The sequence below is a fragment of the Copadichromis virginalis genome, linkage group LG15 (genome assembly GCF_057382275.1).
Source record: "Copadichromis virginalis isolate Kocher_CV1m ecotype Utaka linkage group LG15, C_Virginalis_male_GT1.1, whole genome shotgun sequence".
NCBI lineage: Eukaryota > Metazoa > Chordata > Actinopteri > Cichliformes > Cichlidae > Copadichromis > Copadichromis virginalis.
Window position 1 is genome coordinate 5,999,052 of NC_140632.1, and position 136,607 is coordinate 6,135,658.

General features: G+C 41.5%; 5 protein-coding genes and 1 long non-coding RNA gene across 7 annotated transcripts; 3 read left to right on the top strand and 3 right to left on the bottom strand.

The window, feature by feature from the left end:
* Positions 1-36,200: 36,200 nt before the first annotated feature.
* On the bottom strand, positions 36,201-45,208 carry LOC146691622 (uncharacterized). Its single transcript, XR_014915370.1, has 3 exons — positions 45,123-45,208; positions 44,095-44,205; positions 36,201-36,297 (listed from the first exon to the last, which is right to left on the bottom strand). It is a non-coding gene; the product is annotated as an uncharacterized LOC146691622 (long non-coding RNA).
* A 4,123-nt stretch (positions 45,209-49,331) lies between these two features.
* On the top strand, positions 49,332-58,842 carry dll4 (delta-like 4 (Drosophila)). Its single transcript, XM_085431501.1, has 11 exons — positions 49,332-49,772; positions 49,935-50,195; positions 50,585-50,642; positions 51,321-51,584; positions 53,507-53,567; positions 54,610-54,740; positions 54,971-55,140; positions 55,240-55,459; positions 55,962-56,697; positions 57,042-57,150; positions 57,611-58,842. The coding sequence occupies exons 1-11, from the start codon at positions 49,719-49,721 to the stop codon at positions 57,614-57,616; spliced, it is 2,070 nt and encodes a 689-aa protein (XP_085287627.1). The 5' UTR covers positions 49,332-49,718; the 3' UTR covers positions 57,617-58,842.
* Positions 58,843-64,816: 5,974 nt separating this feature from the next.
* On the top strand, positions 64,817-66,511 carry chac1 (ChaC, cation transport regulator homolog 1 (E. coli)). The gene is made up of 3 exons (XM_085431502.1): positions 64,817-65,476; positions 65,615-65,650; positions 65,763-66,511. Exons 1-3 carry the CDS (start codon positions 65,306-65,308, stop codon positions 66,144-66,146), a joined length of 591 nt encoding a protein of 196 aa, XP_085287628.1. The 5' UTR covers positions 64,817-65,305; the 3' UTR covers positions 66,147-66,511.
* Positions 66,512-69,007: 2,496 nt separating this feature from the next.
* Positions 69,008-107,635, bottom strand: ino80 (INO80 complex ATPase subunit). Of its 2 annotated transcripts, none has more exons than XM_085431504.1 (37): positions 107,458-107,635; positions 106,167-106,226; positions 105,607-105,799; positions 105,106-105,257; positions 104,914-104,981; positions 104,625-104,771; positions 103,981-104,101; positions 103,648-103,853; positions 103,502-103,555; positions 103,145-103,348; positions 102,815-103,019; positions 101,391-101,458; positions 101,086-101,307; positions 100,676-100,756; positions 100,124-100,219; positions 99,232-99,291; positions 98,994-99,136; positions 98,216-98,300; positions 97,960-98,077; positions 97,714-97,799; positions 95,996-96,163; positions 94,898-95,031; positions 94,457-94,524; positions 93,913-94,006; positions 93,327-93,543; positions 90,855-90,995; positions 90,046-90,271; positions 81,498-81,625; positions 76,473-76,567; positions 75,987-76,059; positions 75,346-75,504; positions 75,127-75,229; positions 74,953-75,041; positions 73,660-73,815; positions 72,968-73,139; positions 71,223-71,438; positions 69,008-70,577 (listed from the first exon to the last, which is right to left on the bottom strand). In XM_085431504.1, exons 3-37 carry the CDS (start codon positions 105,756-105,758, stop codon positions 70,369-70,371), a joined length of 4,716 nt encoding a protein of 1,571 aa, XP_085287630.1. In that variant the 5' UTR covers positions 105,759-105,799; positions 106,167-106,226; positions 107,458-107,635; the 3' UTR covers positions 69,008-70,368. The 2 variants fall into 2 exon arrangements, with proteins under 2 accessions (XP_085287630.1, XP_085287629.1); XM_085431503.1 differs by having other exon boundaries at positions 105,100-105,257; positions 107,458-107,634.
* A 592-nt stretch (positions 107,636-108,227) lies between these two features.
* On the bottom strand, positions 108,228-114,633 carry vps18 (VPS18 core subunit of CORVET and HOPS complexes). The gene is made up of 9 exons (XM_085431505.1): positions 114,183-114,633; positions 113,949-114,090; positions 113,035-113,126; positions 112,404-112,654; positions 111,875-112,228; positions 110,499-111,761; positions 110,133-110,342; positions 109,612-109,848; positions 108,228-109,506 (listed from the first exon to the last, which is right to left on the bottom strand). The coding sequence occupies exons 1-9, from the start codon at positions 114,283-114,285 to the stop codon at positions 109,210-109,212; spliced, it is 2,949 nt and encodes a 982-aa protein (XP_085287631.1). The 5' UTR covers positions 114,286-114,633; the 3' UTR covers positions 108,228-109,209.
* A 364-nt stretch (positions 114,634-114,997) lies between these two features.
* Positions 114,998-117,665, top strand: rhov (ras homolog family member V). The gene is made up of 3 exons (XM_085431506.1): positions 114,998-115,352; positions 115,515-115,573; positions 115,827-117,665. The coding sequence occupies exons 1-3, from the start codon at positions 115,013-115,015 to the stop codon at positions 116,271-116,273; spliced, it is 846 nt and encodes a 281-aa protein (XP_085287632.1). The 5' UTR covers positions 114,998-115,012; the 3' UTR covers positions 116,274-117,665.
* Positions 117,666-136,607: the final 18,942 nt, after the last annotated feature.

The following is a 136,607-nucleotide window of genomic DNA, read 5'->3' on the forward strand; positions in this document are numbered from 1 at the left end:
GTCAGGTCTCTGTTGTACTTTTTTAGATGTTGTAGATAGTTTTTTATGCCTGACACTTTTTTGTAATCCACTTGTCAGGTTCATCGCACACCATATTGAAATATGTGAAGAAAAAAAGAAGACAGACACACACACACACACACATTGAAAGACCTTCACACCCCCTGGAGAACAACTGCTTCTATATTTCTACAATGTATTAGTATTGTTGGAAGGTTCAGCTGCACCACAAACAGAGCAGCACATGTTGGTCAGTATTTTGCAAACACTTTGTTGTAGCTGTTTTCTCCTGCTGGAAGTCGTGAAGCAGTTGGACAGGAATATCCGTTAAAAGACTCATTCCCCAACAAAAGGTGAACTCCTGCTGGGCTCACCTGTCAGTAAAACATAAATATAATACTGCCTGAACCAGCTTTTCCACTCAATTAAATGAACCTCCTGACATTTCCCAGAGGAAACGCTGCTAAATGCAGCGTATGGTTACAGTCATGTCAGGAGACAAATGTGTAACATGCAGGCACAAAAATGCACATCAAAACATTGTAGTATCGCAAAATGGAGATTTACACCAATCGGTCATGACATTAAAACCATCTGTTGACTTGTGCCTAGGTCCCCTTTGTGCTATCGGCTAAACACCAGATCCGTTGTGTCCTGTAGGTTGCGTTATGCATCATACGGTGGAGTGTGCTTGCTTTGTAACAATGTGTAGGTGTAAAATCCACATGGTTGCCAGGACTTGACCTTTCCCAGAAGGCATTGCATTGTTTCACCTATCAGAGGTCTAAATGTTGTGGCTAATTGATGTAAATGCTCAGCTCGTCACCATCAGGGTTTCCCTTTCAGTGACTCAGAGCAGAGAGCGTGTGCCAGCTGTCCGCAAACCACACCACCACTACTTAAAACTTCAACCACTCTCTCACATTGACACACACAGAACTGCAATCACAGAAGGATCCCGCTGTTCATTTGTTATCACACCATCCGAGCATGTGCATGTGAAAAAGTAGGATAATGGCATCCCAATCTAAATGCAAAAACGTCTTTAGAAGTAGCGTACTGTTGCGGTCTTTTATTTTGGGCAGTGATACAGTCTAATTACATCGAATTGTGTTTTTTATGGTTCATTCTGCGTAAACCAACACAAATTCAGTTTTACAGGGGAGTTGTTCATTTAACTCAGGAGAGGAAAGGACGGTTTTAAGCTATATTTGCGCAGAAATTCACATTCATCACTTACTTGATGTCCACTTACTCCTGTGGATTCTATTTTGGGGTTTTTTTGATGACCTATATTCATTTCTCTCTTTCCCCCTCACTCCTAAAACTCTAACAGCAGGTGGTTGCCCTCCTTGAACCTGGTAATGTTGGAAGTTTGTCACTGGTAAAACAAAGTTCTTCCTTCCTTCCATCGCCAACTCCTTGCTCAAAGCAGACTGTATGATCATCGGTGCTCTCTCTAATCCTTTTTGAGCTTTACCTTATAATATAAAGTACCTTGAGGCAACTGCTGAAGTGAACTTGCACAATATAAATAAAACTAAATTGAAACATCATGGATACATATGATGCAGGAGAATAATAAGGAAAAAGTAGAAACAAAATTGAAAGGGCCCCCCTCAGAGTTTTTCAGAAGCTTGAAATGTGACAGTTTTGACAGTATTTTGGACAGCAACCCTATCATACAAATCCCTGCACGGCTAGGAAGTTGAGTGAATGTAAATATTTTATAGTATTTAACAGTTTAATAGAAATGATTGGCCTAGCATTGCTTGGCAGTTACACCCATAAAAGTTTTTAAATGTGCGGGGATCTTGGCCTCTGTTCCATCGTTTCTGGTCATCCTTTTTTAAGAAATTCTCTCCCTGCTCCTTTAAACGTTTAAAGTTATCTGGTTTTCTTGCAATGGTTCAACTGTTATAATAATTACAGCCAGTATGAGCAAACAAGTATATCCCATATAATGCCTGGACATGCTTATTTTGCTGGTTATTAGTGTTTACAAGGCATTTTTGCCTACATTTGACACTGCAGCAGTTTGGAGAGAAAAACAGAAAATGTGACAAGACTGACAGTCTTGCCTGAATTTGAAACAGAGCCGTCACAGTTACACACTTCATAACTTAGTGATCAAGCCACCATAGTGAGTGCAACTGTCAAATTCAGTCCATTAGCTAATTCCTGTGTTGTTTCCATTTCTTGGCATGTTCTTGTTTTATAGTGATTTTTGGACAGCTATGACTTCATTAATCTTCACTAATCTTTCTTTCAACATATTTTCTTTAACGAAAAAAAAAAGTTGGATTCAATCTAGCAGGAATCACACTGAGGCAGCTGTCACTGATTATTAGAAGCATAAAATTATTTTTAAAAAAAGGTTCTGGAAGACACATGTTTTTAGACTTCGGCGATTCAAAGGCACATTAAAAAATATTGAAAAATAATCATTTCCGGAATTATATCACCAGGAAGATCCTCAAAGTGGACTAAGATCTGTTTTGTTGCATGCACGCTGCAAAAAAAGTATACAATATTGACAACAAAAACATTTATTAAATTTTCAACCAACTCACCACTTGCACACAGGTTGTTTGTCAAATGTTTCCAATTGCATTGAATTAAATGACCTTTTTGTTTGAAGAGGCCTCTGCTGCTTTCTGCCAAGCCTCTCCCATGCAAAGTTAAATGAGAACAATCTGTATCTCTGTTTGATGATAACACAGATCTCTGTGGCTAGTGAAGCACACCCAAGGCATAATGTGACCTCCTCACCAACGAAAGATGAAGTCAAACTTTGTGGTGGCAAACAGACATCGGTAGACAAAAAAAGATGACACTGATATAGATATTGCACACACACATTCACACAATGGGTATCCAGCCCAAGAAGGAAAATCGCATGAGTCATTTCTCCTAGAGAATATGTTTAATAAACATTTAAAACCTTACATGCATATTTTAATAACTTGAAGTATATCCACAGTAATCCCTCCTCCAAGCAGAACTAATCATTCAAGCTTTCCTTTTGTGCAAAGGCCTTGTTCTGGTCACGGCTTGTTTGCAGCAGAAAGCTCTCAACAAAAAGTTCAATCTTATATTGGACACAGGTGAAGATATTTGCAATGTCACCAACAACACCTCCTATCATTCTCGGAACAAAAGCACACAGCCTTCCCATCTGGCCCTCTGCATCGACACAGTATGTCACAAAGAGTTAGATCCAAACCTTTAAAAGACTTCCTGTGTTTCAGCCAGCATCTGCTTTCTATTTACCCGCCTCTAAAAGCGCCTGGCCATGGGTAGGGAAAGTACCTGAGAGCGTGTGCTAATCACACTAGTTTGGAAAAAAGGCTTTTAATGTTTCCAGTTTCCCTCGGTCATGACCAATAAGAAACATTCAAAAGCAAGTTTTATGTTTGCTGCCTCCATCTACCTTCTATAGAGCTCCAAATCAGGGGCTTCCAAGTTACAGTGCTATGCAAAAGTCTTGAGCCACCTCTTATTTCTTTATGTTTTACTAGGAAAATGGGAAATAGGTGCAGCAATTTATTGCCATGCCCAAATTTATATGGAAATACAGCATATAAGGCAAAAACAGAGCTGAATTGGAAAGAGGTTTTGACTTTAAAGTCAATATTTGGAATAACCACCTTTATTCTTCAACACAGCTTGGACTCTCTTAGGCAGCTTTTTTGTCATTTCTTTAATTAGTCTTCAGGAATAATTCTCCAGGGTTCTTGAAGGACATTCAAAGCTCTTCTCTGGATGTTGGCCGCCTTTTGTTTGCTTTAATAATCTTTAGGTCTAGGCTCTGAAGAGAGCAGTCTTTGCTGTTCCACTGTGTGTTTTTATCCAGGTATGCTTTTACTGCAGTCGCAGTGTGTTTGGGATCATTGTCAAGCTGAAAAATGAAGCTGCTGTCAATCCAGATGGTATTATATGGTGGATCAAAATCTGATGGTTCTTCATAATTCCAACAATTTTAACAAGAGTCCCAACACCACTGGCTGAAATGCAGTCCCGAATAATAACAGAGCCTCCCCCATTTAACAGATGGCTGACACACTCACTGTTGTGCATACTGACAACAATTTGGAGCAAAAATTATAAAATTTGGCTACATCAGTCCATAAGACCTGTTACCTGTTTGTTACAAGTCAGCCTTTTCTCCCTGTTTCCTTTCATTAACAATGGCTTTTTGGCAGTCACCCTTCCACTGAGACCATTTCTGTTGAGGTTTCAACGAACAGTTGATGTATCAACAGAGGGACCAGACACATCTTTCAGGTCCTGTGTCAGGTCTTTGTCTCTAAAGGACATGACTTTCAGATCCTATTCAAAATACTATTTTATGCCTATCAAACTTTGTTACCTATATCATTTCTGATCAATTCATTAATTAGAGAATTTTTGTGACAGGCTGCTGATAATAAAGTTCCTAAAGATACAATTTACAATTGATTCTTTGCTAAGTAATCTCTATGTCTAAACAAAATTATTCACAATTATTCATCCACTGATTTAGGTAGCTTCTTTTTTTACTTGAATAATTTTTTATAATGCCCTGAAAATGGTCAGATACAAGGACTCGACTGAAAAGCTGCCAAAATAAAATCAAAAAAAATTGGAAGACGTCCAGAAAGCCTGGAGAGCTATTGCTCAAGATATGAAAAAAGTTTTTTGTTTAGTAGCTTTTTGGAAAAAAAATCTTGTAGGTTGTTATAATTCTGAAACAACTGAAGCTGTTAGACACTATGGCTCGGTTTTTGTAAGAAACATGTTTCATTTTGAGGTTTTTACATGTTATGGTTAACTTCCCATCTATCTGAACATCTACGTGAGAAGAGATTAGCTGTAGTAACCAAGGTCAATAAAATCCAGTAATTTGCATTAACAAAAATCATCATTTTTTATTTTTGAAGAGGATCAGTAAAGAAAATGGCAGCAAAGGACACTATTGATTGACTTATTTAACCACATTAAAGCGTTTTCTGCACAACAGGAGCCTGAACTGTCCGTGAGAAGCTGTAAACCAATGAGCTACAACAGCTTTATATCTGGATGGGGCTAGTGAGCAGGTACTCCAGCATGTGGTTGTGTGAACGTATAACCCTCTGATATATATCCCACTCCATTGGTATCGTTCTGTGAAATTGTTCATGTTAAAAAAGATTAAACTTATGTCATTTTTATATCACTTGTCTTTGACAGCACCTGCAGTTGAACTCAGATACAGCATTGCTTTGAGTTTAATGTTAACATCAGCATGCTAGCAAGTTCACAATGGCAATGACATGAAAGGCTGATGATTTGTAGGTCGAATGTTTTCCAAATGTAATAAAAACATCTTTATTAAATCATACTGTTGAGGGTATAAGTGTGTCTAGCAAATGGCATGAGATCAAAATATTTCAGTCAAAACCACTTACTTTAACCGACATCTGCTAGATATAGTTTATGACATCTGTAGGCTTTATCCTCTGGGAAGCATGAATCACAGTTAAATAAATGTTCATGGGAATCTCTGCAATAAAATAATTTTGTGTCCATTCTGGTAGCGGGGGCCCAGCTGGTGTGGTGGTGGTTTTGAAACAGGCGAGAGTCACTGATACATCAGAAAACATATTCTAGAAGACTTTAAAGATGGAGCAGAAACAGCATCAGGTGCTTTCTTTCTTTGCGGCAGACATGAGGAATTTTCAGAACGCTTTCCAAACTCAAACGCGTTGACTGAAAACAAACACATTGACTTGTTCGTCTCCAAATTTTCCTCTGCTTCTTTTATGACTGATTGACCTCCAGAGGCTTTCTAAATGCAAGCAATTTTTCCCCTTTTGCGCGGCTTGTTATTCAAGACGGTGTTTGAAGCCTGAGTTGCCGCGTCTCTTTTGTGGCCAGATTGCACAACAGGCAATAACGCGTGCTGCCTCATCATATTACAGCCAGGCAGGTCAGTCAGGTCAGGCACAGGTAACACCTCAAAAGCTGCTTTCTTGTAAATTGTGAAAGTAAAGTTAGCGCTGTCCGGTTCAGAGGGACAAGAGGCAATTTTTTTTTTAACATTATGATAATTCAGCTTAACAAAGTTTCCAACTTTGCTCACAGCTCTTTGCGTATCATCCTTTTGCAGAACAGCAACCTGTACTCTAACAGCTTTACAATATTTATGATTTACAGATTTCAGCGTCAGTCTTTGTAGGATCAAACAACACCATACATCCAGCTCTATAAGCCATCTGAAATGCCGCCGAGCTTCCCATGTGTGAGTCGTCCTTCATTTTACAATGTCAAGAACTTCAAGGCGCGGGGAAAGAACTGTAAATATTCACTCTATTATTGTCTGCATATGTCGGCAAACGCAGACAATAATTGACTCCCCCTGCACATGCTGTGCCCTACCAGATTTCTAGACTAATGTTTTAAACAGAGAGCGAGCCACCTGAAGTAGGGAAGGTGTTTAGGACAAGCTACCACATTGTAGCTCCAGGAAGAAGAAGGAAACTGAGAGCAAATGAGCTCCGTTTTACACGCGAAAAAATTAATTCAACCATTCTGTTAGAAAAGAAGCCCCATAAAAGGTGTTTAAAGGAAAGATTTTATGATGTGTGCATACCCCACCTCGCAGAGAATTGCCCAATAAGCTGAAACCCAATCACTGCTGCTGTAGCCTGGCGTCTGCCAAAAGCACTGAAGTCTCAGTTGAATGAGGAGCTGACTCGCAGCTGTTTGACAGAGCAGAACATTTTCAAACTTTTTCTCTCCCCCCCCCCTCCCTCCCGGTTTTCTTCCAGGTGTCCATCTGTGTTTTCTCTTTCTAAGTACACCCATTTTGCATGCTCTGTAGTCCTGAGCTGTATTTACAATAAAAGCCTAGAAAAATAAACCCCACTTTGACCTGTCACACTGTCATCAGCCATCAGAAGGCTCAGCTTTTCCACTTCTACCTGCAAGAGCTCGTGTACCGTACACACCTGGATATACCCAGAAGTATATACACGCCAAAACACCAAGCAACCGTACTGTACACAGATAATCCTCCATACACACACACACGCACACACGGTTTTCAGGGGCACACGCGCACGCACACACAGATCACACTTTGTTTCCTTTCTTTCTTTCTTTCTATTTTTTTTCTAATTCTCATTGTGCCATGGTCTGTTTGTTTCAGGGGCATGGTGTCAGGAAGATAAGAACAACAATTCATGAGGGAACACAAGTGGCAGAGAACAGTTTACGAGAGCGTTTTTGTGAAATGTGCATGCCATATTTCGATAAGGGACAATATAAACTATTTGGACTGTTCTCAATAAACATGCGCTCATGCAGCGATTTCAACTGATGGCAGCTGTGCTCGGCTTACAAAGGAGTATACTGCGTCTTTAAAGAATTATGTGACAAAGACTTTTTTTTGGTGTGTGTACGCGCAGTAAGCCACTGGAAACCAATAATCAACTGGAACTTCCAGCTGTTTATTGAGTGACCTTCAATAGTAAGACATAGTGCTGCGGGCCTGCTCGAGGATGGAGTTTTGTGCTCAGATAAAATGTTCATTGAAAGATTTATCAATAAATGCAAGCAAACTCAGTTTTCTTCATCACTGCTAATGAATTAGAGCAAAAATATGAATACTTCAGCACACCCTGCAAGAGAGCTCTGGGCAGCTGTGTTTGCCTGCAAAGAAATTCCTTGTATGTTTCTCCAAGCATGTGAAATATTTTGGCCAGTGGTGATAAGTCTTTAAAATTTGCTGGGTTCATTTTTCCACAGTAGACTGTCCACTAAGGCATACAGTCACAAGAAAAGGGGGAAAAAATGACATTCACATTACTCTAACTGCACCCCCCCACCCCCCACCCCTCCCCTCAGAAGTCACTTGTTGCTTTATCTCAGAGGAGTAATGCTTAACCTTTCTGTAAGTTAACTCTGACTTAAGTATTTATATTCACTGTGAATTTCTTAAAAAAAAGCAACAGCAAGATTTTTCCCATCTAATAAAAAAATTCTTCGTTTTGAAGGCTCCCTAACCCCCACCCCCATTGATCTTTGGCATGCTGTGGGGGGTTTTTCTCCCTCTCTCTCTGTCCTCCGCTCAAACTCCAGATCCAGACAATCACCAGGCGAGCTGTCATTCTTCCAGCCTCAGGAATGTCTGAAAACCTCCTCCTGATTTCACATATAAAAAGAAGACTGTAAAAAAAGAAGAAGGATGGTTTGGTTGTCCCATTTTGGCATCAAATGAAGACACGCCCGCATACATTAAAAAACATATAATCAACATTACTGTGAAAAATTGTATATTTAAAAAAAAATGCACATAAAATTGCACCAGCATACAGGAAGGTTACTTTTCACTTTGACTTTGGCTGATTAAGGCCAGAGGCAGCTCTGTGGGGCTAGTGACGACGGTCTGCTGCCACACGCTCATTTGGGCTGCCACTGTTATTTTCTGCTTTGCCCTTGTGAGTCGAGGAAATTCAGCACACATGTCACGAATCAATGCCAGGCAAAAACTGTGGATAACATCAACTGTAAGGCTTCTAATGTTTCACTTTCTTCTTAAAAATGTTTATGTTATGAGCAAATATATGTGCTTTGTATTTATGTACAGTGTTGTGCAAAGGTCTTGAGCGCCACTCATTTCTTTATATTTTGCTTCAAAGGAGCCAGACTTTTTATTTTATTTTTAACATGATCTTCAACAACAGTTCAGAGCTCAACTGAGTGCTCAGTTAGAGTAAAAAAGCTCTATGCAAGAACAAGTCCATTCATCATTTATAATATCTTTGCAAAGTGTGTGGTGTGTTCTTAGAAAACTATCAACAGCATCTCAAAGTCGTGTCGTTAAGAAGTAGGAATAAATCTGGCAAAGACCTGATACAGGACCTGACAGTTGCATCTGGAACTTCAGCTGATCAACCTGCTCTTCACTGAAGCTTCATCAGAAATGGTTGATGTCAAGAAGCCATTCTTAATGATAGAAAACAGGGAGAAAAGGCTGAGCTATACCAAATTAGACAAGAACTGGACTGAAAATCAGTGTCAACAGGTTTGATGGAGTGAGGAATCTTTTCTTCAAACTGTTATCAATATGCATGGAGAAAGTCAGGGGAGATGTACAATAGTGAGTGTCTACAGCCATCTTTTTGTCTTTTGTTTTGTTTTTTTAGCTTGTCGTGTCTGGTAGCTCGTGCAATCAGAATCAGTATCTGAATGCACTGCTGAACAAAACACGTTAGCCTTTCCAAGATGAGCTCTATAGATCTGCTATAGGCTTGGCTTGTTTGTGTTTTTATTTTGATTCTTTTAATTATTTACCTAGCGATTCATTTCTATTATTATTCATGAGTGCATGTGTGATATGACAATAACAGAGATGACAGGCAGGAAGAAAAAGAGTAAAGAAAAGGGGGAAAAAACAGGTGAAAGCATAAGAATACAGAGATCTGTAAAACACAGTGGAGGCTCTGTCATGGTTTATACTACATTTCAGCAGGGATCACGTCAAAGTGACGGAATTGCAGAAAAACACCATCAGATTTTGATCCACTATAGACCACCATCTGTAAAACATCTGATTGGCAGCGTCTTCATTTTTCAGCATGACAATGATCCAAACACACTGCCAAACATGAATAGAAAAGTACACAGAGGAATGCTATCAGTCATATGAAGCCCGGACCTCCGAATTACTGAAGCAGTTTGGGATCATCTTGACAGAGAACAGAACAAAAGGCAGAAAACATCCAAAGAAGAGCTTCAAGAATCCTGGAGAACTACTCCTGAAGACTACTTAAAGAAATGACAAGAACGCTGCCTAAAAGAGTATTGAACAATATAGGTGGTCTTACCACTGTATTTCCATGTATGTTTGCATGTTTCAATAACCCACTGCCCCTATTTTCCTTTTTTCTAGGAAAGCATAAAGAAAGAAGAGCTCAAAACTCAAACTCTGTTCGTCTTTTCTCATGCTGATTCTAGAGAGGGGTTAAATCAAAACACATATAGCACTGTCCTTGCACTTCCACATAAAAGAAAAACTCTGAACTTCACAAAATCCCTCAAGCTGTGTGCAGATTGCCAGTGCAGGACATGTTTTCGAGAATCAGATAAGAATGCTTTGAAACATGACTGCACGTGCAGGCCAAGAGATAAGGAAAGTGTCCGTACTGTGCGGCATGTGTAGGACTATAACAAAGCAGGGATTTTTCTTTAGTCCTTAGTCCAAAGAGACTAAGGACCAAAGAAAGTCCCCTGACACTGATCTGAGATCAATAAGATAGAAGCACTACTGATGTCATTCTTACTGCAAGTTGGTGCAGGATGGCAAACGTGAAGTTGAAACTGTTAGTGAAAGTAAAAAGTAAAAAGATTCAGACAGATAAAAACAAAGACCAGAGCCAAAGTATTGTTTGATCTCTACTGGAAGTAGATGTAGATTTTATGTGTGTGGCTTTACCTTGTAAGCACTGTGTGCAAATAAAATTGTAAATAATACTAAAACAAAATACAGAATATATTATTTTATTTTGCATATTCTGCGATTGGCGAATAATGTTTAGATCACAAATTTAAATGTCAGGACATTAAATCCAATTGGTCAAAAGATGGGCTAAGAGCGGAGAGAGCAGAAAACATATTGATGCTACAGAGAGTAACATAATGACTGCTGTGATATTCAATGATTTCTTTATTTTTAATGCAAATATGTATTGCTTGGAGGTCTTTTGGATTTCATCTTTCAACCAGCCCTTGAATAAAAAGCCAACTGTTGCATAATTAAACGGCCTGGACATGCCATGGATTTCTCTAGAATTAAATCTACTAAGAAAACAAATATGGATGAATTAATTATTATATAAGTTATAGCATATAATAAGTATATTGAGGTCTGTGGAGTTCACATGATGTCATCTCTCTGGTTAAAAAAAGAAAAAGAAAAAACTCCCTGGGGCTGTTTTTAAGGAATCTGCTCGTCTGTGGTGTTCATATGTGAGCAGTGTGTCAGGTCTCAGCAACTCCACAAGGTTCAGCCCCTCAAGAGATACATTTCCCAGATCACTCGAGGAAACTTCTGCATACATAATTCTGACATGAAACTAGTGAAATATTTGTTTCTTGCAGCTGGAATATTTCAAGATAATTGAGCCAATACCTCAGTAGGTCCAGTCCACTGCTGTAGACTGACATGTCATTCATTAAAGTGATCCAATCACGATTACATCTTCATGTTTTTATTGGAGTTAGAGGAGACATCTTTCATCCTTTATAGGCAATCAGAAGAGAAATGTATTGCTCATTTGTCTCCAATAGAGTATACATCATTGTTTTAATAATGTTGCACTATGGCTTCAATTTCTGAGTGACGTGAGGTGAATTGGATTTAATTGACATTTGCCTTGCCCAGATGGCTGTGTGTGTGTGTGTGTGTGTGTGTGTGTGTGTGTGTGTGTGTGTGTGTGTGTGTGTGTGTGTGAGATTTTGTGCGTTTGAAAGGCCATGTGTTCCACTGTAAGATCCAGGGACTGTGTTTCTCCCACCAAGTCACACTCTGGCCAATGTTACTTTTCTGCCTCAGGGGATGAATATCCCTGGGAACCTCTACAGCCAAGCTCACACGTGCACCTTTATGGGTATTGGGAAAACAATAACACAAGAGAACCTATGCAAAAACATACCTGGTACAAATCTAAGCTTTGTGAGGTGTCTCCACTAGGTCATCTGTCAAATACGAAGCACTGGATGCAAAGTTGACTGCTCTGACTTTTAATCATCCTGTTCCTGCCAGCTCCACACACACAATTAGCAGCCACAGCATCATTTGTTGTCATCCAACTGGGGTTTACAGATTTTCCAAGTTAAGCCCTCACAGGATCTGGAGATCACTTGGGACTTGAGAGAAAGGGGGAGGCTTAATTCACAGAGAGACAATTAGGGGCATATGCCATTTGCCAAACAAATGGCATCAAAGCATTGCCCATTAAAAAGGAAATTGCACAAAAATTGACCCCAAGTCAATTAGGCTCATTATATTTTCTTCAGTAGTGTGTCACAGGCGGTCAAAAGAGGAGGAGTTGGGGTTGGAGGGTTTAAAGGCTTGGTCTGAATACTGTACAAAGAGCTAGAAAACGGGCCAGTTTACAAGAATGAAGCAACCTGTGTTTGTTATGCACGGCATCCGTGTTGTGAATTAGAAACAGAAAGCAACATGTTGACAAAGTTAAAGGCATTTGTGATTGCGATGGGAGATTTAGTGAGTGTTTGTTGCAAACCAGACCATAGCGACAACATCAGCTTCGATCCCAATGCGATAAGGCTCTGCTTAAAACATGTTGTGCATACCAAGCTGTCTGGGACTAGCGTTTTTCCACTGCCATTCCAGGACTCCAAGTATTCCTGTCTCAGGCCCAAACTGTCGCAAATTGTCACAAACAATGCACAAACTGGCTTTTGTTCTCATGTTTTGCCACAATTTACTGGTTGTCGAAGCTTATTGAGGACCTTTAACTGTCATTTTTCAGCAAGCAGATATTATGTTGTGAGGGGGCGTAGTCCACCCTAAACCACAATCTTTCCCTAAACCTAACCACTTGTTTTAGGTGGATAAACCTAACCGAACAGCAAGTGAAAACTAAAATAAACAGAGAATGAAAACAATGCACAATACACAAAGCTATCATGAACTGCAGCTTCCAGGTCAACAAACTGGCGATTAAAGCCACTGCCACCCTTCCGACTTGGTCAGTCTTTCATACAGAACCGCTAGCTATGGGGGTCCAATATTGCATGGAGGAGGCAGAGGTGTGTAATTCTAAAATATCATCAGCTCTTTTTATTAGAACATATTGTTACTGCATCCACTGTACTTTCTAGTGCTGTAGCAAATTATTTTCTTTCAAATACAAAGGATGGGGGGGTTTAGTCTTGCCTCCTTGTGTGGAAAATCTCCATAGTGTACCGGAAGTCCTGCTCAACCATGGAATAGTTCAGCACCTAATCCACTATAAAAACAACAACAACAACAACAACAAAAAAGAGAAGAAAATCAGTTGCTGCCACAACCTTTTTTCTCAGCTCCTACTAGGGAAACATATAGTCATAAAATACTGAACTACTGATTTAATCTGAACAAATTTTGCAATTTTGCACAGAACGGCACCACAGTAGTGTGCTAATTAGCACTGTTGCCCCACAGCAAAAAGTGCCAGGGTTCAAATCCAGGCAGGAGAATTTACATGATCTCATCATGTCATTGTGGGTTCTCTCCAGATACCAAGGCAAGATGGATCCATGTTCATCAGAAATTCTAAACCTTCCATCTTGATTCCCAAAAGTTGATTCTGTTCATCTGGACGTAGCTTTTTCAGTGGGAGAAACGTTTCGTCACTCATCCAAGTGACTTCTTCAATCTCAGCTGACTGCAGGTTTCCCCAACCTTATAAACAGTACATTTGCATAATGACTCAATCTAGCACCACTGAAAGAACAATGGGCTGGGAGGTCAGGTCCTTGATCATTAATATGCAAATTCTCATGACCATTGATCAACAACCACTGATCAAAGCTCATTGATCAAAGACCATGAGTACCATTCACAGAGAGTTGGGGAATGGCTGCAATCACAGCATTGGCGAAAGATGTACCCTTAGGCCCCCTCCTTGATTCAGAGATGGTCTTTCCCTTTTCACGTAAATGGCCTCCTTGTCTCCCTGCTGAAACCAGAGTTCCTTCCTGTCCAGGATGCGTACATCCTCATCATTGAAAGAGGGTCCACTGGCCTGTAGGTGTGAATAGACTGCGGAGTCCTGGCCTGATATGGTAGCTCTTCCGTGTTAGGCCATCCGCTTTGCCAGAGGTTGTTTGGTTTTCCCGATGTATAAATCCTGGCAATCCTCCTGGCACTTAACAGCGTACACTACATTACGTGCTAGTTTCAGTCATTATGCAAATGTACTGTTTATAAGATTGGGGAAACTTGCAGTCAGCTTACACTGAAGAAGTCACTTGGATAAGTGACGAAATGTTTCTCCCACTGAAAACGCTACGCCCAGATGAACAGAATCAACTTTTGGGGATTTGCTTACCTGGATTAGTGAGTATGACATCAAGACCTACCATCTACCAAATTGAGAATTACATATCGGAAAAGTTTTGGTAAGCTCATGTGAAAACTGTAGCTATTCAATCTCTAGCACCAACAACACAATGGTCCTGAGAGCTGTAACTTTCTGGAAATTCTCTCTTTTTTGGACCAATTTTTGCAATAAGAATTGAACATGTATACCTAATGGAGATGCCTGAGAGTGCATACAGCACTTAACAATGTTGAATTTGAGAATATTCTTGAAGACAATGTAGGAAATATAATGCATTATGCACTAAACTGACTTTCTGTAATTCTGTGATACCAGTCAGTGATCAGATAGACTTGGAATACTTGCAAAACAAACATAAGTGAATAGGAATATATCCCATCTGCACAAAATCCAATGTATTTCTAGTGTATGAATTATTGGGTCCACATCAGCAGTAAGTAACATCCTTGTCATGTCATGAGTCCTTTTCTGAAAAGAACAATAATTGTGGGGGTAATAAATGCAGAATATGCCTATATGTCCAAATCAATACACACAAAGAAATAGGCTTTTACCTCTTTTTCTTTTGAAAAGAGAGACAAGATTGAGGGCACTTTAGACTATTGAAAAGCTAGCTGCAGATCCCGCAGTCTTCCTTAAGTGTAATGACAGAGTGTTATTCAGACGGCTTTCTCTGAAGACACCATACCATTAGACTGAGAGAAAGGTGGGGGCAAGCTGTGTCACACACAAAAGTAATTGAATCACTTCCTTTAAGCCAGATTCAATTACTGCCACTCATAAATGGTCAGGTTAGCTGTCCTATGGGTCCATTTATCAAGTCAAAGAGACAGTCAGGGTTTTCTTAAGGAGTAACACTAAGTATAATTTAGCAATGCGAACAGTTATTGTCTAAACACAATGTCAAAGGGAATTTATATACAGTGTTGGTGAAGGGGTGGATTTGTCCTTGTCTGCGCAAGGACAATGAAGAAAAAGTGCTTTTTCAGCCAAATTGTTATTACTGCTAACTTTCGCACACCTGCTGCTCTCTGGTAATCTGACCTTGACATGAGTACAATGACAGCTGCATGCAAAAGAGCCCACTTTGTAATTATACCAGAAAGCTTCATGTATAACTCAAGTGCCCAAGACCACAAAGCAAATAGGAGGTTATGCTTTTTAAGTTTGTTCGACATAGGTGACTTTTACAGCTTGAATGCTTTTAACTGACCTGGTCACTCTTTAAGGAAATGGAGTTTGTCAGCAGTCATTAGTGTTACCCTGACTCTTGCGGGAAATACTGTCACACAACTATCTGACTGTGTGTTGTGTGTTTGCTAAATCTGTCTCTGTGCTCTCACAATCATCTAATTCCCCAAATGATGTATGCAGCAACCCAGCTGGTCTCGTCCTGGGCTTGGATCAGAGAATACAGTAGGCCGCCTTTGAAGGGATCAAGGAAAAGACTCCTGCTGGTAAACAAACACAGTTCAAAACCTTGCTTGCTGGAAGTTTTTTAAGGGTGCATTTGCAATAAAAGGGACTAATTTAAAGAACTGTAGTGGGTTTTATGGATCAGTGTTTACAGGAATAAGACAGATGCAGGGAGGGAGTAAATGTGTTGTTCTGTTAGGAACAGCAAAAAAGAAAAATAAGGAAAAATATCACAATTTGCCCTTTTTACTTTGCTTTACTTCAAATCCAATAAAACTAAATGATTAAACGTTGGCCCCATTAGATGCTCAAATATTACAGAAAAGAATAGAGAGGATGATAAAAGGCTATTACAGGAGCACAGAGAGCAAAATTCAACACAAGGATGAGAAGAAGACACTAATGTCTGTTTGCCAATGGCAGCTATAAAAATTCAGAACATGCAGGGTCAAAGCAGTCTCTTCTGTGTCTTAAGTGGGTTTTAAAGTGATAATTGTTTTTTACAGACTGTAAAGCCTGTGCAGTATTTCTGTACTCCAATTTATCTGTCAGTTTTCCTGGGGGCAGGTCATGGTAGAGGGAGGCTCTACTTTGTGGTACTTCTTAGAGGTCTGAGCTGTTTCACTGTCTCTTTCTTAGTGAAAGCTCTGCCACCGTATAGAAAAAAATAATGTCAGCCTCCTCTTTCTCTCTATAGCTAAAGGAAAATGCTGAGTAAGACATTTTTTAAATAACAATAAGTGGAAAATGCTACAGCTTGTGACACTTTGTTACCTTTGTTAAGATGTAATAAAAAATGCAAAATTGTATTTTTCCTACTAGTCAGCTGGTCATGCCAGAGATTACAGCCTATGCTATTTGAGCCTTTTGGTTTGGGGCAGGGGTGTCAAACAAAAGGGCCTCTGAGTAAAGTATCTGGTTCCAATGGACAGCTTTTGAAAACATGAAGAAAGACATAAATTTAGGACTAGGAATCTATTTGCATAAAGATCTCTTACATTCATGCATTAATGCTACAACAATGTAATTAGGCAATAAATTAAATTAAAAACAATTAATAATGATAAGGTTGCTGTTTCAGTATCAATTATAGAAATGTCAGGGGGTTTTTAGACTGGATACGCAGCAAAAACTTTCCATTTTATAATTACGGGACACTAAAACCTTTTCTGTAATTTTACATTTTAACTCTTACAATTACAAAGAGCACAAAGAGTTGTGCTAACAGATTCCTTTACTTTATTACTTTTCTTTATCATTTAGAAAAGAACTGACATGTCCAGTTGAAATTGCACTTCTTTTTCTTATATTAAGACATTTTTAGTGATAAAATTTGTAATGAAACATATTTATGTTGACAGTATGGGTTTGACATGCCTGGTTTCAGGGATGTCAAATTCATTCAAATTCTCTACACAGAGTATGGGTCTGATCTTTAGCCAGATCAGCTAATCTTAATGTCAGTCCACATCAGTGGTCAGCTTAGCTCTTTGTAGCATCCAACTGCTAAACTTAAGATGGGACAAAGTATTTAAGCTGTAACAGTACCTGTGCATCTGCAAGCTCCTTTGCAACCCGACCTCCACCCTAGATGCTGCTTTCATGTCACATCTTCCTTAACAGATTTAATTTCGGCTGTCACTGATGCCTGCTGTGTTTAAGTAATGGGGGTCTTGCTGCTGCTCTCTGCTGTCCCAAAGCAGACTCATACAGCCATATACATTGCTATTATATATTAATACTAACAATCATCTTTTGTCTATAGTGGTCCAGGCTGAGTTAGGTCTTCTATTTTGTTAGATATATGCTCAAACACTACATAATTTACCCACATGCATTAATCCAGACATCTTCCATTTATACAACAGTGAAGCCTGAATAATAATAACAAGAAGAAGAAGAAGAATGGTGGACACAGAAGATGTGTGAAGAAGCAGCTGCTCTACAGCTCAATGAGCAGCAGCAAAGGAAGAGGAGGAGCTTACATCAGCCAATCCCTGCAGGAATCGGGGAGCAGCATGTGATGCAAACCAGGAAGCCACCTGATGTGAGAGGGGTCAGATAAATGCAGCAGAACTGACGGTCACACAGGACAGGTGCTTCCTTAATGATACACATCCCACTCATACACACACACACTTGCATACTATATTAGGCCTGTTGCTCATCCCCTCCCTCAGCTGTGTCCGAGGCTTTCCCAGACATCCAGCCCACGCTCACACACACATTCACACACACACTCATGCATCTTCAGACAGGAGGGGCGGGGTGGGAAGACAAGCAGGCCAAGGAGGACGGAGGACAGGGCACGCACACAGACAAACCTGACAACAGGCAGGAAACTCTAGAGAGCAGCCGAGGCTATTTTCTCTCCTCTTCCAATGGGTTCAATTTCCATTTCGGTCAAAACAGGTAGGCGAAAAAAAACACTTGCAGGCGGGGGGGGGTCTAAAATTCCCAAAAACATAAACAGGAGCACAATGAAAACGTCAAATAAACCTGTAAGAAAACACTAAAAGCACCAAATTAGGATCGTCTCCCGTTTTACGTATGAGAGGGATTTGGATGCCTCATACTTCCTATCATGTTTCCCCCTCACAGTCTGCAGGAAAGCATAAGTTGCATATAAAGTTTAGGACTTCCGCCAAGCTGTATCAACTCTACACATTGAGACAGAGAAGAATGTGTCTTTTGAGTTATCCATACGTGCAGATTGCATGGCGGAATAAAACAATGGGACCATCATGATGGGGTCGTGAGAGGGGACGGCTGGGGTTGGGGACAAGCCTGAGGGAGGAGGAGGGGGGATACTTTGATTCAGTGCCAATTTGTGCACGTATGCAATGCCGCGTCCCCTATTAAATATGCACACAAAGACGCACATTTGCAACCCTTTAAACTTCTGACCTCAGGAGGGATGCAAACATAGTGCAAGTGCTCATTCCATCTAAACTGGGCCAGACGCCTTCACCGTTCTGTGGAGACCCAAAAAAGAAAAGAGAAAAACCCAATGCTGCAATTTAGAAAATCATAGGAAGTAACAAATTTTATATGATAACAGAGGTGCATCCTTTTGTCATTGTGTCATCTCAGCAACTTTAATAGTACGTTTCTGTTTACAGGAATGGGGCTCTGTCATTTACTTCTGGGTCATGGTAATGTTTCTAAGATTGCAACCACTAGTTTGGCTATTCAGGAACCATTTATGGTTAAGTGGAGCAAAATGGGTTTGACCGCCAAACATCTGAAGATTCTCAGGAAAACTTCATTTTAAAAAGCTCGCTTTCACACTTGTGCGTGAGCAAATTCCTCAGAACATTCAAATGAGATTATAGTTTTCCCCCAAGGACCCATCTGAATATGTACGATCTTTATGAGCATGTGATGGAGAAGGGAGAAAAAAGAAATTAAAAGCTCATGACTGAGGGAGCAGCGTGCACTTTTTTATGACAAGAATGTTTCATTGTTTTTACAACAAAACAGATTATGATGCCGAGGCGAAGGCAGGCGGGCTCACAGCCGGTTGCTCAAGCCCACTTACAGAGATATAATGTCAGCCTGCCGTTTGTTTCAGCGAGTGTCAGTTGGGCACAGTGGGATCTTTTTTCCCCCTTTGTTTGTTTTCAATGGCCCATAAACAGTCTGGATAAACCAACAGAAAAAGACTTCTCTCGCTCTTTCCTCTACTTTTTTTTTCTCTTTACTCTTTCTCCCTCCACTTCTCTTTGCTCTGTGGCTTGCCTCTCCGAACCTCGTACCCACAAACACTCTGGGATTGTTTTGAGCTGTCTGGCGGAGGAAGGAAAGCAGTGTGAGAAAGTGGCTGTTTTTTTGGAGCGGACAGGAATTGGCCTAACGGCGCACGGTTCCTCTCCTCGCAGCGGGAACAATGCCGTGGCGTCACACCCCTAGGCTGACCCTCGCTGTTTCACATGGAAAAATGTTCCCAGAATTCCGCTCCCAGGCTTGGAGGTATAAGGCCGACAGTGGGAAGGGAGAGAGAGAGAAAAAAAGAGAGAGGGATATCAGGAAAGGTAAGAGGGGAGAGGAAACCTATGCGACCAGGAGCATTTGTAGCCATGGTGACATAAGCTACGACTCCTGAAGCTGATTAGTGAGATGGAGGGGTGGGGCGTGGCATTAAAATCACACGTCCCAACAGCGCCTCATATCACTGAGCCGGGAATACAGAGCGCTGTTCACACAGGTGAACTGTAGTACACTACAAACTCAAGTCCTTGCATTATCACACTGCTGCCCCCTTCACTTCCCTGTTCATTATTATATTGTTGTGCCTTGCCAGTGTTTGTATAAAAACTAATCAGACTTATCAGCTGTTGTCGGGGCAGATGTTGCAGTGATATTGGCACGCAAGGCTCAACTTCCTAGTGGCCTAATAAGGTCACCTCAGGGAAGTAAAGTTGGAGCAACCATTGGTTAGTGGCTGATCATCTGGTGTGGATGTTGGGCTTTGGAAGCTTCCCACATCTGACGCCAAACCTTTGCAGATCCAATAAGTAAGCATCTTCTACTGCTACTGCAACATTATACCACTACTATTACCTTAAACTGTTGATACGAGGCAGGATTGAGCCATGATTTCTTGCTGTTTGCACAAAATCTTGACCCAACCATTTGAATACTGCAGGAGAAACTGAAAGTCAACATTTTTCTAGTCTTCTGTTGTCCAGATGAACCCATGTGAACTGTAGCCTGAGTTTCCTGTTCTTAACTGACAGGAGTGGCACCCGGTGTGGTCTTCTGCTGCTGGTGCCCATCTGCTTCAAAGTTTGCTGTTGTATATTCACAGAGCTCTTTGCATACTTTGGCAGTGGCAAGTGGTTATTTGAGTAACTGTTACCTTCCTGTGAGCTCAGAGCAATCTGGCCATTCTCCTCTGACCTCTGACATCAACAAGGCATTTCCACACAGAGAACTGTTGCTCACTGGACATTTTCTCTTTTTCAGCCCATTCTCTGCAAACCCAGGTGCATCCATCTCACACCAACATCTATGCCACATTCAAAGTCGCATAAATCATCTTTCTTCCCCATTTTGATGCTCACCTTGAACTTCAACTGGTCGTCTTGACCATGTCTAAATCCCTAAATGCACTGATCTGTTATCATGTGATTGGACAATTAGATATTTGATTTAATAATCAGCTGAACATGTGTACCTATCAAAGGGCCATTGAGTATATATGCTAAAATAAATCAGCCAGCACCGCATTTCAGTCTAATGACAGATTTTCAAATATTTCTGCCAACAACCAACAGCCAGGAGCTCATTGGAAAAGGAAGAGCGGTTGTTAGAGATCTTTCAAATTTGCATTTTCTGGAAATAAGGAGAGGAAAAACTTTAGCCTGTCCAAAGCAATGCATTTTTGTTTTTTTACAGAACAGTTTTTTAGGCAAATCAAGCAAAAATCCTCTCTTGTTTAAATCCCAATGCTCAGAGGGAATTTATATATCTTCGAACATGGCTGGAGGGGATCTTTAAGTTTCTGTGTTTGAACACTCACAAGTCTTTGCTAAGGCTTTCAGGAATGTATTTACTCCTTATCTCCCAGTGCATCATTTAATATTAAACCTAACACTAAAAACAAACCCAGCAGATTCACATCAAAATGCAGCTTTAGACCAAAATTTACATATGACAGGCACAGAAGTATGTTGTTGTGCAGCTTTATTATCTCTGCTAGTAACAACACCCTGCGTGCAGCTGCCCAGTAACCATTTTATATGCCCTTGTGAACTAGCAGTGTTTGCATAACGCCCCAGTAAAATCAGTGCTTATGTGTAAAAAGATCATAAATCATGCATAGAAATCACACAACTGCTGCCAAATCTCCTTCTCAGAGAAGATCTGACAGCCTATTCTGTACAAGATAATCAAAGTGGTATACGTAGAACAAGGCTGTGTTTCTATTCAATGTTTTATACCACTGGGAGTTGAAAGTAAGTCTGTTATTTGCACTTATTAGCAATTTAATGCACACACCGCTTAAAAGAAAGCACATTGCTACTTTTATTATTCAGTGCTTGTTTAAGGACCTAAACAACAGCATCTGTGAGTTTGGCGCCCATCACTTGAAAGCTACACTTCAGAGGCAGACAACCAAACATGCTGATTGGGTTAATAACAGGGCTTGTGAAGCTGAAAGACTCAATGACTGATCTGCTGAATACTGAGTCTTTAAATTCAAGGATGGCTGGCATTGAAAGGGCACTTCTGGTGATGTGATAAAACATATTGAGGTCATTGTTATGTGAAAATGTAACTGACATCTCTGTCGTCTGACGCACACACACTCGCAAGACAAAACAAAACAATTAAGCAGCTAAGTCTGGATTTGTTGTTCCTCTTCTTGCATCGCACACAGACCCCAGAGCCGATTTGGACGATCAGGACGGGGAAAGAGATGAAAAAGGAAGCTGGCAGCGAGTTTAGAGGAAACGGGGTGTGGAGTGAAAGCATTTGTGGAAGGAGAGGAGGAAAATAAGGGGACTGCCTGTGCCCCATTCCTCTGTTTTGTTTTAACAGAAGTTGGCAGCACATTGCCCCGACCTGGTTGGCACTGAGGCATCAAACGGTCTCCACCCTGTGCCGTTACTCATTAAAGCTTCTGAATGTGAGCTGCACTGCCAAACTTTCTCTGTTTTATCCTTTGCATGCCATGCTCATCCTCTTTTTTTACAACCATAGCACAGAACTTTAAAGTGGAATACTTGCACATTTTGCATTGGTTAATATGTTTCCAATACCAACTAGTGTTTCATTTTCTCCAAATTATTTTAAATGTTATATTTCTAGTCAGATGAGAAGATCAGTGTTTCTGTCATGTCTGTACAATAAATATGAGGATGGCATCAGCTTAACTTTAATAGTGGACGCGGTGGAAACAGCTGTGTTGGCCTTCGGTCTAAAGGTACTGAAGGTATGCCTGTTTTTCTTCACATATTCACTGCAGCCCAAAACTTCTATACATTCACTTGTATGTGAGAAAGCAAATGTCGGATTTAGACAGACTGGACATTAAATCCTGCCCACTCCCTAGTACAAAGTCTATGTGATTTCTTACTCAGCCCACATGAGAAAAGGCGAGGTAATTATGCTGTTTATTTACGGTAATGGAGCACCTTCGGTGCACTCTACCCAGTTGTCACCCCTGACCTAAACCAAAAGGAGTGTTTCCAGTAGTATGATTTGTCTTGTCTCTCCATCCATTTTAAGCACTTTCATCAATTCAGGAGGTGGTGGTAGGGGCAGCAGGGTCAGAGGGTGACAGACAAGCCAGTCGTCAGTCTATTGCAGGGCTAGCACAGAGAGACTGACAACCATTTACACATATTGCCAATTTAGAATCACCAATGACTTTGAACTATGAGAGGAAGCCGGGGTACCTGCAGATAGAGCATGAAGACACAGGGAGAACTTTCAAACTCCATGCAGAAGGGTCCCTGTCCACCATTGAATTCAAACCCAGACCCATCACATTGGGGTGACAGTGCTAACCACTGGTGCACTGTGCCACTCCTATTGTAGACCATCTGTAACTGGCTGCTTGTTGGAAAAGGCAACTACCGGCCATGTTATGACCCAATTCTTATGAAAGTCATGCAGGTCATCGCCCATAAGTGTGTGTCAGTTTATTCTGAGAAATGTTGCCACTTAGCACCTTTAGAGTAAGCTGCCTTTTTTTAAACAGCATCTTACTATGAAAACTGTTACAAGCTGCTGAGGTTCAAATCTGCCATTTTTAAATTGCATTATTTTTTAAATGCAGATGCTAGCAACATGAAATTTAAACTCATCTATATAAAGCATCTTCGTACGTTTCAGATTTTGAACTATTGCCTTCGTCACAGTATGCCTCTAGTAAAACTGTGTATAAGGACTCATTTGTGGCAAATGCATTTAGTACAATGAATAGTGAAATGCTTTGATGTATTTATGTAGTTTTATTCAAGTTTTATTTATGTATATATATGAATGTGTGTTGATTACGAACAGTATTTTTACTACAAAATGATTTTTGTTAGTGGGGACAGGTTAACTGGAAACTCTAAATTGCCCATAGGTGTGAATGTGGGAGTGAATGTGAGACCGAATGGTTGTCTGTGTCTATGTGTTAGCCCTGCGGCAGACTGGCGATCTGTCCATGGTGTACCCTGCCTCTCGCCATCCCAACCGCCGAGATAGGTTCCAGGTAGGTTCCAGATAGGTTCTTGGTTCACGCTGGTTCACGCTGACCAAACTCGAATTTTCACATGTGATTAAACAGATCTGACCAGTCAGACCACTTCATTTGATGACAAGTCCGCTTGCAGCTCAAACTGCGCGCTGGTACTGAAAATACAATGTTTCTTCCTTTTCTTACTTAATAATATCAGGGCCAGCTCGTCATCACTTGATGTCTACTTTATTTGTATTCACAGGACAAATAGGACACATTTTTGGTGAAAATACTTTTGGTGTGTACATACGTTACACAACTAGTTTGAGCTCCCAAAAAATTCAGAATTTTGTGCAATTTTTTAACAACACGGATGGTTTGTAATGGCATTAATTCTAATTCAAACTCTATGATCAACTTTGAGCATGCATATCATGCAATATAGTCCCAAAAGAATAAGGGTGTCCAGACTTTTTACTGTTAGTAGATGCGAAAGTTATTGTATTAAACTGAAATGTGCTACAGAAATAATCTCATTGTTTATGAGACATTCACAGATATCAGCCGAAGGCTATGTGTGAAGAGCATGTTGTTCTTGACATAAAATGTACTCCTGCTTCCCAAAAATTACATCACTTGGCTTCAAGTTGAAGAAAAGTGTGAATAATGGACGGAGCAAATGCTTTTTTATTACTAGTCAGTGAAAGAGGCTGAAAGCTATATCTATTGCAATTACTGTAAAATGGGAACGGGAATGTGGGGTACTTTTTTAAAAAAACACACTTTGCACTGCCAAGCTCTGACATAAAAAAATACTACAGTTGACTTTTATGAGGTCAGAGGTTTTGAGATGGCTACACACACTCAGTAAATATAGCTCACCTTGGTTCCCACATCGTAAACAACCTTGTGATGTCAGTGATGATCCCGAGGACAGGATAAGAGCAATAAACAGGAAGTGGCTCAGCAGCAAGCTGCATCCCATAATAATCACAGCAAAAAAACAAAACAAACACACACTGACAAACAATCCCAAATCACCACAAGACACAAAGTGATAGACAACACAGACAAACGACCCCAAAACCCAGCACAAACGTTCAACAGCCCCAAAAAGAGCACGTGACAGAAACACAAACAGCCCCCCTTCATGGAGAGATTTCCCAAAGAGAACATCAAATGCATCAATTTCCAAAATCAAAGGCTTCTAAACCTAAACAGTCCATGAATCAAAGAAAGGCGCATGCAGGAATGAGCAGAGATGCGTGCAGAGAATGGTACAAACAGGCATAAACAGAGGATAGTGTGACAAACACTGTAGGATCAACTGTGAGACAACTTCACATCTTCAAGAGTGATGCTCTAATGTATCATATTTCCTTGTGTAATATGCTACAGTGGGGCACCACATTTCCATTTTATTTGAAGCACATAACAGAAAGAAGAGCCTTCATGCTTCATCTCAACAGCAAAACCTCCTTTATGGCCACCTGACCTGTGTCAGCAGCACATAAATCCATTTTGAACTTATCATACTGCCTGTAAACAGACAGGGAGAGTGTTTAATGCACTAAGAGCACACAGACATAAAAATATAGTGTATAGATACCCCGACTTTCTCCACCCGGTGAGCAACCTGAGGGAGACCATCTGGATGCAGTTTCTCTGTGTTTTATACCAATGGACAGTTGACTATGCAATCACAAACAAGCATTTTAAAGCCTTACTAATTGGCCTGCAATTAGCATTAATCTCAAAAACCTGAACACCTTAATCAGCATAATTACTGCTACTATTAGTAGCTTAATTACAGATTAGCATACTAACACACTATTGTAGGATAGCAAACATGGTAGGCATTAAACATGTTAAACATCAGCACATGTTAGCATGCCATTTAGTTCAAAGCATCATGGTACAATTAAATATCGCCCCAGAGCGTCTCATACAAAAAACTTGATTTCAACTTTAGTGATGGTACTTTTACAATTCTGACGAAATTAAACGTAATCATGTCTGACTGAATAAAAGATGCTGTTAAAAGTATGTTGTGTGCTGGAGGGGTTGTTGGACTGTGTTTCAAGAGTTGTATTGTTTTTAATGAGTGCTAATGGATCCCGATGACAAAGCACGCCAACTACCACAAAAAACAAAAAAAAAACTAAATTCAAGTGAATCTATGACAACATTTTCTTTTACTGTGTGATGAGTGTGCAAATCTTAACACTGATTGGTTATACTCAGTTTTTATTTTCAGTTAAATGACATGCTTGACTCTTCCTGTAGCGCAAAAAATTCTGCGAGGGATCTCTGGTTATGATATTGCTCGCTGGATCAGACGCTTGTCTGGAACGATTCAACGTCCTTCCTTCATCCACGGCCGGCAGACCCACCAAGTCCGTGCAGCTGTTAATCCTGCTCCCTCCCATCTCTGACTACTGACCGCCGCCACACAAGGAAGGAGAACTTGAAAGGCAACCTCGGTGACTGTACTTCACACCTTTTTCTCTGCCTTACACACAAGGGTGCTTGCGCACGCACATCATCTGTCTCCTCGTTTTCATATAAACACACACAGACAAACACGCAGCTGCCTGGACGCTTAAGATAAGGAGCAGGAGCTGTGAGGTGCGGGGAGGGGGGTTGCTCTGATGAAGTATGCCTGTATGTGTTTGTGTCTGTTTGTGTCTGTGTGTTTTTCTTTTTTCTGGGGGGGGGGGTGCTACTCTACAGGACGTCCTGAGAATGGCGAGCTTTTCAAACAGGAGACAGGTTGCGCACCACGTCGAGCCATATACAGGGCAAACAGCTCAAAAACAAACAACTGATTGCTAAACCCCCTAATGGCTACAGGACAGCTGATGACAGACATTAAATATCAATAAGCTAATGACCAAGCAATCGTGATAGCCAGATCTGGCAGATATTCAAAGGGCAGCTTTTTTTGTTAATGAGCTGCAAATATATTAGAGCTCTAACTATGGCCACCGTTTGGAGAGAAAAAAAACACCAGCAGCAGCTGAACAGTGTCGTTAGCAGCAGGAGTCCACTGATGGCACTGCCTCTCCATTTCCCTAACGACTGCACCATAGGAAGAGAAGCAAGGTCTTCTCAGCACTGATTTTCCTCCTGGGTCCGTGTGTGTATGTGTGTGTGTGTGCATGTGTTGTCAAGTGTGAAGGTAGTAGCCTTCCTAATGGGATGTGTTGTATACAGGGGGGTCTGGGAAACAACAGTGTAACCAAAGGGAAGAGCAGAAGGAAAACAAGGACCCCTCCCTGTCCGAGTATGGGACAAACACATTCGACGCACACACGCACACATTAACACATTAACACACATGCCTCCTCGCTCTCCTTTCAGGCTGATCTGGAGGGGGGCCAAGTTTCTCTTGGACACCTCTCTCTTGCCGTGCTTGGTTGGCTTGCGTTTTGTATTTGAAGGATGTGTTTTGATGTCGGACCAGACGATGCAGTGAAGCTCTACTTCATGCATCCCGAGCTCTAAGTTTAGGAAGAGGAGGGCAACACCAAACACTGTGTACGCTTTCTTTTCATCTTGTTTATTGGCCAACATGCCCTGTGGTCTCTGAGAGCTGCGAACCAATGACAAGCCGGGGATGAGAGTTGGCACGGTGCCCCGCTGGAGCAGGTGCAGCCAGAATAGGAGATAAGGAAAACGTGCTGACAGACCTGCCGATCAACTTAAAATCACTGATTGCTGAGGGGACACTGTTGTACTACCCATGTGGGTGTGGGTGGCCCTGTTTGTGTGGGATTAGAGCAGGGAGGGATGGGGAAGGGATAAAATAGTGCATATGTGTATGTATGTGTGTGTTCTCTAGTGCCAGAACTCCTGTGCGACATCGTGGAAAATCCTCCTCAGCAGTTTCCTGTGGGTCTCCATTATCAGGCCTCGTTGATAGACCAGCTTTCCCCCCTACTTCCTGGCTCTCTTCCTCCCCTTCCACCCCACTTCCCCTCCCACACTCTTCTCAATCACATGAATCACCACTGCCATGTTGAGGGCGAGGGGCTGGCAGCAATTATAAACAACTCTCCCAAATCGCATATGGCCAAATTATGCAGTATAATATTTACTGTGCAATGAGCTAATGCCATCCCTTCAGTACTGCATGTTATTCGTAACATGATGTCATTACCGTGCTGCATTTACTGACATTCTGGTGCACACACTTAAGACAAATGTTGAGTCACTTGAACATGAGGTCATTCCTCCTTCCCCTGTGAGATGTGAACCCAAGATGCCAATCAGGACTGAGCTTGCCCTGTTCAAACATCCTTAGCAAGCCCTTGCTGTTTGATTGCAGCCAATGCAAGTGGGCCTGAGTGACGCCACCATTCATCACGATCATTGCGACCGTACAAACTCAAGACGATGTGTGAGCCAGATTTCAAGGTTTCAGTTTCTCCTCCTTCTCTCTCCAGACTCTCCTGTGATAAGACAAACTGGTTTGAGATGTGGGGATTTTAAAACACCGTACTCTAATCCTTTTCAGCAACAGCTAAATGATTCTTGGTAACCCATGTTGTTACTAAGACAACATCAACAAACACAACCCTACCTGACAATGATGAGGGCTGAAAGGTGGTTACTGGTCAATAAACATACACGCCGAGTTGAAAGGAGAGTGAGCTTCAAATCTTTTCACCAAGTTACACTGCAGGTTGCTAGAGGGATAGGAAAGCAAGGAAAAAAAGGGCACCCATGAGTCATTGTAGGTGGAAATAAGCAAGAAAAGGTTTGAGAGTAGGAAGAACAAGGGTTGGGGGGATAAAACATGACTAATCTTGCTTGCATACTTTTTTTTCTCCAAGATTTCAATCAGTTCTGTAGACATGAAGAGGATTGATCTGTGGCTGGAATCATTGTGCCTTTCAGGGAAGGTAGGGCTGTTGTCCGCTACAGGACGTGACACAGAGCATGTGTGAGGGGCCTGATAGAGAAGCAGAGGCCGATGAGAAAAGGAAAGAAAATAAAGAGAGGGAGGAAAGGGAAGCACTTAGGTGTGCTTGATATCCTATCAGCACCCAATACCCATCTCGGGCATGGAAAAACACCGCGAGTATCATGAATGGGAATCGTAATTTGGTTAAAAAGGAAAAATCAATAAATAAAAAGCTTGAGAAGACCGAGCGGATTTTGGACTGTGAATGAGAGCGGAGATCAAATGTGGATGGATAAAAGGTGGGGAAACAATACCCAGATCCCCCGTGTGTCCGAGAGCCAAATTCGCAGCGGCAATATGAGTTCCTTTTTGTTCTTGAAAATGCTCCTCAGATGTTTGACGCAAGACTGAGAGTAGAGGAGGGGGAGGCGGAGGGAGACAAAACAAACAGCAATTAAGGTAGTTTGTGGATCCGTTTGAAAGGCCTTGTGATCCATCCTTTAGGAAACATCTGCCATATTGATGTATGAGTCCAGGAAAAGACAAATTCCTTCTATCCCTGTAAAACAAACCCTAGCAAGGATGAGTTGCCTATTAATCCATTTCTAACCTGACGCTGGTCTTCACGAATACTTAAATCAATGAGTCACATGTAAACGCACTCAAACAAAGAATGTGTTTTTTGGCTATACTCTAAACTTTATTCTTCCTAAACATTTTTAGTCTAAACACAGATAACACCAACCCTTATCATTTCGCTCTCAGCTGGAAATTCCAGTCAACCTTCTGATAGAGAAAGTGGATAAGAACATATTTTTTTAAAGCAAAAAACTTCATGCTTGTCTAGGGAAGAAACATAATTCATAATCTCAAGAAAATGCAACTGCGTTTATCGTCCGTCCACATATTGCTGGTATGAAAGAGTTCAAACGTCTCCGCTGTCGGTCAAAACAACCCTGAAAGTCCCCGAGAGGAAGCAGACTGAAAAAAATCTCAGATTTACTGTGTGAGGCAGATGGAAAAAGATACAAACAATAGTTTTACAAATTCACCATGCAGTTCCCTGAACACTAAATCATAGTAAAAGAACTCGGGAAACACCACTGTACAGTTTACATCACTCGTCTTTGGGGAAATCATCATCTTTGGATGCGTTAGAGCGATTCATCATACAGTTAATCTGATAAATCAGACCACATAAAACACTCAAGTGCAGTTTGGAGGAGTCAGAAGATAAATGACAGACTCCTACATAGCAATGCAAGCCTGACCTAGTGCTTTACACACCTCGAAAATGGGGGTTTTGTCTTTTGTTGTTTTTCGTGTTTCTGTTTTTTGGGTTTTTCGGGGGGAAAGGTGATATGTCTATATGTGACTGCTAATGTCAACCCATTTATACTCCACCTTCAGCAGTATAGCCTGGAATCCAAAAACAAGAGGCTGAGGAAAAATCCAATATGACAGTAGTTTAAGTGGTTTGTTGTACAATAAACAGAGGAGCAGGCTGCAGTGTGGCATTGTTTTTATGTCAACACTGAAATATTCATCCAAGGGACCACTCGCTTGCAAGGGCATGCACTCAAAATTGTGTCTGTCCACCTTGACTTATGCCAGCTTCTGTAAATGTAGTCGGCAGTGGTAGAAATCATTTTAAGGTAATTTGATTTGGCGCTGATTTTCTACGCTGGATGCCCTTCCTGAAGCAACCCTCCCATTTATCTGGGCTTTGGACCAGCACTAGGAGTACACTAGGCTGGTTTTGTGTTTCTTCCCATTTGCTAACCGGGGAAACCTTTTGTGTGTTAGGTGAATGTGCTAACCAATACACTCTACAAACACAAGCTTGTCTCCATCCTAACATAACAAAGAACTAAAGAACTTATAATTAACCGAGACACACAGTGCTTCAGGGGTACTGGTTGGACAAAATCAGGATGGTTATATGCACATGCTTTCTTCCTACTTACTAACATGAATGCAGTTTCCAGGTCTGAAAAAAGAAGCCAATGCAGAATTGCATTCAACTTTGTTTTTTATCTGAAGGCCATCGGATGGCTATAGATGTGGTTGCAAACAGAGGCTTTCTGGCTTGACCTCTGTAAATGCTTTTCTGATGAGTTAATGGCTATAGTCACTCATTTGGGGTCATCTTGAATTAGTCATTAGTTAAATTGGTCATATTATGTTTCAAAATGGAAAATTGTCTGTGGTAAGAAACTGCACACCCATTGGCTAACAATTTGTGACTGATAAGTCGTTAGCCAGTGAGCATGCAGTTTTACAGTCAGACATGTCCCACTCAGTTTTTTACAACCAAGATGGCAGAGACAAAAGCGTTAATCTAGAGGTTTCAAAACAAGACTGCAGATATCAGTGGTTGATGTCATCTTTTCTATTTTGTATGGTTGCTCCAAGTAGATTCATATTTTAGCCCACAGACTTTTAAAAAGGCATCAGTCTTTTCTCTTTAACTCCTAACAAATGAAAGACAGGACAGATACAAATTAATTTTATTTTCAGGGGTATTACAGTAGTCTTCTACTTTAGGGCTCACAACATTGGATCATCTGCCACCATCTCATCCTATCCCTTGCATCTTCCTCTGTCTAACCAACCCTCTTCATGTCCTGCTTTATGACATCCTCTGTGGTCTTCCTCTTTCCCTCCTGCCTAGCAGCTCCATCTTCACCAACATCCTTTGTCTAATATATCAACTATCCCTCCTCTGCACACTGTTATACTACGGTAGTCTATACTAGAATCAGATTTTTGTTAAGACATGTAACCATTCTTCCCTTACTGAAGTGATTAGTGTTGAAGACAGCTGAAGGTCAGGTCTAGACTCAACAGTTATTTGGAAAAGTGCAAAATGCATGTTCCCAGGCATTAGCATCAAGATGGAGGAATGTGCACAGACAGAAATTAAAGCTAAAAAAAATTAGTTTATTCTGATTCATCATAAACAACATTTTCATTCTGTTTCAATCTGCTTGGTCTTTGAAAGCAATTACAGTCAGAAGGTAAAGCTCTATGAAAATTGACCCAGTCAATTAAACAGAAATAGATCTGGAAGAACAATAGAAACCTTAAGTTTGGCATTCCCTTGTTTGTGAATCACTTTACTATTTTAACTGAACAATGATTTACAAAATGAAGATTAAATTGTACTGATACCAATTCAGTGTATTTATAAACAAAATGAAAATCGAGGTAAAAAAAAATCAGTCAATCAAATGAGAAGTATGGCTATGTTCTCATAGTGGTGCCTGTACCGGCCACTGGAAATAATGCAATTTTAAGTCACTTCCACATTAGCTCCATGTGTCAGTTCCACAAGCTTATATGCAGTTGGTTTTTTTTGGACATCTCCATTTTTATTTCAATTGCACTTGAGGTTTATTTAAACTTAACCTCAAATTCAGCTGCACTTTGTCCTGCAAAATATGAGTCATGTGTTGCTGTGTCTGTGCTTTGCAAGTAATAGATCACTCTTTGTTTACATAAAAAGCGAAAAGCGAAAGAAACACTGAGCTGATAATGAAGAGCCCAGAGACTCCCAACAGTTTAAGGAAGAAATGTGTTTCTTTTCATTTTTCAAGTGTTTACGATAACATCAAGCAATCGCCATCCAGGGTTACACAGCATTAGCTGGATGCAATATCAGATTGAAATATGTAAACATTCCCCAAATGAATTATAATCATAAAATAACATTTTTGGTTCTCTGACCTTGCAGCATTTTAGTGCACAGATATTCAACCTTTTTTGTGACTTTCCCAAAGCTGACTTTGCAAACTGGCAAAAGGGACTAAATGAAGATACCGGCAGATAGTCCATCCCTTGTCCCCGGGATGTCAAATAAAATGTTTTACTAAGATTAATGCTGTACCAACATGGTTGATTGCATAGCAACTAAAGGGGAGAAAACAAAATCACCATGTTGTTTATATGTAATGTTTATTGCTTGACATGCAACATTGAGAAATAAGCGATGCTTCAGACACTTGATGTTTATCATATGTAACCATGTAGCACAAATGCAAACCTTGTATTTATAGGCATGAATCGTTTCCTCTGGGGTGTTTGTAGCTCTCTGTTTGTTCTGCTAGAAGTCGGTTAATTTGCAGGGAGAGATGCAGAGTAATTTGGCCTGCAGCAGGACTGTACAGTTAGATCAGAAGCCAGACTCAGACAACATTGGCCAAACCAAAGATCCATCTGTCTGTTCCTTGCTGAGAGGAGCGTGTAGGGCATAGAGTGCATACACACACACACACGCACGCACACACACACCTCCCATCGCCAGCTGGATTGGAGAAAGCAGCACTTGGGGAACAGTTGACATGCTGATCTCTTTAATGGTTACATCCTCCACACCCAACACCCGAGATGCTCAGACACACACACGCGCTTTCATTACTTTAAACTGACTGACAGAAAAAATACATATTGCAACATTCGCCACCCTCCACCCCCCAATTCAAGATTCGCAACACAAACACACACACACACATATATGCAGCACCGTACTGGTCACACACACGTATAGACACACTATCCTGTTAACCACCCCCACTTCCATGCAATCAGAGGCTCAGAATAGGAAGGAGGGAGAGGAAGCGGCCCTGCATTCACAGGCTGGGAACAAGGAGAAGGAAAAACAGCCGGAACCTGGAATTTACGGAGGAAAAAACAGCAGCCATCCAAAAATACCCCACTACCATCTCTGCAGATAAACAGAAATATCATTACTCTCATCCTCCCGCTCAGGAGTTTTCCTTACATACTTCCTTTGACTCATCCTCAACCACTCAACGCCGTTTCTGGCTACTCAATCAAGGAAGCATTCATCGAAGCTGCAGAGATTTTTGTTATTCACCCAGAGTGGCTGATCCTCAGATGTTTCTGCCCAGCCTTCCTCGCTCACTCAGGCCAGGAAAGGCCTTGAGTTAATCACTGTTAAGTGGAGGTGTGGAATCCCTAAATAGCAGACCAGACACTCAGCCAGTAGTTTTCCCTGATGGTAGGCGATGAGTACCCACTCTCCTTCACAGCTTCAAATGAACTGGTGCAGTATGGTTTTGCATTGCATCATAGCCATATAAACCTGGAGAAGTAGAATCTGAAGTTTATTATAAATTGCATGAATGGCCCATAGATAGTATATATAGAAAAGGGGTGATCTCTGCAATATAGCTCTTAATTTGTAAGGCTGAACCATCCAATACATGCAAAATGCAAGTGGATATAAAGTGCCGTGAAAAAGTATTTGTCTCCTTGTTGATTTCTTATGTTTTTGCATATTTGTCACAGTTGCACGTTTCAGATCATTAACAATCTTTTAATTAAAGATAACCACAGTAAATCTTCTTCTTTGTAGAATCATTCTAATTCAGCAACATTTGGGGTTTTCAAGTATGAACAGCTTGTTTTTAAGGCCATGCCAAAGCATCTCAATCAGGTTTGAGTCTGGACTGTAACTAGTTTCATTTTGGTTTTTGAGCCATTCTGAGGTGGACTTGCTGGTGCATTTTGGATCATTTCCCTGCTGCGTAACACAAGTTTGTTTGAATTTCAGAGCAAGAACCAATAGCCAGACATTCTCCTTCAGGATTTTCTGGTAGAGCGAGGAATTTAATCCATGTCATGATGCAGCAAAGCAGCCCCATCACACTACCACCACCATGTTTGACTTTTGATATGATGTTCTTTTTATGAAATGCTGTCTTAGTTTATGCCAAATGTAACAGAAGACAAACCTCCCACAGAATTCAACTTTTGCCTCATAAGTAAAAGGAAAATTTTCCCAAAAGATGCATTTCACCTCTTCCATGAGGCAACTGTTGTTTTGGGTTTCTTTTGTGACCTCCTTGGGGTGATTTTGGTAGGCCACACACTCCTGGAAAGGTTCATCAATGTTCCAGGTTTTTTCCATTTGTAGATAATGGCTTTGACAATGTTTCAACTGGAGTCTTAGAGATGCCTTAGAGATGTCAGTGATTTTGTTTCTCAGCTATCTCTTTAGATTGTGATATGATGTGTTGTTTTTTGAGATCTTTTAGCCTTCTTCATTTTGTCAGAGAGGTTCTACTTAAGGGATTTCTTGATTCAACAGGTCTGGGCTGGATGCGGCTTAAGAAACTTATCTAAGCTTTCCAAAAAATGTGGTTAATCAGAGTTAATTCATGATTTGACAAGGGTGGCAATTACTTTTTCACAAAGAGTGGGTTGGGATTTCTTTTTCCCCTTAACAAATGAAACCATCACTTCAAAATGGTATGTAGCATTTACTCAGATTATATTTGTTTAATAGAAAAATAGGGGGAAAAAAGTTGCCAGTGGGTCCAGTAGACAGCTCACTGACAGAGGTCTTCCTGTGGATAAAAGGTGGGGTTAAGTGACCCTGAGGCCATTTCCTCTGACCTCTTCTTCCTAATTGATTCAATTTCCAAGCCACTGGCCCTTTATTAGGATGTTCTAATAGACCAGTGCCACATTTTCTAAGTCCCTTTCTTTTGTCACTAAAATAGGGCAAATTTCCATGCTGTCCACTTGGATGAACTCAATTCATGTTGCTAAAATTTCTGCTTCTATCCACATGTGATATCAGTTAAATGCATACTTCCCTCACTATGTGCATAACCGTTAAATTACATAATTAACCTTTCAATGAAATAGCGGTGTCATCTGTTGAACTCAAGTGGAATGCAGTAGATGTGGGACTGCAGAAAAAAAGATGTGGCAAATGGCTTATCTGCAGTTTGCCTGAGAAAGCTTAAACCATACAGTTACATTCAAAACTATTTAGTGATACAATTTTGCCCAGTGCGCTGAGAAAATAACAAAAATTGTTATAAACAAATACAAATAACAAAATTCACCTCTTGCACAGTATAAATAAATAAATACCATCCAATAATGGATTATAACACAGATAAAGATTAAAACAGTCACAGGTTTAAACTGAGTTATATATGTATATACTTGTTTATATCTGGCATCAATTTTCCTGCTGTGTTTAATGTAACTTGTAACTTTAACTGTTGTTAATAATCAACTATAATTACAAACATACAGTATTTTATATACTACTGCATATATGATAGAGTGTGTGTGTGTGTGTGTGTGTGTGTGTGTGTGTGTGCATATCTACACAGGAGATAGGGTACCATATCATATCCATTCATTATAGTATGATGCTATGATACGTTATATTGTGATACACCATTCTAATCTGACATTCTATTCGTTTCTTAAATTACTCATCAAATCTACAAATATATACAACTGTGGGATTTGTATAAAATATTTCCATATGCTACATAGATGATGGAAATCATAGTGGCCCCGGCAATGTTTGTGCAAAGTTTCATTAAGTTCGGTCCACTCATCTAGGGGGAGACGGGGAAGATATAAACAAACGGACGCTACATTCATTATCTTGGGATATAAGTGTTTGTGACGTTAAGAATTTCACTGCAGCATAAATGAAACTATTGATTACAAAACATCAGCATTTTTCGAGAATGTAACAAATTTTTTTCCACGTTTTCTTATGTAATCATATTACAGTAAACTTAAATTTGCTGATTTGCTTACCAAAGCATGTTTCACAAGTTGTCAGGCCAGTGACGGGCACCATGTGACTGCTATTTTGCCATCAGACGCTGCTTAGACTAGGCTCCAGGTTGACTGCCCTACAAAGCAGGTGAGGGTAGAAAACAATACCATACCATCAGGAGAATGTATGCAATCACCACATTTTACTTTTATTCCATTACCACATACGAAGTTATTTTTCTGACTGTAAAAATGTCATTATCACTGCTTCTCTTCCTTACGCACACCAAGGGGATTGTGAACATTAAACTGCTGCAGGTCCTACGATAAGTCAATTTCACCGTGTTAACATCCATAAACATTTCAGCCCATAAGTCAGACCCATTTCTGTGTAGATGTAAACACAGTGTGACATCAGGGTAATTAAACAACTCACGAGGACTCCAGACTGGTCTCCTTCGGGCTGTTCTTATGTCTGTTTATTCATTATGTTACTTTTTACGTGTTCGTTTATGTGACTACTGAGCGAAAACCTCTAATTAAGATAAAATATCACCACTGCACTGGAAAAATTACAGGCAGCCCCAGACAAGATGTTTCATTTGAAGTCCATGAACCACCCGGGGTAATTCACGTAAACTCAAAATTTTGCTCTAATACAACCGGATACAATATTAATCTTTGTCCTTTATTAAATATTAGTAAACATGGCTGATATATTTTTGTTTAATCTGATAAAAAGGAATTAGATAAACTGACACAGATACTTGCCCATGGAAATGTGCCACTTCAGCAAAACTAAGAACTCGGGACAGATAAACAACAATTGCAATTTGTTTGTTCTTTCCTTTTCTTACACTGTTGACACAAAGCATGAAGCAGGAAAATGACTTCTGTGGCAATTAAGGAATGTTTCATACGATGAAAAGCTTGTGTTTGCTTAGATATGCTGGATTTACAAACATTTCCAGGGCCTTTTGGAGTTTAGACTGAAAAATATCTGTGAATTCATGTAAGCCATGAGCAGTTGCTGATGCAGCAGTTTGTCTGATTTGCTAAGTGGTGTCTTCATCTGTAGCAGTTTCTGTTTATTAGTTTAAGTGTTTGACATTTTCCGAACGCAACGTCTTATTCAAACAAGCCTGCGCCGAGCACGCTGCTTTAATCACAAACTGCTCTTTTAGGATAAATACAACTGTCAGCCTGTCAGAGAAGCATTTCACAAAACTATGTCTGTGTTTGTTAGGCATGGCGTTTCAGATGTGTGTGTGCACATGTTCAAAAAGTGTTTACGTGTGTGAGTGTGTGCGTGCGTGTTAGCCCCACTGAGAGAGTTATTACAAAGAGCCAATAGGAGCGAAGGACCACACTCTAGCACATCCTGTTTGACTTGACCTCAGAGGATACTCTCCTTTCCCAAGCAAACAAACTGCCGGCTTTTTGGATCGTACCAACGTCGGAGGGGAAGGGAGGAGACGGGAGGAGACGGGAGGCAGGAGATGTCTCTGGTGGGGAATCAGTGGGCTGAGCAGAGTTTTTGCAGCACAGAGCAGCAAAATAGTTAATATATTGCCAAAGGGTGGGGGGAGGAACAGGTATAATCTCAGAAAATCTGCGTGTTAGCAGACTCTAGTCCTACAGTGATCCATTGATAATACACTGCTGTATATCTATATGGATATGGACTGGCTGATGTGTTAGGAATGCCACATTGTTTGGTGGATATGAAAATTATCAACTTACAGAGGGCTGAATGCAAAGTGAAAAAGTGAAAGTAAAAAAACAATAGAGCAGGATAGTCCATTTTTCCGAAATATCATCGAGCAACTCAAAATGATACTCAGTACAGTGGAACCCCAACTTACGAAATTAATTCGCTCCCGAGGTTCTTTCGTAAGTCAAAAATTTTCGTAAGTCGAAGCACCCATTGCGCGTTTTGAGTGAGGCGATGCTGAACGATAGGCTATAGGCTAATTGCTAACTAGAACAACAATACGTCGTTCAAGTGAAACAGCGAAGCGCAAGTACAGAAGCCAAGGGGTTGTCACATGATTCGGAAGGCATTGTGGGCATTGTAGGCTCAGCCGATCAGAGCCAGCGGATTTCATTACCCGGGCATTTTGCCGTAACAAGGGCAGAAATATTGCCGTTCAGTGCCTTCGTAACTTGAATTTTTCATGAAATGGGGTATTTGTAAGTCGGGGTTCCACTGTAGTTTGTATGGCCCCCACATACTTGTATGCATGCTTGAAAATGTTTAAGCCTGCTCTTGATGAGACAATGGATGGTGTACTGGGGGTTTGCCCCCAATTTTGGAGCATCACTGAGCTCTTGGTGCAACCTGGGCGCGTTTGGATGGACTGAAACATAAGCATTTTGGTCAGGCAAGTGTGGGAGTCAGTGAGTGGCATCAATTCCTTTAACCTCCAGAAACTGCCTGCATACACTAGCCACATGAGCCAGGCATTGTAGAGCATCAGGAGATACCGAGGTTGTACTGCAACAGTGTAGGCTTTGACAGTGGGTCCGAGGATTGCATCCCAATACCTAATGGCAGTCAGGGGACTGTTGCACAGCATGTAGAGGTCTGTACATCAATCCATGAATAGGCCTTCTCAGAATATCACTGACCTGTTCCTTGAACAAAGGAAGTTGCTGGTCTTGTTGATGAGTTAAGGGCCTTCTACAGCCCTGTCCAGCTCTCATAGAGTAACTGTCTGTCTCCATGGAATTTCCTTCACACATTTGAGGCTGTGCCGGGAGACACAGCAAACCTTCTGGCAATGGCACATACTGATGTGCCATCCTTGAGGAATCGGGCTACCTGAGCAACCTGGCACCTATCACCAGTAGTGACATTGAGCTTAGACAAATGAAGACTAGTGAAAAAAAACATTCTTGTTTTAGTTGTTGCCCCTCTAGTGCACCTGTTGTTAATTTCATTAACACCAAAGAAGCTGAAACTGATTAGCAACCCTCCCCACTACCCAACTGACCAAACTGGATCAATATCCCAGAAGTTGAATTTACTTAATGCTATATTCTGATTAAAAAGTGGATCTTTATATTTTTAAAAGGCCATTATGTATGACATAGCATTTACATATTTTACATAATGTTTGAGCTGCATTCTCAATTCTCAGCAAAAAATATTTGTATATTCAAAGCAAAGCATCCCAATCAAGAACAATCACAAGTATATGGCACTGGGGCTCACTGTTGTGGCGAATCCACTTAGCCAAAAAAATGGATCGGACATCAATTGTAGAAACGATAGTCTTTATATAAGGCTTCAAAAAGGGGAATGTACAACAAATAAACTGCTCGACATCAGAGCAACATATAAAGGCTTCCCGAAACTTTCTTTGCTAGCTAAAACCCAGAGTAACTTTCGTCTACCACAAAGGATTCTGGGAAATGCAGTTTTCTAATGAAAATACCTGTTAAATGCTCCCCTTTAGCAGAAAATTAAATCTATAATTAACAGCTCTAACTAGACATGTGGCTAACACTTAAATCACTTACAAAATAACCAAAATGCTGTTATCAAACAATAAACTGCAATAAAGTTACAACACTCACAATTCTCAGTATTCAGTACTGATCATTTTTGTAGTTAATCAATGTTTTTTAACCAGTAATATTTTTTCCTGTGTTCAGTGGTGTTTCAAACAAAATTCTGTCATGGAAACAAATTCCAGTGACCCTTAAGTTACGTTAATGGGAACGTCGATGAACACGACACATGAAACAAACACAAACGGGCAACCCCCACAACCCTGAATTGGATGGATAGCTACACAAATTTTTTGCGCCAGAGGAGATTGAACTGAAAAAGCTTCTCGGATGAGAGGTGAAACGTTTTCAAGAAACTTACAGTACTTAAAGGAGTCCAGTCGCTTTTCTTTCCAAGGTCCTTAGACAACATAACATCACATTCACAGGGGAAATAATATATCCATCCATCCATTCATTCATTCTCTTCCACTTGTCCTCATCAGGGTCGTGGGTGTATGGGGCTGGAGTCTATCCCAGCTGCCACTGGGTGAGAGGCAGGGTACACCCTTGACAGGTTGTCAATCTGACCCACCCGTTGAGGACGTGATAGGGCACATGCCCACATATATACATAAATAATCTATCGTCAATATAGTGAAACAGCATTCATTCTGGCAGTCAGCATACCGGTTGCCTGATCCTTGCTTCCCTGTTGCTGTCATGGAATTAGGGTTAGGGTCTTGTAACAGATTATGAATCACACCATGTGGACACGGCAAGTTGGCTCTCCAAGACTACTCACAAGAAATAAGCTTGTGAGTAGTAATCGCTTTTTCATTACTCTTAATTGTTTTGCTATAAGTATTTTCAACTGTGTAAAATTTGACATGGCAACTTGTTGGGTTTCTGCTTTTCTAAAGCTTCTTAATATGATTTTAAACTTGATTTATAGGACTCATCTAGCACAGCAGGTCCTGAAAATAAAAAAATGTGTATGTCTATCCATCCTATTACCCGGTCGTAAGGGGCTATATTTAACAAATGCATATAATTAGACTACCATCTGGAAACATCAGAGTTGTGTTCTAGTTAGATGAAATTATCTACTGATACTTTTGTTTTTATGGTGGAGCTTTTTTTTTATTTGTGTGACTATGTATTACTGCTTGATTTTATTTTGTTGATATATCTGTCCCAAGTTATAGGTACTGAATTGACTGATTCAGTGAAAATTTCAGGCAGTTACCTTTAATAGCTGTTTAGATATGCTGGAAGTCGATGAAAAATCTATCTTAAATAGTATTTTATACATCATATTGTATTTGTACCAAATTTCTGGGTAAATCCAAGATTGTCAAAAAGAAAATGTTCTAAAATTTTTGATGATTTAAGGTGTTGTGAGCCGATAAGCTCACATTAGTCTAAAGATATTTGTTTTATTGTGTCACAAAATAATTAATCCAAATATACTTAACGCTTAATAATGTGTCAGCTGTGTCATCTTATCATTGTAGGATGAACAAAACATATACTAACATACTAACACAACAAGGCATACAATATAAATCTTGCGATATATGTAAGGCAACAATATCAGCAAATTGCCCGTATAGAAAAAAAATGGACAAGCCTGCATCACAGTAGTAAGTTTTTTTGTTTTTCTTTGCACATTATGTAGAAAGTCGTCTCCTCCTCTATCTGTAACTGATTAATCCATTATTTGGTTAAGTCGCTGCTGCCCACTCCCTTCAGCCTCCCACCGGTGTTTTTCTCAGCTAACGGTGGGCCAGCTTGATGCTGCTGCTGCTGGGAGACTATTGGGATTAATGCTGCCGACTGACACTAATCTCATTGTGGTTAAGGCTTTGGAGAGACTGCATAGCCTACACCCACTTCACTCTCACTCCCAAACACGTATTTATGGCACCAATCCACTGGGATATTCATGCCCAGGGAGGGATTTGTGTAGTGGATTCTTTCACTCACTGCTCATCTAATGGATGGCTTGATTTAATTCCTAAATGACTGATTCTGAAGTCTTGAAAAACTAAACTTAAAAGATACAAAGAAACACACAGAAATCACAAACCTATTGTGTGCTTTTATTATTAAACACTATGTCATGATTTTTACTCTTATTATTTATCACTACAGTAAAGCCTTGACTTTGAACTACATATCAAAAAATTCACCTGAGCGGTGAGTCCTTCCACTTATCTGAATAATTATTGAAAGCTCTTTGTTCATGGTGAATGATATCTGCTGCTTTTATCAACTTCAGGAGCTGCTGTCACTATATTTAGCTTATATAGCCTGTGTTTCCATGGCTACTACAGTTAAACTGTGGTGCTTAAAGGCAGGAAACCTATACAATCCACATCCTCGTAAATCATGTCAGCAATCACAGCGTTTGTATCAGAATACTAAATCATTTCCACCTGAGTCCTGTAGTAAACATTAACAGAACTTAAAATCATTAAGTCCATAACACTGGCATTGCTCTGTTATATGAATTCATGTACCCAATTTTTATGTTTGAAAAACTGTTTCAGTAAAAAAGTATTTTAGTTTGATTTTTCAGTTTCATCTTCACAAAAATTGTGCTGATTAAATTCTGCAAAGCTTGTCTTGAGTTAAGTTGGAGTAACGTGACATGCTCTTCCCTAGAAATGTAACTACACACTGCATCAACCCAACCCTAAACAATTACCATCTCAATATAAGGAATAATAATCATAGCATAATGACTCACAAATGTCTCACTCGAGGGACAAATATGACAAATATACCCCCACACCAAATTAAAAAAAAAAAAACCTGACCAGAACAAAGAACATAGAAAAAAGTCCCAGCATTTTATTTGTTTGTATCGGCTGGCACTGCATATAAAACATGACCACAATGTAACTGAACACATAACACACCAGGTAAAGGTGCTGGTTTACACACCGAACAAACGTAAGAAGCATGCCAGGAAGAGTAACTGGTGTAGAAAATGAGTAAATAAATCTACAAAATCAATCATGCAGCGCTACCTGCAGTGACAACCCATTGTGACTAAAAGAGGAACAGAAAGTACCTTTATGATGCTTTCTGCTTTTATTCCCTGTGAGATTATTATATTAGATTATTATATATCAATGCAATTATTGTGGTTTGTACTTCGAGCTATTCATTTTAAAGCTGTAGGTACTTTTTTTGCAGAATTGCAATATTAAAGACCAAACTTTATACCCATCAATCAATCAGTTATTACAATTGAGCAAATCTAAATATTTTTCATTATACAAAATATAACATAGCAGTTTTATTTATATAGCATATGTCATTATCATAAACCTTGGAGATTAAAAACATAAAAATCTGTGTAGATTTTACAATGCCTCAAGGCAGTGAAAAGCATCAATTAAAAAAAAAAAAAAAAAACGCACACAGCTATTGACTGTAAGCCTGTGTGAACCAGACGGTTTTGAATCTGTTTTTGAATGTGAGCACAAATGCTTGTTACAAAGAACAGGACCACAGTAACTGAAAGCACCCTCAGCATACTTGAATCTGATTCTAGGAATATTCAAAAGATCTGCACCTGATGACCTGAGAGGTCTGATTTGGTTATAAACAGTGAGCTAAGTCAGAGATGTCCCAGGAGGGCCAAACCACTGAGAGCTTTGTGACCTAATAGAAGGATTTTAAAGGTAATTCTATATTGCACTGGGAGCCAATGAAGAGAGTTTAATACTGGGGTAATATGGTCAAATTTCCACGTACCTTTAAGGACTCCATCTGCTGCATATTGAATGAGTTGAAGTCACCCTACTGATGCAAACAGAGCATTACAATAATCTAACCGGCTTGATATGGGACACATTTCTCAGAGTCCGTATGAGATAAGCATTTTCACATCTTTTAAGGGATTTCAAAAACATTATTTATCAGAACATTATGTTTAAATTCTTTATGCAGACTACTTATAACATAATGAATGTGTAAACACAGGACTGCACATGAGCCTGAAAAACGTGTTTTCTATCCCAGGTTTCCACAATGATTTTATTTCTGTTTAAATATTAATTTGTCTGGGTTCTCCATCCTGTGCTCTCAGTCTCCTCTGTCTCACCTTATTTAAAAAAAAATCCTGGAAATACCCTTTGTTTTGAGTTGTTTCATGTTGGAAGTATTTCTTTTACGTAGTAAAATTTGATGTATGTTTTTGTGCTTTTTATGGTTTTTGGTCCATTATAACCAACAGAAGGCAGACATCTCTATAGTTCATTTTGTAAAAAGGGCAATTTGCACTGAAGCAATCTAGAAAATATCACATATGGGAGAAAAAAACATGTTTATTTGATTTTGTGTGACTTCTTCATTTAAATTATAAAACTCAAAGCTAACCTCAAACCTTAGTGTGTACTCCATTAAGATAAGGTAAAACTGACCTCGACCCCCTCCTTGAGATTATGATGTTCTCAGACAAGGTGAGTTTTGATGACGGCACATTCTCTGTAGTCTGCGGCATGCTAAACAACTCCAGATGGTTCATGTTGCCACTGTAATCGTCAAAAGGCCAAGTCAGTGCTGGTACAGTGCTGTTTGTAGTAAACACCATGAAGTCAGAGAAAGAAAAGACAGGTTCCAAAACAGAACATAAGGGAAAGCATTGTTAAGGTAGACAGATACGGGGCATTTTGCTCCAATGAAGTCCAAATTTCAAGAGTTGAATCAGATGTCTGAATTTTCCTTTCAACCAAATATCATGGATTATCTAAACTATGTTTCACCTTCTTTAATTAAAATAACTGGACTTTTATTAAATTGGTTTGTATGAAGAACTTCTTAAAATGTTAACCTATACATTCTTCAGGTTTCATTAAAGAAACACTTTTTTTTATAGCTTGACCTCTCGAGGTCATTTCCTTCACCTGCAACTGAAGAAAATGGAAAATCCAGAGAGACTCGCATCTGCTGACGGATTTTTTTCTGAATCACTTTTGTGCAGGTCACCCGTGACTTCCTTAAATGAGGTCTTTCAGGTGTGACTAAGAAGTATCCTGTATACAGCCAGGCAGTGAACCTGTACCTCTGAGGAGCAGGTCATAAATCTGCCGTCTTCTGGTGTAACTGTCGATGTCAATGTCAGTCTACTCCAACACACTGGCCTCCTTTCAATTAAATCAGGATTTATGATACATTTACGATAAAGCCCAGGTGGACGTCAAATATAAGCTTCGTTGAGTAGTAGATATGGTCCGGCCTTCCTGATCATCATCCAGCTAAACAGGATCAGACAAATATGACTGACTGCATACACATGTCGTATATAACGACTGAGTCATAGTATACAAAATGTGAAGTCCAAACCATTTCACCTGATGTACTCCCAGTTCTGTTATTTCTCTGCCTATAAGACAGGCTTGGTGTAGTGAAATGTAAAACTGTCAAGGCTTCAAATTACAGCATGTGTTACCTTAGACAATTAATGGCTTCCTTTTCCTTCCTTCACTCTCTGTGGTCTAAAACAGTAAAAGTGGACACTTGATGACTTTACATCTTGTCCACAGAAGTTTAACCTGGGAAGAAAAAAGGAAGAAGCAGAAGAGATTTCTGATTCCACTTTGTTATCCAAACTATTCTACTTCAAAGATAACTCCAAAAATGTACGACCGGAGTTAAAATTGCTGTTATGGTCTGGTTGAACAAAGAAGCAGATTCCTGTCATAGCAAAATTATATTATGTCAATTTAGTTGAGTCTATATTTTTTTTAGATTAGCACCCATTGAAGTTTAAACCCACTTCATCTACCCACAAAAAGTTTAAAATATAAATAGTTTCAAGGTAGTACAAATGGTAGTGTGCATACTTATAACTCCCTTGTAAGAGATCTGCGGCCCTAAAAACTTTAATAGCCTTCTGTATGTTAAGCCATGTGTGGCAAATAAAACTGTATAAATTAATTTGATATAGAGTGACAAAGGAGCAGCATATTAGAAAAATATCTGTCTTCTCATATTTCCAAGTTTCAAGTATCATTACAGATGCGCCTATACTGTAGCGCTTGCCCTTCGTTTTCAGATTACTCGTGTGATAAATGGAGAGGCTGACATCATCTTGCTTGCTCCATTAATACAGCATTCTTCACATTCCACTGACAACAATAGATATTTTCTTGGCCGCTCTCTGACCGATCAACCTGTTTACACTTCCTTGTCAGATCACAATTATTCATGAGAATTGTCCAGAATGGTGAGAACAGGAAACGCGGTTTTCTCCGCAGCGTTCCTCAAATCCACAAACAGCCAGGAAAGCATCGCGGAACGATCTGAAGCGCACCAGCAAAACCCACGAGGGGGGTTTGCTCGCTGTGGAGTAGAGGGACGCAAGAGGAAGCAGAGGAGACATGAGCTTGTACGCTTTCTTCAGCTTCCACGACACCCACATACAAGCTCGTAGACACAGACACACACACATCCAAACATCAAAGCGCTCGGATGAAGGCTACAGCATGAACTGAAGCCTGGTCAGTCAGATCCTGCTGTGTTGCTGGAAAGCAGCGAGCTTTGATGCAACATCTTAATAAATGCAGGGTCCCAGCTTGTGGTTTAGAGAATGGGTCCAAATAGCTTAAGAATGAGCTGCACCAAAGCAGTTGGCTTGTTGTGGGCTCCAGTTGCTGCCTGGCATTGCATAAGAGCTCAAGAATACAATGGTTTTTCAGCAACGCATGTTATAAATAAAACCACAGAGAGCATTTGATGACAGCGGCTTAACTCTATCTCAGATCCTCTACTGGAAATGTTTCTGACTGCAGACATCGTGCGACGTGTTTTGATTTTTGCCTACCATGCTTTACAGCTTCAATGCTTTCCCTTTAAAGAGTTTTCAACTTTTGCCAAATATAATCAGTAAGTAAGCATGAATAGGCCATCTGCAAGTATATAAAAGTGTAATATCTGCTATCTTGTACAAGCACTATAATAAAAGAAAGGGTCTGATATTGCCGACATTAACAGTGTTGTATAAAAAAAGCAAAGCTGTTTGGTTTAGTTCAGCTTTATGAAGAAAAAAACAAAGCCCATATGGCATTGTCTTCATAGTAAAGACAGTTTTGTGTTATCAGCTGCACTCACCTGTTAAACTGCAACTGTCACACTTTTTATGGTGGTGACATTTTAGCTGGACTGGAGACATAGGGCCATAAAGCAGATAAGCGGGGGAATATTGAAGATGATTAGAAACCATTATTGGCAGAAAAACTGATGTGCTAATGTGGATCAGTAATCCTGAACCAACTCAAAATGCGTGAATTGAATAAATAGGTGCAGCTCCTATAGAGCGCACACACAGATTCTGTTTAAAAACACCTCATTAAATCAGAAAGAGTCATCAACATCGCAGTGTCAACAAGTTACAGAATTAGCATCCGAGAGTCAAAAAAAAGGGGGGGGGAAGAGCTGCACGGCATATGGCTCAGTCAAGCCAATGCCATTGTGTCTCTGCGGACCCACTGGAGACACAACAGGTGTGTCAATATGACAAGCATTCAACCAATCCATCGTGTCTCCCTCATATAAACACTGAATAAATATAGATGCTCTCCATTTTCACTCTCAGCAGTGCACAGAAACAACAGATGAAATGCAAACACTTTGAGATCGTGCCGAGGTCAAGGGAAAATCACAGACTATTTAAGCGTGTCATCATCCGTTAAGTCATAAATATACACTTTTAGGAGGGGGGGAAAGCAGCTTTTGTTGATTCTAGGTGACTAAGATTTTAAGATTAATCAGACTCTAGTCACATGTACTTGGACACATTTGTTCCCTTTTCATAAGCATAGCATGCACACCTACAAGAAAAAAACGGGGGGGAAATAAAAGAGTTGATGGAGGAGTGCACAGTTCATATGCTCAGCACTGACTACAGTATTCAGTGTTTTGTCTTCAACAACCTGATTATCATATTTTCCAGAAGCCTCCTCCTCACGTGGGCAAATGGTGTTGCTGCACAGCAACAAGTTTTGTCATATCCCCAGCGTTCACGTAGGAAGTCATTTTATTACACTATTACTGTAGTTTCCTCTTAACAAACGCTCACATGATGCCAAACAGAATTTAGATGAACAGGTTGGAGAAAACTGGCTCGTGCCCTCCGCGAACAGACGATAGAAAAACGGTGCGTCGGACTGCCAGTCTCCCACCAGATGGTAAATGAGAGAGACACGGGCGATCGAACAACAAATACAACCGATGAGATTAATCAAAAAAACAGCCAATGGATATGAGGGGGGAAACTGAGGTAAAGAGTGGGTTCCAAAAATTCAAATAGGGATTCTTTTTCTTTTAAATATCCCCCGGAAGTCTTTTCAATACAAATTCAATAAATAACATGTATAAATTTTATGTGATTGACATTCTTTGTGCATTACACTGGCGTCTACGTCATCCTTAGTGGGTAAACCTGGAAGTTATTTATTTATTATTTGCGTCAAACGGATTTAAGATAAGACAAATTGTCAGTTTAATAGTTGGATGCATCACCGCTGCCAATTTCAGGCCATCAAATCAAATATTTTATCTCGAAAATGCGGGGCTCAGATTCCTATTAGATGTAAAAGGCCGCGTGGAGAATAAATCAGTTTTACGCACGCGGGTGAAACCACGCGCAGTCTCTCCGTGTGTGTTTGTAGGGTATCACACAGAGAGAGAGAGAGAGAGAGAGAGAGCTCATTTGCATACAGCTGAATAGTTAAGTCCCCCAGTCCTGTACACCCGCATGAGGGCGAGAGAGGGACACGCGCCGCAACAATAGGAGGCACGCTGCCATTAACCGTAAAAATACTTGGGTGGGCATGAAGGGGCGCACGCGCTGCAACATTAAACACAACTAGAATAAGATGTTCAGAAAGGAGAAAAAACAGAATGGAAACATAATACGAAATGTAGGTGGGTGTGCGTAAAATACATTTTTTATTGGAGCTGAGCAAAGGCCCTTTTTCTAAATTAAAGCAAGCGTGCGTTTTAGTGGGATCATTTGGGTTTGGGAGTTGTAAGATATTGGCTCTTGTGCTTCTGGGTTTAGTCTGAAAAAAAGTAACATTCTGAAAACTCAAAAACAACTCAAAAGATTGTCTCCCCCCCTGTAATCGCATTTCTGCTTTCATTGTTTGTCTTACATCCCGAGGGAGGCGCACATGTGACCCCACAGAGAGTGGAGGGTCCTGGAAGGATAGCCCAAGTGTGCGAGGCTCCAGTGCTGCAGTAAGGGCTAATTAGGCGTGCAATTGAGTGGAACCGGGGGTTAAGGAAGGTACAAGGAGAGTAGGACAGTAATTGAATTTCTGCTCTCCATTCTCGAAGTTTCGGCTCTCCTGCGCTGTCCCCTCTCATTGTGCAAAAAAAAAAAAAGTCTAAATGTGCGCCCCGCATATTGTGCGCTAAAAATAAGTCAGCAGATGTTGGGGGCTTGTTAATAATCGCCCGGTATCCATGGTGGTCAGTCATCTCTCTGCCAGTGGGTATTAAATCTGGATAATTGTTGGGGTGGAAAGAGAAGGGGGTTGAATATGTAAAGTGGGCGGTGCCAGTTGGGTGAGTGGCAGTTTATGTAATGAGCAGCGCAGTGGTAGTCTATATATCTGGGAGGAGACACACTAGGGTTCATTCAGTAGTAATAAGACGAGTGATGAACGTCCGTGGCGCACTGACGCACCGACTTGAGCACCAAAACAAGGTCTGAGCCGCGCGCACACAGAGGAGTTGACCATTGTGGAGTACAATATCATGCAAGGAGAGGACGCCTGCTGACGGAGTGGGACACAGCTGTGGATATTGGTCTTCCCTCACCTTTGGATAACTTGGAGATTGGAAACGCTTCCTCTGGACGCTTTTGACGCACGGCAACAAGGAGCTATTGAGGACTAATCGGGAGTGGAGGATTTATAGTGTTTCGTGGAAGGGTTTTTTTCAATACCCTATTTGTTTACCTCGGCGTCAATACTTCGGAATAAGAAGGTTTTGCTGCGTGAGTGGCTGGTGACGCGGCTGCCCTGGAGAAACAAGAAGGATGGCAGCCTGGTTCACCTTTACCATCGCATTTAGCACCACGTTAATATCACAGGTATGAAAGAGGATCTACATCTCCTTGGTGGTCCTGAGACCTCGGCGAAACCAGATGGAGAGCCGACTGTTTAATTTTTACCCCCCTCCTTTTTTTAAATAACAGAATAAGCTTCATGTAGCTGCACGGCGTTTTCTTAAATAATATTTCCTTCTCTTTTAGGTATTTGGATCCGGAGTTTTTGAGCTGGATCTCCACGAATTTAAAAACCACAAAGGTCTGCTTGCAAACGGAGATGCATGCAAACCCAACTGCAGGACTTATTTTAGAATTTGCTTGAAGAACTATCAGGCTGTGGTCTCTCCAGGTGACTGCATCTTTGGAAGTACAATGACACCAGTGCTGGGGACAAACTCTTTCAGCGCCAAGGACAGTGGCACTTTACCTACACCGATTCAAATACCCTTCAACTTTGGCTGGCCGGTAAGGGCGTGGAGCAGCACATCCACTTTATTTGTTTCACTACAGCGATTGCTATTATGTTGATTTCGGGGAACTGCTATGCATTTTGGGAGCGCACCAATTATTGGTCAGCTAGTCTAATCCATATCATTAGGTAATACTCTTTCGACTAACAGATTGGACTGCTGCCATGTCGTTCATTTCAAAATCCAGAAAGGCTCTCGTGATCACTGTGACACATATTTCCTCGTGCAGTCTTAAGTCTGATTTAAATTTCTCTTCTCAATTAGCAGGAGCCTATGAAATACAAAAATAAGCAAGATTTAGGCTCTCGTCTAAATTGCGAGCACTCTTTTTTTAATCGCTATAGTATTTGTAGCATGTATTAACGGCATATGTTTTCTCTTTAGGGGTCCTTTTCATTAATAATTGAAGCCTGGCATTCACCTTATGGAAACCTACCTGTAGGTAAGTGCAGCCTTTTTTGCCACAGGAGGGAGCTCTGTCTGTAGGTTTAACACACTCCAGTCGGTTTACAATTTTTGCACACTTAACATGCACGAAAGCAGAAAATAAATTGGGCTATTAAATGCAGTTTAGTCACTGAAGTGTTCCCCCTCCACCTCCCGTTAATTGTTCATCATTTCAGACAATTTTCACGCCTATTCATGCCTTTTGTTATGAACTTCAGAACACCTTTTTCATTCTTATACCCAATACAATTGAACTTCCTCTAGTTTATTTTTGGCGTGGGAAAGAGCTGTGGGCTTTGGTGAGAATACTCAGTGCTTGCCAAAAGCCCCTGACTACATCTTCCTGTATTTTACACCTTACTCTGTTCTGCCCTTTGGAAGAGGGGACTGGGCCTGGGAATGTTTTTGCTGACGGAAAGAAAGAGGAAATTTCAACCTGAGTTTATCTTTCATCTAAGCTGTATGGGATTTGATAAGGGATGCAGCTTGGCACTGGGCAGATTATTAAAGCAAAAGTGGATGACTTTTGACCTCGCAAGCCATTTATGATGCATAAGTGACATAAAATCATAATCAATCCAGGACATGGGCAGGTTTAAACTCTAAACTTCCTCCATTAGTTCTGACTTCCTCTTCCTTCTCCTCTTTTTTCTTTTTCTTCATCTTCTTTCAGAAACCAACAACCAAGACGCTTTGATTAGCCTCTTTACCATCCAAAGACAACTTGGTGTAGGAACTGACTGGTCTCAGGATACACTGGCCAATGTGCAGACAGAGCTGAAGTATTCGTACCGATTCATCTGCAATGAAAGTTACTACGGAGAAAGTTGTTCCAAAAAGTGCACGCCCAGGGATGACCGATTCGGCCACTACACCTGCACCCGTGATGGACAGCTATCCTGTCTGCCCGGCTGGAAGGGGAAATACTGCGAAGAACGTAAGCAACCAGCTACATAATCTTTATGTTTTACAACTGTCTGGCTCACTTGCTATCAGTAGTCTATTCTTGGTGATCACAGTCTGTAGTTGCTTCAACTCAATCTGATTGTAATGAGTTTTTGGATAGTGTTCTGCAGGATTTGGTGGACAGGCCTTACCTTAAAGTGGTTAACTGTCCAATACTCTGATGAATCTGTTTCTGTACATCGTCCTTTGCTCTTCATAATCATTATAATGGTTTCTGCCTATAGAGAGAAATGCATAAGTTTGATATCAGCTGTTGCTAGTATGTGAGTTGTGTAACCCATAGGTCATCATCCTCAAGGCCACAGGATGTTTGAGTGCTATAACTAGACATGACCTCATGATATCTGGCAAGTCTGATAGGCAATTTTGGTGTGGAATGCATTTTTCATAGCTGTTTGCTTCATATAATTTGTAATCATGTAATTCTGACGTGCAATTGGTGGGTTTGTGGGTACTCATTGAATATGGGTTTTCTTGGCAGGGGCAGGCTTAGCACGACAACAGGCACATTATACTTGTGCAAACCCACTTGGCCAGATCGTGCACCAGCACTCCCAAGATTTGGAAAGTTCTGAATGAGCCTATGAGGAGGCTCGATGCCATTTGGCTCCACAATACCAAGGGCCCCCTTTCACCAAAACAAATTAATCAAAGAGTAGATTGGAAGGAGGCACCGTGAGAGTAATAGTTACCATGTGCTGGATATGTGGCCACACGGGTGACAGCGGATCTGTCATCCATGTCACTTGGCGGTGAAAGAGAAATTGGCATGTGCTATTTTGACTGTGGCGCCAAATTCTAACCAGATGGGCTCACGTGTTGCAATTACACACACATCAATCGCCACTGACTACAGAAAATATACATGAGAAAGACAGATTGGGCATCTTTCAGAGGCCATAATTTGCCTTCTCGCTCACACGCTCCCATACATAAATTTTAACAAGCCCGGCCGTTCGGGGCCATAGTGTAGAGTTTGAAGGAGCTTAGTAGCAAACACATTAATGCAGAAACACACACTGTGGACACTTGCGCACAGTGGTAGTAGTAGTAGTCACGTGACACAAATGGCTGGCTAACTTAAGCTAAATCTACGCGTATTAGCGAACATTTACCTGCCGTTTCTGTCCAGGTAAGTTAAAGGAAGAGCTGTTAATTTCTGTTTACTACTGTACCTTCAGAAAGCGCGTGCCCGGTAACTTAATCTGCAGGAGAGAGGGGAGGGCGCGAGGGGGTGCGCGCGGGCATTGATAGAAGGAGCCCGGGCGACTGCACGCGCCAAGGTTAATCGCAGCATTATTATCCGCCACGCGCCACCGATGTTTAGTCCCCTTCCATTGTTGGGCGCGCGGTAGTGGCAGCTGCAAATATGGTTCTGGCAGACCACAAACAACAATAGTGACAGCTGTCTGCTATTGAGAGCGAGCATCTGTTCTGGACTAAACCGGCCGCTTACTGTCAGTCGCCTGATATGTTGCCCCGGCGAATCAGTGTCATGACCGGTACACTTAAAACAGGACAAACAAACTCTCACCCACACACACACACAAACGACCCACCCAGTGGCAGCTGTGGGTGTGGCGGACAGGTTTAGATCAAATGGAGGCTTCTGAGGAAAGTTGAGCCTCACCAAGGCCCCGTGTACTTTAATATACAGAGCTTACAGTTGGCTATTTCAAGGAAAGCCTTGGTTGTTGTGTGCCTAATGGCAGTGCAAGGGGCTTGTGTGACATTTTAGCTTATGGTTTATTTTTAACAGTATGGAAAATGTGAAATTGTCACACCTGATGTATTGTGTCAGGAGGAACAGGTGGACAACAGGCAAAGAACAGTAAAAGAGCAGCACCCTTACTGTAAGTTTCATTTTTTTCTCTCTCTTCTTTCTGCTTGTAGCTATCTGTCTGGAGGGTTGCAGCGAGAGGAATGGAAACTGCACCAAACCTGGCGAGTGTGTGTAAGTATTAATAATTGCAAGTGTTGAAATATGCGTTGGCTGTTAGGAAAGGAGCACATATGGGCACAGCGTCAGCTCCTTTCATGTGGAAGGCCTGGGTTGTTTTTCACTCAACTTCTTCACTCAGCTGCCTCCCAGTTTATGCGCAACAAAAGCACTTTTATCATCCGAGGATCCACATGAGCTGAAATATTTCCATATGATTCATTAAGTGAATCGGTCCGCGCCCTCTCTTCACAGCATCACTCACTGAGTTCTCCGCTTCCCATGTTCCCTCCTTGTCACTGCCCTATCTCACTCACCAGCGTGGATAATTCACACACACACACACACACTCACCCACTCGCTGTGGGAAATTCCTCCTGATTTTTTATTTTTGCCCTCTTTTTAGGCACAAATCCACCGTTCCCACCACTAAAACCATTCCAGATTAAGGTTAAATCCTTTAGATACCAGTAAAGCTGCTCCCATGTCTCTGCGCACTAAGTAACAGAAAAATGTTTTAACCTTTAAAAGAGCATCTTAAGTCCCACGATCTTAGGAACCTTTAGGAAGCATCTTAATCTTTAAAAAATATTTTTGCTTGGGTATTATTATATTATAATTAGTAATCTTTAAACACAATAAAGATCCCTGCTTCCAGCCCCACTCTTAGCATTAACGTCTACACATGCTGTACATACATTGTATAACCTACCTGTACAAATAAAGTGCAGTTTCACTGAGTGATGAGCGATGAACTAACAAGATTTTACTACTACAAGATCTCACTTTTAGCCAAGTGAAAGTTTGTTTGTTTGTTTGTTTTTTTCAGATTTCTGTGATGCATTAATTAATCATCTAATGATTGTGTCCAACTGTGGTATGACGCAGTTACTGATGTTAACCGATTTCTTAATATTAACATCCAATTAATCTGTTACAGGGATATTTAATCTGAGTTATTTGATGGCTTAAGACTGCAATCACAACACTTTTAGCATGAGAAAAAAAACAAAGACTAATGTTTTAAATGTCTTTCGTTTTTGTTTTAATTTTTCAGATGCAGAGATGGCTGGCAGGGCACGTTCTGTGACGAGTGCAGGAAGTACCCGGCCTGCAAGCACGGTACCTGCCAGCTGCCGTGGCAGTGTAACTGTCAGGAGGGCTGGGGAGGCCTATTATGTGACCAAGGTACGCCAGACAACTTGGCTCACTGCTGCTATTCCTTTTTAAAAAGATGCTCTCATATTACTTGCACCCTGTTTTCATTTGAATTAACTTGAAAGCATTAGTAAATTAGGTTTCCTCTGAAGTGTTCTATTCATAGCTTTCTACACATCCGGGGGTAGATTGGTTGTGTGTGTGTGTCTCCTGCAGACACCCTGTAAACAAACACTCTTCTCCTCTCTCCCCCAATCCAGACCTGAACTTCTGCACCCATCACCATCCCTGCTTGAATGGCGCCACTTGCATGAACACTGGCCAGGGAAGCTATACGTGTACATGCTTGCCAGGCTTCACGGGGGTCAAATGTGAGCTGGAGATGAAGGAGTGTGACAGCAACCCCTGCAGGAATGGGGGGACATGCACAGTAAGTAGGAAACTGAGCGGTGCATGCCCACCTTTAGGTTTCAACATTCACTGCTGATCATACTTACTCACTGACTTGTTTTTATTTCCATTTCTCAAGAATCTGGAGAGTGGCTACATGTGCACCTGTCCCCAGGGCTTTGAGGGTTCCCACTGTGAGCACAGCCTGCTGACCTGTGCCGACTCTCCCTGCTTCCACAAGGGGAAATGTAAGGAAAAGGACAACGGGCGCAGCTACATGTGCGAGTGTCCCAGAGGCTACACCGGGCTCAACTGCGAGAAGAAAGTGGACAAGTGCACGTCGCTTCCCTGCGCTAATGGTACAGTCTTCCTTTCCTCTTTGCCCCCCCCCCCCCTTTTTTTTTCTGAACTTCCCTTTCCCCCCCCACTCCAATTCCTGCCACTGGAACAACAGGAATTGGTGGGAACTTGGTGTCTATTGTCCTCCATGTAAACACTCAGCAGCTTCGAGCAGCAGCTTGTAAATGTCACCACAGCTTGCTGTGGTTGTTGATGAAAGGGGACAAATAGCCAGCGCAGTTCAATTTCTGTCCTCATGTAAACACAGAGGGCTCTGGGATTGTTCTGCGCTGGGAGAACAATATGCAGCACTGCGGTCACACTGTGGATTCAGTGGAAATGTGTGAACTCAAGCAGCCTCGCGGGAGGGATTACGGAGATTGTGTTCTCTGTCTTTGATTTTGAAACGCCTCAGTGTCGAAACGTCTCTCACTCTGTTTGCTAATGGTAGCTTCTGAGTTTCCTCCGAACCTGTATTCGTTGATGCTTATGATCTACATCCGCTTTCTCTTTTTTTCATAGGAGGTCTGTGTCAGCTCCATGGTGGCATCCGTGTGTGCAGCTGCCGCGCAGGGTTTACCGGCCAGCGCTGCGAAATCAACATCAACGAGTGTGCTGGAAACCCCTGCCTTAATGGAGGCACCTGCCAGGACCGAATCAACGACTACACCTGCATCTGTCCTGCCGGCTACGGAGGGCGAAACTGCGACCGGATCCTGAACGAGTGTTCCCTTCGGGCCTGCCTCAATGGGGGTACTTGCAGTGGGGGAGGTGGGCCGGGCAAGTCTCCAGCAACTTGCAGCTGCCCCGCTGGATTCACTGGACCCCAATGCGAATATTTCGCCGTCACCTCTCCTGTGACCACCGGAGAGAACAAAGATGGTTTCCAGTGGGCGGCGGTTTCTCTGGCTGTTGGGCTGGTGGCACTACTGGTGGTGCTGTGCATGGTGGTCTTGGCCTTGAGGCACATCCACAGGCAAGCCCAGAGGCAGCGAAGAGAATCAGAGACTATGAACAACTTGTCCAGCAGTCAGAGGGATAACCTGATCCCAGTGTCCCAGCTCAAAAACACCAACCAGAAAATCAGCCTGGAAGTAGACTGTGACTCAGAGAAATCAAACTTTATTCATAAAAACTATCACTTGGACCCTTACAACTCGAAATCAAAGGAGTTCAAGGACGAAAAGTCACAAGAGGATAAAAGTCTTATTTATGACAAGGGTTTAGATGATAAAATGCCTTTGAGTAGAGTGTACAGGTAAGAGAAAACATCTTTGCATGTCTTTATACTCTCGTCTTGGCTGCGATAATGTCTGTTAAAGAACTATTTATTCCACTCACATAGATAGTGTGTATATATACAGGGCTCTGCTGAGTAGAAATGACTGTTATGTATGAGAAGCCTCTGTCATGTAATCCTCATTTGCACCCAACAGTGGGCCCCCAACCATACATTGCTCTTCATCCACAGAGTTTATATTGAACAAGTGCTTAGCTATGTACTCTTCTTTGCTGCTTCGCCGCATGTGTATACACCTAACGCATAGTTCTGCCATGTGCTTCTAGTTTGCATTAACACAAAGTGTGATTTGTGTTTTGCAGCGAAAAGCCAGAGTGTAGAATATCTACAATATGCTCCTCGAGAGACTCCATGTACCAGTCGGTATTTGTTATAGCGGAAGAGAGGAAGGAATGCGTCATAGCGACTGAGGTAAGGCAAATAAATAAATAAATGAAATGAAATAAAATCACGTCTTCATCAGCATTGCCTTAGATCCTCTATTTGACATCCATTAGGTTGTCTCAAGTGCACGATTCCTCACTAGTACACCAACATTCATAGGAGAAGATGAGACTTGCTGTTTTTCCCTGCATTATTGGTTTCTATAAATTATGCTAGCTACACTTTATCTTGGCCATATGAAGACCTAAAGTGAGAACCTATAATGATTTCTCGCACATGTTTGGCTCTGCTCAGTCTCAAAGGTGCTATGTTTTAGTGCTGTGGCTTTTAGTGGAATTTTTAGGATGTTTACTTCCAAGCAAAACATAACAGTGATACCAGTGCGTTTGAGCTAAAGGAGTGCTTGGAAACTGTTTTTAATTTGCTGTTTTTATGTTGTTCAAATTATTTGGTGTAACTCCATTTTTTTCTCTCTTTTATCCCACAGGTATAAACTGTGAGTGTCAGAAGGCAAGGGAACGAGGGGGGGAGACACAATCAAGGCAGAATGTAATATTCTGGATTGTTTACAAATGCTGAGAAGAGACTGGAGATCATTTTAGATGTTCACTGCTGCTCTGGAACACTTGAGAACTGGAGAGGGCAGAAAAGTCTGCTCTGCAAAAAGGAAAGAAAAACAAAAACAACAAAAAAAAGGACAGAATTGAAAAACTTTGACCGAGTGTTTGTATGCAACACATGTACAGTGAAGGACCTCTCTCAGTCGCGACAATGGTTAAATGGACTGGCAAAAAAATAGACTGACTGCACGAGGTGTGACGACAGCATCAGTGAAATTATTAAACTTCTAACCTTGGCCATCCTGGACAGTAAAAAAAAAGAGAGAGAGATAAAGGGTGGATTGTCGCCCTGTGTATCTAACCTGGCCTTGTGTGATAATCATGATGACTTTGACAGCCAACCAATCAGTAAAAAAGAAAAGGTGCCTAAAGATTTGACCACTCCAAATCCGCCCCCCCACCTTTCTCCTTCTTTCCAGCCAGCTTCGCCTGCTATGCAAGACTCAGGGTCTAGACGAGTGAACTCACCCCGTGTCACAATCCAACCTCACCACTGCTGAGTTCTGAATGTCTGAAACTAATCTTCAGCCGTCAATCACGTGGAAAAAAGAAATTTGGGGGGGGTGGACACGTCATGCGCAAGGGTGAAGATCGTATGCAGCCCAAATTCACTAGAAGCCTTAAAAAAACGGGGTTTGAATGCTCAGTTGTGTGCCCCTGTCTATCCTTGGATCGATTTGCACTACCAAAATAAATAAACAAAAACAATGGGGGAAAAAAATACTTTGAAAATCAACAGAGATTTGAAGAGAAAACCACAGGAGCACAACAGTCAGTGCAGTGCCAGCACGATCCAAGAGAAAGGGAAAAGTTTGCGCATAGAAAAAAGGTGTTGGGGTTTTTTTTTTTTTTGTTCTTTTTAATGCAACTGAAAACAAGAGACTCAAAACGAGAAGAAAAAGACTGTCACACCACTGCCTGCCTATAATGAATTTCAAAAGTACAGAACCAATAATGTAATTTTTTTTAAATGAGTATTTCCAGAGTTTTAATTTAAATATGACACACTGCTCTTTATATGTTTTATAATGTTATTTTGTATATAATGCATATTTATAAGGACCAAACTTCTGTAGAATAAAAAATTCTGTGAAAATTTCTGGAAAGAAATTATTTATGAGGCCTTTTTTTTTTTCTTTTACATTATTGACCGTGTGTGTCTAGTATTTATTTATATCTGTTTAGCTTCATTTCAGCCAACAGCATTGGTTTAATCAGTGCTAACTGCTCTCCTGCAGTAACACAACCTCACATATAATGTTTTGGACATTTGGTAAATGAAGGTCCTTGAATGTAGTATGTCTACCTCGAGTAATTCCTGGAAATGCTGTTGGCTCTGGCCCCACTCACTCAGCCACCCACCCACCCCCTTGTTTCTCTCTCTCCAGCCCTAAATTGGCTTGAAATTCAAATCCGTTTCCACGGATACCACCCCCTCAAGCTGGAAATGGTGAAACAAAGCCCGGTGCGGGGCAAAAGGGGGAATGCCTCCCCACCACCACTACTCTTCTCTCTCTCACCCCTCCCTCCTCATAAAGCTCGTGCACGCAAACGTGCACACACGCGCAGCCGTCCAAGCAGATGCCGTGGGGGAGCGCGGTGTGAGTCTGCAGTGCCATAAAAACAGCAGCATATGCCAAGCCTCTCAGCCTGTGCGCACGACCCACAGAGACCTCCTCCCATAAAAAAATACACTCAGGCACTTGCAGGCTCCCCAACTGCTCTTCCTCCCCTTCAGGGTTAAGAGCAATATTTCAATGCCCGGTTCCGTACCACCCACTCCTCTGCAAACAAAGCTGGAGAGAGGACCTGGCACCAGCAGAGAGGAGGGTGAAACCAGATGGAAGCCAGCGGATCTGTGAGGATTCCACATAAATAAATAAGTCAACTTTTCTAAAATAGAGATCTTTATCAGAGTACTCTTCTTCGTCTTGCTATCATTTACCATCCTCATCTATTTGGAAAATAGCCACTGTTCCACACAGTTTGGAAGAGCGCTTAAGGATCAGTGTTTTTATTATTTTTTTTTTTATTTTCTCTTTTTTCCTTTCTCTCTCGCTCTCTTTCTCTCTCTCTGTGTGTGTGTGTGTGTGTGTGTGTGTGTGTCATGCACATTATCAGAATCTCTCCTGACTCCAATTAACACAAATGCTGCAACAGTCAACACCCCCCTAATCAGCAGCAATCAACACTCAGCAGAGAATCTGGATGGTTTTTCCCTCACACACACACTCATCCACACACACTCATCCTGTCAGCCCGTTGACCTAGGCATCCTCATCCTCAGCTAGGGTGTGTTCATTAAAAAAAAGGAAAAAAAGAAAAGAGTTTGGAAAGGGGAGCTTCCGCACATGCTCGGAAAAAACATACGTGCTATCACAGTGATGAATCACCCAGTTAAAGGCCTCTCGCGCTGTGGTCATCTGTTACCTGACCCAGCCTGATAGCGCTTCCCACCGTCCCCACACTCACACCTACGAGCAAGAGCGCTCTCTCATCCACACTCCATCGCACATGCTAAGGCTCTGCTCTTTGGCCTCTCGGTGTCCATAACACAGTCAGGCATTTTCATTGTGTTATAATCACAGCATCCTGTTTGTGACCCGGTGACATCAGTTCCTGTTTCCTCCCTGATTAAAAAAAAAAAGGGAAAAAAGCAGAACATGCCACTGCATGCTGACTGCTTTTCTCACGCATCGTTTTCATTTCGTTCTGTACTTAGCTCGCACACATGACTCGGGCTCTCAGGAAACATCCTCAAAACAAGCCAGGGCCCAGACAAACACACTAATCAGTGCTATTTATTCCCAATCTAGGAAAAGGGAAGAAAATAAAATGTATAAATTGATGTGTGAGCAAAGCAGATGTTGAAAGTGCCAATCAGGAGTTGAAAGTTGCAGGTTGTCTTTCTTTTTATAGCTGGAGCTCTTGTGGTTTGTTAAAATCCTTAAGTGGCTTCAAACAGCATGAGTTTGTTATTGTTGGCCTATGTGTCCTTGCCCTGCCCTGTTGAGGTGAGCCTGATCCAAATATTGATAGTATCGATACCAACCCTGGTATCGGTATTTGTATTGGATCAATACTAGCACAATCCGGTTGTTCAGTGATGACGCGACGAATCCTACTTCCGGGTCTAAAGTAGTGTGCGTTTAATATGGCTTTTGTGTTGTTAACATGTTTAATGTTATGTATTTTCTTCTATTTGATCTCAAAAAGCTCCTAAAACAGTCAGTGATCACTGTTGACCTCCCTCGGCTTTTATTACCGCTAATCATTTATTTAAGCTCAGTTTTTAAAACCCTAGGATGTAACTACAGCCCAGCCCATGCAGCAGTATATGAATGACTAACCTCGTATTGTGGATGGATTATCTCAGTTGTTCTCCTGGCTGAAGTTTGGTCCTTTTACAGCATCCTGCCATGCGATTACATTTGTTCCTGACCACCGAGAACACTCACATTAACTTTTATCGAGTGGAAAAAAAGTTAGCTTGTTTATATTATGCTAACATAGCTGTGTCGCTAGCGGTCACGTAGCACATCATTATATACCAGCTAGCCCAACTTCAGTAACCCTACAAACGTCACTGCTGTTTAGTTTTCTGTCTTCATTTATGTTGGAAGTGATAACAGAGCTGTACGTTTTAATTTGTTTCCAAAACCCCGCAGTCAGGACATGCTATATTGTATTTAGATAGAAGCTAGCGAGCTAACTCCTTGCTAACTTCTAACTCCGTTAAATGTCATAAATTCGGTTTTCATGGATGCCTGGATGTTAAACTCAATTGTTACACCTGGTAGAGCAGAACGCTGATCATTTTATTAAAGATGAAAGACTTTAGACAGTTTTTCAACTCTCAGTAATGCCATAGTGATCGTTTGATATATGGACCTGCAGTGGAGTTTAGACCCAGACACGGCTAGTGACGTTAGACTGAACAACCGGATAAGATTGATACTTTGTTGCACTATGAAAAATGTCTAAAACTTTTTCTGTTCAAACATCACGTTTATTCTAGTTATAGCCTACAGCACATTTAAACAACAGAAGCTGACGCAAAGTGCTTTAGAGACAGACATATGTACATTCAGGGTCTCCAAAAACAGTTTCAAAATACAGTTTCAAAAGCTGAAAGATGTGTTTTACTGTGTTAACTGAGTACTATGCAAAGTAAAAAGCACCACAGTGATTTAGTAGTTATTAAAATGTGTTAAGAAGTTAACAAATTGATGATGACTCAGCTCATAAATAGTGACACACACTGACACACACTCTCCCCCACTTAAGCTGCCTTTCTCGGTTATACTTATCAGCATCTGTATCTGTACTGGTACTGGTATCTGCAATGCTGGCCCTGTATTTACTTAACATCAGATTTGCAGTATGGAGCAGCACTACTGTCCTTGCCCTGCTATTATAGCTGTCTCATTATTTAACACTAGGTGTCAGTAAGAACCCCCCCCCCCCACACACACACACACACACACACACACACACACACACACACACACACCCCACACCCCCACACACAGGAAACAGGGGATCAGTACATGCCAACATAAAACCTGCAGGAACCCTTATGTTTAACTTAAATGCCACACTTCTAGAGCAATAAGCAGATCTGCTTTTACTTGATCTACAACCGACCTTTAATCAAAATGTAAACCAGTCAAACACACTGTACAGTTTATTAACACACACCCTCATCTAAGATAAACATGCACTGATCATAATTCCTTCATAGTTTACTTTTAGATCCAAATCATCTGTCCTAATTACCCCCTAACCTTTTATCTAACATTAGTAGAAGAATGCATACCCTGAGTCACTGCATATATGTGCGGGGAAAAAATAGGGGTCGGGAGGTTTTACTAGGATATCAGGACTAATTAAACATGTAGACTGTGTCAGCATGAGGCTTGAATGATGATCTTAGATTGGTTTGAAGGCAAAGACAAATGAATGTATGATAAACGGACGTGTGCAAACATCGGAGAAGTGGGTGCCACTGAAGTCCTTAGCAGGCTGTGGTGAGAGCAACACGAGATAATGTAGCAGAGAGCTTGAGAAGCGGATGGACATGAAGGCACAATGGGCTGGAAGCTCGTGCATGCAGTAGCTTTAGATTTATGAAGAGCTGATACTGGCCTGGCCTCTTATCAAGACAGGTAATGCCAGCTATTTATAGATAATCTATGTATTGAGCACAGATGAGCCTCTGCTATAACTGTATATCAGATCTAACAAGAGTGGTGAGCATTTTTGTGCGTTTGATCAGATCTGAGGCTGGATCTTTCTGTCCATCCCATGTCTTTTATTTTGTCTTGACTGAGTTCCATGTTTTAGCTGTGTTGGCACTTTGCCATTTTCTTTCTTATCTTTTTTAACAGGGTTTCAAATGCATTTTAAATCTTACATGAAGTAGAAACCCATACATGCTATTATTTTGCAGGAAATCCAAAGAAAACACACTTGATTATTACAATATATATGAGGGAACCTGTGTTTAAATAATTCAGAAAGATTATGCTTCCTGAGTATAACTGCAAGAAAAGCATTGAATCTGGTTACATTTTGGAGTTTAAGCTAGTAGGCTTTTTGGTGATTGTAACCTACAATCACCTGCTGTACCTACACAGACAGAAAGAGAATCAAAGCTCAAATTAACATGTTATGGTGTCGTAATGGGTCCCAATTAGATACATAATGCATGCAAAGACTGACTTGAAAAGATGAACGTAGCCACAGTGAAGTTATCCAGTGAATGGCCCACTTCCTTTTTGAAGGCTCGACTTGGGCTAAAGCCTATCTAGGGTGAAATACACCCTAGATACACCCTGGACAGGTTGCCAGTCCACTGCAGCGCTAACACAGGGAGACAGACAACCTTTTAGGCATACATACACACCTACAGCAAAATTTGGAATCTAACATGATCATTTTTGGACTGTAATAGGAAGTCGGAGTAGAGCCCACACAAGCAGAAGGAGAACATGCAAACTCCACACAGAAAAGCCACAGCTAGTTGGTGGATTTGAACCCAGGAACACAGAAGAATAAGTATGTAAGTAAGTAAATAAGTAAATCCTATTAATTCATATATATATATATATATATATATATATATATATATATATATATATATATATATATATATATATATATATATATATATATATATATACATATGATTTTTCTTTATTTTAATTTTAGCCACCATCAGTTCACCCCACAGTGACACACTGCTTATGTATTATCAAAAATTGAAAAGAGAAAAAGAAAAAGAAAAGACTAATACATACCTAGTTTACATAACATAACCTGTGTGCTTTTTGTAAACTTTGAATTAATGACCACTTGAAAGTAACTGTGATCATTTAATCAATATAATAGTGATACTAATAATTGGTTCATTTGCAGCTTAAGTGACTGTATTTTTCCAGGATGCCACAAAGTGAAGTCAGGAACTCTGACTTTTTGAGTAGAATAAATAAATCATATGTTTTCTCTCTTACACATGTACATCCATATAAGGTCCTGTGTAACTCCCTGCTATACCAGATGTGGTTTCCATCTCTCCTGTGTAAAGTCATATCTTTCAGTTAGAATAATTTATTTGTGGTTTGTATCAAAGTGAAGCAGTTGTTTATGTGCTCTTTTTACGTGGTTAAATAAAACGATTCCTATAGGGAATCTCCCATAGGAACATCTGATGCAATGCCTTGGTATGTTGCTTGGTTCCTGCTGAGGCCCTGAAACGCTTTGGGAAGTTGCATCAGCCGTATGAATCGCTAAAGCTTGTGAAGAGAGTGACAACGCATTGGAGCAATCACAGAGTTATTTGTTTTGAGTGACAGTTCATCGAGCAATCGCGTTAAAAGATGGCAATGCCGGGCAAGTCATTTTTAACCAATAGTGTAACGAATTTGTTTCCTAGTCCCGCCCTATTTGGCGCACCGAAATCTGTTTGGGCAAACGGGGTAATTTGGTAACGCCCCTTTAAATATGATTGGTGTTAAACGGTAGGAGAGGACCCGCCTACGTCCTGCGGACTCTATAAAAGTAAGATCCCTGCTTCGCCATGTTATCGAAGAAACGCGTCAGACAGACAGATACATCTTGGCGGGTATATTAATACCATCTGGGCGTTAAACGCGGTAACATCTGTAAATCCTCGATCTTTTAATTCGGTTTTTTTTTTAAAGCCAACCATCACCAGCCGGCAAGCAGCTGGCAAAAGCGGGTTTTGTCTTTTTTCGACATTGAGCTAAGGGCCAAAGCGGCTGCCATGGATTTTTAAGGCATAATGCGGCATCCCTAATGCAATGGCAATGCACAGTGCAAGGCAAAACAAACAGCGAAATTCCATCTTCGCAACTGCCAAGCAGTTGGGCTCAAATACCGTCCGCGGTATACCTGCGAGCCAACCGGTGCCTCTGCTCCTGGACCGACGGAAGCTAACGCTAGCTAGCTAGTCATCTTAGCTGGTTTAAAACAAATCATTCAGGAAAAAAGATCCATTCATTCATTTGAACGTCGTCAAAACTAACGATCCAAAAACAATGAAGCCTCAAGATATCATCGCCGGGAAGACCAGCCTGTGGATTTTCGGGTACGGGTCGCTGGTGTGGAAGCCTGACTTCAAATATCAGAGGAGCAAGGTCGGTTACATTCAAGGCTACAAGAGACGCTTCTGGCACGGAGACAACTTCCATCGTGGGAACGATGAGTTGGTAAGATGGGGCATATGTTTACTTGTTAACGGGAACATCATTAGATTGCTTAGGGTGGCATGATATGTTGAACAGCTGGGCTCACACTGCATCAGGCGTTGTCCGTGACGTGATTTATTTTTTTCTTCTTCTCTGCAGCCCGGAAGAGTGGTGACGCTGATCGAAGATGATGACGTAAGTGGAACTTTCTGCTTCCTATTGGTTTACAGTAGAAAGTGCAGTGGAGTTTCCAGTCTACATCAGTTAATTGAATGATGACTTAATATGTTTTCATCTTCCTCCACAGGAGACTACTTGGGGTGTGGCGTTTGAGGTGGCAGGCTCACAGCTGGAGGAGTCCCTGAAGTACCTGAATGTGCGAGAGACGGTCTGCGGAGGCTACATGACCAAAATGGTGGATTTCTTCCCTGAGGGGAATGACCAGCCTCCGGTTCAGGCGCTGGTTTACATTGCCACCTCCGACAACCCTCTCTACCTGGGCCCGGCCACCTCGGAGGAGATCGGTGCCCAGATCGCAATGTCCAGAGGGAAGACGGGCCACAACTTGGAGTACCTGCTCCGGCTTGCGGAGTTCATGAGGAGCAGTTGCCCACATGTGGAGGACCATCACCTGTTCTCCATCGAGGCCACAGCATTGACCATGGTGTCTTACCTGTTAGCAGCACAGTAGCTCGTACCCTTTGTTTCACTAGCATGTAATGGAAAGAATACACTACACATGAGGCTTTGATCTGCCATGTTCTACCTGTGTTTTACATTCTGTAGCTTCACGTCCTCATCACCATCCATTGTACTTGAAAAAGTGGAAAAAAAGAAGGGTAGCTTAATACAATCCCTACAATGTTCACTGTAAACACTGTTTTTCTTCACTAACTGTTTTGATTTGTACGGTGCAACTTCCGTCCAATTCAGAAGGTACTGCTGTCGCTCGTGGTTGAGTGCGTTGATGTGTCAAAGAATAAATCTGACTCTGAAAAGTTGCTTGTGACAACTGAGTGTCAAGTAAAATAAATACCAATTTAAAAAAGTGGAAAATGACTGTTTTTGTGTGTTATTGCTGCAACAGAAACTGTTTGTTTAAATGAGCTGTGGCTCATTTAAAAGAAAAAGGCTCTGTTCTTGGTCAGGAAAATCTGGAGGTATCAAAAGTGGCAGTTTAATGAGTGCACAGCAAAGAGATGTATTCTAGAGAACTGATTTAACCAGAAATCCTATAATAAAGTACACTAAAGGAGAAAATGTTTCTGTACTGCATTTTCCCAAGGAGTATTTTGTGGGGTTCCCCCCTCCTGTTTAAAAACAAAAACACTAAGCACTCAGTGTGAAGATTGCAATTGAACCAGCTGACAGAACTTTTTCACACCAGCTAATAACCTGTGGTGAGGGAGGCTTTCAAGGTGTTTGTGTGCATGTCATAAGAACACAGACCATGAGGGTCTTCTCTTGCCAAGAAGCAGCTTTTCTGACATGCTCTTGGAATAAAAACAAAAAACAGACGTGCTGGTTCACATCTGGTTTGCAGACTAACTCAACAGCAATGTTCTAAGAAGTCAGTAAAGCTTTTTGAACAGGTCTCCTGAGTGCACATATACAAACATACGTCAGACACACCCAAACATTGGCCGGAGCAGCTTGTACCCTGGATGTGATTCAAGTCCAAGAGTCTATCTAGGTGAAAAGGCTTATATAACTGCTGACCGGGAACAAGTCCAGACCTGGAAGTCCTGTGTTTACAAGTCTGCCCCGTGGTCGTGTCAAGAGTGCACCAGGAAGAACACACTGCAGATGCGTTCACTGAGATGAAATCTCAGCAGGGTGACATGAAAACGGCGACATGGGTCTCAGGTGCATCTTTGTCAGTTTGATCGCCTCTCAAATGGGTTGTTTTTCTGTCATTTCCTTACATCAAGGCTAAGTTCTTCCAAATGATTTTTCATAAACAGACCTTACAGATAGTTTCTATTTTAAGTGCCAGAGGTTTTGAATATCTTATCTCTGAGATAGACGTTTCCCTCCCAGTGCAACGAAGCTCAAAGCTCCCTGTAGCACAAAAAAACCCTACATTTGGCAATCTTTATACAGTCGACTTCTTTAATAGTTACTCCAACAAAAACTGCCCATGGCGAGGTCTGCCTATTATTCTGAGCAACAGAGATCTAATTTCTTGGAACGACTACAGTAGAATAGATTAAATGTAATTTTAAGATTGCTGTAAGGACCACCCATTAAATTAGGGTTGAATGTGACCCTTGGCTGTATAAGGATGTCTTACTAATGAGATTACAGGTATAAAGTTTAGTTTTTCTCTGTAGAGTTGTTAATCGTACCTTTATCTTTTTTTTAAATCAAAAACATGTGAATTTTGGTTTCTGGTCTCTGAAGTCCCAGTTTCCAGGGGTTTTGGTGAGTTTATGAATCTATGATTGTGGGATTGTCAGGAGATGCCGTAAAATCACTTTCTGGCTGAAGGAAGAATACAGAGAACCTTACAAGGGTAAACAAGCAGAGACATAACAAGAGGGGTGCCAAACAAAATGGTTTTAAGAAAAAGCCACAGGTGAGAAAACATTTGTGTGATAACAGAAACTGCTGTTTCTGAGCTTCAGATGTTATATTTAAATAAAGGGCTGAAATGAATATTGTTTGTATCTATAGCCACGAGGGAAATAAAGCGTGCAACTACTGAGAAACTGACATGAAGATGTCAGTGTTCTATCACTGTTGTGCTGCACACAGATGTTTTAGTTTTCTGAGAGATGGCAAGGCATGTTTCTCAGCTGGCAAAGTGATGTTTCCACCTGGCAGTAGTCTACTAATATGTGACCACCCATTTGTGGAAGATATTAAGTAATATGAAGCTTTTATGAAATTTGTGGCCTTCCAAATCTCATTAAGCCCCCATTCAGCTGTACTTTTTAAACCTAGTACTTCTACAAGCAGAATTATTACATTCTTGGTCCTTTATTCCATTTCTTTTCTTTGCCAGTGCAGATTCCCTCCACTGTTGCAGACCTGAAGTCCACAACAGCCTCATAGATTGAGAGGCAGGGTACACTCTGGACGGGTCACATGGCTAACACAGAGAAAGGCATCCTTTCACGGTCACATTCATAGTTAAAATCTATTTAGAATCGCCAATTAATGTAACATGGATGTCTTTGGATTGCTGGAGGAAGCCAGGGTACCTGGAGAGAACATGCAAACTCCAAACAGAAGAGCCACGGCTGGCTGGTGGGTTTGAAGCAAGTAAGCAAGCAAAAATAAAAAATTAAAAAAAATGGAGAAAAAAAAGGGCTTTTTACATAAGAGTGTGTACTTTTTATAAAGTTTCACTTGGTGACCACTTTAATATAACTGTGATAATTAATTAATATCAATTAATATTGATAGTTATCATTTTTTACCTTACAGCCTATTTATATTTTTCCAGGATATCATACAGTGAGTTAACCCTCGTGAAGCAATGGGTTCAAACCCAGGACAGTGCTAATGTAAAAACCAACAAACAAACAAGCAGCAGAATCAAACTGCTCAGATTTCGCCATCTTTTATTTTCAGTTGACTCCTGTTAGTAAAATGACAGATGCATTTCTTCATATGTACATGTGACTTATAAAAATAGTCAGGCAAATGAGAGAAAAAGCCAGAGGAAATGTCGCTTTCATTCATCATTATGTACAATCGATATAGAACATTGCATTTTATTCACGCTATAAACACAAAAACAAACCCATTAGAACAGATGTAGTGCTCAACTCAGGACACTGGTGCACACCTTTTTTTTTTTCCTGTTTTTTGTTTCTGAAACATGAATGACATCAAAGAGAACCACAGATTTGTCATCACAGAAAACAATTTTGGAAAAAGTAAGAAAAAAAAATGGCTCTAGAATTCGCAATTTACAGTTTACAGGTGAAGATTTTTCCGCAATTTTTGTGAATCGCCTGTTTTTAACTTAAATAACTTAAAACAACCAAAATAAATGTGAATCGATTCATACGTTTAACATTAGCAGCATTGCTCTATCAATCAGTACCCCTTATTTTAGTAGACCTTTTCTTTCTTTTTTTGTTTTTACATTATTTTCCCCATTGGACACAAAAAATAATCAGAAATTTTCCATTTCCACCTATACATGAACACATTTTATGGATACAGTTTTACCTGCCTGCCTGTTGGTTTCAGTACATCTTTCATTACAAAAATAGGAGCTTTAGTACAAAAGCTGTTTGGTATGGTGGGTTCACATTAAGCTTTGTAAAATGCAGACTTGTCCACCAGCTTTGCGCTGAACATATCTACAGAACAATTAAATAACCAAATGTGCATGTAGGAGAATCAGTAACACAGAACAAAAATCTAAATAAAATAACAATTAAAAATAAAAAATAAGGGAAGACGTGGCTCAGTGCATTTGACAGGAACTCCTTTTTCTCGCTACCCGGGCAAATCCAAGGATCTGAAAAGCCCTTTGAGCTACACGCCTTTGGGTTTCCTGTCGTCAATAGTAGAATACAGCTTGTCTTCTCAAAAAAGCACTTAGAAATACTTCTGTCAAAATTCAAATTAAAATGCTCAAGGCAGTGTTTTTGTCCACTGCTCTGGACAAAAAAAAAAAAAAAAAAAAAAAACTAAATGAATATAAATGAACTAATGCAGAGGCTGGTTGAGGCTGTACCTTTAAATTGTTGTGGTTACTCTAGCTTCTATTTAGTTGCTGAGCCAGAAGGGAGAGCGTGGTCCTCCAGGTAGTGAGCCTCAGTTACTATAAATACTCTTGTTTATTAGTTTAGGTGGGCGGGGAGGGGGCGGGGGGTATCTCTGGGAATCACAGTGAAGAGCAGGTCAGTTATCTGTCAGGGCATATTAATACGAATATGCGTACACATGTATCATCGAGCCCCAGGACCGCCAGGACCCTTTCCTTTCCTGACTGCTCCGTGGCTGCTGTGGTGGTGGCTGTGGGCCAGCTGTTTGTGGGGGCTCGGCGTGGAGGTGCCTCCTTTGGTCTGGGGGGAGGAGCTTCTGCTGAGGCTAAAGGCAGGACTGGTACCAGACCGGCCCAGGGAGGTCTGCAGAGGGCTGGATGCAGAGAGGCCCGCTGAAATTAGGGACAGGAAAGGATGAGGTTATTTATCATGTTCAAACAGCCAGTTCAGTAGGACATAACTGGCTTGTGTTTGTTTTTTTGCAGTGATACCACAACAAAATACATCGGCCTCAAAAAACCGAAAAAAAAAAGTCTCGATTAGACATCTCTGGGAGAAGTTCATAACAGTGTCAACTGTGTGGCACTGATTGGAATGTGGAATGATTATGGACTCTAACAATCTTCTCCTTTGTTACTTTCTTTTGGCTTAATGTATCCATAACAGGAACCAGTAAGGTATTCATTCAGTGCATTCATTGTGGCTTGAAAAGAGATGACAGGTCAGCACTCTGGCTTGAAACATTGGTGAAGCTGTAACGTTGTGCATGGGTAGTAGACGTTTAGCTTGCAGGGAAAAGGACAGATTTTAAAACAATATTTTTTAAAAAACTGAGTTACTCTTGAGTTAAGAGTGCTCATTTGAAAATATGGATGTATGAACATGAGAAACAGAACAAGCATGTTTGTTGTGACATCAACAGTCCTTAAGAACATTTGTCCAAGAAATGCATTGACAGGTAAACAAAGCACACATATTCTTTTTGATTTCTGGACAGCCAGTGCCTGTGCATAAAGATCCGTACAATATTTACATACCTTTCGAAACACTGTAGCCATAAGCAGCATAAGCTGCTGCCGAAGCAGCTGCCGCGCCTGCCATCGCTCCTGCCATTGCTGCTGCACTACCTGCAGTTGACTTACGCCCGCGTCCTTTCCCTCCAGTCTTGGCACCGCCTCCAGAGCCTTTAGGCCGCCCACGACTCCGCCCGGACCTGCCTCTGCCTGGACTGATTGTGTCCGAGGCTGAAACACCTGAACACCACAGGCAATAAAAGGAAAAAATAGTAAAAAAAAAAACTCTTCAGTATTTTACAGTCAGGCGGGAATCAACATCACTGTCAGAGACACTCAGACACTCAGACACTTTCAGAGTCTACTGTGGTCATTTCTCTGCAACATTTAAGCGCAATTGCACATTAATCACGGCTCATCATTACTGTAAGTGCTGGCTCAAGCAAAAAAAGGAACACTCTTCTCATTTTCCATACTGTTTGCACAATCAGAGCCAGAGTGGTGATGTACCTAATCCTCCAGTACCTTGTCTTCTCCCTCTCTGACTCCCCACATCCCACCACTGGCCTGCATTTCTCTACACGTTTCACTCCAAATACTCTGGATTACAACCTCCCTATGTGGGGAAAAAGGCCCTACTCTATCACTAACACCAAAGCACACATGAAAACCTTTCATAAAATTCCCCACGCTTCCCCCGACCTTCAGGTCTAAATTTCACTCTTCTTTCCTTTCCCATTTTCAAGTTCACCAGTTGATTCTTGATTCTTTGCTTTCCATCTCATCTTCCAAACCTTTCATTTAAACATCATCTACATCTCTGAAGGAACCAACTTTCTCCCAGCTTGCTGGCTCTGGTTATCACTGCGCATCAATAATCTTGCTGGCAAGCACCTCTTAGCATGGCAGCAAAAATTCCCAACAGGTTTTAACGAAGAAGTATGGATTTAGGAGAGATTATCTTGCCGCAAAAATTCCAAAGTGAAGATAAAAGGAAAAAACATTCACCATGTATCTTGATTTCTGAGTGCGGCCGAGCCAAAATAAAACTGTTATAAATGTAAAACAAGCAAGAAACGAGCTGCATACAGCTTATGAGGTAAAAAGCCACTTGTCTCAATGGACCCCAGCCTATTAAAACACAAGGCGAGATAGCAGAGAGAACATAACAAGCCAGCCTTCTACGTGCAGCGATGACTTTCATGTAAGTCACACTAATTTGCTATTCTAGCAACAGTAGAACAAGATAATAGTCTCATGGAAAGGACAGATTAGGTTTTATTTGGCAACTCCACACTTGGAAGAGATTATATGTACTTAGATTATTTTTAGTTAGGACAAACCATTAGGTTTCTGATAGTGTATGAGATACGTTGCTGGGTGGGCTGGCTGTTTAACACTGCCAAAAATGATTGGCTAAACAACCAGAGAGCAAGAGAGACCTCTAAAGCCTTTATATAGGAAGAACACAACTTTTAGCACCATTTACATACTTTGTGCTTAAGTGACTGTCTTTAATGCTACATATATGCTACATATTTATTTGGAAACTTTGAACTTTAGCTGCTGATATCACTCACTATACAAACGGATATGTCCTAAATTCAGAGGTGGGGAGTATCAGTAACAAGTCAAATCTGGTCTTGATCTACAGCAAATTTTCCAGGGACACCAACTGCAGAGCAAGTCTATGCAAAGTGCAGAAAAACATAAAGTATACTGCTCTACTCGCTCCATGAACGATGGCTAGACTGAAATTGTTTTCTCACCATTCATATTGTCAGAGACTGATCCAGACACAGAGGCGGGTGAGTTGGTGGCACGAGACTGAGGCGCGGAAGAAAGCGGATCATCCACGATGACGAGCATGTCGCTGCTGCTCTCATCCGCGTCGGCATCAGGAGGTAATGAGCCGGGCTGGAGCTCGCTACTTAAGGAGATCTGTCCATGCATAGGAGTACAAACAGACATACATACAGGCTGCGGGTCAGCACCACAAGGGAACGAGGAACCAGGTAAGTACAGTAAAGGGCAACAAGAGGAACAGTCCGAGGAACAGAGAGGAAAGGAAAGGAAAGGAAAGGAAAGGAAAGATTCAATGTGCAGGGTATAAAAGTGACAAATGGTTGGGAAAAGGTAAGACGGACAGAAGAGTGGATCGAAAGAAGAGGAAAGCCGGAGAAGAGAATATAGGGGAAGAATTAATAACCCAAAAGAAACAAAAGATAAGAAAAGAAAAGGGGAGGAGGATTAATAGCACAGCATGCAAAGTAAGATTGTGAGTTTGTGGATGCAGGCCAAAGAAGCCTAATGGAGCAGCCACAAGTCATCACATTTAACATAAATCTCATCCCTTTCCCGCCTCATCTATGACCTACACTTTCACAAAAGCCTTTCTCTCTCTTTATCGCACACATGCACACACCATCCATCTCTTCTGTTTTTCCTCTGGATCCCTCACCTCGCTGAAAGGACTGGGCATGGCCGAGTCCATCTCGACGCTGATGAACGAGTCGTCTCCATCTGCCGACAAGTTAGAGTTGTCTGCTGAGGGGGCGTGGGAAATGACCAGGTTCACTTCCTTTTTCCTCTTGTTCTCCAGCTCCTCGTTCTTCTTCTGAAAGTTAACAACAGAAACGAGAACAGGAGAGGGTATTGATGAAATCAATTCTGCTGAAGTAGGGGTGTGAAATTATTTTTTCCTCTAAAACAGAATTAACCTAACTAGTATATATTAAACCAGTGGTTTAAGCCACTTATTGTTAGAAGGCTTTGCTATGCAGATGATACCCAGCTATATCTATCAATGAAGCCAGATGATACAAAATAACTACTTAAACTGATGATCTCTAAATTCAGATAAAACATAGGCTATTGTACTCTTATTATTATTTCTTATTATTAATTATTAATCTCTGACTCTCTTCCACAGTGGGTCTTTTGTCTTGTCCTATCCCTCCCCTTATCCCAGACCTGTCACAGCAGATGGCTGCCCTTTCCTCAGCTTGGTTTTCCTTCCTGGTTTCTTCCTGTTAAAAGGCGGTTTACCTTCCCACTGTCGCCACTTACATACAGGGGTTAGGTTTTCTCTTATTAACAGAAAGGTCTTTATCGTACATTGTAAAGTACCGTGAGATGACTGTTGTTGTGATTTGGTGCTATATAAATAAACCTGAATTGAGTTGAACTGAATGCGCTGACAGTCAGTTGCATGGCATATACATTTTCTGTTCAGCTCTTGAGTTCAGAGCAAGACAAAACTCAGCAGCCACTGACCAGATTGCCATGAAATCCAGTATGGATATGATCCCCAGAGGAAGATATTTAATGATTTTAGATGAACCTCTGACCTTCCATCTGACCCTACTTTAGTCACTGACTATCTCAAACTAGTGACCTGATTTCTGTCAGATTCACCAGCTATGTACTGTATAATATCTCAAAGGAATAAGTCATAATGATTTCAATGTCCCCTCGACCCTTCCTGCAGCTTCACTATCAGGTCAATGTTATATTATGTTAGACAGAAGAGAGTCTATCGTCTAACAGACAGACTACAGTTTTCACTCTTGAGCTGAACACAAAACTTTCTGTAAAAGTTTCTTCCAGGACTCTTGTCTCCTTATCTTCCTACCTTACAATTTCTTCCATTCCAACTTTCTCTCTAACATTTCACATGTGTTTCTACTCGAAGTATTCTACATATTCCACTCCACATCCAGGCAGCCACCAACTCAGTTAATCAGTTCCATACCTTCTCAGCATACTTCTCCCTCTTCCTCTTGCGCTCCTTCACCTTGCTGCTCTCCTCTTGCTGCCTCTTCTCCTCTTGCCTTTGGCGCACTACAGAAAGAGACACAATGTTTGTTTTCATATTTTCCTTCCCCTCACAGTGAAACTCTAACATCTGCCCAATCAAAACACTCACATTTCTTCTCCAGCTCGTCATCGTCCAAAAGCAGGCTGACCACCTCTTTGGGTTTGAGCGTGTCTGGCTTGAAGTTGCCTCCAGAGATCACTACCCTTTGGATCTTATTAAAGAAGACCATTAAAGCATTAATCACCTCTGTTATTAATATGACCATTATGCACTTGTGTTATTTTGTTGTTGTTGGTTTAAAAAGAATAGAGGATATTTTTGACACACCTCGCTCTTTTCCTTGGCCCGCTGCAGTATCCTCTCCTCGATGGTGCCCTGACAGATGAGGCGATAGACGGTGACCTGTTTGGTCTGACCCAGCCTGTGAGCCCTGTCCATGGCCTGTTGGTCCACTGTGGGGTTCCAGTCACTGTCATAGAAGATAACCTGCACAGGAAAAAATATATATGTCATAATATTTTTCTCTAAAATTAGGATATCCATGTTTACCACATTGTCTAATTTTTTTTTGTGAAGAAAGCCTGAGCGTGAAACAGACACTCCCTTCTCTGCAATTTCGGAGACTAATAACAATGACGTGTTTTCCCAAGTGAACTGCCTTTTAACGTGACAGATGTCCTGTGTTAACAATCGCTTCACGCTCATTGTCATGAAAGCTAATTTCACTCGAACAGGGCTACAGGGAGTTTATAGCGAGACATGTTAATAAACACTGACATTATCATTTTCAGAGGCGTGTTTAGCCCTACTGATTACATACACAATCATGCTCCTTAGTCATTATCCAAACGTATTTATTTATGCTGAAACTGTGTTTTACGACAGAGAATGTGTGCTGCCCTGGATATAGACCTTTAGTAAATGTTAGTGCTATTTAAACTATGATATGGTATCAATAAGGGGCTCACAGTGTCAGCAGCAGTCAGGTTAATGCCAAGCCCTCCGGCCCGTGTGCTCAGCAGAAAGACAAAGATATCCGTTCTGTGGAGGGCAGTGAGAGAGGAGTGGGGGGTGGAGGGAATAGAGGAGGGGGACAAAATCAGAAGATATCATTCCCAACTGCAGCTACAGCACAAATATCCACATATCATGCCATTAAATGAAGTTGCAATGTAAGTTAAGAATAAAAATGTCAAGCTTAAGTCCTGTATAGGATGTGAAATGTGCACCAGTAGTGAAAGCCTTGCAACATAAAGCAACTTCAATAAACTCCAATAAACTTCAAACTCTTTTGTCCTCCAAAAAGAGTAATGCTGGCGCCTGAGAGCTATGTACTAATGCAAACCAGAGAATGTGGACTAAACACACCCATATATATTTCGATGTATGGGTGACGTCTTATTTCATGCATGCACAACCACTTGCACTCTAGGTCGTATTTTATCTTTACCCACCGACTCTGGAAGTCAGCCACCATATCCCTGCGCTCAGAAATCTTGGAGGATCCATCGAGGCGCATGTAGGTGTGCTTGCGATAAACCATGTACTCCTGGAAAGATGGGACAAAGACAGTAAAGAAAATAATTACTAATAAATAAATAATGACTCCTCATTTATTCTGGTCTTTCACACAGCAGAAGGTTGGCTTACTTCCAGTATGGAGGAATATGTAGATATAGAATAACTGATTCTAATTTTCACAACATCTTTTGCTTTATTTTCATAAAACCTATAACTAGAATAACTAGATCTGCATCAAGTTAATAAAAAAAACTAAAACTTAACTCTAGGATTAGCCAATATTTGGCATTCATAGATCGCTCTCACCACTGATTTCGAAACCAGCAAACCAAAGTTATCCAAACTTCAAATCCAAAACTCAAATCTCAAACTGTTCTTCAGCCTCTGCTCTGGGGATCGCAAGCAGCAACTACACACTGAATTTAATAAGCTCTCAAATATGAAATTCTATTCTTTCTCTGAGGAGTGGATAAAGCCTTCAGCCCTACTTGTTAAATTTCAAGGGTCAAGAAATATTCATCTGTGCTGTAAGAATTTCTTTCTGACAGCAATTTTGTGTCCAAAATCCCAAAATCCCACATTTCTTATGTGCATTCGCTGGAGTTGAAACCTCAATCCGAGCCCAGGGAGGCATTGAGAAATCAAGAGCTTGATATTCTATCCCCCCCAAAGTCTGCTAAGCTGCGCTGTGTGCGCCTGTGTGTGTGGGTTTGATGGGAGGAGCTCTGAAGTCAGAGCAACAGCAGTGATGAGGTGACTCGCTGAGCTTCCTTTGAGCGCTGCCCTGAACTCGCGACCTCCTCGATGAAACATGTCAGTCCCCCCTGAACCAGTTACAATAAATGGCCACACATAACAACTCCCCTCACACAGCCATTATCAATGATAACGATGATTTGAAGCTATGTTTTCTATGACCCCCTCCAAATCCCCTTTCACGACACCCGGGGCCCTCAGTCCCAGCAGGGCCTGCCCCCTCATCGCTCTGAGTGTCTGGCTCTGTTCCCAACAGCCCCATCTGCTCTAACTGAACACTACATTAGGGACCATTAGGGCAGCGCTCGCCAAAATGCTGCTAACCTTGTTGAATTGGGCTTTGGTATCTTGCCAGCACAACGCTGCTGTCTTTCTAATCTCCATCTAAATCAGCAGAATCAAAGTTTTAGAAAAGTTACACCTGAGAGATCAAATTCCTCTGCAGCCTTTTTGTGGTTTACACTTGGAGTCCTGGTTAGTTGCAGCATGCTTTCGATTTCTTCCAAGATGCCACACTGAAATATAAATCCCAACAGCTGGCAATTTTCTACAATATTCTGATCCAGTTTGTGCTAACCGTAGGTGAAAGTGTGATATTTCTGCAGTTTTTCACTCATTTTCTAATGTATTCCTTTACAAATGTTATAAATCAAGCACTATGTCGGGTTGGCCTGACTGGACAAAATGTTTACTTTTTTCATGCAACTATCATCGGCCCATTATGAACCACATATCGCCAAAAAAACCAAAAACAAAAAAAAACAAAACAAAACAAAACCCCCCAAACCCCTATGTTCCCTGAAGTTCACGACGCATGGGAACACGCAAATTTGTTTTAAGAATGCCCGATACTTTTGTATCCACTCCAATTACAATTTTGCTTTTTCTTTCAAAGTGGCTCTGGGAACACAGGCTGTTCCCAACTTCCTGTTAAAAATGAGTCCCCACAGTCAAGCAAATGCTGTTAGATTAGTGTGCGTGGTCACAGACTGTTCCTAACCCAACAGCTGTAATAACTGAAAAGAACATGCTGTGGCACGATAATAAAACAGAGTCCACTTCAGAACTGAGCTGGGCTTAAGACTGTTATGTCTGCTGTCAGTGACATGGTACATACAACACCTGCCCAAGACCACAGGAGCAGCAGAACTTCACTGACCTTAACTATTAAACAGTGTTTCCAATTTTAGGCATTAATACAGATGTGTGAAAAAACACTTTGTAAAACATCCTATGGTGTAGTCTATGCACATTTCTTTTTGCATGTGTGGCTGAATCATTCTGCAATTACAAAAATGCTATCTGGCATTGGCTCCTATGCCAGTCTGTCGAGTTTCTCCGTGTTCGGTTTCTCATGGTGACTGCAAAAGCAGATCGTGTTGGCTTTTTTTCCACTTAATAAATGTTTAGCCACAGTTATTTAGCATTAAATTAATGTAACACTGAAGAGAGAGTCTATACACAGATTGAAATAGCAAAGAAAATGAGAATAAATATATAAATGACCACATTTTGTTTCACAGACGCAAAGCATATTGCCACTGAGCGGACAAATCAGTGTGTGCGCGTGTCATTAAATGTCTGGGGAGGGTGTGTGTGGCAGGCTTCTGCAGGCTATATGAAAACTACATCATATCTTTGACAGGTATCAACACAGCAGTATAAATCACACCTTAGCAGAAAGCTCATTGGACCTTTCTATCCCCCTCTAGTACAGCATACTAAGAAGTGAGCGACCAAATTGCATTGAGGAGAATGAAATGCAGGAAAAATGCAATCTCTGGTTCACTACAACAGTTCAGATCATTTTGGCTTCAAAAATAGTTCCACAATATTACAGGAGCCAAATGACCGCAGTAAGTGTCAGCAAGCAAGAACATGGACTTTGATTAGCTACTGCTAAAAAGTCGCATGTATAAGCAGAAAACCAGTTCAGACAAGGACAAGGTGATGAAACCTGCAAAACTATTCATTCATCAAAACCACAGTGTTAACAAACACGGTAACTACAACTCCACTCTCTGGCTTTTCCTTCTGTGTCACAGGCTGTAGAGTTTCTATATTTGCAATCATAGTGTGCAGAAACGTACAAACAAACTGTCATAATATGTTCCACAAAATAATCTATGCAGAAGCCGTGCTTTTCATTGAATAATAGGTCACTGTGTGTCACTCCAACACTCCAAGACAATTTCCCCTCACACCAAACTAGTGATGGCAGCTGGCCGCCCCACCCCGAGCCTGGTTTCTATTAAAAGGACGTTTTTCCTTCCCACTGTCGCCAAGTGCTTGCTCTTAGGGGGTCGTTTGATTGTTGAAAGGTTCTCTGTATTATTATAGGGTGTCTGCTTTACAATATCAAGTGCCTTGATGTGATTGCTGTTGTGATTTGGCACTATATAAATAAAACTAACCTGAATTGAATTGAATAATGAACAAGGCACACCTGAAAGGCAAATTGCATTACCGGTACTTCATTTACAGACAAAATTCTATTCTGGTTTGGCAGCAGTTCCAAGAGACTGTGGGCATTTCCCCTCATTCCTGCATTTTAAGCTTTGCAGACTTTGCAGTAAAATGATGTCTAAAAAAAACTCAGCTTAAATAGGAAGGCAGTGACTCCGTGGTCCCGCTACACTATCAGCTGCTGCCAAAGAAAGCAAACAGTGTTATTTTTCTTTGGGCCACCCGAATCTTAATGATCCATCAACTGACCGCGTGATGTCACCAGAAGAACCGGCAGCCGACTGGTGATGATAACAATGATGATAATGACACAGATCAGCATCAACTTCTCCCGCACTCTCTCTCTTAGTCAGAGACTCACTTTCAGATAATGAACTCCATCTGCAGATTTATTTATTTTTTTAGCTATGACCAATGACAAACATGGAAAAGGAAAAAAAAAAAAGCACTGAAGCCAAATTGGGTGAATGTATGATTTCATCCGTGATTGCCTTGAGCCCATTAGCAGAGGAGATGCTGTCATATACAACCTCCCCCTCAACCAACGCCCACCTCCCATTGCATTATGAGGTCACTTATACACAATGACTTCTGTGATACACAGGGCGCTGTAATGTTGTCTCATTAAATCATAACTAGAGGGAACAACTATAGGTGGGGCAATCAGTGAGAAGAACACTAAAGCAGAATGACTAGCCAGCATTATCGAAGCCATCTTGAGCATTCTCATCACTGCCGTTTTCCAGTGGCCTTTAACACGAGGCATTCTTGCTGTTTTCCAGACACACAGGAAGACGGTCCTTAGCCACCTGGGCCAGGTCCATCTACCATCAACGCATTTGGCTGTGGAACTGGCTCTGCACTGTGTGAATAGGGACAGAATGACATCATGCGAGAGGCTTTTGGCTCCATAGTGATGTTTGCAACAAATATGGAGGCAACAACAGAGTACACCGAGGCTGTCGACACATAATCACTGTCAGGGCTGTGTTTCAGCATTATATTCCTGTAGGGAGAGCAGTAATGCACTTCGATCTTCATCTTGGATTCCAAACTGACAGCCTCTGACCTTCCAATAAGATTATAACTAACTAAGAAGTTGAAAAGAAAAACATGCATGTGGGTAAAAGTAATACGGGTTCATTTATCAAGCTCAAACCGGGAAAAACGGATTTTGTGATCGTTTATTTGTTCCCACCTTTTCCTCATCCATCTACCTTTGTCTCGGTTTTCATGTTATTTCCTTCTCCTCTAACCCCAAAGACCCTGCCACTCCCATCACCCATTTCCCCTCCACTTCCCCGCTTTCCTTATTTCACCCAGTTATCCCTCCCATCTGGCTGCCTCCCCTGCAGATGAGACCCCTCTAATTAGTCCTGACCTGTTAATTAGCAGTCTAATGAGTGCACCAACGAGGGACAGGCAGGTGGTTTAGAGGTGCTGTAGCGCCACACCCCAACGGTTACACTGCTCGGGTGAGGAGCTTAAACAACTTACTTGGAAACTTGGAATTGATTTATGCAGATATCTAAAAGATTTAACTCACCTTCAGGTTACATATTACTGAATGGAATTCAGGACGTTACTTTTTCTACACTTAGCAATAGTGTGAGGGTAACTTATAAATAGAATAGATATGAATAGAGCGAGCAGAGCTGTAAAGGGGCAAAGGTAATGAAAATGAGGAACAAACTGTTCTATTTATAGATGTATGCCGTGTATGTGTGCTTTTATACCTCAAGCAGGTCTATCATGCGAGTCATCTGAGAGTAGATGAGGACTCTGTGTCCCTGAGCCTTTAGTCGACTCAACAGGATATCCAAGGTGTGGAGCTTTCCACTTTCTGTAATCAGGCTTTCCTTATCTGAAAGAGGGAAAGAAAGTTTTACCACACAAACCACCCGGGTGGCAACACAGCAACTTTTCCATGTTACTCTCAGTAAGTAGCTGTGTGATGAAATCACATTAATCACTGAAAATATTTAGTGAGTTGACACAATAAAATATCTGCTTACTTACAAAGTTAAAAAAACAAACTCCAATCAATTCAGAAGTTAGATAAGACTCTTGAATAACCCTTTTCACCAGAACAGATAGAGCTTGGGGGGGGGGGGGGGGGGGTGTCGATCCTCCTAGATCTGGCCCTAATTTAGTGACCGTTTAAATAAAGCCTGTGCCCTGATTGACTGTGCTGTTGCTGAGAGCAGAGAGAATAAGAGACAAAGTGAAACTCTGAGGAAAAAGTGATTTACACTCCATTTTAGACAAAAGCACAAAAGGTGAACAAACAGGCCTGGCAGTTGGTCACGTTTCTGTTGATACCACATCAGGTATTCGCTGGCCTTCAAATGATTTACCGACAAGAGCAATGGGAAAGAGGGGGGTGTTCTGACCCTGGGTCTGCTGCTGAAGTGGTTTCCTCGATGTCCAGCTGATGAGGAATTAACGTCATCTGACACAATGATAGAATAAGGAAAAAGCTGTGCCTGCATTCGACCCTGTGACAGGCACACGATGGTGTTTGACCGAGAGGTCGTGGCCCTGAGTAGGAAGAACCTAAGGCCAGGTCCAGGGTCAGGGGACAGGGTCAGGTCAGGATTAGAAGAAAGTCCCTATGGGAGAGTGAGGCTTGACCGTCTTACATAAGAGGTGGACTCCTGTCCCCCAAGCCCTTTTGTGCGCTGCAAACCTGGGCTTACAAATATTTCCCAGTGTTATTTCTTCACTTTGCTTCGGCCATTAATTCAAAACACATTCTCCAAAAAGCAAAAAACAGACTGGGATACCTTCAAAAAGAATAGCCTCCTGGAACATATTTGAAACATGCAAAAAAATTTGAAATATACACCTGTGTTAAAATGTACCACAGACCCACAATCTCACATAGATCTTTTTTTAAGGAGACCTTTCTATGCTAATTTGTACTTGGACTGAACCCTGACCTGTGACCTTTTAGTATAACCTTCTGAAAAAATGTCAGGCCTGGCAGAGGTGTTAAAGAGGAACTAATAGAACAGATGAATAGGTGAAATGCTCTGGGGAAGTATTGGAGAGCTCACCTACAGGTCACTGTGGAGTGGTGTCAGCCTGTCAAATACATCCAGTCCTGGTCTCACTCACACTCACAACCTACAGCTCCTGGGAATACGCTGGCAAAATTTGTTCTGGATTAAATTCATACGTGTCTTTAATTTCGCTTGTTGTATTTTTCTTCTGGACAGCTGAAAAGCTGAAAAAGGTTAATGTTTTCTGAGGCGCGTAGCTTTTTTGTCAAGTATCCTGTATTTTTTTCCATTTGCAGAAAAGAGGATTATGCAAAGGTTTGTGTGTTGACCGGTCAAAAAGTTGGCTTGAACATGAAAGAGCGAGACCACAGTGGAGTTTGCCACGTAGAGGAAGAAGTGCAAAATATCAAAGAATCACGTAGGAGAAACGCAGACAATGGCTGCAGTGAATAGTTTTGTTTTAAACAGTTTCACTCCACTGCTAAGAATTTCATTGTATAACATGACTACTGTCTCCTTTGCAGCTAGAGCAAGCTTAAAGACGATCAACAGCACTTGCATAAATAAGAGTAGCCCACATTACTGGTTTTTCCATGCATGGCGTAGATAGCAACATGTAAATGTGGGTCTGCAAAGCTCTACGTAGCACCTACGCACTACTAACGCAGTATCACGCAAGTACTTTACGCCATTACAATAAACAAAGAAGTTCACCAACAACACCTGGAACCAGCTCAACTGAAAGGAAGGTCTTATAAAGAGACATTTTAAAGAAGGAGACATGGAAAAAAAAAATCTATAGGAGACTTCTCTAACAGTCAAACTGGAAAGCATGTGAGCCAACCGTGCTTTTGCTACACTCACAGTTTCAGCTTTGTAGAGGGCGCATCTAGTCATTATAGAAGAAAAGATGTATGTGTACTGCATGTTTTCACAGTTTATCATACAGGCTGAATTAGAATGGTACTTGTTCAGTGCTCTGGTAGAAAGAAGCTGATAGTTACTGCACTGCTGGCTGAGCTGTTAAAAAGCTGTAATGTTATGAAGCTTTGCACATGCATGGTGTGTGTAATGGGTTTAGCTGAACATTTTAAATATACAGCTGTTATGTCCTGATATTAGGTACGCTCTCTCCTTATTCAGACAGAGGCTTCGAAATACCCAAATAGCTGCTTGGGGGCATTACCAAGATGGCTGCCAAAGGGCAAGACTTGCTAGAAAGATTTGGTTAGCAGGATGAGCGTTTTATCTCCTGTCATTATGTAAAATTAAAGGTGTAACAGGGGTCTACATTTAGTAAATGACATGCGTTCTTCCACATCAGTATCTTTTCTCATTATATTGTAAATACAAAAGAGAAAACACCTACAATGAATTGAGCTAACTCACAAAATATTGAAAAATTGTGAAATGACATAGGAAATGCTTTAAGGAGGATAATGAATGGCTTAAATAATACACCTATAGCTAAAGGCATTAAAGTACAACTGAAGCAGATTCGATGTGACACTTTATTTACTCTAAAATAGGCAGTTGTGCATTGCTGTGGTTCTATTCGGTTTGTACAAAGAGCCTAGTGCACCGCAAACCATGAGATACACAATGTACCCTTCCGTGAAAGGCCTGTAATTGGCCTTGGCGTCAAGAAAGTTAATGGACTGAGAAAGTAAAAGACAAGAGAGGCCGGCATGCAGCAGATTAGACATGCAGAACAGAAAAAAAAATGGTCCAGACAGAGAGGGACAGACGGAGAGGAAAGGGGGTCTGTGGTGGCTCCGGCTACAGCGAAGCTGGATTAGCCTGGTGGTGGTGGCGGTGATGTTGTGGCTGAGATCAGACAGGGCCTCCCGGCCGCAGGTGCCAGTCTAACCAGGGCCGCTGCTCAGTCAAGGGCACTGACTAACACTTGCGGGCCACGCTGCCAACCACCCAGGCGCAAAACCACCACTTGGCAGAGACACAAATACTCATATAAGACAACACTGCTAAACCCCTGCTACTGATCTGTTTCTGTTTAGGAGATTATATTTAAGCCTCCAGACTCCAGTGTCATGTTTTAAGACAGGTTAAAAGCCCCTATCTGAGGATTTTTCTGGCCAAAGAGGACTAAATGTTGCATGTACTTAAACTAAGTCTTGAATGGCATTAACAGGCAATGAGAAAATCCCATATTAAACAGTTGGATACTATTATTCTTGTATACAGAGACGTGTCAGTCACAATAATCCTTTTGTTTATGACTGGATTATGAGGGAGACCATTAATAGGGAAGCTGCTCTGCTCCTTAAGAAAGCAACCTTCTGGTGTTTGATGACACCGGTGACCATGATACAGCATTTGGTAGTTGCTTATCGGCATCACTTGATCATCACCATATTGAATTCTGAGTTGCATTCATACACAGAGAAATTATTAACACAAAGACAATAAAAAAGGAAAGAAAGAAAGGCAAGCAAGAAAACAGGCAGAAAAAAATCGTCCCACAGCAATGTGGCTTATAGAGAGGTTGCAGAGTTCAAGCATTTAGTACTGCATTGAGAAAACCCCAGTTTCATATTGCTGCTATACTCTATAAAAGGGAAGCCAAGAAAATGAATAATTACAATTTGGGAGGACTTTGGTGGTCTGTCTCATTCCAATGTAACACTTATGCTTACATTATAAGCTACATGTGGTGGCAATGAAATGCAGGACCACTGCCCTTAAGCGTGAGCAAACTGGATATAGTAACTACGCATGTACCATGAATTATGGACGGTTTGGAGGAATTTAAATGAAAAGGTCGATACAGCTAAAAAACAAACAAACAGTGTGTTGGCTCGAAAGAGTCACTAAAATTCATTGACATAGCAACAGCAATATTATGTAGCTGATTGCAAACAAAGAGATCATGTCCAAATATGTTGTGGTGTGTAGATCAAAATGTGGAGTAAAACTGAAAGCAAGAAAAAAAAAAAAGGGGGGGGGGGGGGGGGGGCACAAAACAACTTTAAAATCATGGCCTGACAGGGATGAGGACTGCGATAAGACCACACCCCAAAACACGAGCAAATCCCATGTGGTGTCACACCACTCTGCCGTTGCTATGGATACACATATCAAGCTTCACCACCTGCCCTGCCCCCCTTTCACAGCACCCCCCTCCTCGCCACCACCACCCGCTTCAATCCAATCCAGTCTAACAGAGGTATTCACCCAGCCAGGCCCTCCCCATCTCCTTCATGCTTACCGCCTGCTGGCAGATTAAGCTGCACTCCCTTGTCCCTCCTCACACCCCCATTCTACTACATCCACTGTAGCACCCTCCAGCAGCCTCTCCATCCTTCCCTCCTCCACTTCTACACTCACCCTCCCACTCCACGATACACACCCTCTCTCGCTCGCCCCTTTCCTCCCCCTGCTGTCTGTCCCCCGACGTTGTAATCCAATCCCTGCAGGGCCAGAGCCAGGGGTCTGACATGGTCCTGACCCAATTAGAGGCCTGCTGCCAGCTAATTAACCCCGGCCCAGCCCTGGTGCCTGGCGCCTGATACTCCCAAACCAACTATGGCGCTAATTTCATTAATACGCCGCTACAATCTTCTATGCTGTCCTCTGTTTCCTTCCCCTCTGCTGCTGTTGTCTGCCAAAGCCAAGTGGGGAGCTGCCCTGAACACGGAGGGAAGTGAGCCAGATGTGATGAAGAACAGCAATTTTGCAGAAAAGGAGTTAGTGAAGGAAGATGGATGAATGGTTATGTGAGAAAGAGAGACAGATGGGAGGCCACAGAACAGGTCGAATCAACGATCGAACCAAGCACCAGCCCCTCACTGTACAATGATACATTACACTGGGCAATCAATAAGTCAATGAGCAACACTTGTTCAGCAGCGCTGATGATGGAAATATTAGCCTGACACTACTTTGCTGCTTCTGCATATATTGACAAAAATCAGAGTGAAACTTAATTTTCTTACAGCGACAGCATCAGTACAGCTAAGAGCCAGATGCCAGTGGGAGGATTTGAAAGCTAGGAAGTGAGAAGCCCGACAGAAAACAGGAGAATTTAGTGAAGATTTACAACCCCCCCAAACAAAGTCTGTCTGCATCCAGAAAGCAGCATCTCTGCTCTGGAGCCTGAAAGAGAGTCATTAAAAAAAAAAAAAAGAAGAACATAAATTCCCTTAAAAGAAAAAAATATGCTTGCACAACTAAGTGTGGCTGAGTCTGAGCGATGGAGGAGCATATATGGAACATGTTCACACATACACCACCGCCTCCCCTCAAACATGCAAGAGGAACGCTTCTTTTGGTTCTCTAGGAGTCGTTAAAGCAGCGGAAGAGACAGACAGTCTGATGAAGACTCCCAAGTTTCGCTGGGGAACCTCACCGCACCACACCACAGCGGCCCACTCTGAACTCTGTCATTAAGACAGATTACTGCTAGTTACCCTTGGCTGGCATTGACTCAGAACTTACCACAGATCAAAGCACAAAGATTACTTGGCTTCCATGTTTAAAGATCCCAGCATAGAAAAATAATGTGGCTAATGTCTCCCCCTTCAGTCTACACTGGATTTTTTTTTTAAAATTTGCTCTTTCTTGTGGACACATTTATAGCCATAAATTGGACTAGGAAATCACAATCCCTTTACACACTTGGCTGTATGTTTTGTTTTTCATTGCTAGCAAAAAAAAAAGAAAAAAGCTGAATTCCACAGACGGACACCGGTGCCAGCTTAATGCAGATTAAAAGGGGCAGAGTCAGACGGTGATGTGGTGAGGCTGGCAGTCTGTGTTGTTTTGTGCCTGTCTATCAGAGGGCCGGGGAAGCTTCCTGCCATTTTGGTGGAGAGCAGAGTTTCTTTGAAGGGACAGGAAGGCAGAACTGCATTTCCCACAGCCTAATGTGAACGGCAGGGCCAGAACTTTACTGATGGATATGGAAGTACGCGCACACAGACTCCTGTGTGCTCTCTAATGCAGCTAAAAAAAACCCCCAACAACAACCAAAAAACAGCTCCACAACCTGCCAACCATCTCCTTCAGAGATTCCTTCACGGCAGCAACAGTCGTTTAACAGTACACAATAAAGCTAGAAAAAGAGTTAAAGAGTCGGTGCTATAGTGAGAAGCCCGTTATTTTGTGGAGTGGCTGCTTCTAATTAATGCGAGGGAGACAGAGGCCACACAGACAGCAAGGAAAGCTATTTCTGTGGAACTTAAAGTTTCTTTTAAACTTCAAATCTGTCTCCATTTGAATTTTTTTTTTTTTTTAAATTGAGTGGTTGCGAGGAGTAGAATTTTCACAAAGCAAACTAAACTAATTTGGCAAGAAAACAAGCCCAGAATTTCTCTGTAACTAGAGTCCAATCTTCTTTTTCTGCCATGTCTCCGTGGAGAAGACAGTGTGGCTGCTTGGGCTTCATTTTTGAGCCGATAATACATGTTGCTTTCTTTCAGAGACATACAGAAGCATCGTGTCATCATCGGTGTTAACATTTTTTACATGTAATTAATTCTCTCTCTTTTTTCTTTCAAGGAAATAATACAATTACAATGACATCAAAACAAATAAACAAACAAACAAAAAATAATGTACGGTCCAAAATGTTACAGCCCATTGTTTTTTCCTCCTCTATGGCCTGATTCCTAATAAGTCCTCTGATTAGATTCCTCCATCGATATCAGTGGGCAGCTGTACTCACGCCATGGCGCTCAAAACAAACAGTTATTCAGCTCTGCCATTTGTTCTAAAGGTGTGGGGCTGGGAGTGCGGAGGAGACGGAGGGTGGGAAACTTCAGCTGAGCTACTGTACATATCTGAGCCTTGATGTGGCAACAATGTGTTCAGCGGAGGACGGGTGCCTGAGTGTTGGGTCATTTCCTTCCTACTGAGGCTGAGAAAGAAGTGGGAGACCAGACGGACTGAGAGCCCGTGGCCAGATACTGATTTCAGCCCAGCGCACCGTCCTGTCTGTTAGTGAAGGAGAGACAGAGGTAAAAGCTTGTCCCCCTGAGCGTGGGAGAGTGTGTGCGGAGGGCTGAGAGACACCTCGGTCCCCGTGTGAGCACCGCACACGTCACTTAATGGGCTCGACTGTACATAAACAACACACATATACACACACTCACTCGCACACAGGCAGACCATCTATTAGTGTTACCTAACTGAGCACTTGAACAATGACCAGTAGCTAAACTTCCTCGCTTTGTCTGCCTCCGTATAACTTCACAAGAGCTTTCAGGCTGTTCTCACACAGACAAACAAATACTTGTTGTGTTTCTCACTTTTACACAGAAACGCTCTCACAAGCACATGTATACACAGGAGCTTAAAAAAAGGACTAAGCTTTATTATTATTTATCTGACAGGATCTAAAGGACCTATTATGATTTTTAGAGAAGCTGTTGTTTTACAGTGCACCTCAGAAAGTACTAAAGGTTGTTAAATGAGCGCACTGCAGGCTTATCAAACAAGGTATCCAGTGTCTGCTGCGCTGGGACAATTTGACAAAACAGTCATCATAATCCATAACAGAGTTTATCAGAGACCCCTTCATTAGGTCACTGAGAACGGATGTGCTTTCTGTAAGAAGGTAGCGGCCTCTCTCACCTTAGACATCCATCAGTCATCTGAAGCCTGGTGGTGAATCACCTTTTAGTGTGCTGCAGCTAACCCTTTGCTCAACAAGCCAATCTTTTCTGATAAAGGTCTGCTAAGCCATAAATTCACTTGGACAAACCCCCCCCAAAACAAAACACAATCTTTCCATTGAATCTCATAATTCAATGGAAATTGCTGGTATGTGTTGTGAACCTCTGCAGAAGCCCTTTATCTCAGCAGTTCCCTGGGAAGTCACTGTGTGACCTACAGGTAGAGATAGTGGAGGGTGATGTTGCTTGCCCTGCCCTCCTGACCCAGGACTAAGATCTATGGATTCTCCCACGGGCCTCTATTACTCACTATTCTATAAAAGAGGATATCCACTATTTACTGTTATTGGTCACCTCTGTGTGGAGCTAAACTTACCTCATTTACTGCCCTAAACAAGCTCTGTATCTCTCTCCACATAAGCAAACTTTCTTCAGATTAGCTGCCCCTTGAACAGTCATTGCTGTTACATGCTACATCTAATACATCTATTTGTTAGACTGCAAATTGTGGGACATTTACTTATGGGATTTGATAGCCTAGTGTGAAAAGCTGTGCATGAGACCAGGGGGACTCATTTGAATGTTCAGTAGTAACACACACACACACACACACACACACACACACACACAGAGACAGGACTTACCAGGTATCCGTATAAAGGACCATCCATGGCGGGGATAGAGGGCCATCACACCCCCAGGGCATTGTGGGTGAAAGGCATTAGCCCTCACACGCCATTCTGATGCCAGTTCAGGAGAGCCGTACAGGAAACACTGTTTAAAAATCGGGCCTCCTCCGCTGCGTGTCACCTGCCACTCGTATTCAGCACTGCGGTCGTTACAATAGCGCTCCATGGGTAGTGCTGTCACCTTGGAAACAAAAGACAGCATTGCATGATGGATAGAAACAACATTTTACGATGGCAAAGCACAAATACTGTACGCTGACATAGGCTCGGTTTTTAAGACTTCTTTTTTTTTTTTCTTTAACAAACTGATAACTTTGCTCCAGAGAGATTCAAGCTGTAGATGGAGAGATGTCGATGCATGCAGTCCTGGTTTCACTGAATCAGCAACTTCTGCATCTGCGTATGTTTGTGTGTGTAGGGGGAGGAGGAGGTGAGGGGGCAAGAGGAAGCTGAACAACTACTGAATAACCTGAGCAAGAAGCCCTTTTTTGGAGACTCCGTTTGTTTTAAGTGCAGCTGGGAGTCACAGTGTTGACCTCCTGTACCCCAACCACACACAGTCATACAAACATTTCACAGATAAGAGCTTCTCATTGTTAAAAAGCCACAAAAGCATTGTTCACAGCGCTTCCCTCTTCCACGACCACCCAAATGCTTAGCTGTTTTAAGCGCGCCAGCACACAACCCCGACTGTCATCACATACAGACAGGCAGGACTTCCAAGTGTGTCCTCCTCAGTCTGTTTGTTGCTCTTATACACATACCCTGGGTGTGGCGGCTAGCAGGAACTTAGGTGGCAGCGTGGGCTGGCAGGATTGGATTGTAAAGGTGCCCAATTTTCTGCAGTGGACCTTCACATCTGTGTGCCCCACCACGCCGGGCCTGGAGGCCGTGAACACCAAATCCTGAAAAGCATATACAGAAATCACCACAATGAATCAATGATTTTGTTTAAGCAGAAAAGAGAGGAACTGCAAACAGAAGTAAACAAAGTAGGATCATACAAAGCTCACTGAGTTCAGTGCTCATCGTTTTATAAGCTGTTTTCACATTATATTTAAGTTTATCTGGCTTTTATCCAAAGATATTACATAACATTTCAACTTAAGGCTGAAATTGCTATGTGAAATGTAAGATTACTGCAGCCTATATGGTTTAAACTCCACATGTCACAGCATGTGGGCATCAGGATAAAACACTGTGGTAAACACAAACATTCATTTGGAACAAAGTATAGTAGAGTATTACAGAATGGTAGGTTTTTAAAGGAATATGGTAATGTCTGCTTTTGTGTGACGTGTGTGAGATTATGGGTACACAGTGCCATCTAATGGCAGATAAAAAAAATAAATAAATCAACTATCAGTGTCAGACCAACTCAGGCAGTGCTTAGCAACTACAATTTTTTCTTCATTTTCTTTGTTGAAGGCCATAATGCTTTGTGTGTGTTTCACAAAAGCAATGCACCAAGGAAGATGTTAGTTTTTCAAACCCAGCAAGAACAGATTATTTTCACATTGAGCACTGAAAGCTTCATCCTCTTTGAACATACAGGAGGATGTTACGATTGTTAGCAGATTGCAGTTAAGACAAAAAAAAAAAAAAAAAAAAAAAATACAGTTTAAAAATGTGCTGACAATATGCAAAAATCATATCAGCACATCTTTATGGTTGTGAAACATAATTATGATGTCAGATACAAACAAAAGCAGAGTTTCATATGGTAGATATGGATGACATTAAGAGAAAGACAACATGCTGTTTGTATATTACGACTGTTTCAGCACTGAGATGGAACAGAGATGGAGTGAGAGTGAAACAGAGGGACAGACAGCCAATCCAAAGCTCCCCCACAGCTTTCTGGGTATAATAGTGCGCGTCTTGGTTCTCTCGGTTTTCTCAATTCCTTGATAGAAGCAAAAGGAAAGCTGAAAGCAATACTGGCCACGCTGTCAAGTACACAGCCAGAGAGAGATGAGCCAAGCAGAAAGAAGTGCCACTGTGTGCCAGCTCCATGCAGTTTTAAAAGAAAAATGAGGAGTTAAAAGAAGTTGGCAAGAACTGCGGGAGTGAGTCATTTCTACAAGTAGGAGTTTGGGGTCAGCGTGGTCATAAAGCACACATACAGTAAAAACTCTCCAGGTGTCTGCGAGTTTCTATTCCTTGCTCATATTTGAAGTTGCATCTAATATTCTTATTCTCATATGTTGAGAAGCTCCAGGGGGGAACCTAAGATGCTAGACAGCTGCCTAACCCAGCATGATGAGGCCGGGAAAGGAAGAGGAGGATGGAATTACCCCCGGCAGCATTTACTCCTGAGTATTTTCCACCCAACAAGTTAAGCTAGAATTGGTGGAAGGGTGGAAATGTGATACAGAAAGTATCTGCCAATGGCTAGAAGTTTGCTGAGTGAAATCTTGATGATTTTTTTAGGCTTTTCAGTTAAGCAGATAAGTGAAGGAGCAGGAATTTTAAGCAGTGACAGTGTAGAGCTTTTATTATTATATATTTTTTACTATTCTTTGTATTTGACCTGGCATTGCACCACTTCTGTACTAACAATAAGATTTCCATATTGCCAAATAATACAAAGAAAAAAAAAGTCAAAGCAATAATGTGCTGTCTCAGCAGTACCCATGAAACTATTTGCGTGTAGAGAAAAGGCTTTGCTGTATGTATTACATTTATCATCTTTACCGACGAACATTACACATCACTAATCATATTTTGTCATAAAACACCAGCAACACACTGGTCATGTATACTAATCCACACAGACAGACCTCACAACCAGCTAAAAGTCTGTACTAAAAGCAGATCAATATGTTTTAATTATTAATACAAGACTTTGTATATATATTTTTGAAATGGTGTTTAATGATTTGAGGAGATTTCCTGTACACATCTGATGTAAGAGTGAAGCTAGATGGTGTGCTGCGAGGTCGTAGAAACATATACCAGGAGGGAAATCGACATTAATGGGTCACAGGGCTACAAAGGGATTAGGTTCCACATTGCGTCCCTGTGGACGGAGAGGAAGCTTGGGGCAGAGAGCATGATGTGTGGCCAAACACCGGCTGATGCTCTGGAGAGAATTTCAGCACTGTCAGCAGGACATGAATCCTTTACTGGCGTTTCTCATTTCTGCCACACATTAATATGTACTGCAGATGGCTACTCAGGAATTTCTTGCGTATAGCTTGCCATCAGCATGCATGCACCTTGATGTTTCTTACCTGCAAAACAGGACTGTTGTGCATGTTGGGGAAGGAAATGGGTCGGTTCAGCCACAGAATCAGGTCCTTGCGAGACAGACACTTAATCCCTGGCTGTAACTTTCCTCTGCAAGCCTCCCCGTCTCCGGCTTCCTCCTGGCCCTGTTCTTCAAGGTCGAACAGGCGCTGATGATGGAGCCGGTATGCAGCTTTCAGAGACAGAAAAAGGGCTAACCACCTGTAAAGGCAGGAAATGAAGACTCAAGTTACAAATGGGAAAAAAACTGTAGAAATGGGTTTAAGTGATACATAAGCTCAGCCTCAATTAAGGTGGATTTACAACTTTTCAATGTTTAAAATTGGACTACAGTAATTTTGCTTACCCCTTTGGCTTTAAGGCAACCCACTGTTTAAGCCAACTTACTTCCCAAATCTTCACAAACAAAAGGATTTAACAGCAGGAGGATGGGGCTGTGCTTAAGATGACCATATAAGGTCACATAAGGTCATATATATCCACTCTCACTGACATCTTACTTAGCTAAGAGTAAAAATATCCGTCTGAAACAGAGCATTTAGAGCAGTCTAAAGCCTATTTGATGCCTACCTTACTAAGGTGCCTTGGAGGATAAGATTGGACAATTCAGCTGGTGACACGTCAATGAAACGCAAGAAGGAGAAACAGCTTCCTTTGTCATCACCTGAAAATGGCAAATAAAAAAAAAATTAAAATATTTGAAACATGACACTAAAGAAATCAAAAAAGGAGAAAATTAAGTTAAGTTAAGCATGGATTAATGGAAGTCAGGGATTAACCACTTTTGATTGATGGAGGCAAACACAGGTATTTAAAATGCCCCCTGTGCCCGTTTTTCTGACAATATTTCTGATTAAAAATAGCTGAACTGTGTTTCAGGTCTTCACCACACTGACTGAACATGTAGCCAACACCAAACTGGTGTGACAACAGGTTATCATCAGCCACTGCCATCATAAGTATCATTTTATTATCAGTGCATCCCTAATGGAAACATCAAATTAAGAAGACAGAAACTGAGGTTTGGATGTCAGGTCACGTCACAGGAGAAAACCAACTCCTGGTTTGAGCAAGAACTGTCTGTATTCTAGCTGAGAGCTTGACGTGTGCTCACCTTTCCTGTGAAAGAGAGACTGCTGTATGTGATTCGGGGAGAAGGGAGACAGCAGCACTTGAAGTAATCTGAGGACGACATGGAGAGAAAGACCAGGTTACACCAAAGTTTAAAAAAAAAAAAGGAGGGATAGCAGACCTGAACCTAAATTTGACATGATCATCTGATCTCAGTCCAACCCACACAAATTCTTATTTTCCTATCTATAATTGGGATAATAACCACTTGTGAGCCCCAAAGTCAGCTTATGTCCACAAGGCTGAATATTTGTTGAAGAAAAAAAACAGACAGTTTTCAAAGTGTTTACACAGTAATTTCAAATGTAAACGTAACCCTAAAACACTGTTAACAGAAACTCTGACAGACCGTCTATTATTGGATTAAGTGAATATTAGTGAAGATTACGTGATCCTGTGAATGTCTCTGTGTGTAAGAACTCACTTTTTCCTGGTCTGATTGTCCGTGTGAATGAGGCCATGACGGTAGAGGAACTTGCACATGACGTAGGGCTTGAGGGACATGTGGAAAGGTGAGCGGGTCTCCTGACGCTCAAACAAGTCAGGGTGGTTGCAGAGCTACGCACAAACATACGCACAGTTGGAGTTCAGGAATCAGCATGTTTGTTTTGTGCAGGCAAGTCATTGTTCGGATCAGACTAACATTCTCAACAAACGGTAAATGGACTGGTTCTTATAAAGCACTTCTACTCTACTTGAGCAATTAAACTGTTTTATACAACATATCTTTTTCACCAATTTCACACAAACACACGTTTAAGAGCTTCCTACCCAATAGTCACACATTCACACTCTGCAGAACGCATCAGCAGTTCAGTATTTTGCACAAGGACACTTTGGCATGCAGGTTGGAGCAGCCAGCCACCTTCTGATTAGCAGATGACCTGCTCTACCTCCTGAGCCACAGCCAACCAAAATATGAGAATTAATATAATTTATTTTTTAAACCCACTATACCTTAATAATAACTAAATAGGTTATGTTTACATCAGTGCTTGTCTGTTTTAGTGCCAAAAAGTAACAGGCCAATTTTCAGCAGCTGGAGCAGCATTACGGTGCTGATTTCACAATTACTTTAACAATCCTGTCACAAGCACATACGCCAGGGAACTGCTTAGGGTCCAAGGCTTTTAAAGGGCCCCTAAAGAACAATTTGTGATGGCATCTATGTGAAAATGGCCCCCTTTCTCTATGAATTATGCAATTTAGGTCATACTAAATAAAAGATTTGGTCCATTTTGTATATTTTGGTCATATCAGACAGAAAAGAAGATTACCTAGGGTCTGCTCATTGCACAATGACTTTGTGATTGGCAATTAGTTTGTATTGTTATGTGCTGTGCGATGTAACCAATTTATTGTTCAAACATCCAAACATATGCGTAGCCATAGTCTTATTTATTGTTCTTGAATATCTAGTTATTTGCTGAGCGTATAGGTCTCTTCAAGTGCCCTTCTAGTTTTCATACATTTTTAGCATTGAATACCATAAAGACAATAAAATATGGATCAGAGCTCATACCTTTCTAAACTGCATGACCAGATTCATGAGGGAGGAGGTGGTGCTGTGAGCCTGCTGGGCCGTGCCCATCGAGGACTGCAGCAGATCCTCGATAGAGATCTTGTTTCTCAGAGCCTGGTAGAGCAACCTTTGCCGGGAGGTCAGCTGACAGTAGGTCAGGATCTCAATCTGAAGAAGGTAAGGAGAGTTCAAACATTAAAAAAAAAGAAATATAAGTCACATAACATACATGCAGAATAATGCCTTATTAAAACTGTGCTGCAGAATCATGGTTCTCAACGAAGGATGCTTCATCATGTGTAGTTCAAATTAACTTTACATTGTCCACGCCCCTTTGGTCAGCCGAACAAAATGGTTTTGATTTTTCTGAGTCAGCATTTCTATCCCATTAGAACACACACAGTGTTTTCCTGTGAGCTTAGCCCAAACTGTTATGTGAGTATGGACTTCATGCCATTTGCCCAACAGTCTTTAAACAAACATTCAAATCTCTGGTTTTATCTTGTGCCACGCTTTGATGAAAGCCGTGAAACCCAACGGTAACAATCCATAAAACCATACCGTGAACCACCAGTGAACTTTCCTGGTTAGTATTGGCTTTCAGTGTTCTGACAAAACAAAGAGGAACCAGCGGAGAGCGGAGAAGTGAGGGAAGTGGGCTGGCAGGACTACATGTGGGTGCAAAGGAAAGTGAAAAAGACAGATGTGGGGGAGTGGTGAACTCTGCCATTCCTCGAGACTCCCACAGAGCATGAGCGACTGCGTGTGTGTGTGTGTGACCTCGGGTCCAACATCTGTCAGGAGGATCTGCCAGCACAAGCATCACTCATACCTTCATTACAATACTTTCTCTGTCAATGAGGTGTACAGAGAGACAGATGGAGGAAGGCTCCATGTTTAACCAGGAGAGGTGACAAGCATAATACCACAACACCTGCATTTATTCTAGCTTTAAGCTCTTTTATTGCATCATATTAGATTTCATTTATTGAGATCCTCACTTCTTTTTTGGACATATTTTCTATTCTATTCTTTTTTTTTTTTTTTTTTTTTTTTTTAAACAGAGCATTGTGTTCTGCATCCTGATCGGCTGTAGACCATTTTCAATCAATCATCTCCGTGCCGTGTCTCCTGTCCGGTACAGAATGCGTTCAGCTTGTCAAATTTACATAAATCTTCGATCGCTAGCAATGTGACTCTGAGTGGTGTACTGTATGTTTGTAACTTTTCTCCCCAACAAACAACAATGTCGACGAAACATTTTGGACTGTCAAAGGCACCTGCAGGTTCCTTTGGTTTGATTCTATACTTCTGGACTTATTTTTCTACGAAGGTTTGAGCTTTGAGAGTGTTTAAACAAGACAGATTGTGGGAAATTGTTCACGCCTGTCTGAGAAAAGTGTATAAAGTGTGTAGTGAGGGGTTTTATAGCCTTAATAATAATTGTAAAAAATAATGTTGGCTACTTCACGGATTTCACCTATCGTGGGTTAGTTTTAGAACGTAACTACTGCGATAAAGGAGGGACCACTGTAAATCAAATATTTCTTATACTATCTTAGCAGAGTATAGGGATTAAAATATGGAGAGGGAATGTGGCATAACACGAAGGATACCACTTGGGGGGGAAGAAACCCATCTTTTTTTGCCCTTAGGAAAACTGAAAAATGAGATTGTCGTGTCACCCTTAATTGTTAATACACTCTTGGTTCTTCTACCTTGTCTGAGAGTTCATTTTCCACATCCTTCTTGATTCTGCGCAGCATAAAAGGCTTCAGGATCATATGCAATCTGGATAGTTGGTCTGAAAAACAACAACAAAAAAAATTATGTTTACTTACAAATCATATCACACGCAAATAGAGCCAGGATAGAAGAACAGTGTTGGTACACCTATTTTCAAATAAGCTAAAAAGCATACATATAAAATAGGGGGAAAAAATAGTAGCCTTTGCTGTACTCACTCTCATCGATGGCAGACTTGTTTTCAGCATGGCTCTCTATGTCCTTGGAGAACCACTCGTTAAATTCTTCATGGGAATCGAACAACGTAGGCATGATGAAATGCAGCAGGGCCCACAGCTGAGAGGAAAACATGCAGTCTCTTACAGTTCTGCCCGGATAACCACACACTTGCCAACACACACACACACACACACACACACACACACACACACACACACACACACACACACACACACACACACACACGTCGCTCACCTCAGCCATTGTGTTCTGAATGGGCGTCCCGGTTAGCAGAAGTCTGTTCCGACACTGGAACTGCAGGAGGATTTTCCACCGAACGCTGAAAAAGCACAGAAACCAGGACCGTCACCTGCTGTGACAGCTACAGATGTTTATCATCTGCATTTAACACTTCATTTAATGTAATCACTGGATGTACTACATTTTTTGGGATTATCGCTTGTGTGTGGCTGTACGTTTGGCCAGTCTATTGATTTTGGCTGGTCTCCAGTAGGAGCCGAGAAATGACACACACTAGTGAAACCGTAGAGACCGGTTACTGTATTTTTCCAGACATTTTTGTTGATTTACCAAATGATTTAAAGAACAGTTTCCCTTGTTCTGCATATTTTAGCTGATTTATTACAAACTTTTTTCACTTGCATTTCTCAAGACACTTATCCAAAGCATGCAGGGCTTTATTTGTTCTGACAAAAAAACAAGAAAACTTACAAATGGCCACAGCATTCTGTGCAAGTTAGAACTGCTGGGACTAGAAAAGAGTCATTTATTTTACAACACTTGTGTTTTGGCCAGAATGACATTATAATTGGTTAGTAAAGTTGTTAAAAGGCCGGTCTGCATTTAAAACATCTTAATAATGTTTGTATGCTCAGGCTAGTTATTGAGTTGCCAAAGAAGGGTAAGATAAAATCTTTAAATACAAAGTCTGATAAATCAGATATCACGCATCAACACATGAATCTGTGACCCTGTGATCACAAATATCAATGCCACCATGATAATGCTTTACCTTGTGCTGCTTTTCAGTGCCTGGGCTTCATCTAGAACCATGTACTGCCACTTGACCCTCTGAAAGTACTTGACATCTTGGACCACCAGCTGGTAGCTCGTGATGACCACGTGGAATGGTGCATTTTGCGTGTAAAGGGTTTTCTGTGTGACAAAACACAGCGTTAAGAGTTAAAAGGATAAAAAGTGCTGAGTTTACTGGCTGCAAAATGTACGGTGATGTATCCTTCAATGTTTACCTGGCTCCAAAATTTCCGAATCACTTTCCGATCGTGAGGATTTCCCCAGTACGGTAACACCTATGGGACATATCAGTAACACTGTTCTGTCAGAAAACCTTCATAGATCAAAATAATCCCCATGTGAACATGTTTAAAGCAAAAAAACAAAACCCTACAGTTAAGACTGAGCAATGCTGGAAAAACAGAGCCACAGTGATGTTCTCAGAGAAAATGTCTAGGCATAACATCGCACATGAATCACTGCCCCACTTGTTGAGATATAGAATGCGATGTGAAAAGATTTACACATCATTACGTCGCTCAACGCAAGCCGCTTTCCCATTGTTTTCAGTCAGTCTTGCTTTGAATGTTCAGGAAGCTTATCTTCAAATTGTGTAATGGGGTCTTTTCACACCTCATTAGCAAAACAAACTGCAATTGATTTATTTCCAAACTGGCTGAGAAAATGGGCAAAGCTGAATGTCGTACACAACAAAGAGTCATGTTTATCACTGACTGTGTGTGTGTGTGTGTGTTCAAGCATAGCTGACATATTGATGCATTTGATAATATTTTGGCTACGCACAGTCTTTCAAGAGCCAGTTATGGCATGCAAAATGATTTTTTTGAGATGTATCACTCAACAAAAATAAAAACAGCTATGTAGTTATGTGTCAATGCGAACAGTGCTACAATACTGCCCCCTAATGGACAGCTCCAGATAACATTTCATCTGGTAACCTGCGCTTGCTCTCAGAATGTCAAAACTAACAAACCACTGCATTAAGAAGCGGAGAGAGAAATGCATTGGCGGAAGAACAACAGAAATGACGAATCAGCAGTTCCTTTGGACGTGCTTCTGCAGATGTTTCAGTGTGTGTGTGCTCGCTTAGCCACGATGGGTTCTCACCTTGAATTTTGGCACAAAGCGGGTGAACTCCTGATGCCAGTTGTTGAGTGTAGACGCTGGAGAGATGATCAGGAATGGACCCCAGATGTTATCTCTCTGTTGCAGGAACAGAAAAGCAAATATAATGTCAACCACCGCAACAGGTGGTCTGCTGTGCTTGTGTGAGCAGCACCCAGAAAACAGGAAGTCCTGGAGGGCCTGTGAAGCCCACAGCATGCACCTTCCTGCCAACGACAGTTGACTGAAAAGCTCGCATTTCCACCTTTTTTTTTTTTTTTTTTGGCCTTTGGGGTTGTGAGACTAAAAAATGTAAAGAGCTGGCAAATCAGCTCTTCAGAGGAGTGAAGTCATATGACTAATTCATTGAAATGTTCCAGCACCTGCAAAAAGCCAGAAACTGGGGACCCTTTAAAGGATGCAGGTGCAAATAGGCTGCCTTTTAGATGTTTTATCACAAGTCGAAAACAATGGTGGAGTCAACTGAATATTCCGCAAAGTGTTTTGGAAGAGTGTGGTGAATGAAACCTTTTGGCCCCCCGTCCTCTCTCTCACCTCTGCTAAGTGTGCCAACAAAGCGATACTCTGAACTGTCTTTCCCAGTCCCATTTCATCTGCCAAGATTCCATTGATTCCCTGTGGAAATGAAGAGCAAAAGAGAAAAGGGAAGAAGAATTAAATCACTCAGTGGGGAGGAAAAAAAAATATTAGAAAACATCCTAAAACTGTACACATGTTGACAAAAAACAATGCTAACGAACCCTGAATCATGTTAGTGATGTTACACTAGAGATTCATAAATTTTCTTAACCAAAACACTAATAAAGATTTCTTTTATACTGTTGGCCATTAAAAACTGCCCAATTCATAGTAATGAAAACAAACTAAAGGAATACCGAGAGCTTCAGAAAAGCGCAGCATAAGTCAGAAAAAACAATAAAAAAAATAAAATAAGACACGTGTACCTGTTCATAAAGGTTAGCCAGCCAGTTCATGCCTTTGAGTTGGTAGCCCTTGAGTTTTCCGTTGAAGATGGTGGGTTGAGGAATGTCTTCATCTGCGCGGATGGATGGGTTTGAAAGGCTGTAGCTTTCTCCAAACCCAGAGCCGGCTCCTTTGGACAAGCTGCCAGCTGCATGCAGGGACGCACTGCGACTGTCTTTAGCCTCTTCATCGAACATTCGCGTCTAAAGGAGGAGATTTGGACATTACTGCCAGTTGCGCTGTGTGAATTAGGGCATCTAATAAAGGATGTGCGTGAATTACTCACTCTCTCCTGATGAATCTGGTAGGCCTCTTGGGCATTCCTCAAGGCCTGGGATTTGTAGTATTCGCTATCTGCAATCACATACAATCATCTTGTGCATAAATGCATTGCAAACCATTTAAATGTAATATTTCTTCTGACAGAGTATATAGTCAAAACACAGCTAGTCTAAACTGAAATTCTTAGTAATGTATTACCACAATTCTTTATACTTAATCAAATAAACTGCAAATTATTATCATTAGTAAACGGTATAATAGCAACAATCATGATAAAAACAAAGTACACACTCTTTAAATTTTAACGTTTTTGCCTTAAAATCTTGCAAATGTACAAAACACGACATGTTACACTGTCGTTATCTATTTACCGAAAAAGCAAAATGCAGACGAATTGAGTAAAAAAAAAAAAAAGTACATACTTACTGCTTCCCCATGAATTAGCAGGAGAAGCAGCAGTCAGCTGCTGCTAAGCAAATGCACTTGTTTACCTGATCATCAGCACATGTGTTCAACAGCAGACATTTTGGGAGTTTGCTGGCCTGGAGCATTCATGTGTGTGTTAACTTAATGTGTTAATTCACCCCAACGCCAGACCCAAGACCTATATCTCAGGCTCTGCAGGCCTCAGTTAGTATGCCAAATGTTAACATTTGTGACAGAACAATTAGAAAAAAGACTCGTGCAACGGTGATGATTTGGGCTTGCTCTACAGTGACAGGACCTGGGCACCTTGCAGTCATTGAGTCAACCATGACTCAATGACTGCAAGCTGTATGCCAAAGTATTCTAGAGTCAAATATTAGGCCATCTGTCCAACAGCTAAAACCTGGACCAAACTGAGTCACGCAACATGACACTGATCACAAGCACAGCCACAAATTTATGACAGAATGACTGAAAAAGAAAAGAATCACGGTGTTGCAATAGCCAAGTCAAAGACCAGGCCTAACCCTGACCCAAATGCTGTGATAGAATACCATCCATCCATTCGCTTCCGCTTATCCTTTTCAGGGTCGCGGGGGGCGCTGGAGCCTATCCCAGCTGTCATCAGCTGTTCTTACTTTTCCACACAACGCTTTTGCATTTTGACTTAGGTTTTGTTAAATACATAATGACACAGTGTAACACATCATGTGCTTCGGTTCATTTGAGGTTAATTTTAAGACCTACTGAGGACTAGATCATTTTTATCATGCTTGTGAATAGATGGAGAGTGTACTTTTGTTTTACCATTGTAGAGGAAGAAAAAAAATCTAATCTACAAGTAGAAGATTAGACAGGAAACAAACAGAAATGAGTTTCATCCCATTTAATTTCACACTGTTATAGTTGATGAAGGGAGTCAATATATGTATAAATTTCAGCCATCAACGATGACTACTAATTTCTTCTGTAATACATTAAACTCGATTGAGTCGTTCATACCATAGTCCTCTTGTCCCATGTTGACCATTACTCCTCCTCCAATGTCTATCTGTCTCTGGGCTGCAGTGTCTTCAAGTTTTCTCAGAATTTCCTCCTGTGCTGCATCTGCACCTGGAGCCCCCACGCTAGCTTTACCACTCATAAAATGAGCATACAGCTCCGTCTGGGTAATGAGAAAATTCAGTTTGCGCTGCTGACGCTTGGCCTGAGAGAGTCAAAAAAAAAAAAAAAAAAAAACCCAGGGAGAAAAATGTATCTATATTTAGGATTTTCAAAAAACCTGTAATGGCAAATTAAAAATGTCTCCATAATAACTTCCTTGTCACAGACCTCTCTCATTTCTTCATCAAGTTTACGTTGCTCCAGGGCTTCCTTCTCGGCTCTCTTTCTGTGCTCCTTTTCCACCTTGTCATATTTTTTCCAGTAGAGCATCATCTCCTTGGTAAGACGCCGGGCACGGGGTAATGTTTCTTTACAGTTCTTCTGAGCCTGAATAGCTGCACGCCGGACCTCTCGCATGCACTGGTGAGCCAGCTAAGAGGACATGAATCACACGTTAAAAGTTACTTTTGCAATATACAGACATGGAGAGTTACCAACACGCTGAACACGTGTGCAAAACCAAAAACATTTAACAAAATGCTTTAAATGTACCTAGCCATAGAGTGCTGTGTACACTTTACTCACCTTTTTTGCATTGGTTAATACCAGATTCTTAGCAGAAGTCTTCTGCTTGAAGGACTGAAAAAAGTAGAAATGGGACAGTTGGCATTAGAAAATGTTGGAAAAATGGGACCAACATCAAAACAAAACTGACTCTTTGCTTAACTAACCTTGGGGATTTCTTTTTTGGCAATGGTGAGCCAGACTTTGCGTCGGCGAGCATTCAGCTGCTCGACGGTGAGATGTTTTTTCTTCACCATGGGCAGCGGAGCATCATGGGAAAACTTAGCAAATATTTTGGTGACGAAGGGACGCTCCTCATCCACAAATTCTCCCTCTCCCCGTTTCTTCTTCTTCTTTACTTTTTTTAGTTTGGCTACAAAAAAAAGGAAAGACATTTAAATGAAAAGGTAGATCTTGTTTGCGGTTTTAAAATATGTTTTTCTTGTTTGTTTTTGTTTTCCTTAAAGGCACTGACACTGGCATGCCTTTTTTCTTCTTACCCTTAAATTTCTTTTCATCTTTGATTTTCTTTTTCTTTGGACCCAGCAGATGGCGTTGTTGCTCATAGAAGGGATCATGAGTAGATAAGAGTCCCGTGCTGTAGTACTGATATTGGTGAAGCTGAGCAAACACAAACACACAGAGGAGCATGATACATCTTAATTAATATGTCTGAAGAACTTTGTTTTAGGTGACGAGGCTCTGAATTGGCTGATTTTCATTTTTTTAAAGTAAATGTCTTGTCCTGTACTTCTTTATTTAGTGGGGTTCCCCAAGGTACTATTTTGAGTCCCCACTTATTTGCTTCTTATATATTATCCCTGAGGCAAATTGTGCATGGCCATGCCATTGATTTCACCCAATTATATATTTCACCACCTGTTCTGGCACCAGAGCTACATCCTGCATTATGTTGTGACTCTCTGAGAGGGGATTTCCAACACATTTCGACAGCTAAATGACGCTAAACCAGAAGAAATTATGAGAAACCACTATGAATCAAGCACAAGCAGAGTTATTTGCTCTTTTTGTTTTGTAGCACTTATTGATTAAGAACTTAATTAAGAAGCTTATTATTACAATGACATTAAATTGACACAAAGTATTAGCAATTAGTGTTCTTTATTTATGTGTGTATTTGTACCTCCCGGTCAGAGTAGAAGTTGCTCTGATGCTGCCTCGTGTAACGATGGAGCCTCAGCATGTCATGTAGTTCTTCCCGAGACATGCTGAAGTTAGCGTCATCTGAGTCTGTATCTGAGTCTGTGGTGTCATCACTCAACAAGATACTCTACATGAGAAAAAAAGTAGGTACAGGCATGGTTAAAGGAAGCTGAGAGCATGTGACACACAAACATATCCTATGAGAAAGGAAGTACCTATAAAACTAAAATTCTTCAGATATGGAGGTCAGTATTAGCCAGTGTAAATACCTTCAGCCATTTCCTGTTCTTCTTCAGCTTAGAAAAATTGTAAAGGCTTGTTTTATTTGCCTTTTGGTCTGTGAAACAAACAAAAAAAGAAACAACACAGGATAAATATGCATGAAAAGATTCATTAAACCAATGAGTGTGGATGTGTAGCAACATGTCACTAACACATTTCTCAATACATCTTACCTTTACCTTGCGGAAGTACTCCATTAAGCGGCTTGCCATCTGCCAATCCATCTCCTTGATCACACGACTCATTCTTTATTGTCAAAGCCGTATCATGAGTGGTGGCATCCAGGGATATCCCTGGCTCCAGTCCACCCTCGCTGTCATCGCTATCATCACTGCAAGAGAAATGTATGGCCGTAAGCTCAACATTTGCATCCTATTTGTATATTATCCATTCTCTTCTTAGACAGTGTAATGTAAAGCAGATGACAAGAGGTGCAATCAGCCATGCAAAACATCTAAATTTGTATATATGTATGTATGTATGTATGTATGTATGTATGTATGTATGTATGTATATATATATATATATAAATAAATAAACACAATATACAGTTTAATTTTGATAAGATGGGAAGATTGCTGCAAACACTTCGTTTTTTTTTTTTTTTATAGGTGGCCAAAACAAACCTTAGCCTGGAAGCAACAAGTGAATGCCCACTATCAGCACCTCTTTTTCTGTACCTGGTTATGTCTCTGTTGAAGATAGCAGCGGTTTGACGCAAAAAACTGTCCAACTTCAGGGATCTTTCTAAGCGCTGCAGGTAGAGAGGTTTGGCTAGGCTGGAGGCCCCTGATACCCCAACCTCCAGCTGGCCACCCTGCCCTGACGCCATACACCACAGACCACCTCTGCCCAGCAGGGCAGGACCTTTTACTGAAGAGAGAAGTATGGAAGAAATAGATGTGCAAATGGCACAAGGTAAGAATGAGCAGTACAGGAAAGTTACATCTATGTGAAGAAAAACATTTTAATGTTATTCACCTAAAGAGTAAAAATGGTCCAGACTAAAAGGAACTGTACATTGCTTCATTTTCTCAGCTAATCTGGTATAATGGGAGATAATCTCCTAGTATGTTTAAAGATTTCATAATTACTGCCTACATTTTTTTTTGTCAAGGTCAGAAAAAAGGCACTTACACCAAAAACAAAATACTTGCCTCCAAATGCACAGATATGAAGTATGATACTGTCCATTCTACAAAATGTTTATTCTATTATTTTATTTTTTTATTGGACATACCTTCTCAATAATGGATGGCATTGATTTTCGATTCCAACACTAATGATCAAGATGAAAAGCCTACAAAATAAGAAATGCAGTCACACACTGACAATTAAATGGCAAAAACAAAAGCTTTTATTAGAAGCTCATTTTACAGTGCTGTACTAACAGTGTTTATGCACGTGATTTCAAAACGATAAAGGAAAAGTTAGTTTATTTGGACATCTCTATCGGTTTAAAGTAAAAATAATTTGCTCCCATGTTTCAGTATAAATACGTCGTACACTAAATTGTGCTTTGAACTCAATTTTGAGAATTTATTTTAGTTTATTTTCAATAAAAAATAAGTTATGATACGTTATAATCAGCCATATATTATGCTCGATAGTGTGTCTAAGTAATCTTGGTAATCATTTTCAGTACTTGCAGTTTATTAAAAAATAAAATTAAACTTTAGGCATAGTGTAATCAATTAAGTGTTATTATGCATTAGGTCCTTATGAAGAGTCAGGTGGTTGTTTTGAGAGTTTCCATGCTAAAGTTAACTCAGCTGTCCACAACAATACCCATAAACAACACTATGGTATTTATTCACTTCACTTTCTGTGAGTTCATTTCCTCAAATGTAGCAGGCTGCAAGGGACTAAAGTTTAAAAATAAATACTTTTTTAAATAGCATTGCTATCGCGTCGTTACGTTGTGCTTTGGTGGATAGCAAAACCAAGCTAGTGTTAGCCAGGGCTTGCTAGCTAACCTTCAGCAATACTGTAGCTTCAAAGCTAACGACCGTTAGCTGTCAGCAAAAGCAGCATTGCCTCGGATCAGTGACAGTAAAGAGGCTCAATGTGCTGCTACAGACGCTCACTGACGGCTTTGCCCACGCCAGTTCAATTAGGTAGCACAGGTAGTTTTACTATAGCTAGCCCCTCCTTGCTATCTTTGTAACTTAGCGTATCATTAACGTTAGCTAGTTAGCTTATCAAATACTAAGGCGTTTTGACACCATCGTCCTCTCACACCATTAATATGAAGTATTTAAATCGGCCCTGTCTCTTTAAGGCCACCACCTCCCTGCCTAAACAATGTATTAAGATATGAAATCGGTTTAATGACAACTCTTTAGCTTGCTTGCTGTCACCATGCAGCGACAGCTAGGGCCTCCGCCCGCGCCTCTTGGACCCTCGTTTCGGATACGAGCCGCGGCTCGGTTGCTTGGCGCACGCATGATCCCCATCTTTTAATTCTTTCTCCCTCCCGGCCATCTTCCCCATTGCTCCTTCGCCATAACAACCACCGCGGAGTCTCTCACCTCGGCCCCGTGTCCGCCTTTCAGTCTCTCTCGTCGCTGCTGCCGACTCTCGGTTCTCTGACTCCAAAATGGCGGTTTGAGACGCCGAGCGAGTCTGTGAGCTTTGAGTCGGCAGCAACAGCGGAGAGGCGGCCACTTTCTGTTACTGAGAGAGCAGAGACACGACGCCATGGCGAAGGTACAGCAAGGAGCAGGCATTTTAATCAATCCCAGAGAGAAGGAAGCCAACCTATCCACGTCTCCTAGGACATGACCATGACAAAATTTTCACCTGTATATTTCGCTAATAAAATACGAGACAGCGCTATCATGCCTTTGGGTTTGGAACGTGTCTTTGCAACTAACGTAAATGTATCGATGAATTTCCGATGTTGATTGATCGTGTCTGCTGGCTGCGAAGATTACCGAGCTACGTCTTACGTCACTAGAAGGGAACTCCGTTTTAGGTAAAGTGGACACCGTCACAAAATTTTGAAAAAATGTGAGTAAGTAATTGGCTTAAGATTCTCGGAGGACAAAAACAACGAAAAACATATTTTATAATCTAATTTACCAGTTATGGTCTCTGATAATGACTGAATTATATAATGACTACAGGCTCATGGAGTTGGTAGCAAGGTTTTTATAATTAAAACTAAGAATTGAAGTTACTTATAAACCAATTATTTCTGTAAACTGAAATAAAAATAAAAATTAGACTTCGGAGAAATTAAAACTAACAGAAACAATAATTCGTTTTTTGCAACAATAAAATTAAATATACAGGAAAATTCTTGCACATCTGTTTATTGAACATGGCAAGTCCACCACTCTAGGCACATTAGCTTCCTGTCATCTGTGTTTGGATTATAGTACCAGTTGTCAGCCTCTCAAATCTTGATCCTGTCCTGACAATTGTAACTTAAAAGAAAAGAAAAACTTCCAAAAACTGGCAGGCAGCGAACCCAACAATGACACGTGCATTTGCAATCACTTAAACTCAGATCTTCCTGTTAAAATGCAGTTTACACAAAATCACCAGTTGCATCTTTTTCACTTATGCTGCTCTTTTCATATCTTCCTTTAACTTACTGGGCTGTTAGTAGTCAACTGCAGTCTTGAGAAACTTTGATGAAGCACAGGGCTTTTCATTTTCCACAGTAAACATAAAATGATTTGTTAAATATTTTTTACATTTAAGCCAAGTCAAAAAAAAAACAAACAAACAAACAAACAAAACAAAAAACAAAATCTGTCATAACTGAGAAGCTGTACTGTGCCATAGCTGAACTCAAAAACAGCCAATATGTTATGTAATGTTTAGATGAACACAGATGCATTAATTGGAGAGAAGAAACCGAGCTTAGGACAGGCAGATATTTTGTTAGTGCATTTTGTGTTTTCACTGAATCGAACAAATACACAACATAATGCAGTTAACAGCTAGAAATGAGTGTAAAGCAGTTGTATCCTTATATATAATCTGAGGTTTAGGCACATGTATGCAGTATACAACTCTAGCACAAGCATAGATCAGGTTGGTTTATGTCTTCTCTATGTTCTTCACTACATACTCCTAGTGCAAATGTTCAGTTTCAAATACTGACAACAAAACAAGTGCCGTTTCTAGAGGACAGAAGCTGATTAAGTGTTCAGCAGTAGGCACTACCAACAGGATATCGGCATGTCTCCGCTTAATGTGTCTGTCCTGTGGATCATCCACTTTCGCTGACAGATAGTGAGTTTGTAACGAAGAGAAAAAAAAGTCTTTGTTCACAGCCAGCTGGATTTCTCCTCCTCAAATTTCTGCGGATCGATGAAAGGCTTGTCGATAGATTTGATCATCAGTTCGCCGCAGTATACGCACTCGGATGCGACGATGTCATCAATGTCTGATTTTATCTGCTCACGGCTTGTGCCCGCAGTGGCCTTGCCCAAGCTTGATGTGTCACCCTCATCCTTTGGTGCTGGACGGTGGCGCGATTTGGATGATTGCGTGGTTGCTGCCAGCTTTTTATGAAGATCCTCCAGGCGATTCTGCTTGAAGGCCGACAAATGAGGAGTCACTTCCTAAAAAAAAACGTAGAAGGAGAAAAAATGGTCAGAGGACATATTCAGATTGATTACTGACTGAATTAAATAAAAAGTGAAATATTCCTGTGTGCAGCAAGTTACCTGCAACAGGCAGTCATTGTGGAACATGTGCCCACAGAGGAACAGATAGAAGGGCCTGTTGAGCAATGGGAAGTCACAAGCAGCACACTTTTCTTGGGAATCCACTACACCATACTTGTTCCTCATTTCCTGTATGTCTTCCCTAATACGTTTTGCGCTCTCTGTGGCCTCTTCCATTTCCTGCTTCAGCTCTTCAATGTGCTGGTTGTACTCCTCCAGCGAAAGGCAGATGGCCTCCTGAGAAACCATGATGAACAGAGCATTAAGAACCTTCATTTGAAATAGTACACTATTTTGTGTCTTTGTGAATGCAGATGCCAGCCAGTATCACCCAATCTGGATATTCATCACCTACTACAAATAGAAAGAAAAAAGTGCCTAAAACCTTGCCCACTGCTTAAAGATTCTACTTATGAATACACAGAATGTGATTACTGAGATCAGGTCTCACCCGACCGCTCAATTTACTGTAAAAACACACACACTGAGGGAAAAAAACGAACATCCTACTTATTACAGACCTTAAAGTGGTCGATGGTGACAAAGTCTGGAAAGAAAGGAAGGATGTCTTCAATTTTGAGCAGGTTGCAGCTGGACAGACAGTTCATGGCTTTCTTAACATCTTCTTCCTTCTGCACCACATGCTTGGCGATTTTCAGCCAAAGCTTTTTCCTCAACTCCTCATCATCCTCTGGGAGGTCAGCGCAGGACTTGGCCAAGTCCACGTCTACCTGCGGACAATTAAAAAAACAATTGAAATCGCCAACTGCTGTCTATAATTTTGATAATCTGGAAAAAAGAAAAAAAGTGACACAACATTTCAATGATTTACATATGTTCACCACTTCTTTACAAGCACTGCTGATCCATTAATATACATTACTTACTTCTAAAGCAAGATCCACTGCCTCCTCATACAGTTCCATAATCCTATAAACCAGCACACAGGCCTGCCTGTAGCCATGCTCCGCACACAGCCTGAGAGCATACTTGAGGTCGTAGTGGATCTCTGAGGCGTGTGTGCCTGCCTGCTCTAGATACCACAGCAGAGAGTCTGGTTTGTACTTTGCATAAAGCGACAGCAAGTAGTTATGGATGGCCTCCTCTGTTACCATCAGCTCATAAACGCAGAACTCCATGTAGCGGATGGTCTCATTGATCTGCTGCGTGCTGCCCATCTGGCTGTAGTTCATCAGAGCTGGGATGAGCTTCTTTGGGTCCAGCCTCTTGCCCATCTGAATCCACGCGTCCACCACGTTTTTGGGAATGTGCTGCATGAGCACCGGGGAGAACTTGTAAAAAAGCTTTTCGTCACAGTGCTTGGAGAGCACATCCAGAGCAGCACTGTACTCGTCGTGCTGGCAGTAGTGGGATATCACTCTCTCGTAGTCCTGCATGACGACTGAGAAGTAAACCATGTCGTCCACGTTGCCGTGGCTGGCCAGCAGATCGTAGATGGTGGAGCGGTTGTTGTACAGGCAGTCTCTGTGCTTGGAGCTGCCAAGGAACTGACGAAACTCGTCACGGGTTTCTTTGAAAATGACGCTGTTGCCATCACTCTCCAGCTGGCCGAGGCGATTCAAGTAGAGCTCAGCTAACCAGGTGACCAACAAGGTGATCTGAGTTCTCTCACTGGGTTTGAGATTGTTTAACTTCTTCAGTAAGAACTCCTTTAAGGCCTCCTCTTGTTTGGCTTCTATGAACTTGAGAGCAATCTCTTCAAAATAGTTCTGTGTTTGTGCATAGCACATGGCACTCTCCAGATAGCGTTTATTCTGGAAACAGTGCTCAGCCTCCTTTGCCAGCACCATGTCCATACACTCAGGCCGATCGCGACAGTACTCCTTGGCCAGATCAAATTTATTCATGCTCATGTACATCTGCCAGACATCCCTGGACTCCCGCTGGATGTGATATCGAAAAACTGCCCGCTCAGTGTAGATCCACACCAACCCGCCAACTGGGTCTTTGATCATTTTCTTGAGGCTGCCAAATTTATCTGGGAACAAGTCCTCGTAAACCACTTGCCCGTTCAGAGTGCAGATGGCCTTAACTCGGTCATGAAGCAAGAGCAGGAAGTGGAACTGTGTCAGCACAATGGAGATAGGCTTGTTTTGATTAAGGTCAATGTCTGGAGTGTATTCCCACACCTGTTTGTGAAAGAGGAGATGTGGAGATAGTATATGACACATAAACACAGCAAGGATGAGATATTACTAAGAAAAATGTTAAAAAGTTTTCACACACGCTGACTGACATTTACCTGCACATCACTCAGCAGGGAATCAGGCCTGACGTAGTCAAGCTGACCATAAAGAACTCCATTACCCATCATCCAGGCGAACGCCTTGGGGGACGTTCGCAGCTTAGGGGTGTAGAAGGTGATCTCGCTGTGTCCCATATTGACTGGGAACTCCTGGAAACTGGGCAGCAAGTCCTGATTTTGATTGAAGATGGAACTGAAGCCTTGCTGCTCCGACCCCTCGGCTACCTTACCCACAAACTGGAACAGGCGTTTGCGTGTGGTAGCTATGATAAAGTACTTGTTCTCCAGGCCCCGCTCGACCTCCAAACAGCAGACTGGAGCAGGTTTGCCATCCTCCTCCACAGAGTGGACCTACATCAGGATATTATCAATTATATCAAGAGGAAGAAATGAACTACATCAGGATTTTCTTCTGTTTCCACAAGTGCATTAAATGTATATGTTTATAATACAGTTTGAACAGTTAAAACTTACAAAGCAGATGTGGCTATCATGTGCTAAATAGCAGACGTAATCACTTTCTCACCTGTCTAAAGTATTGATCTGGATTGGTGTTAAACAAGCTGCCCTCATTCGCAGAGATCTCTGCCTCAAAAATGATGCCTTGACTTGTGCCAACCAGGATAGGTCCTGTGCTGGTCTCGTTGCCCAGCAGCTTGTTCCAGCCCACACTCTCGATGAGGTGGCCTCTCCAGCGGGACAAACTGCGCACCTTCTGGGTGTTCCTGTTGAGGTACAGACACTCACTGGTGTTCAAGCTGATCAGCAGATGGGAGCCTGTAACGGAAAATATGGAGGAGGTTATAGCTGTTGTTAAGCAGTCATAACTGTGACATAGCATTTATATATGATGATGATGATGATTTATAGATTGATGCACTGCCAGACATTTTTGTCTAATTGTTTTATCATATGAAACTGTTGTCTTTATCCAAGTTCAGACTCGCTGTGCATTGAGGTTTGTGGCTGCTAATATTACAGCACTTATGTATGAATGCTGAATCACCTCAGAATACACAATGACTAATCAAAATCAATTATTTCTCCAATTATACAACAATATATAATATCTGCATAAACAAGAATGTTCGATAGTAATTAGCAGTCCATTTATGATGTATAAACAATATTTTGAAAACTATTATGGTTTATCTCACCTGTTGGGTCCAAGAACAGTCTGTGCACTTTACTGTCATCTTTCCTTCCTAATTCAGTCTGGTTTGGTTGATCTGGTTTTGCTAAGTCAATCCTACACAAAAGAACAAAATATCTTGAAACAGATGTGCTGAATAATACAGCTGTCTTAACAACAAAGTTAGAACGCTGTGTAAAAATGTGAATAAAAACAGAATACAGCTAAACTAAAGCAAGCGTAAACACAACCTGACAAATGTTTAAAACTAGGAAGATTGTGCCCATTGTGAATTTGAGGTCTGAAAAAAACAGAAATGCTCTATCCATCTATTTTCTTCTGCATATCCAATTCACAGTTGTGATCGGACTGGGGCCTATTCTGGCTGTCACAGGGCAAATGATGGAGCACACTTTGGACAGGTGACCAGTCTATCTCTGGGCTGTTGCAGAGAGACATTCAGTTTAGGGTCCAACATATTAACCATACAGTATCTTCTAAACTTAGGCCTTACTTCTTTCAGGAAGACAATGCTAAGCATGCCAAACGTCATTGTTCACATATTCCACGGGCATAGCTGTGTAGTGACAGTGTGTGGGAGATTAAAAACACTTTTCAAACGAGAAGTCCATGAGCTGCTGTATGCAGATGAAATTCAATGCCGAGCACAGATGGGAAAACGTTTTTGATTTCCCAACAGCATCAGCTCCTCTCCCACACTGGCAGACAGTTGTTTAAATGAAAGATAATACAGCAGTGTGGTAAACACGTCCCTGATCCAAAACATTTTTGATTTACATTTTAAACTGCACCTCCATGTTTTTACAAAATGGGTTAATGACGGTAAATTACAAAATAAAATAACAAAACCCAATGAAACTAATCAAAGCCATACAAACAGCAGTGAGCGTTTGAACTGCATGTCATTGTGCTATTTGCCTTAGCAGGGTGTCCTTTCCCAGACTCATGCACAGCTGATTGTTGCAGACAGCCAGATGATTTATCTTCTCAGGTGGGGTGAAATCAATCCTCTGCTTGTTGAATATCGGCTTCTCTTCTTCAAGCCTCGCGTTGACAAAGCCTAACGTTGAGAATATAAATGTCTGTATCAGCCAAATATTCCCCACTGCATCTTAGCAAGGAGCTTTAAAAAAAACGAAGAGGGCGACCTACCAGAATGGGTTATCCCGATGTTGGTGCTTGACAGGCGGCTGTGCTGCTGCGCACTTTGCCGGATGTTTTGAGAATCCTCGTACTCATCGAGAATTGAAGCCATGGTTAAAAGTGCCTCAGCTCACTTATTGAATGGATTAACAATACAGGACAGGAGCCAACCCTAAACCAACATGGGGTGGGAAAGAAAACCTGCTAGCAGGTAGCTAGCCAGCTAGCACAAATTTACCCGTTAAAGCTGCAGTAACGTATTTCCTTTCTCCGCGTGTGTCTAAGTTAAGAAACAAAAAAGCACAACAGACGCGTTTATTCTGCAGCATTAACACACGAAGAGAGGAAATTTCAATCATTCGTTTTCTCACACCAGCTAACTTAGCTTCCGCGTACAGAACGCAGGGTAGACCGTGATAATCAGGTGACACATGGAATCATGTGACCACTTTGAATGCAATGCTATCTTGTAAACACCAGGGAGCGTAGTTCGTCCAAAAGTGATTATATTTAGACGCTTAGAAAAAATATAAATAAATCCTGAGCGCTTTTGTCATTTACATGTTGTTCAAGTATCGGATACTTTTCATTTTTAACTTACAGACGGCAAAGAATTTGTATATAATATTTTCTCCTCAATGAATGTCTAATATATATGGGCTTTATTAAAACAAGCTAATCTAATATGGGCTTTATTAAAACAAGCTAATCTATATATCTAGCTAATAGAGAGAAAAGCTGAGAGAAAGCTGTTGTTATTCTTCTGTCAGTGGGCGTGTCTATGCAAATCACAACCTGTCTGAGCACAGTAGTTACCCTAAATACGTCCCACCCCGCACATGTTGCTCCTCAGTCGTACTTCTACAGTCAGTCTGGTGGTATGTGTCAGAGAGAGAGGCAACCTACGGTATCTAGTGTCGCTGCGACCGGGACGGAGAAGAGTTTGCATTCAGAGGTTTAATGTTCGGCTCGACATGCCACCTCACATGGATTACTTTTACCACGAGTCCCGAGTCCCATCTGCGTGCGGGCTGACCCGGGAGGATGAGCTCGATCCCGCTGTCATCAGCTGTATGCTGGTCGGAGACGGAGCCGTCGGGAAGACCAGCATGATCATCAGCTACACCTCCAACGGATATCCGACAGAGTACAAGCAGACGGGCTTTGATGTCTTCTCCGGTGAGTGATGATTTTTAGTTTTTAATGACAGCACAGATTTACATTGAGTGGCAAGTTATGTTGGAAGTGGAATGGCACCAGAGTGCACGAGCTGCATGTTCTGATGTTTGAATTGGTTACTGTGTTTACTGTAAATTGACTGACTGATGTGGTTTTTAACAGGTCAGGTCCAAATTGACGGATCTCCTGTCAAAGTTCAGCTTGTGGACACTGCTGGCCAGGTATGGATGCCTTTACACTTGAATCAAGAGTTTCATTTAAGGCTGACACAAAATACCAAATTATCCACTGATGAGACCCTTTTGAATTTAATGATATGAGCTATGAAAGTACAGACCGTCACATCCTTGCTTAACCCACTGTGTGACTCACTGACAGGATTTCAAACTGAATGTTAATGGCGTATCTTTTTTTAGTGACTCAGACTTGGTACTCACTTTGATCGGCATTAACCCTCGCTCTGTCTCCACACAGGAGGAGTTTGACGAATTCCGTGCTATGTCCTACGCCCACACGGATGTCTTCCTCCTGTGCTTCAGCATGGTCAACCCCACCTCGTTTCACAACATCACCAAGAAGTGGGTACCAGAGATCCGTTCTAACAACCCGACTGCTCCCATCATTCTCATAGGGACTCAGTCCGACCTGCTGCTGGACGTAAACGTCCTCATCAACCTGGACCGATCCAACGTCAAGCCGGTTCTGAGCTCCCGGGCCCGGAGCATGGCGGAGAAGATCAGAGCCACGGAGTACATAGAGTGCTCGTCGCTCACGCAGAAGAACTTAAAGGAGGCCTTTGACTCCGCCATCTTCGCTGCCATAAAGAACAAAACGCGTAAAACCAAGAAGAGGAGGTTTTCTGACAGGCGAACCAAAGCGTTCTCCAGGTGTAGCTGGAAGAAGTTCTTCTGCTTCATCTGAACTCCTTGTGATTGTCGACCCTGTGGGTTGTGGACAGAACCTTGTTATTTATTTGATTCTCCTACTTTCACTTCGATCACATATTCAGTATGTGGCCACATAGCACTGTTTCCTTTTTTTTTAAATGATTTGGCTTATTTTCAGTGGGATGCCAAATGGGGAAACAAAAGACACGATTGAGAGCACTGAGCTAACATCAGCAGTGACTACAGAGAGGATTCTGGGTCGTTCTCACATTGACCCGGGACAACAGTATTGTTTACATTACATTTACATGTTTGATTTGGTTCACATAGCCTGCGCCCCCTTGAGAGGATAGGACGGTGTGAGCTGACACTTCAGTGTGGGGAGATGAAGAGATCAAGCTCGGGCAGGCACAGGGAGAGAAAAGAGAAAAGACCAGGTCTTCATGTAAAGCTGTGAATTTGCATGGTGCTCTGCCTTTTAATGTAGGCTTGTGAGAGAGATAGAGAAACGGAAAGTGTCGGGTCTGTGTTTGAGCAGATGGGCGTTAGCCACTTAGCTGCTGTGTTCCCACTGCCTGACTGCACCAGCGATTTATATGAAGCAGCTGTGAGTTCACCTTGCTGTGTGAGCTGCCGCATTCTTACCTGCGTGCAAATCTCCCCAGGCTGGTTTTTCTGTTGCTATTTTCTGTCCTCCCCATTTAAGGTCAGCTGACACTTCTAATCAAGCCGGTGTTTATTTCCTGATTCACAATTGATAAAGAAAACACAGAGGGAGATTTTGTTTGTGACACATCGAGTCGGGCCGAGGAGCTAGTTTGTAAATCTCCTCGTCTTCAGGTAAAAGGTTGCAAGAGACCAGTGACCTTTGGCTTTTTATTCCCCTCTCCTCATCAATCTGCATCTGTGAAAGCTAGCACTGCAGGGATCCCGACTTCCTACCACCAACCATCTTCATCCCGGCTTTCTTATTTGCCTCTTCTTTGTTTTGTTGGCTCAATACGCTGCTTAAATCCTCCCGTGTGTACAGTTAGGGGTTGCTAAACAGCCTATGTGTGTAAGGTAAATACACTTTAAAAAAACAAGCTTGTACCTGTGACAAATGTGTAAGAATGAAAACAACTTACATTTGCACTCCAGTGTTTTGTTATCTGGTGGGTGTAAACTTTTGTATATTTTGTTATGCTTCTCGTGGAAGTCAACTAAATGTTTAAACTGTTCTGTTTGTTAAAAACAGGTCTTATCATCGCGCGTATGTTTATGAAATATCACACGAGGCACAAGTTTTAACAGGATTAATGTACTCTACAGATTTGTTATATTTTGTATCATTACCAAATCACCATTAATCTTAACCACCTTCTGATCTAAAGCTGTGTGTCCTTTACATGGAGTGATGTGATGCCAATAAATGAAGTGAAGCTCATCTATCTTCTGTGTTATGTATATATTTTTTAAAAGTAGTCTGCATTTGCAATTCACAGTTGTTTATGTGGTGTGATGCGAAGGAAAACTTTGTAAAAAGCCGAAGCACTGCTCTCTGCAGGGTGCCCGAAAGGTCCCCAGGATCACACCGGGTAGTTTTCCTGAACCACCCTCAGCCCAAACATATGATAAACAACCTCTGGGCTCCAGCTGTGCGTCGGCTCGATCAGTTCCAATGCAATCCACATGACTGTTAATGGGTACTGGCAGTGCCATGCTGTGACTTGATTAGGCCTTTTTCCAAAATGACACAGGAGAGTGACATTCGGGGGAGAATGACTGAATCAAATGCACTGATTGAGAATAAACACTAGCGGTGGAGCACAGAACATTGATTACAGACTTTAAAGCATGCTTTTGTCTGAAAGGAATCTCTTGTACTCGTTTTTAAGCCCGAGCTGCAGAAAAATAAACGTGGACGGAGTGTCGCCGAGCAAACTGAGGGTGAACATGACAGAGGAAAGCATGAGAAGTGCCTTTGTTCAGAGCAGTGAGCGAGAGCATATGAAAACGCGTTCACCCCAATACTTCAGAAATCTGTTTGCCATTAGTCAGTGGGCAGTCCATCATGTGGAAATCTGTCAGGGTTCTGTTTGAACGTCTGTTATTGATAGGGAAGCACGGGACATCTCACTCTTGGCCTACTGACCTCATGCAGTGGAGAGGTCACAGAAGGGAGCTGGTGTTTTGCAATCTGACAGCGTGACAGCGCTTTCACACATGAACTCTCAGTAACCAGCTGGGTGTTAGCCATGACCACTGACAACAGTCACAGAGGTCCATAGAAAGATTAAAGCTGCTCTTACAAATAATTCCATATGAACAATGGTTTAAATGATGATCTTGTACAGTGTGGGTGCTTTTCAGTGACAAACACAAAGCTTTATCATCCAAATCAGTGTTCACTATTTCCACCTCCCACAGTTTAATATTATGTATGGCGCTAAAGACTCTAAAAGGTGACCGCATGCTACCTGCCCAGCTTCAAACAGCAGCTAAGGGCAGCAGCTGCTGGAAAACATAGCAGAGCATTTATATTAGCATGGCGAGAGATACTGCCAGAAATTGGCACCTAATAAGAAGTGTGATCAAAACATTGGGACGACTGGTCCATAAACCTCAAAAGCCTTACCTGATACAGGTGTGACCAATCCCACATTTAAGGTTCTTACAGTCTCAGTCTTACGCTACGATATTTGATTATATCACTATATCACAGTCTAAAACCTTCAGTGTGCGCACATGGCACTTTTACTTCAACCATGTTGTTTATTTATTTTAGACTGTATTGTTTGTTTTCTTTATTAAGGTGCTGTAACATGATCATTTCCCTTGTGGGACCAATAAAGTTTCTGCCTACCTACCTGCCTGCCTAACTACCCCTTTATCTGAAAAAATAGATCTAGGATCTTGTGCACATCTTTGCCATTTTCAGTATTTGTACTTGTGCGCTTCTGGGCTCTGAATCTTTTCCAGTGTGTCAAAACTGCAATCAATAAAACATGATTTTCATTTTCAGGAAGTGGATCAAATTGCAGGCAAATCTGTCGGTCAACAAAGATTGCGTTGATATGGCTAACAAAAAAGGAAAAAAAGACAAACCCAATACAAAATCCCTCCTGTGCTATTGCGATTGCAAGCTGACACAAACTACAGATATTATTATTAAATCCTTTATTTAAACAGGTGTTTTCATTGAGATTGAGATCTCTTTTTTGAGAGACACCTGTGTACAAAGACATATGCAAAAATGAATAAAACAGGCGTTACACATGATCACAGTTTAAGAAAAACTTGCAAGAGATATAACCTTTTTAAAATCAGAGAATGTAGCTTTATAGCTTTTCATGGCCTGTTGCATTTAGACGACATCATTTTTATATAAGCTGCAAAGGTGAGTCAGAAACTAACAGTAAGAAACTATGAATGAGAATTTGTTTATCTATACAAATCCAAATTTGGGTCTCAATGTTCTTGAGAAAGTGGTTTTTAGAAGTGAGTTCAGATGGTTTCCGGAATGTTCTCCCTCACGCACTTCAGGATGTTAATGTAAGACGTTTGTGCTGACATCCTTACCCTGATGAATGTTGAAATAACGACAAGTGAGCTCCCGCTCGTGCACCTCACCTGTGGGGCTGTTTTGGAGCTCCTGCTGTTTTTGAATAAAAATTGGTTGTAACAGGACACCCAGCTCTCATGGCCGGGCGGTTACCCTTCGTATGAACCTTCGGGTCAGTTTGAAGCAGATTTTGACACTGCCTCTGTCTTCAGACACTGCTTTGTGATCACACCTCGTGAACGAGAAATACATAAAGCCTTCTGAAATACATCATTATATACTGGCACTGTAATATCAAAGATCTGTGACACTTAACTTGTAGAATAGCTAATGGAAAGGAAATGTACTGATATGCAGTGGCCTAGATATTAATCAGTCCTCTTTGAGTCATCGAATCTATTAGATAAATGACAGATAATTTTTTTTAAGATGGACATGTGTATTCTTTATAGCAGTTAAAGTAAGAATTACTGCACAGTGATTACGATCCAAATAGAAAGTCAGCAGGATGAAGCAGAAGTTGAAAAGTGAATGGAAAGCCCAGAAAAGCCTGTTTGCAGTATGACTAATCTCACTATTGTGAGGGTTATCTTAATATCCACCAAGGTTTTTCCTTCTTTTTGTCCAGTATCAGATTTTGTCAAGTACAGCACATTTTGAAATGATTTTATTCAGATGTCTGCAGTAGATCTTGCTGTTGCCGTTTCAAAGCTGCATGCTTTGCCTCATGTCGTTCAGTAATTGTTAATTATTTTATTCCTTAGATTTTGATACGTCTGTGATATTTGTAAGACTGAGGAGCCCATAGAGTCGTCGCTGGAGGATCTGTGCTCTAACGCTTGCGTGTAATAATGAGAATCGTGTTATGCGCTGAAGATGAGACACAAAAGGAAGGCGTGAGACTGAATAGGAACATTAGAAGGCATTGTGATGGGAGAGTGTGTGTGTGAGAGTGTGTGTGTGTGTGTGTGTGTGCGTGTGTGTGTGTGTGTGTGTGTGTGTGTGTGTGTGTGTGTGTGTGTGTGTGTGTGTAAGGGCAGCTGTAGGTCAGAAGCACTATGGGTTTTAACATCTTGAAGGGTAGCAGACCTCAGTCGAGGCAGGCCGTGAGACTCCTTATCTCATCCAGTGTTATTTATCACTCGTTCTTTCTTTCTTTTCTTCTTCAAAAAGCTATGATTGCTTTCCAGTCAGTCATTAAAAGTGAAAAATGTTCTGCAAAGTCCTTCACTATAATACAAAAAACATGTCAGAAGTTTCATCCGCTCGCCTATGATGCAAACAGAAACACTTAAGAGGTTGTGTAGTATTGATTGAGCAATCGTCAAGGCCATGCCGGACAGGTTCCAGGTTCCCAGGAGATCATTGAACTGTACCCTTCTTCTTCTCCGCCCTCTTCTCTCTTCTCATGGTTAGTCATCTTTTTTTTTTTTTCTCGTCCTGTCAGTGAGGGCTGGTCCGCCTTCCAGGATCCCCTGCTTTTAGCGATTGTGTCAACAGTAGTCAACCAGCTCTTCCTCTGGCACTGAGCCAGTTTCACTCAGGTTGGTTTCACTGTAGTCAAAGCCTGGCAAGGAGGCCTGGGAATCAGCAGGTGCACCAACAGGTCTGCCTAGCTGGGGACAAAGCCTATTGGCTCACCGCTGCTCTTCCTCGGTCATCCAAATTGGCAGTTTGAACTTGGCAGTGCTTGTAGTTTCTCTTTCACACAGACAGAAAGCTGACTGTTGTGATTATAATTGTTTTCTTCTTCTTTTTTTTTTTTTTTGCTCCTGTTATTGTTGCCTTTGGTCTAAATTTTGAGACATGTGCATGACAGAGTTGCAGCGTTCTTAAACTAAACAAGCTATTAAATGCTTAAATTACTATGGTAATCATTGTTTTCCGTGCAGTATCTATATTGATGTGTTTTGTAGAGCAAAAACAACCTGTCAGTCACATTCAGTGTGCAGAACACTGCATTGAAAAAAACACAACTGCCAGTTTCGATGTCAAGCAAAGCCAATAAGGAAAGGTCCCAGTTCTCGACTCTGGCTTTGCCTGGAGGCAGCAACGATAATTTCTGTCCCACAGTCAACAGCATAAGTTCTTCTCCATGCATATGCATGTGCTGGGCTTAATATTCATGTTGGATAGTTGAGTTATACATGGGTAATAATACATCACCACGGCCACGTGAGCATTGCTCCTTTTGCACTTGTCATTTCTATGGGCACGTGAGCCATTCAGCTTGTTATCAAATGCAACTCTTTCTTTTTGTTCATGCTGAGTTTTAACCTGCAAGTGAATCTGCAGCTATCAAGAGGGACAAAATGACTTCAGAGTGACCATCAACAATCACATATGATCAAAGGAGTGTGCATATAAAGGTGCACGCTGCTTTCGAAATGAGATGATTAGCACTTCAAATGGGCCTCATCACAAGGCTCGTTATTACCACAGATGACCCTCAAACACCCAGACACTATCGCCCCTTCACAGCTCAGGACAACAGCAGGACACTTAAGCTGTGACAAAGTAGCAAAATCAGTATTTTTATTGATTTTTTTTATGTAGTGTAAAAGAAGAAAGGCCTGCATGTAATGTGATGCTGTTTGTTCACTGCATCCACATCCATGTTGTGACATTTATTCTTTATCATTATTAAGCAAAAGGGATTTTCTTGACTGATAGCAAATATTCATCATGAAACAAAAACTACAGCAGATAATATAAGGCTCCGAGCTGCAGTGCTCACATGGAAACATGGCATGAAAATCAACTCGTAGATGAATAATTAATGCTACAATAAGCAGAGCACACTATGTGAAATTCTCAGTGCCAAGGTGCTCAAAGCTGAAGTTTGCACACAAATTTATGTGAATCATCTTATGTGATACTACTATGCTGTTGAAATAGCACATGCTAATGTTACACCCTAATAAATGTGTTATATTTGTGTGTATATTAGAGCTGCAATAAAGAAATATCAGCAGCTCTGTATCAATCCAAAAAAGGTGCCAAAGTAAGTATTTTCATATAATACTCAATTACAGGCAACAACAGTCTGACCAAACTATGACTCACATACAGTACAAGTGTAGTTTTCATGAACAGAATGAGTAATCATTCACAGTATAAACTGAAAAAAAGCTGAGGAAGTCTTTACTTTAGTAACTTTCACAACCTCCTTCAGCAGGAACTGCCTTCATCTCAGGTTTTATGCTTCCAATCTAGTCACCACTTGGATAAAAACATTATTTTAAATCTTTTCTTTGCTTGTTTTCATGAACTTGTTGCATATACCAGAGGGCAACAGCCACCGTCCTCTAAGCTTCAGGTCATGGTGGGCTGTCCCGACACTCTTCTGTAAAATGTTTTGATAAAAATCAAAATTCAATTTTGTTCTCGGTGATTCCCGGGCATTCAAGGTAAAGCAGCCGCAAACCATGATGCTCCCTCCACCATGCTGAACAGTTCACAGGAAAGTGCTGTTAAACACATTTGATTGGACAATATAGTGAGAAACTGGGACTGTTTTTTTTTTTTTCTTTTTTTTTTGCCTGTCCCGTTTGGCTCTTTTGCCATCAGAATTGTTGTCTAAAGGCAAAGAAAGATGCCCAACGGATTTACTTTACCAAACTGACCATCCCAGCCTTGCCGTAATGGTCCATTTGATTCACCTTTTATTGTTTATTTTATTTTCACTTACTGAATACGGGACAGACTTGACTGGGGGAAAGAAGGGGAGAAAGAAAGAGGGAAAGAGAAACAGCTGAGAAGAGGGACGGGGGAGAAGGGCAAAAGACAAAAACCAACAGAACGGGCAGAGAAAAAAAATGCATATATCAATCACCTGGATCACCTGCTGAGAAAGAAAAAAGAAAGCAAGCAGAAGAGAACAAGAGTAATAGAATAAACAACATCACAATGATATATGGGAATATGACAGTAAATACTAAATGTTAAACATTATTGTGCAGCACATAAGATCAACAGAACACAGTGTGCTTTGAGGTAGGAGCCAAAAAGGGTGTAGTTTGTGGGTGTGATCACCCGTGTGTACACCTGTGAGCATGAACGCGCTTGTTTTTTGTTTTTTTAAAAGGTTCCTTCATGTAATAATCTGCTAGAGGGTGTGGGGGGGCCACAGCCCCGTCCTCCAGGGCGTGAAGCAGGTGTGGAGGAGATCAAAACTCCAGACATCCAGAGGCCCCCAGAACACAAGAGACCAAGGAAGACCAACAGAGGGGCAGCTGCGCCACTGTCCCGGAAAGAGCTGAGGAGAGTCCCAGATGAGGGCTCACTCAGCAGCCGCGGAGCAGAAGCCAGGGGGAGTTGCAGTGACGCGCCCGTGAGCTCCGCCGGCAGCCAGCTGCGCCTGAGTGACCGAGCCCCAGGCCGAGAGGCCGGGGGCACCCCACCTCCGAAGTGGCCCGAGCGAGCCCCAGGCTCCAGGCCCCGATAAGCGGCCGCCAAGGAGTGAGCCGGTGTGTACCTGGACGCCCATCCCCGGACACAAAGAACCACCAACGCACCGATGTCTGAGGGGGTCCGCCACTGGCAGGGGAAGTGGTGGTAGGGGGAGATAGGCCTCCAAACCTTGGAGGGCCTGAGATGTCCCCAGAGAGGTGGCGCCTGACACCCAACCTGACATATAGACACAGACATACAGGCACACACAGATACAAACATCCATTCCCACCCTCATGCTCTCATATGCACTTACTCCACACTCAACCAACGTGGAGACAGACATAAAGAGACGTTGTACACACGATCACACTCCCCAAGCGTACTCTACAAACCGGGTCTAGGTGCCCTCGCCCCTGGAGGGGGGAACTGCACCCAGACCCAGGTGGTGTTTCCCTTTTCCCTGCGGTGGGGGGAGGCAGACCGCCCCGACTCCGCAGCAGCAGGAAGGCTCCACACTCCAGACCGCAGTCGGACGGCCAACTCCTCCTCCTAGCCCCCCTGCTCCAGCAGGTCGCAGAGAACGGGGGTGAGAGAAGACTCCAAACCTCCCTCCACCCGCTCATTGTAATGTTGATGCATGTGTGTTCTAAGGTGCATTTAAAACCCAGGAGGGCATGGAGCTACCTGCCAGAGAGCAGCAGGTAAGCGCATGGTCCCTCCTGCTGGCCCTCAATGTCTACGTGTATTTAAAATTGAGAGGTGGGCAACGATGCCAGGGGTGGGGTGTACACCCTGATGGTACTTTGGACTCCGTGTATCGTGCCCACCCCCAAGATCCTATATGTATGTGTAATGAGAGTGTGAGTAATGTGAATGTCTAAGTTGTGGGATAAAATTGAGGCAGAGGCAGCCAGAAGGGGACAGAGGGAAGGGGGACAGAAACTGGGACTGTTATGGAGGACCACTCCAATAAGCTGAACTATATTCTGCTTAATAATAATAATAATAATAATAATAATAATAATAATGATAATAATAATAATAATAATAATAATGATTGGCAGCAGTTTGTTACACACTAAAAGAAGAGTGCAACAACCACACTGAATAATAATACTGAGAAGAAGTGAAATCAGCTTATTGGTGTGGACTTCCACAATAGTCCCAGTTTCTCATGTGGCCCTTTGGAAAAATCAAGTACCCGTCCCCGAATTAAGTTTTTTGTTTATTTGTTTATTTTTCCACACTTAAGATATGCTGAAATGTGTTTTTGTCATTTTTCAAGAGAAGTTTGGGTTTCTTTTATTCACGCCATTTAATTCAGTGTATTCAGTCTTTCGTAGGACAGAGAATTAGACAAAGAAGAAGCTGGATGCAGAAAGACCCACCTCAGAGAAGCCACAGCCCTGCCTTTTTTGTGTTATGGACACACAAATATTCAGGTCTAGCTTTTGTAGGATATTCCATTTTGAATTGTCACTTTAATGCTTCTTTGAAGATCCTCTTAAAATTGCTGTGATTGAGGCATGGTTTGCATCAACACGTCTTTCTTGCGAAAGAAAACTTAATATACGAGAAAGGTCATGCTTTGTTTACAGGGAGGGCCAAGCTTCACAAAACATTCTAGCTTGCACTCGAAGTGATCACTCAGTGTGAACAACAATCACATGAGAAGTTTGAGCACAAACCTTGTATGTTATTAGTTTAGTCACTCTACCATTGTCTACACTTTGGACTTGCACAGATCTTAATCAGAAGTTAGAGGGGGGTGGGGGGCTGGAGGCATCAGTGACACAAAGAGGGGATCAAAAAAATAATTCACTTTTTAACTGTATTGTTAATAAGTGCTTATTCTGTCTATGTATGGGTCTTATTTATCTCAATCAAAACAAGTATAATGATTCTGTTACCTTTCCATGTTACTTTTGGGCTAGTAGAAACTAGTCCAAAAGTACTGGGACACGTTATCTAAATCTTCAGTGAAACCACACACTTTTCTTAACTGTTCCCACGAACCCAGAGAAATATGAGTCAGTCAAGTTACATCAAAACTTAGCCAACTTAAATGAAAATTAAACCAGATTTTATGAATAATCGATGGTGAAACCCTTGTAATTACAAATGGTTCACAAGGTGCTTCCCGGGGGAGACACACTGAATACTGACAGCAGGAAGGCGTCCTAAATTGTAAATTTTAAATCATTTTGTTATTTGTGCGTAAAGATGAGCTCATGTGTTGTATGTGAAACCAGTCTCCAGTGCCTAAACTTGTATCTGTGATGAAATACACATGCATTCGAACCAAAGTCTTCACTGAGTAATCATTTACTCAGTGCCACACTCAACTGAATAGAGACTGAAGATGAGTGAGCCTAACGCCTGCTTTCCAATTTGAATTAAAAGAGTCTGTGGTTGTATGTGAGACTGATCGTCTTGCTCAGCGACTGTGACTACATGAATCATTATAAAGTGTGAATACACACTGGATGTGTATTAAACCAGCCACCAAAGTGTTTTCCAAACTTTTCTGACAAACTTATAGAAAAGGCAACATACAGAGTGATGGAAATGTGATGATCTTGCCAGCGTATTAAACAGTATTGAGTAATATAGTGTCAAATGAATTATAAGTAACTGATACTAACGCGAGTTTGTTTTTATCTTGCTTATCGAGTCGCATCTTAATCTGTAGCAAAGCTGGAGATGGAGCAGACAGATAAATAGAGGCAGGACTACATCAGTGTTTTAGATTCAAATCCTTAAAAAAGTGACAGTTAACTTTAGGAGGGAATATGATAGTCATTTGCATATGGGAACTAGGCAATTTGATTGGATGTGAGTCTGTGAATTGGGTGTGTGCGCGTCTGGGAATCAAGGGGGTGAGGTGTTCTCACAGTGGCGTTGGGGGATGAGGAGAGGAGGGAGGGGGTGTTGTGACATCCACATATGATGGCAGTGAAGCAAGTGAGAGTGTGATGCAAGTCAACACAACCCTCATTGTCCCAAGCCCCCTTGTTGCCAAGTATATTGATTCGCACAAACAGACACGCGTGTACAGATACCACTATGTGCACATGTAGTGTTAATAGAAATGCAAGAATATAAACAAAAATATAGGTAAACCTACATGTAAACGCTCACAGTCCCCAGACTTGTAAGGACAGGTTTGACAAGACGTGATGTGGTCTGGAAGGTCAAGGACAATAGATAAATAGCTAGATTGTGTGTTTCAGTCACTCTTTTTGTGAGAGCAATATGCCGTGCCTGGACTTGTTCAGCAGAGAGTGACGGATTACTCACAGAAAGTAAATCGGCTTACTCAAGATGTTTTTGTGTCACCACCGCCATCACAAAAGCGCGTCTACGTGTTTGGGGCATCTTTACAATGAAGGTGAAAAAGAGATGTCAGAAAACAGTGTATCAGTTTCTTTCTGCCTAATTGGCTGGTGTAACCTCAAGTGTTTGCATATTTTTGGAGTAAAAGTGGTAACACTAGAAGAACTATTTTATACTGATTCCAACTTGAGATTTTTTGTTTTGTTTTTAACTAAATAATGCCTCTGTTATATATATATAGAATATTATTTTAAAAAATTGTCCTTCTACATGCCAGTGCTGCAAACTGCAGTTCCTGGAATGGCCACTTGTGGCTGCTTCTTAAAGCAAACAAGTAATGTTAATTTATGAAATCGCCTTTTGGTCACACAGTACTGGATATAAAACAAAGTAAACTAAAAATGAAATGCCATAAAAAAAAGTTGTAGATAAAAAATAATTAAATTAGTGCAAGTATCTAGAAAAAAGACAGTTTAAACAGAAAGATTTTTAACAAAAGAAATGTTCGAATTTAAACTCTAAAAAAATGGTGAGGTCTCTGTGACTAATTCACCAATTCTGTCTTTTAACTCGCTTGAAATGTTTGTTTTTTTTGCCTCAGTAGGGGCGTGGCTGCCTTCCAGGTGGGTGTGGCCACATTTTGCTGTAGTCAGCATGCTTCAGCCCGACAAATTCAAATCACTGAGTAGGACCCATGTTTTTGCTTTTTGGGAAATTTTCAATGCAGTGATCAGACACATACTGTAATGTTTCCAGTTGCACTCACATCTTTCCCAGTAGAATAGAATAGCCCTGTAGAAACAGCAGGAATATAAAAAAAACCCAAGAGGAATATATATAATATGCTACTAAGTTTCCTGCTAAGTTTATTTTATCTATAATTACTTATCTATCTGTTACTTACCTAGTCATTCTATTTATTTATTGCTGTTTTTATCTTAAGAGAAAATTAAAACAAGTTTCATTGTACCATGTATAACAGATATGAGAAAGCATTAGTGTGTTTTGTTTTTTTACTGTGGAAAACTGACTTTTATTACCACTAACTGCTACTGCTGCACTGTAAATATGTTTCTTATTCCCTTGTCTTTGGATTTATTACTGTCATTGTGTTCTTGTTGACTTTTATTTCTCCTCATGTGTATACATGTATGCATCTGTTGGAATGACAATAGAAATACTTGAATCACTGAAAAGAGTAAAAACCTTTTTTTTGATCTTCCTAAAAAACCTACCTAAAAACACTGAAAAAGAAAGCAATTCAATTAAAGTGCAGTGACATGGAAAAGTATTTGTCCACTTCTTGGGTTAATTTTTTGGAATATTTGTCACACCCACATGTTTCAGATCATTAAATAAATGTTAATATTAGTCAAAGCTAACTCAAGTAAATTCAGTGCTGTTTTTAAATGATGAGTTCATCTATTAAGGGGGAAAAAAACCTATCCAACCTATCTGGGCCTGTGTGAAAAACTAATTGTCTCCTAATTCTAGTAACTGTTTTTCCTGCTAGGGAGCAGCACCAGACCTCCACACTAACACCACCATGTTTGCCTGTTGGTATGATATTCTTTTTATGAAACGTGTTCGTTTTATGCCATGTGTAATGGGACTGAAACCTTACAAAAAGTTCAGTTGTTGTCTCGGCAATCCACAGAATATTTTTCCCAAAAGTCTTAGTGATCATCAAGATGTTTTTTTGGTAAATGTGAGACGAGCCTTTGGTTCCTTCATGGTCAGCAGTGGTTTTCACCACACTTGGACAACATAATAGGTTGGATAGTTTTTTTCGCCTTTGATGAATAAAATGAACATTAAAAACCGGCATTTTTGCATTTACTTTGGTTATCTCTGTCTAGTATTAGAATTTGATTGATGAGCTGACAAGTGTAAGTGTGACAAATATGAAAAAAAGGAAGAAGAAAAAACCAAAAAGGGGCCAAATAGCCTACTTTCCACAGCACTGTATGTACGGTCACGTACAGATGATAATGTTTGAAAAACAATGCTAAATTATTCACGTCAACACGAGACCAGTTGTATAAAGCAGGTCTGTTGACAACAACTGTTTATGTCAAGAAAACAGGAGGAGGTGTAAGCTGTATTTTAACACTGACACAAAGACCCAGCAGAGCTAATCACAATGTCTCATCAGCTCCCTTAGCCGCTACGCTAACTGTGGTGGGGGTTGGTTTTATCATGTTTGAAGTCGTGGATCTCCTGCTAGCAAAGTTGTTTATATACAGACTCCAAGTCTCCCTTTTCAGATACACAAGTCTGTTGGGCCAGTGTGCATGTGTCATGTGTTCATGGTGACACAACAGAAATGTGCTGCGGGGCTTTCCAAGAACTGGCTCATGAGACAGCCTCCAGGATGAATCTTCTTAGTGTTGTCTCCAGAGGATGAGCAACAACATAAAACGTTTCAGGATCATTTTATTGGAATTTTGCTGTCTTGTTGTTAAACAGATATTAATCTTTCTATTTCTTTTGCTCAACAATATCTGAGCAGAAATGTTCTACAGTTTAAAAGCCAACCAGTCCATTTTCATTGTAACCTTAATAGTGTGGAAGTGAATAAGAAATTCCGATATTTTGTTTGAGGAAACTTTCAGTAGCTTCCTTTCTTCCCCTTAACTCCTCGTTCGCTCATCTCTTCTGTGTCTCAAGTCACTGTTATGTCACTTTTGCATGCCACTGCAGCACGATCACCGTGCGGGTATTTTGGAAGAAATGACGGAGTGTCTTCATAATTTGCATCTTTTTGCAGCAGCTGATTACAGAGCAAGCATACCTCTCAGCGTTACACAGTGATGGGCAAAGTGACACGCATATGCGCATGCCTATCTGGAATCGCACATGAGGGGAAGAGGCCCCGAGTATTTTTCATGCTGGGATGAGTCACAGTTAAGACTGATACAAAAGTTAGGGATGGAAATTAACACCAGGCTTTCAGATGAACAATAAAAGACGTACAGCTTGGTAGGGTTGTTTGCGGCCCGCTTTTTATTTGTTTTCAATTTATTGCTGTAATATTTTATGCAAACCACAATAGCTGTGACTGAATGACTGGTCACAGACAGCTCGGCACCACTGAAAGTGAAGATACTCAGCAGCTGTCATCGTACAGCAATGGTATATGACAGATGTGGGAGTAATGGAATGAGGATGCATACGCAATAGAAGGACAATCAGATCTCTTATTTCCAGACCACTAAAAGCACAAACCTACCCAGTGGATTTGAATACGGCAGTTTAGGCCTGCCTTTGTCCACACACACAGTATTACAGGCCTGTATGCACTCATAACAATGGTTGGCTCTTTTCAATAGAGAGCGAAAGGAAGAAAAAAAGGATGTGTGTTTTAGCAGGTAGCTCCCTGCTGTCAGCTCCCCCTGACAGACCTGTAGAGCAGGCTTGTCTTTCTTATCTGCTGCCAGCTGGTCTGACAAGAAGTTTGTCTCGCTTACCTCATGTACAGGTGACTCTGCAAGGGTGTGGCCTGAGAAGAGTCTCTTGCTTCATTGCAGATTTTAAAACAATGATTTTTTTTCTTTCTTTCTTTTAAACTGAGTGAATGGCAGATTACAAAAGCTCAAAAGAAGGGAGTCTTTTGGCTGTAACTGTGCCAAAAGGCTCAATCGTCAGCTCATCAAGAACTACAGCTGCAGCAGTAGGCAGCAATTGACTGAAGTGATAGAGTGAGCCTGAGGAAAGAAAGAAGGCAACACCAGACTTTCCTGTTCAAGAGGGAAACTAATCTCTGTGTCAATAAGAACTGAAAAGAAAAGTAATGACCATGATGGAAGCTGTCCAAACCTCCACCGCTGTCACACCTTAGGTTGGACTGGTGGATTACATGAATATCAGTGAACATGTATAAAATCATAAGACAGTGTCCCCATCACTTCTAGGGGATCATCATATTATTGAGGATCTCACTATAATTTTTACTTCAAAATATAAAGTGGCTTATATACATAAAACTGAGTTAAATAGAATGAATTAAAATTTAGAATAAAAAATATATATTGATGGGTTCTATTCAGTCAAAGTGGGCAGAATGTTATTTTTAAATAAAAGATCATTTGCATAGTTATCATATATTTATTTTAATCTAGTTTTTGTTTCATAAAATCACAGCAACAGTTGACTCAAGGCGCTTTATATTGTAAGGTAAAGACCTTCCAATAATACAGAGAAAAATCCCATCAATCAGAGTACCCCCTATGAGCAAGCACATCAGCCACAGTGGAAAAGAAAAACTACGTTTTAACAGGAAGGACCTTCTGGCAGAACCAGGCACAGGGAGGGGCAGCAATCTGTTGCCCTGCTTGATGGTAAGGGGAGGGAGACAGGAAAGCCAGAGATTAGTAGTTTTTAAAGGATCTAACTTACATGTTGTTAAAAGTCAACACAATTAAATTCATTTGCTTTTCTTTCACTTCATGTTACCCCCAAGAAGGCAAGAAATTTCACAAATGGACAAGGCACACCTGTGAAGTGAAAACCAATTCAGGTGACTACATTATGAAGCTCATTGAGAGAAAGCCAAGGGTTTGCAGCAGTGTCAACAAAGCAAAGGGCGGTTACTTTAAGGAATCAAAAATATAAGACATATTTAGAGTCACTGTCATTTAACAATATATATATATATATATATATATATATATATCTCCATAGGTCCCTCATCCTATTCATGTAGCCCCTTCCGCCAGGGTTACTTGCGTAGTAGCATTCCAACAACGCCCTGTTTTTGTCTCTTGCCCACCGATGCCTTCTTGTTCCAGTAGCCCACTTTTCGTCAGGGTGCCCTGGTTCCTCAACACCTGACGCGGACCTTGTTGATCCGGGCGACGTCCGAGCCGGCATGCCTTCATATTTATCTGTCTCACTCATGTCTGCGGTAGGCTTGCTTAGCATAGGGGGTCTAGCCTTAGGACCCTTACTGGATACAGACGCCCCAGGTAGGAATCGAACTTGCGATCCTCTGTTCCAAAGGCGTGTAGTCTAACCACTACGCTATCCAGCTGCTGGCGCTGTGAGCAGGGTACTAATCATATATATAAAATCCCAGCACGCCCCTGCGGGCGGTTTATCCTTCAAGCTCGGGTCCTCTACCAGAGGCCTGGGAGCTTGAGGGTCCTGCGCAGTATCTTAGCTGTTCCCAGGACTGCGCTCTTCTGGACAGAGATCTCCGATGTTATTCCCGGGATCTGCTGGAGCCACTCGCCTAGCTTGGGAGTCACCGCACCTAGTGCTCCGATTACCACGGGGACCACCGTTACCTTCACCCTCCACATCCTCTCGAGCTCTTCTCTGAGCCCTTGGTATTTCTCCAGCTTCTCGTTCCTTCTTCCTGATATTGCTGTCATTCGGAACCGCTACATCGATCACTACGGCCGTCTTCTTCTGTTTGTCTACCACCACTATGTCCGGTTGGTTAGCCACCACCATTTTGTCCGTCTGTATCTGGAAGTCCCACAGGATCTTAGCTCGGTCATTCTCCACCACCCTTGGGGGCATCTCCCATTTTGACCTCGGGACTTCCAGGTTATACTCGGCACAGATGTTCCTGTACACTATGCCGGCCACTTGGTTATGGCGTTCCATGTATGCCTTGCCTGCTATATATATATATATCTATATATATCTATATATATCTATCTATCTATATATATATATATATATATATATATATATTAGGGGTGCAACGATATTCGTATCGATATTGAACCGTTCGATACAGTGCTTTCGGTTCGGTACGCATATGTATCGAACAATACAACATTTGTAATTTATTTTATCAACTTTCCTTCTGACGATGCTGTCTGTGTTGAGCGCTCAGTGAATCTGCGTTCGACTACTCCGCCTAGGCTCGACAGTGCAGCCTAGGCGGAGTAGTCGAAACACAGACAGCATCGTCAGAAGGAAGAGCGCAGGGCAAGCTAGCGAGACAGAAGTTAAGCTCTCCTTGCAACATGGACCTCCCCCACCCTCATTCAGATCTGGCGTTTGGAATTATTTTGGTTTTCATGTGACGTATGACCCTGAAGGTAAGCGAGTCATGGACTAAAGTAAAACAGTATGTTGGATGTGCCATGCAATGCTCAATTACATTGGTGGGAGCTAGTGTGTTAGCGCAGTTAGCTCGTTAACATGTTGGCCATCTAGCCCCATGCACGGGGCGATCGGCGGTAGCTCGTTAATGGAGATTTGCCGTGTTGTGGCGTTAAGGTCATTTCAACGAGATTAACCTGAAAGCACTAGTGGGAACACAACGAATATGACTCCACATTTACGCCGACATCATCCTAGTGCAAAGACAAGTGGAAGCAGAAAAAAAACAAGCAAGCATGCTACTAACTTTAGCCGAGTCATTTAGACAGCTGTTAGCACATGATTCTCCTTATGTGTTTAATATGCTGCTGAGAATATAGCCCAGAAGAAGCGGATAGTATAGCTTTTATTTTGGAAAGAGCCATTTCTCTGTAATAAACTCTCTTTTCCAAAGATGAGTGATTCCTCAATCAGATACAGGGCTCGCAATATCGCTAGCCCGACGTCCCGGGGCTAGCGATTTTTTCAGTCGGGCTACCAAAATCTATCTCTACCCTGCCCGTCGGGCTATTGTAGGAAAAATATATGTCAATGCTTTTGCATTCTTTCAGAAATGTAGCTGGGTAATTATGTCATTGGCATCGGTGAGCCACTGTCAATATGTGACATATTGAAATCGCGTTTGAATTTGCGCTTGTTTTTTTGCTTTCACTTTGCAATCGTGCGAACTGTGTATAGAGAGCGACAGCACTGATCTGTGAGTGATGATAATTTGTGCACCAATTCCTCTGACATCGTCTTATTAATTGTTAGCTTACTATGCAAACATGACAAGTGAAATCTCCCGCAGCAAGCTTAAACATGTGAGAGGTTGATCGCGCAGAGAATCGCTGAGCTTATGTGAGTGCGTGTGTAAAAGCAGCAGGATATATATTTGACTACGATGACCTGGATGACTGAGAACCTTCACAGACAGATATATATTTTAGTTCTGCTGAGCCAAATAAGACAGGTCAGGGTGAAGAAGTGACAGCCAAAGAAAAGCTTACCACAAAACGGAGAAGTTATGACAAATCAGACTATAAGGCAAAAAGAAAGTGCAGCTTTATGGTTTTATGGACAAAAGAATTTCTGTGGCTGCAATATGATGAGCTAAATAACCAGGGCTGCACATAAGTGGTCCGCAGGTGCGCATTCGCTGTCAAAATAAAAAACACGCACAAGGGTTAGGGTTAAATTTAAAAACTGTACTTTTGAGTTAAAATATATATTTATAATTTTAATAAATGACAAATTAAAAAGGCATGAACATTTTTTTGTATCGAAAAAATATCGAACCGTGACACCAAAGTATCGAACCGAACCGTGAATTTTGTGTATCGTTGCACCCCTAATATATATATATATACTGTATATATGTAAATTCAAACGTGCCCCTGGTACACTTCGCAGAAACACTTTGCCACACACACACACACACTCCTCGTGCCTATGGTACGACAACTTTTCTCCGTGCCCCTGGTACACTGCGCAGAAAAACTTTGCCACACACACACTGCTCGTGCTTATGGTACGACAACTTTTCTCGTGCCTATGGTACGACAACTTTTCTCCGTGCCCCTTCGATACCCAACATCCACAATGACGGCGAAACAACTAGTAGCTCAGTGTTCCAACATTCGAAAGAAGGGACTGCTCTCACAGCTAGAGATTGACGAGGTACAACACAAATGCTACGGCAAGGAGGAGTCAGGACGCCAGGTCAGGGGGGAGATATCATCACCCCCACCCGAGATTGGGTACATAGCCCCAAGTGCGATAGGAGAAGGATCGTTGAGTGCGAGAGGAACTGACCTGAAAAATAGGATCATGGCCAAGCTTGAAACCTGGATCCCCCGTAGCCGGTTACCAAGATTACGTGAAGTACCCTCAGAAGGTCTGCTAGATGATGTTAATGCAGCACTACGGACAATACCTACAACCACGATTACCGACACTAACAAGCTGATCTACAATATGGCAGCAGTGATCAGTGAGATGCTTGGCTACAAGTTGAACAGCGACAAGGGGCAGTACCCTCCATGGAGAAGGAGGCTAGAGGGCAAGATCAAAGTAGCACGGAGGGAGGTTAGCCAACTAACGGAGTTGCAGAAAGGTGCGACAAAGAAGGTGCATAAGAAATACAGCAAGCTGTCCATACCTGAGGCCTTGGAAACTGCCAAGCAAAGACTCACAGCCTTGGCCAGCCGCTTGAGGAGGTACATCAGAGAGATAGAAGGCAGGAGAATAAACCAGCTGTTCTCCATAGAACCAGCAAAGGTGTACTCTCAGTGGCAAGGGAACAATAATAATAAGAGAACAGCACCACCAAGGCTGGAGACGGAGCAATACTGGAAGAGCATATGGGAGAAGAACGCAACCCATAACGGCAATGCTCAGTGGCTCGTGGATCTGAGGGCAGACCACAGCGACCTCCCTGAACAAGGTCCAGTAACCATCACAGTGGCAGATATCCAAGAAAGGGTCTCCAGTATGAAGAGTTGGACAGCACCAGGGCCCAACATGGTTCACGCCTACTGGCTAAAGAAGCTGACTGCACTCCACGAGCGTCTGGCAGCACAAATGAACCAGCTGCTAGTTAACGAGAGACACCCGGAATGGCTAACCGAAGGTCGGACGGTCCTGATCCCCAAGGACCCCAAAAAGGGACCGGTCCCCTCCAACTACCGACCAATAACCTGCCTCAGTACTACATGGAAGCTCCTGTCAGGCATCATATCGGCTAAGATGAACAGGCACATGGGTCAATACATGAGCGGGACACAGAAAGGAATTGGCAAGAATACCAGAGGCGCAAAACACCAGCTACTGGTAGACAGAACAGTCAGCCGAGACTGCAAGACCAGACTGACCAACCTGTGCACTGCCTGGATTGATTACAAGAAGGCCTATGACTCAATGCCCCACAGCTGGATACTGGAATGCCTAGAATTGTACAAGATCAATGGGACCCTAAGAGCCTTCATCAGGAAC

Coding starts and splice junctions, on each gene's coding strand:
- rhov (XM_085431506.1), top strand. CDS start 115,013: ATGTTGCTCCTCAGTCGTACTTCTACAGTCAGTCTGGTGGTATGTGTC. Junction 115,353..115,514: donor GGGCTTTGATGTCTTCTCCG/GTGAGTGATGAT, acceptor GGTTTTTAACAG/GTCAGGTCCAAATTGACGGA. Junction 115,574..115,826: donor TTGTGGACACTGCTGGCCAG/GTATGGATGCCT, acceptor GTCTCCACACAG/GAGGAGTTTGACGAATTCCG.
- chac1 (XM_085431502.1), top strand. CDS start 65,306: ATGAAGCCTCAAGATATCATCGCCGGGAAGACCAGCCTGTGGATTTTC. Junction 65,477..65,614: donor ATCGTGGGAACGATGAGTTG/GTAAGATGGGGC, acceptor TCTTCTCTGCAG/CCCGGAAGAGTGGTGACGCT. Junction 65,651..65,762: donor CGCTGATCGAAGATGATGAC/GTAAGTGGAACT, acceptor CTTCCTCCACAG/GAGACTACTTGGGGTGTGGC.
- dll4 (XM_085431501.1), top strand. CDS start 49,719: ATGGCAGCCTGGTTCACCTTTACCATCGCATTTAGCACCACGTTAATA. Junction 49,773..49,934: donor GCACCACGTTAATATCACAG/GTATGAAAGAGG, acceptor CTTCTCTTTTAG/GTATTTGGATCCGGAGTTTT. Junction 55,460..55,961: donor GTCGCTTCCCTGCGCTAATG/GTACAGTCTTCC, acceptor TTTTTTTCATAG/GAGGTCTGTGTCAGCTCCAT.
- ino80 (XM_085431503.1), bottom strand. CDS start 105,758: ATGGCGTCAGGGCAGGGTGGCCAGCTGGAGGTTGGGGTATCAGGGGCC. Junction 94,007..94,456: donor GTCTCTCTTTCACAGGAAAG/GTGAGCACACGT, acceptor TGCCATTTTCAG/GTGATGACAAAGGAAGCTGT. Junction 90,272..90,854: donor TGCTAGCCGCCACACCCAGG/GTATGTGTATAA, acceptor TTTGTTTCCAAG/GTGACAGCACTACCCATGGA.
- vps18 (XM_085431505.1), bottom strand. CDS start 114,285: ATGGCTTCAATTCTCGATGAGTACGAGGATTCTCAAAACATCCGGCAA. Junction 112,655..113,034: donor ACTGTTCTTGGACCCAACAG/GTGAGATAAACC, acceptor TTTCCGTTACAG/GCTCCCATCTGCTGATCAGC. Junction 111,762..111,874: donor CCCTGCTGAGTGATGTGCAG/GTAAATGTCAGT, acceptor TTTCACAAACAG/GTGTGGGAATACACTCCAGA.